General features: G+C 33.3%; 3 protein-coding genes across 12 annotated transcripts in view; 1 reads left to right on the top strand and 2 right to left on the bottom strand.

Annotated features, from left to right (window-relative positions):
- Nucleotides 1-10,563: 10,563 nt before the first annotated feature.
- On the bottom strand, nucleotides 10,564-49,486 carry LOC128193163 (uncharacterized). 9 transcript variants are annotated; one of them, XM_052866449.1, is made up of 19 exons: nucleotides 49,393-49,486; nucleotides 48,929-49,108; nucleotides 46,262-46,663; nucleotides 45,007-45,140; nucleotides 44,685-44,913; nucleotides 44,458-44,499; nucleotides 43,743-43,778; nucleotides 37,274-37,675; nucleotides 33,596-33,729; nucleotides 33,274-33,502; nucleotides 33,047-33,088; nucleotides 32,332-32,367; nucleotides 29,233-29,634; nucleotides 27,356-27,489; nucleotides 27,034-27,262; nucleotides 26,807-26,848; nucleotides 12,574-12,609; nucleotides 11,069-11,104; nucleotides 10,564-10,870 (listed from the first exon to the last, which is right to left on the bottom strand). In XM_052866449.1, the coding sequence occupies exons 2-19, from the start codon at nucleotides 48,975-48,977 to the stop codon at nucleotides 10,800-10,802; spliced, it is 2,685 nt and encodes an 894-aa protein (XP_052722409.1). In that variant the 5' UTR covers nucleotides 48,978-49,108; nucleotides 49,393-49,486; the 3' UTR covers nucleotides 10,564-10,799. The 9 variants fall into 9 exon arrangements, with proteins under 9 accessions (XP_052722409.1, XP_052722408.1, XP_052722411.1 ...); XM_052866448.1 differs by lacking the exons at nucleotides 26,807-26,848; nucleotides 27,034-27,262; nucleotides 27,356-27,489 and adding exons at nucleotides 13,035-13,076; nucleotides 14,546-14,774; nucleotides 14,868-15,001; XM_052866451.1 differs by lacking the exons at nucleotides 26,807-26,848; nucleotides 27,034-27,262; nucleotides 27,356-27,489 and adding exons at nucleotides 13,035-13,070; nucleotides 14,546-14,774; nucleotides 14,868-15,001.
- Nucleotides 49,487-59,442: 9,956 nt separating this feature from the next.
- On the top strand, nucleotides 59,443-62,667 carry LOC128193161 (uncharacterized). Its single transcript, XM_052866446.1, has one exon. It carries the CDS (start codon nucleotides 59,655-59,657, stop codon nucleotides 62,451-62,453), a length of 2,799 nt encoding a protein of 932 aa, XP_052722406.1. The 5' UTR covers nucleotides 59,443-59,654; the 3' UTR covers nucleotides 62,454-62,667.
- Nucleotides 62,668-127,404: 64,737 nt separating this feature from the next.
- LOC128193166 (uncharacterized) overlaps nucleotides 127,405-131,702 on the bottom strand; it is a 22,082-nt gene continuing 17,784 nt past the window's right edge. The window contains exons 10-11 of one of the 2 annotated variants that reach the window (XR_008244601.1): nucleotides 129,143-129,544; nucleotides 127,405-128,356 (exon numbers count right to left, since the gene is read on the bottom strand). The gene's annotated coding sequence lies outside the window, so the exon portion shown is untranslated. Of the gene's footprint in view, nucleotides 128,357-129,003; nucleotides 129,545-131,702 lie in introns of those variants that run through there. The other variant, XM_052866468.1, reaches the window with a different exon arrangement.

The following is a 131,702-nucleotide window of genomic DNA, read 5'->3' as shown; positions in this document are numbered from 1 at the left end:
AGTCAAACTGAGAAATTAAATTTAAGTACTCAAGTTCTATTTCGTTAAATGCTTCTGATGAACTATAATTTGAACATTGAGGTGGGATGTATACAAAACCAAATAAAACATCGTTCTCACAATCAAACAATTCACCCTTCACCCTAAACCAATAAACATATTTACATTCTGTTTCTATAGGCGTAATACATTTAGATAAGTTTTCACGGCACCCGACGACGATACCACCCGACCGGATTCGCGCACACACCTGTCTATTTTTCGCAAACAATACGTAATTGTCCAGTTCGATGGTGTCCAGGTCGTCTGTTTTTGTTTCGGTGAAGCACAATAGATCATAACGGTTCACTAGTTCTATGAACTCTGGATAGTTGAGACGTCTGTTGATACCGCAGACGTTTATGGATAATAGTTTGAGAATATTTCCAGAATATTGTAGGTTAACATCATCAGAAGTATCAGTCTGAGAATAGTTAAGAGAGTCGGTGCCATAGAAATCATGCTGGTCATCAATCACGTTTTCATCGCGCCCTCCATGGTTTCCCTATCTCCTCTGTCCTCTGCCTCCTCGACCCCCGCCCCTGGGTCTTGGTGTGAACGTCGGTGCCGCTGCTGATAGCCGTCTCGATTCGGTGGGCCCAGAACGTGTCGGAGGATCTAGTTTTGGATTGTTTGTGTCATCTTGGGGTGGTGGTGTGAATAATTCGCCATCGATGTAAAGTTTGTCATATATGAGTTGGGCCCGCTTCTGCTGTCTTTTTGCTGATTTATAGTAGGTCCTAAGGATAGAGTAATTTTCTCTTCTCATTAATTTCACGCGGAAACTGTTCGTTAATTCCATAATTTCTATTTTGCAGAAACAATTGTTGTCAGTTCGGTCCATTTTTGTGGGGGTGCGCACGTTTATGAGGTTATGAAAGGACTTCTTGTAATGCACTAACTGATACATGTAGCGCGCAAAAATAATTCCACTTAAAATTCCCAAATGTTTTTATTCATATGTACATTTTCATTTCATAAAGATGAACCTCTCTGACCTTATTTTTGTTGTTTGTTTCATAACTGTGCCCCTGTCTATATTTAGATGCATTACGAGACTCAGGTAACCGATCGATAGGAGAGTCGCTAGCTGTATTCATGGCCGTCGCCTAGACGACAGTGCATGTGCTTGTAGAGCTGGACGTTCACGTTTAACGCCCCACTGTGTTACTTTGAATTGTTTCAGTACTGGGAGATGTGTTAATAAAATGGTCCCAATGCATGGTAATTAAACTCAAATTTTCTACAATACGTATACACGGCCGTCTTATAAAGCACAATGTGTATTACTGACATGACAAATGTACGCGAACGCGGGATTGCTCCCGATAGAACAATTCTTTGTAAGCAAAAAAAAAATACTGATTTGCGATGGACATAATATAATTATCATCGTGGAGATGATTTTAAAAAGTGAATGTAATATTCGTATACGATAATATTTGAATCCTAAGCCGCTAGTTTTAAGTTACGATTATTAGGGATATGAATTATGACTTGCCCCGCGTTTCACATTTTTTACTTGCAAAACATCTACAAACGAAAATACCAAACAACCTTCAGCAGCAACTTATAAATTATTTATTCCATACACAATTCTAAAGAGGTAATTAAATAAATTTTATAAATGCTTTATACTTGTACTCGCTATCTTCCATGGAAAAAAGTGGCATGGAAAAAATGTTGTTCAATATTCATCTGTATATTGATAGATTGACATATCAACAAACATTCAGACCCGCAATGTTTTTTTTTTTACAAGTTCTATAAAATGTAGACATAATGACTGAATTATTTACCGTTTTCCGTCTGCGTTATTTTGAATCACGTGTGTACGTTGTGTGTAGCCATACAGATGAACACTTTAAGTGTTTAATTTTTAAAAGAAATTGTGTACATGCAGAGCAATGCAATGCTAGGACAATTAAATTTCAACAATGTATATGGTGAGGCCGGTCGGACTGATACTGGTTCTGCTTGTTCTACAAATAGCGACTGTAAGACGAAGTATTAGGGGTGTTATATTTTAAACAAATATAAGTATTGCTTTCTTAAAAGCTTGCATTACTCAACTTAGTATTTTATTGGATTCTTAGTTAGTTACCTTAGCTGCATATATGTACCAATGACAATGAACTTTATTCTCAATAAACTGTGTTTACAGTGTAGAGAAGATATATACAAAAATTACATTGTGAAGAAGGAATAGTACATGTACACGCTCGGTCTGTATCCCGGAAAAATTGACTACCATCCGAAATTTTTCATACAAGGTCTACACACTTGCAGCTAACATTACCTTTAAAAATACATTTTAGAATTTGCCGCTGTTTATAAATTCATTAAAAAGACGCGCAGAATCAAGTGGTAATATGTCGTTTGATATGGGATTTATGACGTCTATTTATATTGTTTTCATTAAAATTATTTCAAGCTTGTGGGTGGAATGAAATCAGTTTCACATGTTATATGACATAAAGATGTCCTCTCCCCACTTTTTCTCGCAGCAACTATTTTTTTAAAATTTACATACAAAAATTGAATTATCATGGAGTTGCCCCCCCCCCCCCCCATTTTGGTAGCATGTAAAAAAAAAAATGGTATGAAAATCATGAAATTATGGGTGAAATTTTGACAATTTTGAAAAATTCAAAATTCTTCTTTTTTTGCTTGTCAAGATTTGTTGGATGAGTTTGCCCCCCCCCCCCCCCCCACACACACACTTTCAAAAACGATGCTACGTGTCTGGAAATTACTCATTTCTTTATTCCCTTCTTTAATAAACAAAAGAAACCTACAAACATAACCGATCCAGATAAATATAATTACATGTATCAAAAATAAACTTCAAAAACAAACTACACATTCATCCATCACCCACAATATTGCCTTTTTGGTCATGATTTGTCATCGTTGTAGACCCGTGTAACAATCTGTTAAGTAGGTGCTTGCACGACAAAGAACCCCTTGCTGATCTTCATTTTCATTAACGCAAACAAAGAAAAAATATATTTTGATTTATTTTTGAATTTCTTTTGATGTAAAAAAAAAAAGAGAAGAAATTGGTTCTCAGTCTCTCTTTATGCCTGTTTGTTAGCGGTTAATCCAAGTTCATTTTGAATATCCTTTTGTAATTTAAAAAATGCGATGTAATCTTTTGTTCACGCAATATTTCGGATAAAGCATTGAAGAGTTGTTTCTTGAAATTTTATTAGACCATAAAATTGTAAAATGCTAACATTGAAAATTGTGCCCAATTTCTTTTTTTTTTTTTTTAAGGTAAAACTTTATTGATTTAAAAAATGATTCTTTGAGACAAACAAATTGACATAATCAATAAAAGTTTGACAATCTCTAACTGCAGGTCTGTAGCTTTTAGTCTGAAAAGGAATCGGATGGACGACCTAGAACACAGATCGTCCATCCGAATTTCTAGAAAATTGCCATTTCTTTCGTACGCGGACGCAATACTCACCGAGACTAAATGGTTCGTATCTTAAGTTTTAAGTTTTAACTGCTTTGAAAGATAATATTGGTTTTCTGATAATTATGAACATGAATAATTAAATAAAAATGGTTAAAATTACAGTAAAATTACCGGCACCGGTCTTCTCCATGCGCGGATCTAGAAGGGGAAGGGTTCCAGACCCCCCCCCCCCCCCCCCAACAGCGAAATTTCTTTCAATTACGTGTACATTATAAACTTACCAAATATGCCTCGGACATCCCTTGGCAAACTCAAATAACCGTCTGACTTTTCAACCCCCACCCCGGAAAAATTTTCTGATCCGCGCATGTTCCCCCTCCTCGAAATACAAAATTATTCCTCAAAACCTCTTGTAAAATTTCCAGGATCTCCGCATATATACTAAGAGATTCATTGGCGCTTGCGTTCGATAAAAATGCGTGTAAAACGTTTGCCAATGGTCTTTTTACCTTCGTACCTGGCATAACCATAGTCCCACTCTGTGAATAAAATGCGGCGAATCAAGCTAGAGACAACGTGTTAAGATCTGTATTTGCTTATAAACATGTAGTATCATCGTGCAAAATGCACTGTTCAATTATAATTTTTTTTTACTTTACTTGTAAAATTCAACATCTGTTTCGTATAATTTTTTCTCACAGTTTATTTCTTACAAAGTTACTTTTTTATTTAGTGATTGACACTTTTCAGACTTTATATGTGATTTCAAAGAGACAGAGTGTCATGTCTCAAGGACTGTTTATCTCTTAAAACAACATTGTGCAATTACATGTATCAGATTTTCATTTCTTGGACATCAAAGACTCATTGAGTTTATTTAATTATTTTATATATATCATTACCTGTCAATTTATACTCATTGTTAAGATTCTTATAAATAGTTATGTACAATTGTCAATGCGCAGTCAGGAATACGGCGGCCAGCCCCGGCCACGTCCGACTCTCCCAGAGTCTTGAGTCCGGAGGCCACTACTGGCCATATCCGACTTGTTTGTAACATGTCTGTCTGTTAAAATGTTATAATGTTGCCATCGTTGAGTCTCGTCCAATTAATGTGGAATCCTGCACCAATTGCCTGTTTATTTCTCTGGAACTATATACTGGTGGACCTTCGGGAACACGGCAAACCTACCCTTCGTTTTAGCTTATAGCCCACAGCGCGCCACAACCTTATACCTTATACACTTTACGCCAGCATTCCCTCACCCGGTTCGTACTGCACACGACCGATGCAGATCCAGACGAATTCTCTAGCACCGTAAAATCTACGCGGTCACAGAAATAATATACAATTATTTAATGCTTGATCAGTCAATAGACCAGAATATTTTTCCCTTAGTGCAGAGAACAGCTCAGTATAATCTATTGCCCGAGGCCAACAGCCGAGGGCAATAGATCATACTGAGCTGTTCCCTGCACTAAGGGAAAAAAATTCTGGTCTATTGACTGTTCAAGCATTAAATAATTGTTTTATTACCTAATTCCTTTTTTAGTTTTCGGGGTTTACAATTTGCATATTGCAGATGGTTTTCGTGCCATTATGCAAATTACCAAGATATTTTTTTTCATCTTTTACATGCACAAAACCTGTTGCATGCATTACAACATCTCAATTTAATAGTAGTTTAAACAAAAGAAGGGGGGCTTAAACCCATTATATTTTAAAAAGTCTTTTACCTTATTTGAGGCTTTAAAGCTGTTGATTATTTGATACTCCATTTTGATAACACTGAATTTGGTTTCTCCAAGTACTAAAAACAACGTCTATGTAAAGGAATATACATTCCCTGAGAACTATCGAAAGGATGTAACATTAACATACCAGCGTTCTGAAATACGTTGCCGGTCCAATAGATTGCAGTCTACTGACCGGCGGTCCAATAGATCGCAGTCTATTGACCGGCGGTCTAATAGATCGCAGTCTATTGACCGGCAGTTCAAAATAGACGCAAATATTTAATTGGTAATAAAACAACAAAATCCCTTTGATTAGGTAATAAAATACTTTGTTTCTCAGTGTTTGTACATCTAATATTGTACTATGGTCAGCTATACATTTTTTGTAATACGTCACAAGTATGACGCAGCTACGACGGAAAACCTAATCGTTGCTTGCAACGAGCTCGTCTCTAGTTTAATTTTTATGTTTCTGTTTTTATAAACAGCGCTTCAAAGTAATTTTAATTGGAGCATAATTGGATTATTGTCGCCCTGTACGAAAATTGATTTGCTATATATTCCTTAGAAGAGAAATCTTTCCTCTGACAAAAATTAATGATTTTTTTCAAACCTTATTTATCTTAAAAGTTTAAGTTTTATGCAGACTTATCATACAAGCAGCTTTTTGCAGCAAAATAAAATTCTAAAAAAATACAGTTCATATTGCTTTAAGTGTAACAGCCATGCGCGGATCCAGAAAATTTTTCCAGGGGGGGTCCGAAGGATAATTGTGTTTGCCAGGGGGGGTCCGAGGCATATTTTCGCGATAATTTTACTATGTAAATTTAATAAATTTTCATTTTCCGGGGGGGGTCGGGACCCCCCCGACCCCCCTCTAGATCCGCGCATGACAGCAATAAACCGTGATTGTATTTTATTGTATTGTTTATTTGCTAAAATTCATATGAATTATAAGCAGTCGTAACATATGTACATAATTATAAACATAACCATAAGTCTATCTTAGCAAAGCACACGTCACTACTAGTACTAACGTTATACTACACTCTACATTATTTCCTACCAGACGGACAGATAGAAAGACGTAAGACAAAATGTGATAACAAATTAAATTAAGTTTTCAGCAAATCTGAGCTGAAATTTTATTCTGCTACTGACATTACTAAAGGAAACATGTTAAAGTTGACAATACGCATATCTTGAATCTTTTAAAACTGGTTTGAAACGTATTTGAACAGTCAACATTCGATCAGAAGTTCTGTTTGATTCTTGCGTATTTTCATTATGGTCATTGCACACTAGAGAGAATCCATAAATGTGTACGTAAATAGGCTCCTGACATCAAATTTAAATCAAATTTTTATGTAATCATGTAATACTACGAGGCAATTGTTAGGAAAAAATAGAAATATAACCAATTCAAGATCTGTTGCAATGATATTCTTCTATTTAAAGCTGCATGGTCCGATTTTTTTGGCTAGTTCAGTAGCAAATTAATTTTCATAAAAACTTTCGCCTATTTTCACCAGCAGAATCGGTCTCTTTTCAAAGTTAGAACTATTCAAACTAATTAAAAATAATTTCTTTATGGACTAATCCCCAAATGCATCATAGGAATGTTTAGAAAAGGAAACTGTTTGGTTTCGTCCCCGAAATCAACTTTAGATGACAGTGGGTATAGTAATATTTGGATGAATAACCAAGAAGTTAATAATGATTGGCTAATCAAAAGCTTAAAACAAAAGCTAACAAATCAGTTTTAACAAAACCGGGAATCAATCTGCTATAATTCTTCAAAAGGTGTTATATATAAGTTGTTTACTAGTTTAGACTTTAGATGCCAACCGTATGTTAATTGTAATATAAATAATCATATGAAACAAGATTTAGCTAGATTTCGAACTTCAAACCATAAATTACCTATTGAAACTGGTAGATGGAATGACATAGAAAGAAGTAACAGGTTATGTAATTTATCTAACAGAGACATTGGAGATGGATTTCACTATATTTTGTGTTGCACTGTGTTGAAAAAACGATAGAGAAAAGTATATACCAAAATTTTATCTTTTTATACCAAATATTGTTAAAGAAGATGGGTGGATAAGGCATGTAAAATGCCCATACACGGTCGGACAAGGTACTGAAAAATTAAATATCAATAAATCTGATATTTTTTAAAAAAATCATTAAAAACAATATATATTTTACATATCATTGATTTTTAACCGATAAATGTGTTCAATACTTGAAATATGTTGATCGACTCAAACAGGCGTATACGTATCAAAGTCTACAAATACTGATATTTTTTAGAACTTCAAGGCATTTTGGGTCTGTGCTCCATATTTTTCTCATTGTCTAAATAAGGTCTAATGGAAAACAAGCCGATTTTAATCAACAAAATCGTGGAGAGATGACCCACTATGCATCATTTCGTATCCCAACAGTTGAATGTTTTGAAAAAATAATACAAGTTCGTAAATTCGTGGCCAAAGCCACATATAGTATTTAAACAGCCTACTTTGGGTGTGTTCCTGTTTTGCACACATTTGATAATTGGGTATAGAACAATAGGTGTGAATTGTGTTGTGATAGCAATTATAGTCTGCTTTAAGTCAAAGATTTTACCTGGATTTTTACTTGTGTTTTATCATTCATTCATAGCGCAATAAAACAAGAAGAATATAGGTATTTTGTTGTGTTTTAGTCTAATAACTATCACCATTTTTTTTTTCATTTGATAAAAGAAAGATGACATATTAAATAATATTTTTAGTCTTAAATTTTCACTCACTGGTAAGAAAGATAAGGATTAGATGATTTGACTTTTACATTTTTGCCCATTTACTTTTAATATAAAACTAAAAAAAGATGAATTTAGGAAACATTGCCTGTCCCAATCCAAATGGAAGCTGATTCAGTGCATGGACACATTTATGATAAAAGGGAAAACTACACGGACAGTCATATGGGGTACTCCGTGTCTCTTTTTACAACTTACATTGTAGCTGCAAAATATGTAAAACGCATGTTTATAATTGGTTGTTTGGTATCAACAGAAAGATTTTCATAAAAAGAAACATACCTATATCACAAAATATTTCAATCTTTGAAGTAGCAGCCTTCACAGTAGATCTTATGATCGACATCACCGATTTAGTATATTGCGGGTTCACTTTTCTGGTTTTTCAAATCAGTAGCTCAAAAAATTCCGACAAAAATGATAATTTAAATATTGATTCGATATGCCTCAAACATGGCTGAAAATCTATGAATTAGGTGTACATTTGATAGGTTTTGTGAAAATATCTGAACAAGAAGTTTTGAAGCATACATTATAAAATTGCCGATTTATCATCATACCATCATCCAGTTTGTCTATTTTCTTCGATTATTCAAACCACAGTATAAATGAAAAATATTTAGCAACGTTTTCACTAGACACATTTCTTGCATTTATGTAAGCAAAAGCAATAAATAAATATTATAAACATATGGAAGTTTTTCTTCAAACTTGTAGCTTGTACATATACTTCCTAAAGGCAGGAAGTTGTACAAAAGAACTACATACACAATATTTTTGCAATAATCTGTTTTGTTTAAAGAAAATAAATGAAATTGTTCGTGACCAAATCGATGTTTGAAATTAAATTCTAGAACATGGATGTCAATTATTGTGTAAATGTGTTTTATGCAAGTTATATTGTAACATAAAATAAATGTAAATATCATTGCGAGTAGATACTTTTATTTATTTCATTGTCAATTGCCGTTAAAGGAACTGTGATATAGACTATAGCAATTAAGCAATTATCTCACCTGGTCAAATTCCCGTTTCGCACACATTTTTTCGATACCTTATTTTCAAATGTGTGCAAAACGGGAACAAACCCTACTTTGTTGTGTCTGAAATGGCTCAGTGGTTAGAGTACCTGACATAAGCTAATCTGATATATCTAGGGTTTTTATGTTATGGGTTCGATACCACCAAATTTTCAGGCAATATTTGTTTTTCTTATCTTTTGTTAAATATATTAAAAACTGAATATAGTTAGAAATTATGTTTTTGCAAACTTGTATTATAATATATTTTAATAGATTTAATTGGGAAAAAATAAATTCAAAATTGTTTTTTACGACTAAACCGAATGGGCATTTGCGCCATCTTATTCCCCCATCTTCTTTAACGAGCTTTTTCCCTCAAACAATGTGAGCTTATTAAGCAAGTTATGTAAATATATAAGTATTGTTAACGAGAAGGCTAAACCACCTGGTTATTAATCTGCATAAAAAAATTGTACTTTAATACTTCATATATATTTTGTAGAGAACCATTACAATTGTTTTATTTTTTTTCTCTACTCACGCATAAAGTATATATTGTGTATGTGTTTGTGATATTCTCTATGTTGTGATTACAACCAAAGAGATAAAATAAACTGTTCAACCGAATGATTGTGTTTATAACACACATATTATGCATTGGTTGTAAACAAAGAAAACTTCAGAAATATTAGTGAACAGAATGTACACAGATTTATTTTTGATTTGCAATCAATGTCACAATCATACCCGCCTAAACGTCAAGGGCGAATTTTAATGAGGCGAAATAACGCGACGTTGTTGCTTTCGAAATAAAAGTCAACAAACTTGAAATGGACATATTTTGTATAATCATCTGTTGTTCGGTGTAATGAAACGTTTATTTTCTTGGAAATATGAAGATTTAATTGCCCCAGAAAAGTCAAATACCTTCGGGGATATGAAGATGTATTGATTTTTCTTGGGGAAATAAGTTTTCATATTTCCAGGACATCATGCAATGAGTGTATAGTAAGCGCTAATAACTCGACGACTGACACTCAAATATTGGTTGACTATATATTAAAATGCCTTACTTTGTAAATATTTAAAACGGATTTTTTTAAAAACTAAGATCATGACCATACCCTTTTAAGAATCAAAATGTAGAACAATGACATGTGGTGATAACGAACTGCATGTGTTCGAAATCCAAAGTCCAAAGGAAAATACAGAACAGGAGCACCTCTCAAAAAGTTAGAGGTAGGATCAGGTGCCATGGAGGAGTGAGCATCCACTGCCGACATGTCACACCCACCGCGTGCTCTTAGTTGTAATCGAGAAAAAAAGAAACAAAAACCCGTACAATTAGGTGATTAATTATGGTCTAACAAGTACATGACTTTACTGGTTGATAGACGAAATAAAAAAAAACGTCATTTTTAACTATTTCTGTTTAAAAATGTTGTGATTTTTATAGGTATTTATCATTCACATTAAACTAAACAAAGTAATCCAAACGTGGTTATAAATAAGCACAATTGTACATGAAAGACAATTTTAAAAATCTTTTTATTTCGTCGGCAACAAGTTCACCGGAGCAATAATGATAGATATCATAATTTGTTGTATATTTACATATAACACAAATATTAGGGTCTAAATATTCCAGGATAGAACTCTTCATAATGTAAGGTATAGACTGGTTCAACTTCACGGTATAACTTGGCCTATAGTATATTGTTTGTTAAAAAAGCTGCTGATCGATGCATTTGCAAATAGACAAGAACTAGACGACAAGAAGAATGAGTAGAACGAGTACAGTCGCTTCTCCAGCGATGGTACCGGAAGCTGATGTGCCTGAAATTGTTTAAAATGAAGATTATGGAACAATTGAATTTATGATAGATTTGTGAAAAAAAATCATTATAATACTGTAATCGTTTCCTTATTTCGAGTCAAAGTTTTAACTACAAATATGACGTTAATCTTTTAATTGCAACGATTGTGAAATATGATACTATAAATAGACTTGATACTGTGATTATTTGTACATACCATCTGTTGTAAGAGTATCGTTGTTTTCGGACGTATCTGTAAATGGTAAAAAAAGAAGAAGGATTTTATTTATCATAAATAGATCTTCAACTGATGTTTGATTCCCCCCCCCCCCCAAAAAAAAAAAAATTGATACAAAAGAACAATTACAAGGAATATTATCTTGATAATGTACTGCAGTGTTAATAAAATGTAAGGATATATTGAAAGCATGTAATAAAATGTTGACATAATATAAGAATAGATTTGCGGTATATACTACAGTGTTGATCAAATGTAAAGATATATTAATAACATGTAATAAAATGTTGACATCATGTCAGAATAGAATCGCGATATGTATTGCAGTGTTGATATAATGTAAGGATATATCGAAAGCATGTAATAAAATGTTGACATAATGTAAGGATATTTGCCCCACGCAAAACAGCGTCGGCATAATGTAATGATGTATTGATCTTCTGATCTATTATATAATGTTAACATAAAGATAAATTTACATCACGCTATGAAATGTTGACACAATGTAATGATAATTTTTCATCAAAACGTTAAAACTTGATATCATGTAAAGACACTTTACCTATTATGCTTTTGACATCACGTAATAAAGACTTGACCAAATGTAAAGATATAGTTACATCACGTAATGGATTGCAACATCATTAAATGATGAGTAACATATTGTATCTATAGTTTAATGCTATAAGGCAGCGATGACGTTTCAATATTTTTGTTTAAAATGAAGTTGTTACACTAAAATAAAATAAGAGCACAAACATTTTAATGTTTACATTTATAGAAGCACTTACTAGTGAATTAACACGTGGTATGAAATCTATAATAGGGATTTCACTGTGACTTCATTGTATTTAAAATCGATAACTTTCGTTGATTTTGAAAACACATAGTTTATAGAACACATAATACATTATTCCATGATGACGAGGGAAATTTATCTTTCTTTCTGGATATCTCGTCTGAGGAGAATGACGTGCCGTCTCCCAAAAGAACATTACATTTCATGAACATGCTTAATATTAAAATCCCTGATGATACGTGTACAAACAAAACGTTGAAACCACGCGTTTTCTCTTAATTCAATACGTACACTTAATTCGTTCCTGACAAAAGTCTTGCTCATATATGAACATTTTGTATGGAAATTTTTTTTTAATTTAATTCAGCTTGGTTTTAAGAATACCCTCAGAACACAATTTTTAATTTGTAAAAAAATATAGAATATATATGTAGAGTAAAGATGAATATATCTTTCAAGAAAAATTTCATGATATCCTTTTTTATATGCAACTTCCACAATAAAGCTTGATTTAATATCATAACATTAAAATGTATACTAGTATAATTATGTTTAGGACCCCAAAATTGACAAATTGAATGTCTTTAAAAATGAACTGTTTTCAATAATGGTGGTAACGTACTTTTGGTTATAGTCAAATTTATTATGTTGAGAACACTGTTTATGCATAATCTTGTTTACATACCATTTGTTGTAGGTGAATTGATGGTGGAAGATTCCTCTTTAATTCATAAAACATTATTAGTTAAGCAACGTGAATAGATGTTAAAATAATGTAAAAAATAATTATAATTTATAACAAAAAGTAGACAATATACATAGAAAGAAACAGTAATAAAACAAGACTTCAAGGTGAGTAAGAGATATCAATTTTTGTATAAAACAAGCTTTATTTCTTTGATAACATTAAAATGACTCTGAACTCATAACAAGTTGTCTCGATCAGTGAAGTTCTTTTAAAATTGAAAACATGTACAATAGTCATACAAAGTGTACATATTAGGGTAAAACTGGCTTAACTAAAATTACGGCTAATGTAATTTAACTTAATACTTTTCTTTTCTGCGTCGAGACACTTAAAATCAAAAACGATGAAACACCTGAACGTAGCATAAATTGGTCTTGAATTTGTTTTTATTTACATACCATCTGTTGAAGGAGCACTGGTGGTAGAGGACCCTTCTGTAACTGATAAATACAATGATTTAAATACTTTAATTACGAAAAGTTTGGCAAATCAAGGTAATATGTGTTTTAATTGGATCATCATAACCTTCTGTCTGTTTGAAAGATTATTTATGCCCTGAAATGAAATAAGATTTAAACAATGCAATAAAATCGCCTAAGGTATTCTATACAGAGGCGGATCCAGCAATTTTGAAAAGGGGGGGGGGTTCCATTTTATGAAAACCAGTATGTGCAAAATTCATCATTTGTCAATAAACAATGACTTTTTGACCGTTTCCGTGCGTATATTACTGTATTTAATCAACATTTATCTTATCACTATCTATTTCACATCTATTTTATCATCAGAACGCACTGCATTATTGAACGTTTTGCCGTTTTGGTTTAGGTAAGGAAGATTTGCATATTTATCTAGTTTCAAGAAACCCAGGTCTCCAGCAATGAGAAAGTGCGTCTATGCTTGATAGAAAAGAAACACTAAGAAACAAAAAATAACTCAGACTAATTCCGACAAACTATTATAAAAATGGATATTTTGGTAATTTTTTTTTATGTCTTTGATGTTTTTAAATTCTGAACTATTTATCGATTTTGGTTTCTATCGATTGCCTTCTTAAATAAAGGTCTAAATGATAGGATATGACAAAAGAATGGGAATAATTTATCTGCTAAATAAATGGTACGTGTGTAATACAATTGTAAAAGTAATTGTCGTCCCGGAACTTGATGTGACCTCTGTTATGGGTGCGCTACATCATCTGGACTAGTACAGATGCGATCATATTTAGAAAAGTTTTAAAAAGTTGGGCATTTACATAATGGTTTACATATAAACCCTTTACACGGTATTTTTGTAACAGAATTTCCGATTCTTGGAAACAGAACAAAAAATGCTTTCTTTTGTGTTTCATGTGGGTATGAAGGTGTCTAGCATTCCAGGAAAATAGCATAACCCACATAAGCGGGTAATGCAAGTTTCTTTGTATTTTTCGTATGTAAAGGAGTAAAACTCGTTTATTATTATTACTTTAGTTAAAACTAAACAATACATTTGAAAGCGGCTTTTTAAAGTAAAACGAATGTCGTTTTACTCGATGGCTTGTAACTATAATCATTCTTTTTAAAAAGAAATAGAGTAGAAAATACATTTTAGATGTTATTATAAATCTGTGTTTTTAGCGATACAGCTTATTTACTTTATTTCGATAAAAAATCGATAGGTTTTTTTTTCATATATTAAAGAACAAAATTATGGGACGCAGTACAAAATTCTTTCAATTAGCAATTTTAAAAGCATTTATTTGAGATAATTACAGTATTTCTATTATAAAATGGAAAAATTGACATTAAATAGGCATTAAACGTTTTTAAAAAAAATTTCATATGTCCCAGAGAAAGGGGGGGGGGGGGTTCCAACCCCCGGAAACCCCCCTCTGGGTCCACCAATGCTATACACTATGACAATTTACCAGTAGTGCTGATGTTGACATATTGTATGGCGGTCCCCGTCCCACACAAACCGGTATCTCCAGACTCGCATAAGAACTTTGTGAAGGTGTCTTCGCTGGTCAGGTTGTATGTGATGGTACTGGACCTTGTGTACTGACACCCTGATAGAGAGGCCTCTGAGTGGATCGGGGTCTGGGGCAATCCGGTGAACATCATTTCATTGGTCTTTTGGGCGCACCATCTGATAGTCTAAAATAATAAAATATACGAAACGTTAAAGGTGACCAAAAGATCTTATAAATATATAGCAGACTTCTATGTTCATGGGCCAGTGATACTTACATTGCTTTTGTCACTTCCTACCTGTCCTCGACAGGTTAATGTTATCGCAGTTCCAACAGGAAACTGTCGATCTGGCGTAACATAGAGCTCATTCAGGATCTTCACTCGGGGCACTTCAATTACAGCTGGCTTCACTGAAAACAAAAAACAGCGCTTCTCTTCTTAATGTGCATACAAGGGTTGTTCGATATGTAAATGTATTGTTTCACAACGCCACTATTTTTTGCACGATTTCGTGGATGATGATACTCTTGAATAGACCCTCTTTTTTATCCAATTTTTATCCACCCCTTTTTTTCTCTGTTCCTATGTACCCCCCCCCCCCCATTTCGTGGCCCCACTTTTCTCTGGGGAATCATGGTTTCATCAAACTTAAATCTGCATAACCTGTGCTTTCACACTAAGTACTGAGTTTTGGACCGAAAACTTTCCAAGAATATTTTTAAAGATTTTCTCTGTAAATTCCTAAGTAAAAATTCAAACAGCCATCACGGCCCCGCCCTTCCACTAGGGACTGGGATTTTGCAAACTTGAATTTACACTACCCGAGGATGCCTCTACACAAGTTTAAGCTTTTCTGGCCAAATAGTCTTTAAAATGAAGATTTTTAAAGATTTTCTCTATATATCTATGTAAAAACTCATCCCCCATTGTGGTCTCACCCTACCCCTGGACTATTATTTAAACAAACTTGAATCTATACCATCTGGGGCACAGGTGCTTGAGGACAGGATTGACGTTTATAGAGTTTGTTTAGCTCACAATAATATAGAATATTGATTAAAAAAAAGTTCATCAAAATTTAGTTTCTTATAATTGAGGCTCTCTCTAGCGTCACAACCTCTAATCATATGAACACCCGTATGACTCAGATGATATATCCGTGTTTTGTCCGTTGTTGAAGGTTGCTTGTTCAAATGTTAACATTTTCATCTTTATCATAAACTACCGTGGGAACAACTTTTAATAATATCTTGGTGTATGACATTTGTGGGAAAAAGGAACACATTTTTAAAACCCAGAAACAAAGGCACAGTATTTTGGGTCAAAACTTCATTACACCAAGATAAAGAGTTCTAAAAGAGTTGTTGTGACGAACTATTACAGTGTGAAAATATTGCCAGATTATCAAATTCACTTTACGTCATCTTCTATATAAGCAATTTCCATTCATAAAGAACAATTGCATTTTGTTTATGGATACATTAACAAGTACCAGTAATTATTATCAAATAGGATCAGTAAATAGTACATACCAATGTAGGAAATTATGATTGGACTTGTCTCCTGTGTGACTACTTCAGACGCAATAGAACTAAAGCCAGACATTCTACACACGTACATCTTAAAGTCAGAAGGACACTGCACATTGGCTTTGTCTATCGTCAATCTCAGTTGTGCACTGCTTGGAGAATCTATGCTCGCAGTGGCAGAGGCCCGGTTCCGTAATGCAAAGTCCTTCCATTGTATTGGTGATGTTTGTCCTGTAACTACTGACACTACACCATCAAACAATGTACTAGAGTTCCTCTGTAGCTCTATGAAGTACACTGCAGCAAGTTGTGAAGGGTTGGTGATGGAACACACGATGGCCAAATCATTCTCCCCGTAATTGACAGTCGGCGGGAGGGGTTGTATCTGAATGTTCTGTGCAGATGCTGAGGATAAAATTTAAAAAGTATACATCGCTCATCAATGTCTAAATCAATTTCCAAAATTTTACTTTTTTCCGATCTAACAATTACAGCTCCGTTCTCCTTAACCCCACCCCCAAAAAACTAAAAAATTCAATTATAAATCATAGTAAAGACCCCCCCCCCCCCGACCCAAAAAATAAAAATAAAAAATAGAAGTATTTTCTATAAACTATATTTTAGTGTGATGCTCTTTTTTAAACATTAATGAATAATGATTACATCTTGTGGATACTGAAAAAAAATTAAATAGATAATACATATAAAAAATAAAGTATCATCTATGATAAGATGGGTCTTAAATCAACAACGTTTTGTATTATTTTATGACATCTATGATCTTTTGGTTTTGTGAAAAAAAATAGATCTTGTTTATCGTTTGCTTTTTTATTCAGTAATTTTATATCCATTTTTAGCTCACCTGAGCCAAAGGCTCAAGTGAGCTTTTCTGATCGCAATTTGTCCGTTGTCTGTCGTCGTTGTCGTTGTCGTCGTCGTCGTCGTAAACTTTTCACATTTTCATGTTCTTCTCAAGAACCACTGGCCAGATTTCAACCAAATTTGGCACAAAGCACCACTAGGTAAAGGGGAATCAAGTTTGTTCAAATGAAGGGCCACGCCCTTTTTAAAGGGGAGATAATTGAGAATTATTGAAAATTTGTTGGTATTTTTCAAAAATCTTCTTCTCAAAAAGTATTAGGCCGGTAAAGCTTAAACTTTTGTGGAGGCATCATCAGGTAGTGTATTTTCAAGTTTGTTCAAATCATGGTCCCCGGGGGTAGGGTGGGGCCACAATTGGGGGATCAAGTTTTACATAGGAATATATAGAGAAAATCTTTAAAAATCTTCTTCTCAAAAACTATCAGGCCAGAAAGACTCAAATTAAAATGGGAGCATCCTCATGTAGTGTAGATTCAAGTTTGTTCAAATCATGGTCCCCGGGGGTAGGGTGCGGCCACAATTGGGGGATCAAGTTTTACGTAGGAATATATAGAGAAAATCTTTAAAAATCTTCTTCTCAAAAACTATTAGGCCAGAAAAGCTCAAATTAAAATGGAAGCATCCTCAGGAAGTGTTGATTCAAGTTTGTTCAAATCATGGTCCCCAGGGTAGGGTGGGGCCACAATTGGGGGATCAAGTTTTACATAGGAATATATAGAGAAAATCTTTTAAAAAATTTCTTTTAAAAACTATTAGGCCAGAAAACCTCAAATTAAAATTGAAGCATCCTCAGGAAGTGTTGATTCAAGTTTGTTCAAATCATGGTCCCCAGGGTAGGGTGGGGCCACAATTAGGGGATCATGTTTTACATAGGAATATATAGAGAAAATCTTTAAAAAATTTCTTCTCAAAAACTATAAGGCCAGGAAAGCTCAACTTTGAGTGGAGGCATCATCAGGTAAGGTAGATTCAAGTTTGTTCAAATCATGGTCCCCGGGGGTAGGTTGGGGCCACAATTGGGGGATCAAGTTTTACATAGGAATATATAGAGAAAATCTTTAAAAATCTTCTCAAAAACTATCAGGCAAGAAAAGCTCAAATTTGAGTGGAAGCATCCTCATGTAGTGTAGATTCAAGTTTGTTCAAATCATGGTCCCCGGGGGTAGGGTGGGGCCACAATTGGGGGATCAAGTTTTACATAGGAATATATAGAGAAAATCTTTAAAAATTTTCTTCTTCTTAGGGTGAGGCCACAATTGGGGGATCAAGTTTTAGAATCTTTAAAAATATTCTAGGAAAGTTTTCGGTCCAAAACTCAGTACTTAGTGTGAAAGCACAGGTTAGGAGATTAAAGGTAGATTTAAGTTTGATGAAACCATGATTCCCTAGAGAATAGTGGGGCCACGAAATGGGGAGGGGGGGGGGTTTATAGGAATAGAGAAAAATCTTCTTACAGGTACAACAACAAAAGGGGCTTGGTATTTACCAAAAAAAATAAGAGGTGGATAAAAATTGGCAGATTTTCAATTTTTTAAAGAAGATCTACTGTATTCAGTTGTCAAGATATTTTGATACTGTAATGCTAATTTGATCAGAATTAAGGCAATTGTTGCTCAGGTGAGCGATGTGGCCCCTGGGCCTCTTGTTTTTATATAACAACTATACATATCATTTTGTTCCACCCCCCCTCCCATAGAAGTTTTAAAACTGCTATACTGGAGTAATTTTCTAGCAGTAGTGCTCGCTCATTTAAAAAAACCATGTAAACCAACAGTTTAACATATGGTCTATCGTAATGAATCTTGCAAAATATAAACTTCAAAATTTGCACTGATAATTTATATCTCGTTTGGATATTATTTCCATAGTGAACTATTTAAACCAGTTACGAGAATAATTTCAACTTTTCATTGTAGCACATTGTTTTGAAAGAGTTTTAACTAACAAAAAAAGCGTTTATCTTCCGTGTGAGCCTAATGAGGATATATATGTAAAAAATTATGCATTCTTTTTTCTAAAAAAATTGTTATATTGTAGATAAGGTCTTTGGAATATTAAATGTTGATAATTTGTGGAAAATAAATACAGGTTAGGCGTAGATAAATTAATAGTGTGTTTCCGGTTCTCCGACCGACCCTAAAAATATACCCGACCCAAAACATTTTATCGTCGATATATTAATCCGGATATCAACGATTCCGGTTTTACTTTTAGAAATTCCAATCTTAGTCACTTCCGTGTTTGAGAAAACACATACTCTACACCAATTTAAAGATTTATTTTGACAGCGATTTCTTGTGGAAAATGGCATCGTGCTTGCCAAGCACATTGTTAGCAATAACAATTCGAAAGTGTCATCACCAGGGGGGTAAAAAGTTGATGACAACGGTAAAAAATGTTTAAATAAAATAAAATGTTTTCCCTACCTACCTACCATATTTTTTTCAAGCTTGAATAGGAAACCCACTAATACCGAGCGCAGCGAGAGGCGGGCGAAGCCCGCCTCGCGAAGCGAGGATTAATGGTAACACGTATATATAAGAAAATCAGTGAAAAATGAATGTTGAATCAGGGGTACTAAGGCCAAAAAAAAGTTTTTATTTTCCATCTGATAATTTGATAAGACATACATAGAACAAGTCGTGTTCCTTGATTGAAGCACTATTGATACATGTCTGGTTTCCTTTATAATTTCTTTTAATTCAAATTAACTTCCATAGAAACTCTTGAACTTATTTAATCGAGTTTAGGGGCAATAAACATCGATAAGTACCAGTCAATCAATGTTCGAACTAACTTTTTTAAAACAGAATGGCTGCCAATATGGCGGCGCCCAGGGCTGGAAGAAATTTTTTTTGGCCTTAGTACCCCTGATTCAACATTCATTTTCGCTGATTTACTTATATATACGTATTACCATTAATCCTCGCTTCGCTCGGTATTAATTTATTTTGGCCTTAATATGAAACATGAATACTCACCAAGTAACCTGACGCTAAGCAAAATGGCACACAAAAATGCAAAAGTCATGCTTTATGTTTTTGTTTGATCACAGGTATATAGACAGTTTGCTTTTTTCTTCAATCCCAGTTATACGTAAATAGTCACCCTTTTAGAGCCCTCAATCTACCGATGATAATTAAACGCAAAATGAAGCGCGTCCTAAAATAGGAAGTAAAAATACACAGGTATTACATGTACATTTATTTGCGCAGTAGTGTCTGTTCCCCAGTCTTCTACACAGGTGTAATATATCATCGTCCTTTCCGGTAGCTTCGAAAAAAGCAATAAAGATAAGAAAGAGTACAATGACGCCCGAACATAATAAAATATATTCCAATTGTCCTGATATAATTTTGAAGTCGTTAAAGGAAGAATTTAATGCAAACGTTTATGAACATAACACAAAAGTTTATGAACATACTAATTCAAATACTGTAAACATGTATACCTATATGCAGGACGCTGTAAAATGATATGAATTCCGACAATAAGAAGGGTATGTCATAGTGAAGAAATCAAGGCCGTGACCAGATACACGTGGGGTACACAGTGGGGGAATACGGATGGTGGATTCTACGGAAGTTGTTATTCGTAATTATTACTTATTTTCTGATAAGTTCTAGATAAACTATACATTATACTGACAAAACGATGTTTGGAAAGAATATAGTTTGATGTCAGAAAAGTGCTTTGTTGATATTCACTATAGCCATGTTTTTGCAAGATCAAATTCCAAAGAATTGCTTAATATAGATGTGTATTGGCATGAAAAAAGGGAGTGGAGAAAATACAGCTCATATTGCTTTAAGTGTAACAGCGATAAACCGTGATTGTATTTTATCGATTATTAATTTGCTAAAATCCATATGAATTATAAGTAGTTGTAACATATGTACATAATTATAAACATAACCATAACTCTATCTAAACAAAACACACGTCACTACTAGTACTAACGTTATACTACACTCTACATTATTTCCTACCAGACGGACAGATAGAAAGACGTAAGACAAAATGTGATAACAAATTAAATAAAGTTTTCAGCAAATCTGAGCTGAAATTATATTCTGCTACTGACATTACTAAATGAAACATGTTAAAGTTGACAATACGCCTATCTTGAATCTTTTAAAACTGGTTAGAAACGTATTTGAACAATCAACATTCGATCAGAAGTTTTGTTTGATTCTTGCGTATTTTCATTAGGGTCATTGCACACTAGAGAGCATCAATAAATGTGTACGTAAATAGGCTCCTGACATCAAATTTAAATCAAATCTTTATGTAATCATGTAATACTACGAGGCAATTGTTAGGAAAAAATAGAAATATAACCAATTCAAGATCTGTTGCAATGATATTCTTCTATTTAAAGCTACATGGTCCGATTTTTTTCGCTATTTCAGTGGCAAATTAATTTTGATAAAAACGTTCGCCTATTTACACTAGCAGAATCGGTCTCTTTTCAAAGTTAGAACTATTTAAAGTAATTAAAAATAATTTCTTAATGGGCTTATCCCCAAATGCATCATAAGAATGTTTAGAAAAGGAAACTGTTTGGTTTCGTCGTCCCCGAAATCAATTTTAGATGACAGTGGGTATAGTAATATTTGGATGAATAACCAAGTAGTTAATCATGATTGGCTAATCAAAAGCTTAAAACAAAAGCTAACTGATCAGTTACAACAAAACTGGGAATCAATCTGCAATAATTCTTCAAAAGGTGTTATATATAAGTTGTTTACTAATTTAGAATTTAGATGCCAACCGTATGTTAATTGTAATTTAAATAATTATATGAAACAAGTTTTAGCTAGATTTCGAACTTCAAACCATAAATTACCTATTGAAACTGGTAGATGGAATGACATAGAAAGAAGTAACAGGTTATGTAATTTGTGTAACAGAGACATTGGAGATGAATTTCACTATATTTTGTGTTGCACTGTGTTGAAAAACGATAGAGAAAAGTATATACCAAAATTTTATCTTTTCAGACCAAATATTGTTAAATTTAACGAGCTTTTTTCCTCAAACAATGTGAGCTCATTAAACAAGTAATGTAAATTTATAAGTATTGTTAACGAGAAGGCTAAACCTCCTGGTTATTAATCTGCATTAAAAAATTGTACTTTAATACTTCATATATATTTTGTAGAGAACCATTACAATTGTTTTATTTTTTTCTCTACTCACGCATAAAGTATATATTGTGTATATGTTTGTAATATTCTCTATGTTGTAAATTACAACCAAAGAGATAAAATAAACTGTTCAACTGTTCAACAGAATGATTGTGTTTATTACACACATACTATGCATTGATTGTAATAGAAAAACTTCAGAAATATTAGTGAACAGAATGTACAGATTTATTTTTGTTTTGCAATCAATGTCACAATCATACCCGCCTAAACGTCAAGGGCGAATTTTAATGAGGCGAAATAACGCGACGTTATTGCTTTCGAAATAAAAGTCAACAAAATTGAAATGGACATATTTTGTGTAATCATCTGTTGTTCGGTGTAATAAAACGTTTATTTTCCTGGAAATATGAAGATTTAATCGCCCCAGAAAAGTCAAATACCCTCGGGGATATGAAGATTTATTCAAATTGATTTTTCTTGGGGAATTAAGTCTTCATATATCCAGGACATCATGCAATGAGTGTAAAGTGAGCTCTGTATCTCGCTCATAACCCGACGACTGACATTCAAATATTGGTTGACTATATATTGAAATGCCTTACTTTGTAAATATTTAAAACAGATTTTTTTAAAAACTAAGATCATGACCTAAGATCATGACCATGCCCTTATAAGAAATCAGACTGTAAAAAATGACATGTGGTAATAACGAAAGTGTTCGAAATAAAAAATCCAAAGGAAAAATACAAAACAGTAGCACCTCTCAAAAAGTTAGAGGTAGGATCAGCTAATTTGGAGGAGTGAGCATCCACTACCGACATGTCACATCCGCCGTGTGCTATAAGTTGTAATCGAGAAAAAAACATCCGTAGAAAATTACAATTAGGTGATTAATTATGGTCTATCAAGTACATGACTTAACAGGTTAATAGACGAAATCAGAAAACGTCATATTTTTAACTATTTATGTTAAAAAATGTTGCGATTTTTAAAGGTATTTATCATTCCCATAAACTAAAGAAAGTAATCCAAATGTGGTTATAAATAAGCACAATTGTACATGAAAGACAATTTTTAGCAATAATTATAGATATCATAATTTTATATATATTTATATTTAACACAAATATCAAAATAATCCAGTATAAAACTCTTCATAATGTAAGCTATAGGAATAGTATAGCTGATTCAAGTTCACGGTATAACTTGGCCTGTAAAGTCTTTTGTTTGTTAAAAAAGTTGCTGATCGGTGTATTTACAAATAGACAGGAACTAGACGACAAGAAGAATGAGTAGAACGAGTACAGTGATTCCTCCAGCGATGGTACCGGAAGCTGATGTGCCTGAAACTGTTTAAAATGAAGATTGTTGAATAATTGAATTTATGATATATAGATTTGTGAAAAAAAATCATATTATTGTAATATGACCATGTTAATCTTTAAATTGCAAGAATTGAAAAAATGATACTATAAATAGACTTGAGACTGTGATTATTTGTACATACAATCTGTTGTAAGAGTATCGTTGTTTTCGGACGCATCTGTAAATGGTAAGAAATAAAGATTCTATTTTATCATAAACAGATCTTAAACTAACATTTGATTTTTTTCCCAAATTGATACAAAAGAAAAAGGTACAAGAAATGTTATATTGATAATGTACTGCAGTGTTGATAAAATGTAAGGATATGTTGATAGCATGTATTGAATGTTGACATAGTGTAGGGATATTTGCCCCACCTAAAACAGTGCCGACATAATGTAATGATGTATTGATCTGTTATACAAAGTTGGCATAATGTAAAGATAAATTTACATCACGTTATGAGATGTTGACATAATTTTATGATAATTTTTCATCAAAACGTAAAATATTGACATCATGTAAAGAAACTTTACCTATTGTGCTTTCGACATCTCGTAATAAAGATAGATCAAATGTAAAGATATATTTACACCATGTAAGGGATTGCGTCATCATTTAATGATAATGTAACAATGTAAAGATCTATAGTTTAAAGCTATATGAGGCAGCGAATACGTTTCATATAACTACTGTTTTTTAAAAGGAAGTTGTTGCACTAAAAATAAAATAAAAGAACAAACATTTTAATGTTCTCATTTAAAGCAACACTTTCAAGTAAATTAACATGTAGTATGAAATTTATAATAGGGTTTTCACTGTGGCTTCATTGTATTTAAAATCGATAACTTCGTTAAATTTGAAAACACATAGTTTATAAAAAAAAATATACATTTATTCCATAATGACGAGGGAAATTTAATCATTCTTCTGAATATCTCCTCTGAGGCCATCGCCCGAGGAGAATTACGTGCCATCTCCCAAAAGAACATTACATTTCATGAACATGCTCAATATTAAAATCCCTGATAATACGTGTACAGACAAAACGTTGAAACCACGCGTATATATTCTCTTAATTTCAATATGTACACTTAATTCGTTCGTGTCAAAAGTCTTGCTCATATATGAGCATTTTGTGTAGAAAATAATCTATTTTAATTCAGCTTGGTTTAAAGAATACCCTCAGAACATAATTTTTTAATTTGTATTTTTTTTTAGAATATATATGTAGAGTAAAGATGAATATATCTTTCAAGAAAAATGTCATTATATCCCTTTTTATATGCAACTTCTACTATAAAGCTTGATTTCCTATCATAACATTAAGATGTATACATACTAGTATATGTTAAGGACCCAACAGATTGACAATGTCTTTAAAAATGAACTGTTTTTAATAATGCTGGTTACGTCCTCTTGGGTAAAGTCGAATTTATTATGTTGAGAACACTGTTTATGAATAAACTTTAAACTTGTTTACATACCATCTGTCGTAGGTGCATTGATGGTGGAAGATCCCTCTGTAATTTATTAAACATTTATCTGAGTAACGTGAAGAGATGTTAAAATAATGTTATAACTTATTATCAGGCTTGGGGCGAATTACATTCTAAAGTAAATAACCATTACCATTACTTGATTTTCTTGAAGTAATGCATTACATTACCATTACATGAGTAAAGAAATGCATTACCATTACCATTACTTTGTTTTAATAAAGTAAAGCCAGTAAAGAGTTTTGCAAATGTTTCAAATATAAAACACTCTTTAACATATCTAAAGGTTCATGTTCAGTATCAGGTTCAAATTCAATGACTATACAAGAGTCATTTTATTTGCTCAATATATAATCATATTGTGGCATTATGAACAACATATTGCATAAGTTAATAGATATTTATAGACATCTGGCATGATACAATGTCAGGTATGAAATAGAGACACAGAATCACATGCATAACAGAAAACAGTTTATTGAATAATTTTAAGGTTATTATAAGCTTAATAGAGGTATGTCCCCAGATTACACACATTAAGAGAGAGAGAGAGAGAGAGAGAGAGAGAGAGAGAGAGAGAGAGAGAAATTATTTTCAAATGGGTTATAATATTGGAAGTGATTTTGATTTTTATCATGGATGGACAGTGCATTCATTTTGCCTTTAAAGGTGCATGTCTGCCCTTTATTATATTAGGACATGGCGTAGAGAAGGGGACTGGGGTGTTTAGCACTTCTTTGATTAGAATTTGAAAAGATGTTTTGATACTTAGATTATCATGGGGGCATAGTGTGTTGTTGACACATTCTTTATTGAAGTGCAAATTAATTCGAGTATATTGTTTAAATGATTTAAAACCCTTAATAAAACACTATTAAAGAATGTTTTTATTAAGGGTTTTAAATCATTTTTATTTATTTAAAAATTTACTTGAGGTCAATAATTGAACAGACTATAATTCACCTGTAATTAATTTCTTTTGTTCTTCGACACCCTTACCTGTGCACCATTCCCACTTAGCTAAAATCAGTCACCCATAAAAAATTCAGAATTTTAGCTAAGTGGGAAGAAACTGTGTTGATTTATTTAGTAATATTAATAATTTTTTAATAATACAACTAAAACATTTTTATCTCAAGAATTATTTCTTTCTTCTTTAAAATAAATTTTATCAAATACAATTTCAGCTATTCATCACATTTAAAGTGAACAAGCATAGTAATGCATAGTAATGCAACGTAATGCCATGCAATGCCAGCATTACACTAGATTTTGGTAAGTAATGAATTACATTACCATTACTAGTAATGCTAATTTTGTAGCATTACACATTACTAGCATTACTTTGAAAACATGTAATGCATTGAAATGCATTACATTACATTAAGCATTACACAAAGCCTGCTAATTATAATTTATAGCAAAACGTAGACAATATACATAGATAGAAACAATACAAGACTTCAAGGTTAATAAGAGATATCAATTTTTGTATAAAACAATTGCAAAGCTTTATTTCTTTGATAACATAAAAATGACTTTCTGAACTTATAACAAGTTGTCTCGATCAGTGAAGTTCTTTTTAGAATAGAATTTCATGTTTTGAAAACATGTACAATAGTCATACAAAGTATACATATTAGGGTAAAGACTGGCTTATCTAAAATTACGACTAATGTAATTTAATTAAATACTATTCTTTTTCTGCGTCGAGACACTTAAAATAAAAAACGGTGAAACACCTGAACATAGCATACATTGGTCTTGATTTTTTTTTATTCACATACCATCTGTTGAAGGAGCACTGGTGGTAGAGGACCCTTCTGTAACTGATAAAAACAATGATTGAAATACGTCATTTACGAAATGTTTGGCAAACCAAGATAATATGTGTTTTAATTGGATCATTATAAACTGCTGTCTGTTTCAAGGAATATCTATGCCCTGAAATGAAATTAGATTTAAACAATGCAATCAAATTGCCTAAGTTATGCTATATACTATGATAGTTTACCAGTAATGCTGATGTTGACATATTGAATTGCTGTTCCTGTTCCGCACAAACCAGAATACCCGGACTCGCACAAAAGCTGTGTAAAGGTGTCTACGTCATTCAACTTGTAGGTGATAGTACTAGACCGTGTGTACTGACACCCTGATAGAGAAGCCTCTGAGTGGATCGGGGTTTGGGCCAATCCGGTGAAACTGAATTCACTGACCCTTTTTGCGCACCATCTGACAGTCTAAAACAATAAAATATACGAAATGGTAAATGTACCTAAAAGATTTTAACAATATGTAACAGACTTCTATGTTCACGGGCCAGTGATACTTACATTGCTTTTGTCACTCCCTACCTGTCCTTGACAGGTTAACGTTATCGCAGTTCCAACAGGAAACTGTCGATCTGGCGTATCATAGAGCTCATTCAGGATCTTCACTCGGGGCAATTCAATTACAGCTGGCTTAACTGAAAACCAAAAAAAAAGCGCACTGTTTTTAAATATGCATATAAGGGTTGTTCGATATGTAAGTGAATTATTGCACAGCGCAACTATTTGTTGCACGATTTCGTGGATGGCGATACTCTTGAATAGACCTCTTCAAGATTTCAAACGATTTAAACCCGATACTTCAGCTCCATATAGTTTTAAACTTTTAGGAAACATATTGGGAAACGGGTTGATAATAGGTATAGAAAAAAAAGCAGAGCTTAAAGTTTGCACAGAACTCGGTCATTCCAAAATGCATTATTTACTGAATTGGGGAAAGCTTACGAGTGTGACAATTAATGAGATTGTAGGTGGAGACGGAATCCGTCAAAAACGCAGGGAAAATGTCTCAAAAGTCAGGGACATAATTGAAAGTGATGGCAGATCCACGATTTGTAACATTTCCAAAGCTACAGGGAATGCATTTTAATACAAAGCGTTGAAAGTACAAAAGATATCTGCAAGATAGTTACCGCATTTATTAACAGATTACTAAAACCCGCTTTGACAATTGTTAAAAATGTTTCCCAGATTCAATCAAAGGCCATTTACAAATATGGTTACTTGTGACGAAACATTTTAAACTACTTTGAGCCAGTAAAAAAAAAATGGAAACAAAATATGTTTACTTAACTCGGGATGGCAATCTCACAGTTTCAAAGTCCAAACCCGAACACCATAAAAAACTGATAATATATTTCGAATTTCAATATGTAAGTAATCGTCCATTAATATAACTTGACCGAGCGATATTCAGGTATTCTAAACAAGGTAGAAGCATGATGATGCCTAAAGAACCATGAGCAAACGAGATTCTTCTAATGTGATGGTATTGCCGTGCAAATTCCGTTGCCGAAGAGCAAGAGTCTTACAAGTTGGTATTACCAAGATGTTATACTATAAAAACTCACAAATTATAATCATAAAAGATGTCCTGTGTCAGGTTAGGAATGTTTGTCTACTACATTATAATGGTTCATGTTATACATATGAGCTTGTGAAGCAATTTTTGAAGTTAGAGAAGGTTACCGTATTGCCACACCCACCCTATTATCCAGATCTAACCCAATGCGACTATTTTCTTCTATCAGAACTTAAGAAAATATTTAACTGGTTGTCGTTACAAGTCCCGATAAGAACTTGGCTCAGCCATTAGTCAGTGCTTCAGAGGTCTACCTAACTTAGCGTGTCATGACACACTTCAGATATTGATCTATTTCAGAAATGGGTAGATTTCAAACTGAAGGTTATACTTTGAAGGGATGTAATGTTATCTTTCTAGCTGAGTCGAATGTAATATCGTTTGTATAATAACATTCAACGAAAAACATTTTAAATATTTTAATACTGTATATAGGTTTATTTTCGCCTCCTGTTAGTTTCGTCTTTTCTCTTGCAAAGGGTTTTGTTCCCTCCTAAATTCGCTCAGTCAAATTCGAGCAAACGTTTCCCTGTATACGGTATTTTTTTCATGTAGTCTAATATAGTATTTAATTTTGTAACACTGCTCATCAAAGCAGTATTTGATTTTCTAACACTGCTTTGATTAGAGTTAGCTGCTTTGTTTAGAGTTATGCTCAATGTTACTCAGATAAGCGATTTGACCATCGTGTTCCATTGTCGTTTCTAATCAATGGCTAAAATTCCTTTCTACGGGTATTCTCACAAAACACCTTGATGCAAAAGTACACGTTAAAACATTAACATTGTAAAGCACTTACCAATGTAAGATATGGTGATAGGACTCGTCTCCTGTGTGACACTCTTCTCTGAATAGGAGTTGTATCCAGAAAATTTACACATGTACATCTTGAAATCGTTAGGACATTGCACGCTGGTTTTGTCTATAGATAATCTTAATTGTGCAGTGCTTGGAGAGTCTATATTCCCTGTGGCAGTGGCCCGGTTCCGTAATGCAGAGTCCTTCCATTGTACTGATGGTGTTTGTCCAGTAGCTACTGATACAATAGTCTCAAATGTTGTACTTGAGTTTTTCTGTAACTCTATGTTGTACACTGCATTGAGTTGTGAAGGGTTAATGATGGAACACACGATCACCAAATCATTCTCCTTGTAATTAACTGTCTGTGGGAAGGCTTGTATATGTAAGTTCTGGATAGATGCTGAAGTTGAAATAACAGTGAAATATATTTTTACCCATAATACTTGTAACATTAGAGCATTATTAATTTCTATTATTGAAAAATAATACCGTACGATTTTGAATTTCTATATGTTTTTGATTCAATGTTACAAAATACCCATCCCCAAAACAAAGCAAATACAAATTAAACCGATTAGATAGGAATTTTTCTCCATCCACAGTTACCAATAATATATTTATATTTTCCTCATTTTGTAGGTTTTAAACTTGAATAAGGTATGCATTTTTTTTTAAAGATATATCATTTGTTATCAATTAAATGTACATCTCAGTTAGTTGGAGGTGATTCTCGACAAGTAGAATTTTCAGACGATTTAAGATGACCCTGATTAATCTTCGGAAGAAACTTGAGAACTTTTGCTCATACCTAGTGTTCATACTTAAGAAGATCTTAATCTTCTTTGAGAGCGTTCTTCCAAGCATAAAAGTTTAAGAAAAACTTGTCTAAATCCTATTTGTACATGTATACAATTTTACAAACAAATATCGCGTTTTTCAATTAAAACTATTACAAAAAATGTAATTCAATCGAAAAAAGTAGGCATTAATAAAAAACACTTGCGAAAAACAGTAATTTCAAATGTTAAGGTTTTGCTAAGTGTTAATAATTCAATCAGTATTGTTTCATTTATATGTTTTATTAAGAAAAAAAATCAGTTCCGAAATGTTAAAAATGTTACATCATTTCATTTAATAACCTGTAAATTATTCTATTTATCAGGGTGAACACTTCATTAAAATATTTTCTATGTATATTATATTTAAAATATCATATTCTAAACAGACTACAATAAACCAAATGGGCGATTGGTCATAACCTGTTGAAACTGGGGCGGGGCTAAACACACCAGAAGCTTAAATAATAAACCTAGAACAAATTTTAAAGTTGATTTTCATAACATCTTCCTTCCTTAAAAACTGTAGAAGGAGTTATCCTTACAATACGGGACGGGTACCTAATATGCAATAAATTGCCTACAAATGACGCAAGTGCAACAGCAGGTATTTTTTTTTACATCAATCATCAGAGACCAAGCAATATGCACACCTCTAATATATTTACAATTTGTTTGCAAAAGAACAATTTCGTATCTTGAAAACTATAGGATGAGTTATCTATACAATAAGGGTACCCTTTTGGCAGCCGCCCGCCTGCCATTTTCACTGTTTCAATCACAGGATTTTCCTTTGGAAAACCAGGTTAAAAACCAAAACTCTTAGGTATACGTGCACTAACAATTTGATCGTTCTTTTCATACAGATCAAAATACTAGTAACACAATATTGTACTTTATTGTGGTTTCATTTTTGATGACAATATAACTATATGGATATATTCCCCCGTGACGTCATTTGTGGACCTTACAAAAGACATGGTATTATTTAACTACCCTTTTATGATAGAATTTTTTTTATTTTGCATATTGTTTTCAGAAAGTCGATATTTAAATAAACTTGTTATTGTTAGTTGGCTTTCAAATCACTTTCAGAATTACATCTCTCTTCAATGCGTTTTTGATATAAAAAAAACATGTTTTCTATATCATACTGCTATAAAAAATACCACATATACTGTATATGACATGTGGTGATAACAATCAGTGATCAAAATTAAAAGTCCAAGGGACAACAAAACAAAAAAAGACCAGACCAAAAACGGACCTCTAATGAATCAGATGCTGTGGAGGAGTGAGCATCCTCTAATGACCGGTCATATGCGCCGTATGCTCTTTGTTGTAATCGGGAAAACGGAAGACAATTAGATAATTATGGTGTAACAATAAGTATGAAAAGCGTCAGTCAGCATGAGACTAAGTGGAAGATTGCATTTGCTGACAAAGTCGTTGTATCGACCAAAGAATTTACAAAAAGATGGCTTAACTCGAGGCTGTTGGTAGTCTTGTTTAATCAAGTTGTTTGTCAGTAGTTTGCCTCGCCTTAGAAAGGGGCATGGTCACGATTTTGTTCAAATTTTATTTTTTCGATATCTATTGTTTACAATGCTTCAGTAAGACATGTCTAATAATCAAATAAAATTTGAGAGTGATTTGTAGGGTCAAAAACAAGATAAAGGACTCACAATTCCTTGTCATGTAAACATGGCTCGTGCCCTGTTTTTGGTTTACATAGGTTCAATATACCAGTAAAAAATCTTTTTTTTTCAGCTTATTTGTCCATCTTTTCATTTATTTTAAGCATGGATAAACATTTCACAACGTTTAACACATTCGGTTTAAGTTAAAAACTGAAATCCTTTTTTAACGTTCAAAATGTAAACAAACGCTGTGTTAACAAAGCGAAGAATTTCAAGCTCTGTAACTCGTTTATAACTCAAAAAATGACACTCAAATGTCGGTTGCCTATTAAAAATGCCTTTCTGAAGCATTGTAAATATTAAAATCGCAAAAAAAAATTTTTGACCAAAATCGTGACCTTGCCCCGTTTAAAAATTTGAAAGTTATTTATGTTGGCGTGATTTACTGTTATAATTTTACAAGTTCTGGCTTTATGTTACAAAAACTTAATCTATTTTAAAGTCCGTTTTTATTTTTGCTCTCTCTCTCTGATTTGAAGACAAATACTAAATTATTTAGCTATAGTAATATTTGAAAATTCATAATGATGAAAAACCTGATTTGTCATCGACCTTACATACCATCTGTCGTTGGAATACTGGGACTAGGAGACAAATCTGTAATTGATAAAGAATAAAAAAAAATGATGTTACAATAAAAGAAAAACAATTAACTATAAAGCTTGATTAAATATCATAACATCAAATGTATACAAATGTTTAGAACCAAACTAATTCCTTTAAAAATGGTAAACTATAGAGGTTTTTTAAAAAAAAACATATTCGTTACGTACTTTAGATTACAGTCAAATTTATTTTGTCAGAACACTGTTTATGCATAGACTTTAAACTTGTTTACATACCATCTGTCATAAGTGCATTGATGGCGGAAGATCCCTTTGTAATTTATAAAACATTTATCTAAGTAACGTGAAGAGATATTGAGATGTTATAACTAATTAGAATTTATAGCAAAAAGTAGACAATATACCTAGACAGAGACAGAAATATAACAAGTACAGTGTATACAAGACTTCAAGGTTAATAATTTATTCTTTGATAACATAAAAAGGATTTTTCCAACCCATAACAAGTTGTCTCGGTCAATGAAATTCTTTGAAGATAGCATACAAGTACATACAAAGTGTACATATTAGGGTAAAGACTGGAAATTAAAATCAGGCTAATGTGATTGAATTTAATACTTTTTCTTGGTGCTGAGACACTATGAATTAAAATACGATGGAACAACTGAACATAACATACTTTGGTCTTTAGTTTGTTTTATTTCACATACCATCTGTTGAAGGAGCACTGGTGGTAGAGGACCCTTCTGTAACTGATAAAGACAATGATTGAAATACTTCATTTACGAAATGTCCGGCAAATGAAGGTTATATGTGTTTGAATTGAATCATCATAAATTGCTGCATGTTTTAAAGAATATCGATGCCCTGAAATAAAATAAGATTTAAACAATGCAATCAAATCGCCTAAGGTATTCTATACACTATGAAAATTTACCAGTAGTGCTGATGTTGACATATTGTATGGCGGTCCCCGTCCCACACAAACCGGTATCTCCAGACTCGCACATGAACCTTGTAAAGGTGTCATCCCTTGTCAGATTGTATGTAATGGTACTGGACCTTGTGTACTGACACCCTGATAGAGAGGCCTCTGAGTGGATCGGGGTCTGGGGCAATCCGGTGAACATCATTTCATTGGTCTTTTGGGTGCACCATCTGATAGTCTAAAATAATAAAATATACGAAACGTTAAAGGTGACCAAAAGATCTTATAAATATATAACAGACTTCTATGTTCATGGGCCAGTGATACGTACGTTGCTTTTGTCACTTCCTACCTGTCCTTGACAGGTTAATGTTATCGCAGTTCCAACAGGAAACTGTCGATCTGGCGTATCATAGAGCTCATTCAGGATCTTCACTCGGGGCATTTCAATTACAGCTGGCTTCACTGAAAACCAAAAACAGCGCCTCACTTTTTAATGTGCATACAAGGGTTGTTCGATATGTAAATGTATTGTTTCACATCGCCACTATTTTTTGCACGATTTCGTGGATGATGATACTCTTGAATTGACCCTCTTCAAGACCTTCAAACCTAAAACTTTAGCTCCATATAGTTTTAGACTTTTAGGAATTTCACAAGACCTAGTGTTGACAAGTATTGTAACAAGAAGCCCAGGGGCCACATCGCTCACCTGAGCAACAATTGCCTTAATTCTGATCAAATTAGCATTACAGTATCAAAATATCTTGACAACTAAGTACAGTAGATCTTGCTAAAAGAAAAATTGAAAATCTGCCAATTTTTTATCCACCCTTTTTTTTGGTAAATACCAAGCCTCTTTTGTTGCTGTACCAGTAAGAAGATTTTTTTCTATTCCTATGTACCCCCCCCCCCCCCCCCCCCACCCATTTCGTGGCCCCACTTTTCTCTAGGGAATCATGGTTTCATCAAACTTAAATCTGCATAACCTGTTCTTTCACACTAAGTACTGAGTTTTAGACCGAAAAATTTCCCAGAATACTTTTAAAGATTTTCTCTGTAAATTCCTAAGGAAAAATTCAAACAGCCATCACGGCCCCGCCCTTCCACTAGGGACTGTGATTTTGCAAACTTGAATTTACACTACCCGAGGATGCCTCTACACAAGTTTAAGCTTTTCTGGCCAAATAGTCTTTAAAAAGAAGATTTTTAAAGGTTTTCTCTATTTATCTATGTAAAAATTCATCCTCCATTGTGGCCTCACCCTACCCCTGGACTATTATTTAAACAAACTTGAATCTATACGATCTGGGGCACAGGTGCTTGAGGACAGGATTGCCCACCCCCTCCACCCCTATCCCCCCCTCCACCCGCCCCAATAATAGACCCCCGGGACTTTATTTTTCTTTTTTATTAAATTACCCTTTTATGACATATTTCTAATCTAATTTATTCATTCATTGCCCAAAATTAGATAAAACACTATACTTGAGGCACTGCCAATGAATATTTGTTGAAATGTAGTATCAAACTACATCTACCAGGTAAAACGGTGACCTCATGTCGTAGCCCGATAATTCCCTTCACTGAATATCTGCATGCCATGCCCGTGTAAATACATTTATTAGGTAAATAGGACAATTTTCACCGACAAGTTACAAGTTTTGAACCGATCCATCTAGAACCAACGGAAGTGAGGTTTTTTCGCAAGGAAGACAACTCCGAGAGATTTATGAAATTGTTTGGCAAACTCGAAAAAAGTACAATTCATACGAAGTATGAATTCTAATCAAGCCGCGAAAACTTTTTTATCGTCTTGGAAACTGGAAAATCTAAAAGAAGGCACTCATACTGAGTGTATGACAATGGGAAGACATGAAAGAGAAAATAAAAAACTTATGTTACGAGTTATCTTCCTTGCGATAAACCCCTACTTCCGTTGGTTCTAGATGGACGAAGTTAGCAACCTTCTTGTATATTATATATATATATATATATATATATATATATATATATATATATATATATATATATATATATATATATATGTATGTAGAGGATCTGATTTTTTAAAAATATTTGTTTTAGGTAATTTAGGCCAATGAATGTATAAATTAGATTAGAAATATGTCAGAAAAAGAAAATTAAATAAAAAATTAATAATTAAGTCCCAGGGGTCTATTATCTTGGGAGGGTGGGTGGGTGGATGGGGGGGGGTCGATCCTGTCCTCAAGCACCTGTGATCTGTGACCTGTGGGGATGCTTCCACTCAAATTTGGGCTTTTCTGGCATAATAGTTTTGAGAAGAAGATTTTTAAAGGTTTTCTCTATATATTCCTATGTAAAACTTGACCCCCCACATTGTGGCCCCACCCTACCCCAAGGGACTATGATTTGAACAAACTTGAATCTACACTACCTGAAGATGCTTCCATTTTAATTTGAGCTTTTCTGGCTTAATAGTTTTTGAGAAGAAGATTTTTAAAGATTTTCTCTATATTTTCCTATGTAAAACTTGATCCCCCAATTGTGGCCCAACTCACCCCCGGGGACCATGATTTGAACAAACTTGAATTAACACTACCTGAGGATGCTTCCACTCTAATTTAAGCTTTTCTGGCCAAACAGTTTTTGAGAAGAAGATTTTTAAAGATTTTCTCTATATTATATTCCTATGTAAAACATGATCCCCCCTATTGTGGCCCCACCCTTCCACCGGGGACCATGATTTGGACAAACTTGAATCTACACTACCTGAGGATGTTCCCATTTTAATTTGAGCTTTTCTGGCCTGATAGTTTTTGAGAAGAAGTTTTTTAAAGATTTTCTCTGTATATTCCCATGTAAAACTTGATCCCCTCTTGTGGCCCCTCCCTACCACCGGGGACCATGATTTGAAAAACTTGAATCTACACTACCTGAGGATGCCTCCACATAAGTTTAAGCCTTTCAGGTCGAATAGTTTTTGAAAAGAAGATTTTTGAAAAATACCAACAAATTTTCAATAATTCTCAATTATTTCCCCTTTAAAGAAGGCGTAACCCTACATTTGAACAAACTTGAATCCCCTTCACCTTGTGGTGCTTTGTGTCAAATTTGGTTGAAATCTGTCCAGCGGTTCTTGAGAAGAAGATGAAAATGTGAAAAGTTTACAACGACGACGACAACGACGACAGACAACGGACAAATTGTGATCAGAAAAACTCACTTGAGCCTTTGGCCCAGGTGAGCTAAAAATGGTTGGTAACGGGTTGAAAATATAGAAGAAATAGAGCTTATATAAAGTTTGCACAAAACTCAGTCATTAGAAAACGCAGTTATTTACTGAATTGGGGGAAGCTTACGAGTGTGATAATTAATGAGATAGTTCGTAAGTGGAGACGGAATCCGCCAAAGACGCAAGGAAAATGTCTCAAAAGTCAAGGACATAATTGAAAGTGATGGTAGATCCACGATTCGTGACATTTCCAAAGATATAAGGGATGCATTTCAATTTAAAGCGTTGAAAGTATAAAAGATGTCTTCAAGATTGGTACCGCATATATTAACAAATCACTTAAAGCCGCTTGGACAATTGCTAAAAATGTTTCCTAGATTCAATCAAAGACCATTTACAAATACTGTAAATGGTGACGAAACATTTTGAACTACTTAGAACCAGTAAGAAAAATTGGAGACAAAATATGGTTAACTAAACTCGGGATGTCAATTTTACAGTTTCAAAGTCCAAAACCCAACGCCATAAAAAACTGGTAAAATATTTCGAATATCATTATGTAAGAAATCGTCAATAAATATAATTTGACCGAGCGATGGTCAGGTACTCGTTATTTTGTTCCGTATATCAGTATAACATTTAATTTGGGAAAACTCTTCATCAAAGCAGTATTTGATTTTGTAACGCTGCTTTGATAAGAGTTAGCTCTTTTGATTAGAGTTATGGTCAATGTTACTCAGGTAAGCAATGTGGCACGTACACGTTAAAACATTTACATTGTAAAGCACTTACCAATGTAAGATATGGTGATAGGACTCGTCTCCTGTGTGACACTCTTCTCTGAATAGGAGTTGTATCCAGAAAATTTACACATGTACATCTTGAAATCGTTAGGACATTGCACGCTGGTTTTGTCTATAGATAATCTTAATTGTGCAGTGCTTGGAGAGTCTATATTCCCTGTGGCAGTGGCCCGGTTCCGTAATGCAAAGTCCTTCCATTGTACTGATGGTGTTTGCCCAGTAGCTACTGATACAATAGTCTCAAATGTTGTACTTGAGTTTTTCTGTAACTCTATGTTGTACACTGCATTGAGTTGTGAAGGGTTAATGATGGAACACACGAGCACCAAATCATTCTCCCTGTAATTAACTGTCTGTGGGAAGGCTTGTATATGTATGTTCTGGATAGATGCTGAAGTTGAAATAACAGTGAAATATATTTTTACCCATAATACTTGTAACATTAGAGCATTATTAATTTCTATTATTGAAAAATAATATCGTACGATTTTGAATTTCTATATGTTTTTGATTCAATGTTACAAAATACCCATCCCCAAAACAAAGCAAATACAAATTAAACCGATTAGATAGGAATTTTTCTCCATCCACAGTTACCAATAATATATTTATATTTTCCTCATTTTGTAGGTTTTAAACTTGAATAAGGTATGCATTTTTTTAAAAGATATATCATTTGTTATCAATTAAATGTACATCTCAGTTAATTGGAGGTGATTCTCGATAAGTAGAATTTTCAGACGATTTAAGATGACCCTGATTAATCTTCGGAAGAAACTTGAGAACTTTTGTTCATACCTAGTGTTCATACTTAAGAAGATCTTAATCTTCTTTGAGAGCGTTCTTCCAAGCATAAAAGTTTAAGAAAAACTTGTCTAAATCCTATTTGTACATGTAATACAATTTTACAAACAACTAGATTCGATCTCGTTGCGAGCAACGAGGTCTTCCGTCCGATTTTTAGAAGAGGAAATGACCTTGCCTTTTATCTTCATCAACGAAACATATCAAGAAATGCAGATGTGATTTCAAAGAGCGATGGATGAAGGATTATACACCCCGTTAGATTCCTAATTTGAAGGACCAGCCCCATTTTGTATCATATTAAATAAAAGATCTTTTGACCTAATAACAGGTCTAATGACCTGTAATAAAAAGAAACCAAAGAAAAAAAAGAGGGTCTTCCTTTGTAAACGGAAGACCCTAATAACAATAAGGATAGAAGGGTGTTCCGCTGAAGACGGAAGACCCTAATAATAAAAAAACTGTTTTTGTCTAAATCTTAATTGAAGAGTGTTTTTCGACTTGTACTACAGTCCAACAACCCTTTTATGTTGAATATTTTAGTAAGAAAAAGAAATAAAAAGGAGAGAAAGTAATAGAGAGAAAGAGCAAATCTTGGCTCCGTCGAGATTAGAACACACAACCTTTGCAGGTGTCTTAAAACATGGCTGACGCGAAATAGTTCCCGAATTTGTCTTTGAATTTGGGGCGTTTTCGACCGGAAGAGGAGCTGAGTTTTTGTATGAGATGAAAAACAACGTGTAAGATGTCTGACTAATCAGGTTTTGTAACAGTGCGAGGTCATTTGAAATATTGATGCGTGTTTGTGTCTGGAGGGGGTTGAAAAGACCCGAGCTTGATTTTCGTCTTAAATAAATCGAAAATAGAATTTTGAGGTGTGGATCTCGGATTCGGTTAACAACAATTAGGGGAAGTCCTAAAACAATGACTGATGCATTTCAACCCATGTATTTCAGTGTTGATATTTTTTTTTTCGTGTCGTTTACTGTTATGTTTGACTGTTCTATTTCAGCAGGATTGATAAAATCTTTATAAATGTAGAAATAACGAAATCAGTAACACGTAAATTTATTCGGTAAAAATTTTATGACAGTAATTTCCACAGTTCTAACATTCATAAGTTGTTCACACGCTATCGTAGATACATGTACAGACAAAATGGAAAACAAGAAATATACAGACAACAGAAATATAACGCGGCTGCTTACACTCCTTGTACTGTGTAAATTTTAAGTCTCCGTACAAGCTATACTCGCCGTTTGATCTCAGGAATTTCTTCTTAATTGTTCAATCCGCTGCATATTTGGCAGACAATAAGAATGGGGTCCAAGGTTTTTTTCTACAGTCATGTCAAGCACGCCAATCGAAACTCAAATGCCCAAAAATTTATAACTCTCTTAAAAATGAACGAATATGTCTGGTCATTAGTACAGTAATCTAGAATTGAATTAGGTTGAAAATAAAGGCTCAAGATGAAAGATCCAGTAAAATAAGGCCAGAAAAACTAAATGATTTTGTGAATAGGAATGGGGGGGGGGTCGGTGCGTGTACAGTGTGTAAATTCAATTTCCACGTATAGGCAACAAGCGCCGTTTAATCTCAGGAATTTCGTCTTAATTGTTCAATCCGCTGCATATTTGACAGACAATAAGAATGGGGTCAGAGGTTCATTTTCACGAATTTTCATTAGGATTGAGTGAAGGGCTTGGGAGTTCGAATTTTTTATTACAGTACATGTCAAACACAACAACTAAAACTCAAATGCCAAAAGGTTCATAACTCTGTTAATAATGAACGAATTGCCTGGTAATTAGTACAGTAATCTAGAATGGTAATTAGTTGAAATTAAAGGTCGGAGATCAAAGATCAAGTAAAATCGGGCCCTAAAAACTAAATGATTTTATGAATTTGGAGGGGGGGGGGGGGGGTCGGTCGGTGACTTCTATATTAAACGTAGAATATTAAATTCTAAATATCACATATTGCAATATGTGGTATTAAATAAAATACATATGTTAAAAACAATGTATAAGCGTTGTTTGATAGATGTAACTATTGATTTTTTTTTTTACATCTGTTTATTTTTAGGCACGAACACTCATAAACGGGTGGTCAGTTTTCAAATCTTGTCGCAGTCACCCGTTCGTTTGTATAGTTACGAGTATAAACTTCGGAGGTTTTTCTTAATCCCAGACAGGCAACAGATTTGTATCAGTGTATAGACATGCACAAAAAAGGAAAAAGTACACCATCTTTAATAAAAATGACTTTTTAGCATTGACTTCCAATCAGTAAGAAGACAATCATTAAACAATGAATTTCAAATTATTTGAATCCATAGACATTATCCCGTAACTTGAAATAAATACATGTATAATTTTTGGACGCCAATGTAAATTTAGCCTCTATCCAATTTACTGCATGTTACCTGTACTTAGTTCTTATGTACTTTAGAGAGAGAGAGAGAGAGAGAGAGAGAGAGAGAGAGAGAGAGAGAGAGAGAGAGAGAGAGATTTTCTAGTTTTTTGTAGTGTTTAGGGAATCAGTATATCAGCAACGTATGTCAATAAACGCATGCATACATGCAAGCGTGTATCTATATATGTGAACAAATACTAATCAGTCCACCTTTTAAAGCCATATAGAATAACGTTGGTGCATTGCTAAATGTTGTGTGCATACAGCCATTGAGATGGCGGCATTTCTTTGATGCCGGCAAAGCGACCCAGTGAACTCTAATGCAGTCGTACTGCAGGGGCGCTTCGGCGGCATGACTTTGATTGCCGCGATGCGAACTACTGACAAAAACGAGCTCTATATTTGTACTAAAAAAGCTGTTATTATTTTTATTTATGATAAAAATAAAACGGAAAACAATAAAAACCATCATTTTAAAGGTAAAATCGTTAAACAAAACAAAATTAGGGAAGAAAAAATAATCGGCACTCGGGGATGGAACCCGGGTCGCCTGGGCACAAGTCCAACACTCTAACGACTGAGCTACGCAGACTCTCGCTTCAGAACGTTTGAACTCAAAATCTCGGGAATGCCTGGATTGATTTTAACACGAATTTCATATTCTGAAGTGTTTTAAGCGTCTCTATCGAATAAAAACATAAATAAAATTCAAATCTAAAAATTTGAAAAATTATGGTTTTTCATCTCCTTCCGGTGACGACCGGAAGTGATGCCGGACGTTCGGATATGCAAAGGGCACTGCGGCCGTTCACTCTCTACCTTCTCTGAAAATTTGAAGGTTCTATCGTAAATACTTTTGGAGAAAAATCGTGAACAAGCAAAAACGTAAAATCTTTAATATCTCGGTACCGGAAGTGACGACCAAAAAAAGCCCGTGTACTTTTCTTACAAATTTTGTCATGAATATGATCTGAAAATTTCATGAAAATTGGCTGAAGCATTTTTGAGAAAACGTGAGAGAAAAAAAACCCAATAAAAATAATAGTGAAAAAGAAACAAAGCAATAACAAGAAGGTCTTCCGTTGGAAACGGAAGACCTTAAATATCGCGTTTTTCAATTAAAACTATTACAAAAAACGTAATTCAATCAAAAAAGTAGGCATTAATAAGAAACACTTGCGAAAAACAGTAATTTCAAATGTTAAGGTTTTGCTAAGTGTTAATAATTCAATCAGTATTGTTTCATTTATGTGTTTTATTAAGAAGAAATATCAGTTCTGAAATGTTAAAAATGTTATATCATTTCATTTAATAACCTGTAAATTATTCTATTTATCAGGGTGAACACTTCATTAAAATATTTTCTCTGTATATTATATTTAAAATATCATATTCTAAACAGACTACAATAAACCAAATGGGCGATTGGTCATAACCTGTTGAAACTGGGGCGGGGCTAAAAACACCAGAAGCTTAAATAATAAACCTTCCTTAAAAACTGTAGAAGGAGTTATCCTTACAATACGGGACGGGTACCTAATATGCAATAAATTGCCTACAAATGACGCAAGTGCAGCAACAGGTATTTTTTTTTACATTAATCATCAGAGACCAAGCAATATGCACACCTCTAATATATTTACAATTTGTTTGCAAAAGAACAATTTCGTATCTTGAAAACTATAGGATGAGTTATCTATACAATAAGGGTACCCTTTTGGCAGCCGCCCGCCTGCCATTTTCACTGTTTCAATCACAGGATTTTCCTTTGGAAAACCAGGTTAAAAACCAAAACTCTTAGGTATACGTGTACTAACAATTTGATCGTTCTTTTCATAGAGATCAAAATACTTGTAACACAATATTGTACTATATTGTGGTTCATTTTTGATGACAATATAACTATATGGATATATTCCCCAGTGACGTCGTTTGTGGACCTTACAAAAGACATGGTATTATTTAACTACCCTTTTATGATAGAATTTTTTTTATTTTGCATATTGTTTTCAGAAAGTCGATATTTAAATAAACTTGTTATTGTTAGTTGGCTTAAAATCACTTTCAGAATTATATCTCTCTTCAATGCGTTTTTGATAAAAAAAAAACAACATGTTTTCTATATCATACTGCTATAAAATACCACATATACTGTATATGACATGTGATGATAACAATCAGTGATCAAAATTAAAAGTCCAAAGGACAACAAAACAAAACAAGATCAGAGCAAAAACGGACCTCTAATGAATCAGATGCTGTGGAGGAGTGAGCATCCTCTAATGACCGGTCACATCCGCCGTATGCTCTTTGTTGTAATCGGGAAAACGGAAGACAATTAGATAATTATGGTGTAACAATAAGTATGAAAAGCGTCAGTCAGCATGAGACTAAGTGGAAGATTGCATTTGCTGACAAAGTCGTTGTATCGACCAAAGAATTTACAAAAAGATGGCTTAACTCGAGGCTGTTGGTAGTCTTGTTTAATCAAGTTGTTTGTCAGTAGTTTGCCTCGCCTTAGAAAGGGGCATGGTCACGATTTTGTTCAAATTTTATTTTTTTGATATCTATTGTTTACAATGCTTCAGTAAGACATTTCTAATAATCAAATAAAATTTGAGAGTGATTTGTAGGGTCATAAACACGATAAAGGACTCACAATTCCTTGTCATGTAAACATGGCTCGTGCCCTGTTTTTGGTTTACATAGGTTCAATATACCAGTAAAAAATCTTTTTTTAAAGCTTATTTGTCCATCTTTTTATTTATTTTAAGCATGGATAAACATTTCCTAACGTTTAACACATTCGGTTTAAGTTAAAAACTGAAATCCTTTTTTAACGTTCAAAATGTAAACAAACGCTGTGTTAACAAAGCGAAGAATTTCAAGCTCTGTAACTCGTTTATAACTCAAAAAATGACACTCAAATGTCGGTTGCCTATTAAAAATGCCTTTCTGAAGCATTGTAAATATTAAAATCGCAAAAAAAATTTTTGGACCAAAATCGTGACCATTCCCCGTTTAAAAATTTGAAAGTTATTTATGTTGGCGTGATTTACTGTTATAATTTTACAAGTTATGGCTTTATGTTACAAAAACTTCATCTATTTTAAAGATCGTTTTTATTTTTGCTCTCTCTCTCTCTGATTTGAAGAAAAATACTAAATTATTTAGCTATAGTAATATTTGAAAATTCATAATGATGAAAAACCTGATTTGTCATTGACCTTACATACCATCTGTCGTTGGAATACTGGGACTAGGAGACAAATCTGTAATTGATAAAGAATAAAAAAAAATGATGTTACAATAAAAGAAAAACAATTAACTATAAAGCTTGATTATTATCATAACATCAAATGTATACAAATGTTTAGAACCCAACTAATTCCTTTAAAAATGGTAAACTATAGAGGTTTTTTAAAAAAAAAATATTCGTTACGTACTTGAGGTTACAGTCAAATTTATTTTGTTAGAACACTGTTTATGCATAGACTTTAAACTTGTTTACATACCATCTGTCATAGGTGCATTGATGGCGGAAGATCCCTTTGTAATTTATAAAACATTTATCTTAGTAACGTGAAGAGATATTGAGATGTTATAACTAATTAGAATTTATAGCAAAAAGTAGACAATATACCTAGACAGAGACAGTAATATAACAAGTACAGTATATACAAGACTTCAAGGTTAATAATTTATTTCTTTGATAACATAAAAAGGATTTTCCCAACCCATAACTAGTTGTCTCGGTCAATGAAATTCTTTGAAGATAGCATGCAAGTACATACAAAGTGTACATATTAGGGTAAAGACAGGAAATTAAAATCAGGCTAATGTGATTGAATTTAATACTTTTTCTTGGTGCTGAGACACTATGAATTAAAAAAACGATGGAACAACTGAACATAACATACTTTGGTCTTTATTTTGTTTTAATTCACATACCATCTGTTGAAGGAGCACTGGTGGTAGAGGACCCTTCTGTAACTGATAAAGACAATGATTGAAATACTTCATTTACGAAATGTCCGGCAAATGAAGGTTATATGTGTTTGAATGGAATCATCATAAATTTCTGCATGTTTTAAAGAATATCGATGCCCTGAAATAAAATAAGAATTAAACAGTGCAATCAAATCGTCTAAGGTATTCTATAAACTATGAAAATTTACCAGTAGTGCTGATGTTGACATATTGTATGGCGGTCCCCGTCCCACACAAACCGGTATCTCCTGACTCGCATAAGAACTTTGTAAAGGTGTCTTGACTGGTCAGGTTGTATGTGATGGTACTGGACCTTGTGTACTGACACCCTGATAGAGAGGCCTCTGAGTTGATCGGGGTCTGGGGCAATCCGGTGAACATGATTTCATTGGTCTTTTGGGCGCACCATCTGATAGTCTAAAATAATAAAATATACGAAACGTTAAAGGTGACCAAAAGATCTTATAAATATTTAACATACTTCTATGTTCATGGGCCAGTGATACGTACGTTGCTTCCGTCACTTCCTACCTGTCCTTGACAGGTTAATGTTATCGCAGTTCCAACAGGAAACTGTCGATCTGGCGTATCATAGAGCTCATTCAGGATCTTCACCCGGGGCACTTCAATTACAGCTGGCTTCACTGAAAACCAAAAACAGCGCCTCTCATCTTAATGTGCATACAAGGGTTGTTCGATTGTAAGTGCATTGTTCCATAGCGCAACTATTTTTTGCACGATTTCGTGGATGATTATACTCTTGAATAGACCCTCTTTTTTATCCAATTTTTATCCACCCCTTTTTTTCTCTCTGTTCCTATGTCCCCCCCCCCCCCATTTCGTGGCCCCACTTTTCTCTAGGGAATCATGGTTTCATCAAACTTAAATCTGCATAACCTGTGCTTTCACACTAAGTACTGAGTTTTGGACCGAAAACTTTCCAAGAATATTTTTAAAGATTTTCTCTGTAAATTCCTATGTAAAAATTCAAACAGCCATCACGGCCCCGCCCTTCCACTAGGGACTGGGATTTTGCAAACTTGAATTTACACTACCCGAGGATGCCTCTACACAAGTTTAAGCTTTTCTGGCCAAATAGTCTTTAAAAGAAGATTTTTAAAGATTTTCTCTATATATCTATGTACAAATTCATCCCCCATTGTGGTCTCACCCTACCCCTGGACTATTATTCAAACAAACTTGAATCTATACCATCTGGGGCACAGGTGCTTGAGGACAGGATTGACGTTTATAGAGTTTGTTTAGCTCACAATAATATAGAATATTGAATAAAAAAAGTTCATCAAAATTTAGTTTCTTATAATTGAGGCTCTTTCTAGCGTCACAACCTCTAATCATACGAACACCCGTATGACTCAGATGATATATCCGTGTTTTGTCCGTTGTTGAAGGTTGCTTGTTCAAATGTTAACATTTTCATTTTTATCATAAACTACCTATGGGAACAACTTTTAATAACATCTTGGTGTATGACATTTGTAGGAAAAAGGAACACATTTTTAAAACCCAGAAACAAAGGCACAGTATTTTGGGTCAAAACTTCATTACACCAAGATAAAGAGTTCTAAAAGAGTTGTTGTGACGAACTATTACAGTGTGAAAATATTGCCAGATTATCAAATTCACTTTACATCATCTTCTATTTAAGCAATTTCCATTCATAAAGAACAACTGCATTTTGTTTATAGATACATTAACAAGTACCAGTAATTATTATTAAATAGGATCAGTAAGTAGTACATACCAATGTAGGAAATTATGATTGGACTTGTCTCCTGTGTGACTGCTTCAGATGCAATAGAACTAAAGCCAGACATTCTACACATGTACATCTTAAAGTCAGAAGGACACTGTACACTGTTTTTGTCTATTGTCAATCTCAGTTGTGCAGTGCTTGGAGGGTCTATGCTCGCAGTGGCAGAGGCCCGGTTCCGTAATGCAAAGTCCTTCCATTGTATTGGTGATGTTTGTCCTGTAACTACTGACACTACACCATCAAACAATGTACTAGAGTTCCTCTGTAGCTCTATGAAGTACACTGCAGCAAGTTGTGAAGGGTTGGTGATGGAACACACGATGACCAAATCATTCTCCCCGTAATTGACAGTCGGCGGGAGGGCTTGTATCTGAATGTTCTGTGCAGATGCTGAGGATAAAATTTAAAAAGTATACATCGCTCATCAATGTCTAAATCAATTCCCAAAATTTTTAAGGTTTTTCCGATCTAACAATTACAGCCCCCTTCTCCTTAACCCCACCCCCAAAAAACTAAAAAATTCAAATATAAATCATAGTAAAGACACCCCCCCCCAACCAAAAAAAAATAATAATAAAAAATAGAAATATTTTCTATAAACTATATTTTAGTGTGATGCTCATTTTTAAACATTAATGAATAATGATTACATCTTGTGGATACTGAAAAAAAATTAAATAGATAATACATATAAAAAATAAAGTATCATCTATGATAAGATGGGTCTTAAATCAACAACGTTTTGTATTATTTTATGACATCTATGATCTTTTGGTTTTGTGAAAAAAAAATAGATCTTGTTTATCGTTTGCTTTTTTATTCAGTAATTTTATATCCATTTTTTTAATATAACAACTATATATATCACTTTGTTCCAACCCCCCTCCCATAGAAGTTTTAAAACTGCTATACTGGAGTAAGAAGATGGGTGGATAAGGTGTGTAAATTGCCCATACGCGGTCGGACAGGCTACTGAAAAATTAAAGTATCAATAAATTTTATTGGTTTTTTTTTAAATCATTGAACACAATATATATTTTACGAATCATTGATTTTTAACCTATAGGTATGTTCAATACTTGGAATATGTTGACTCAAACAGGCGTGTACGTATCAAAACCTGCAAATACTGTCACTTTTTAGAACTTCAGGGCATTTTCTTTTATAGAGTGGGTCTGTGCTCCATATTGTTCTCATAGTCTAGTTAAGGTCTATTGGAAAACAAACCGATTTCAATCAACAAAAACGTGGAGAGATGACCCACTATACATTAAAAATATAATTTTGTATCCCAACAAATGAACGTTTTGAAAAAATAATACAAGTCCGGTAGTTCGTGGCCTTAGTCACACATAAAATTTAAAAAACCCACTTTGTTGTGTCTGAAATGGCTCAGTGGTTAGAGCACCTGGCATAAGCTAACCTTAAATATCTAGGGTTTTTATGTTAGGGGTTCGATACCACCAAAATTTCCGACAATAATTTTTTTCTTATTTTTTGTTAAATATATTAAAAACTGACTATAGTTAGAAATTTTGCTTTTGCAAAGTTTTATTATAACATATTTGAATAGATGTAATTGGGGGAAAATAAATTCAAAATTGTATTTCACTACTAAACCGAATTGGCATTTGCGCCATCTTATTCCCCCATTTTCTAGCAGTAGTGCTCGCTCATTTCAAAAAACCCTGTAAACCAACAGTTTAACATATGGTCTCTCGTAATGAGAATTCATCATATATCTTGCAAAATATAAACTTCATAATTTGCACTGATAATTGATATCTCGTTTGGATATTATATCCATAGTGAACTATTTAAACCAGTTACGAGAATAATTTCAAACTTTTCATTGTAGCACATTGTTTTGAAAGAGTTTTAACTAACAAAAAAGCGTTTATCTTCCGTGTGAGCCTAATGAGGATATATATGTAAAAAAATTATGCATTCTTTTTTCTAAGAAAAATTGTTATATTGTAGATAAGGTCTTTGGAATATTAAATGTTGAAAATTCGTGGAAAATAAATACAGGTTAGGCGTAGATAAATTAATAGTGTGTTTCCAGTTCCCCGACCGACCCTAAAAATATACCCAACCCTAAACATTTTATCGTCGATATATTAATCCGGATATCAACGATTCCGGTTTTACTTTTAGAAATTCCAATCTTAGTCACTTCCGTGTTTGAGAAAACACATACTAGTTCATCTTTTGTTTACTCATCGATCAAAATGGGCTTCTGGAATGTAGGGGGCCTTATGAGCAAGTCATATAACAAGTTAAACGATGCAATTTTTCTCAAACAAATTGAAAAATTTGATATCATCTTTCTAGCAGAAACACATGTAGGTCATGACCAATGCATTCATAAGATTGGAAACTACTTATATATAGTCCATACTCTACACCAATTTAAAGATTTATTTTGACAGCGATTTCTTGTGGAAAATGGCATCGTGCTTGCCAAACACATTGTTAGCAATAACAATTCGAAAGTGTCATCACCAGGGGGGTAAAAACTTAATGACAACGGAAAAAAATGTTTATAAATAAAATAAAATGTTTTCCCTACCTACCTACCATATTTTTTTCAAGCTGGAATAGGAAACCCACTATTAATTTATTTTGGCCTTAATATGAAACATGAATACTCACCAAGTAACCTGACGCTAAGCAAAATGGCACACACAAATGCAGAAGTCATGCTTTATGTTTTTGTTTGATCACAGGTATATAGACAGTTTGCTTTTTTCTTCAATCCCAGTTATACGTAAATAGACCCTTTTAGAGCCCCCAATCTACCGATGATAATTAAACGCCAAAATGAAGCGCGTCCTAAAATAGGAAGTAAAATACACAGGTATTACATGTACATTTATTTGCACAGTAGTGTCTGTTCCCCAGTCTTCTACACAGGTGTAATATATCATTGTCCTTTCCGGTAGCTTCGAAAAAAGCAATAAAGATAGGAAAGAGTACAATGACGCCCGAACATAATAAAATATCTCCCAATAGTCCTGATACATGTATAATTTTGAAGTCGTTAAAGGAAGAATATAATGCAAAAGTTTATGAACATAACACAAAAGTTTATGAACATATACTGTAAACATGTTTACCTATATACAGGACGCTGTAAAATGGTATGAATTCCGACAATAAAAAGGGTATGTCATAGTAAAGAAATCAAGGCCGTGACCAGATACACGTGGGGTACACAGTGGGGGAATACGGATGGTAGATTCTACGGAAGTTGTTATTCGTAATTATTACTTATTTTCTGATAAGTTCTAGATAAATTATACATTATACTGACAAAACGATGTTTTAAAATAATATAGTTTGATGTCAGAAAAGTGCTTTGTTGATATTCACTATAGCCATGTTTTTGCAAGATCAAATTCCAAAGAATTGCTTAATATAGATGTGTATTGGCATGAAAAAAGGGAGTGGAGAATGATATATCACTGGACCGATCAGTATGCTTTAAGAACGGTAGTTTCAAGTCCAGTGCTAGTGTGGGTGTATTTTTTTTTAGTTAAATGGGAAAATTGTTTTGGCTGCAAACAGGGTTATAATACAATAGTTGAATGACATAAATGCTTTACACAACTTTGCAAACACAGGAAATATAATACATGTATAGATGACAAATTCCTACATGCAGTAGACTATTAACGCGGGGTGTACAACATGTAGCAAAATATAAATGTCTATATATTTATCATAAGAGTATACAAAAAACACTGTTTTGCCAAAAACATTTTCTCCTGTTCAACATGCAAGTGGAATTTGATACTAAATAAAAGTACTAAAATAAAAAAAAATTATCACGAGAGAGAGAGAGAGAGAGAGATAGAGAGATATGCTAGATTTAACATTAATGTTGATATGGTCGTTTGTATAACATCACTGGCTTACCTATAAAATAGTTGTTATCCAGATAACAACCAAGGCTCCTTCTCTAATGCTCTAGAGCTGTTATTACAAACAATTTATTGTTTAAATTTATTATTTCTCTGAAAATGAAAAAAATTACAGCTGAATATCGTTGTGTCGTTTGTATTAATATCTAAAGATATAAATTGGAATCGCATTTTTAATTATAAAAAAAGAGCTAATGACATTACAGTATCAAATGTAATACAATCATATTATCTATAAATATAGGTAATTGTTTAATTAATTCAGTCTACAGTACATAACAATGTAAGAAATGGTGATTGTCTCGTGTGACTACATCTAAAGCAGTATTAAAGCCCTCCATTTTACACATGTACATCTCAAAGTCAGAGTGACGCATCAAACTGATTTTTTAAATCGTTATTAATACGATTGTCTCTTCATAAACAGGGAAGTCAGGGTAAAAGGGTTATAAACCTTTGTATCAATATGTATGCCTTTTTTTGAAACATGTTAGTAAGGATAAGAGGATTATAAACTTGTGTATCAATATGTTTGTCTTTTCTGAAGTAAGGTAGTAAGGATAAGAGGGTAATATTATATAAATAGTGCCTGTTTGGGAGGGTAACAGTTGAAATTGACACCCCGAGAAAACCATTGTCAACCGACGCGAAGCGGAGCTTGACAATGGTTTTCGAGGGGTGTCAATTTCAACTGTTATCCTCCCAAACAGGCACTATTTATTTTGTTATACTGAGTGTCTTAATTTTTAAGAAAATTTTACTGCTTTTATATAGGAATAACGTAAATTCTACAGCGAACCGTACGCGCATAATTTTCGCGCATGTAACATTTTTTAATGTTACCCGTTGCTAAGTGCGTTGCTAACGCTGAAGGTAATAGAACGGATTATGAACTGCGTCTTAACCAATCAGATTTCAGTATTTAACATGAAAGTATAACAATCCTTAATATTAATACTGTAGACGTGGAAATCAATACGGTGTTTTTAATTACACTATGTTCACGTTTGGACTATTTTCCGTGAATTTAACAACATCGTGTACATATTGATAGTTGAGTTCAATAATGATGCCAATAAACAGCGTGACTATAAGTATTGTTCCGTTGCAGAAAGTACCGTTAATTCCGCACCCGTTATGATTTGAACATATTTTTATTGTACAAAAATTACAACAGGGATTGGACACAAGTTCAAAAACTTATATCGCCCTCTCCCAATACAAGTATATAATACAGTAAAAATAATGTATACACAACATGTAAGGTCAACAGATCATATGACAGTTATATATAAATTTTCAATGGTGTACAAACATCAACTAAATCTTTTTGTACCTTTGATATAACGATAAACTAGAGAAAATAAATGTTTGTTTTCGCTGACACTGATTGCGTTGTCGCCCCAAAGAAGGACATGAGTATTAACAATATTTAAATTTACAATATTGAAAATTTAATTAAGCATAATATTTCTGGCCTCTTTATATTCATTACAAGTGAAAAAATAATGATAAGTGTCTTCGAGCTTGCCACACGAACAGAGTGGACTATTAATAATATTACAACGAAAAAGATCACTATTTAGTACACAATTATGACGAAGTCTAGTATGAATAATATTAAAAAATCTGTCACCATAAGTAAAAATATAGGTAATCATAGATTACTAAGCTCACCGAGACGGAGCATCACCCTTATGAGACATCACCTTCATAAGACCACCTTTATCAATTTATATGAAAATCATACTTTATGATCTTGGATATTCATGGATTCTGTTTTGACAAAATATCGTATATCATCTGATAATTTTTTTTATGATAATCATATGTTAATATGTTAATCAATACAATGATATAAAATTAAATATTGCATCATGTCATATTTCTAATATAATATATATCATATAATAAATAAAATACCGTAATAAACAATAATGAGATTTGATATTGTAACGTATGATATGACATTGTATTGTGTTATACCTTATTGTATTTGATCACATAATACAATATCATAAAATATACTACAATATAGTATCATATTACAATATCATATTACATAATACATCATAACACTGAAACATGATATTATATTGTATAATATAGAATGATATTGTATTGAATGACACTGAAACATATTTGATACATTATATGATATTATATCATATAATACAATATAATTTGATTCCAACATTGTATCTTATCAAATGATACAATATTATGTGATATGGTAAAATATTATAAAATACATTATTATATTATACATATTGCATCATATGACACAATAAAATATATTACAATATCATATAATACAATTTCATGTGATATGATAATATATCATATAAACCAATATCATATCATACAATATCGTATGATACAATATTATATAATATTACAATATCATATAATACAATTTCATGTGATATAATTCCATATTACTGAAACCAATATCATATTATACAATATTGTATGATACAATATTATAGAATATACAATATTGTATCATTAGATACAATATAATATTTTGCAATATCTTATGTAATTGTATCATGTGATAAAATAATAAATTAAAAATACAATATAATATTATACAATAGTGTATCATAATATACAATACTATACATAACAATATCATGATACATAATCATATCATAAAATATCAAAAAAATTGATACAATATCATATCGTATCGTGTAACTTTTTTATAATATAACATATAACATATAACATCATATTGTATCATATCAAACAATATTGTTTCATATCATACAATACTTTATCATAGGAATCATGTTATATCATTTATCAACAAACACATCTATCTATCGAGCTGGTTTGAGTGAGGTAGGAGATTTCTTTAGCATCCTTGATAATGGAGATCAGGCTCTGCTTCTGAAGCAACCTCTGCATTTAATTTATAATAAAGTTAAATCAACTATGCAAGCTATCATCTATAAATATATGTGACCTGTTCCAAAAAACTAAACCTCATCCAGCATCCGAAACCTATGGCTCAGATTCAGCATTTAAGCCCATCAGGTGCATTTGTATCATAAGACGCATCATCTGTGCAATTTTGGTGAAGTTTGGACCAGTAATAACTAAGATATCATCATCAGAGGGCACTAGCAATTAAAACCTTAACTTCCTCCAGCATCCGCAACCTATGGCTCAGATTCAGCATCCATGCCTGTCAGGTGCATCTGTATCATAAGACACACCATCCATTCAAGTTTGGTGAAGTTAGGACCAGTAATAACTAAGATTTATTTTTTAGCATCCTTGATAATGGAGATCAAGCTCTGCATCTGAAGCTACCTCTGCGATTCATTCATATTACAGTTAAATCAACTAGGCAAGTTTGAAATAGTACTATCATCTATTAAACATGTGACCTGTTCCTAAAAACTTAACTTTATCCAGCATCCGAAACCAGACTATGCATTCAAGCCTGTCAGGTGCATCAGTATCATAAGACACACCATCCATGGAAGTCTGGTGAAGTAAGGACAAGTAATAACTAAGATATCATCATCAGAGGGCACCTGTTTCAAAAACTTTATCTAACCAGCTCTTAAAACCTTAACCTCCTCCAGCATCCGAAACCTATTGCTCAGATTCAGCATTCAAGCTTGTCATGTGCATCAGTATCATAAGACGCACCATCCATACAAGTTTGGTGAAGTTAGGACCAGTATTAACTAAGATATAATCATCAGAGGGCACCTGCAACAAAAACTTAACCAGCTCTAAAAACCTTAACCTCTTCCAGCATCCGAAACCTATTGCTCAGATTCAGCATTCAAGCTTGTCAGGTGCATCAGTATCATAAGACGCACCATCCATACAAGTTTGGTGAAGTTAGGACCAGAAGTAACTAAGATTAATCATCAGAGGGCACCTGCAACAAAAACTTTAACCAGCTCTAAAAAACTTTACCTCTTCCAGCATCCAAAACCTATTGCTCAGATTCAGCATTCAATCTTGTCAGGTGCATCAGTATCATAAGACGCATCATCCATACAAGTTTGGTGAAGTTAGGACCAGTAGTAACTTAGATATTGCTATCAATGGGCACCCGCAACAAAAACTTGCTCCAAAAACCTTAACCTCCTCCAGCATCCGAAACCTATAGCTCAGATTCAGCACTCAAGCCTGTCTGGTGCATCAGTATCATAAGGCACACCATCCATGCAAGTTTGGTGAAGTACAGACCAGCAGTAACTAAGATACTGCTATCAAAGGGCACCTGCAACAAAAACTTTAACCTGGTCCAGCAACCTTAACCTCCTCCAGCATCTGAAATTTAGGACCCAGATTCAGCATCCAAGTCTTTCAAGTCCATAAGTAGGTCCAGATGCATCATCCATGCAAGTTTGGTGAAGATAGGACAAGTAATAGCTTAGATACAGGACCTGCAACAAAAACTTTAACCAGGTCCGGACGCCGACGCCGACGCCGAGGGTATAGCATAAGCTCTCCTTGACTTCGTCTCGGTGAGCTAAAAATCAGGTTTTGTTCGACAGGTAATATCATTCTGATTTATGATAGAAACATGTATTTTTTCTTTGAAAATGCGAATGGAGTCACTTTCACGGACATCCTTTGAAAGCGCATTCCATTCATTAACAACAGTGGGAACAAATGAAGATTTATACAATTGTAAACGACATTTTGGTATTCTATAATTGTGTGCATTTCTTGTAAAATAATTGGATGCATTAACACGTTTATTTGGGAAAATGTCCATTACATAATTGGGTAAAAAAATTTCTATCAATTTTATACATGGTTTTCAGCCTGGACATTTTCCTTCTACTATCAAGTGTTTCCCACCCTGTTTCGAAATAAAGAGAATCCCTAGAAGCAAAAATAGTAATCCTGTGACGATTCTTGCTGCAATCAATTGTATTTGTTCTAACCTTTCGGAATCAGTGAAAGTGCACCCGCCCCATACACCAGATGCATATTCTAACTGAGGTCTTATAAATGAAGTATATAACAATGATAGTGACTTTCTATTAAGTTTAAATTTGAGTTTTTTCATTAGTCCCAATTTCTTTTGAGCATTTGCTATAATAGAGTTGATATAAACTGTCCATGAAAGATCCTCAGAAAAAATTAACACTTAAATGTTTGTGAGAAGACACGAATTCCAAATCACGATCTTGAAACTTTAACAAGGGATTTACAGTATTTTTTTAAATATTAAAATGAACTGCTTTGGTTTTTGAAGGATTGAAGCTCAAAAGCCATTTCTTAGACCAAATTTCCAGATTTAAAAGATCTTGATTTAGAATAAATTCTATATCTTGTACATTGATTGCAGCATGTTGTAAACTATTATCATCTGCAAAAAGTCTACAGAATGTTAACATATTATCTGCTATATCATTTACATAAATAAGAAATAACAATGGCCCAAGGACAGAGCATTGAGGCACCCCGGCATTCACAGGCTTTGTAGACGACAACACTTCTCGATACATAACCTTTTGCTTTTTATTAACAAGATAACTATTAAACCATTTTAGCAGATTCCCTGTGATACCATAAGTATGGAGTTTAAACAATAAACCTTTATGCCAGACGCGGTCAAACGCTTTTGACAAGTCACAAAATATCATGCAACATGATTGGCCTTGATCAATTGCTTTTAAAATATGATCGTATGTTTCTATAAGCTGGTAAACAATTGAGTTGCCAGGTAAAAATACAGCTTGATATATATATATATTAATAAAAAAGATTATTGTCATGAAAATAATTGTACACATGTTTGAAAATAATTCGCTCCATTATCTTTGATACACAACTTAACAAAGAAACAGGTCTATAATTTGACATTTGAGATGAATCACCTTTCTTATATAAAGGAAGAACATGGGATATTTTCCAGGAGCTTGGAAACGTACAATCTCTTAAAGAGCGATTAAATAATATACACAGAGGTTTAGCAATAGTATACATAGTACTTTTTAACATTTTATGACTTATAATTATATAATAGTGTTATGTTGTGCATGTACTATGCCTAAATAGTAGTCAGGGTTTGATACATAGTGCACGAGCCGGTGTAACGAAGAATTTTGACCCGGGTTGAAAATTGACCCGGGGGTAATTTTTCCACGTTGAATAATGAGACGAAAGGTGTTGAATAAAGACCCTAATCCATTGAAAATTGACCCGCATCGTGGAATTTTGATCATGAAACCGGTTCAAAATTCAACAGCAAAGAAGCACAAAATAAGGAATCAATATTATAATTTGAGTTTATTTAATTCAAAATTATCAGTTTATACATATTTATTTTTAGGGTCTTCCGTTTTCAACGGAAGACCCTCTTGTTTTTCTTCGGTTTCTTTTTATTAGGGTCTTCCGTTTCCAACGGAAGACCCTTTTGTTTTTCTTCGGTTTCTTTTTATTATTATTTTATTTTTTATTTTTTTTCTGACTCCTTCTCGGCTTTATATCTCAAAAAGTTTTCATCTGATTTCAATGAAATTTTCAGAGCTTTTGTAAAGTTACCATGCCTCAAAGATTTTAAAGTTTCAGCATTTACGTCACTTCCGTTCAAATTTGGCGGCCATTTTTAAATTTAAAAAAAGTGATTTTGTCCGGAAGAAATCTCCGTAAACTTTAAAAATATGGCTTTGAAATTTTTACTGATGATAGATGTATCAATTCTTTAATGTACTGGGGGGTTTAAAATTTTGTTCATCAAATTTGCTCAAAACCGGAAGCAGTTCCAATTTTTGGAAATTTTCATTTTTTTGAACAAAATGATACAATACTACAGTCTTATAGAACTTGCCATGGTAAATTCAAATCTGAAATCCGTTTGAAAATTGGACGATGCATTACAGAGATATCGGGGTTTAAAAATTGATTTTCCGGAAATTTTGATTCTGCTTCCTTGGTTTAAAAAATAGCGTAATGTTCAAAGTAAAATTAATTCGTACCAAAAATAATTGTTAAGTCGTACTTGAACACATTCGGATTTTTTTTTGGTCAAGTCGTTCTTAAAATCAGAAAGGTTTTTGTTAATTCGTACTTAAAATCATTCGGATTTTGTGAAGTCGTACCAGGAATAATTCGATTTTTTCATCTTTTTATTTTAGTTACTCTTGTTGTTGGTTTAAGAGGTCTGCTTCTTACAGGAACTTCCGGCTTTACTTCCGACATTAACGGAAGACCCACTCGTTGCTTTGCAACGAGCTTTGCTCTAGTTTATATTTATTATTTTCAACGGGGGGGGGGGGGGGGGCGGTTAAAAATGAAACTTTATAAATGAATATTTTTAATTTTACATATTATCCCTTTAAATTTGTAATAACTATTTTATTCATAATAAATTTTTCGCGTATAATTGCTGTTTTGTGTGATATCAATATATTTCTTTAAAAAACATATGTTTTTAAAGAATATTTGTATATGTCACAGGATTAATTTTTTTAATTAGTATTCATATTTGCGTTCACTTATTTCAACATTTCATGTTTTCATTTCCCATCGTTCATTTGTTTACATTCACACCGCTTCATTCATTCATACAACCATTCATAGTATGATAGTACACACCTCACAGCCTTATTAGCATAATCGGAACCTTTCTGGTTTTTATATTCACGAAAGAATGAAAAAACAGAGAAAGTCAAAACTTCGTATATCTCGGGATTTTAACGTGACCAGTCTCATACTCGTGAAAATCGAGAGAGGAGTTTAAATGGAAAAAGTAAGTAAAAGTTTTTGTTTCTTATATTGGCAAGCTTTTAAATTATTTAAAGTTGCAGAACAATTGTTTATTAATGTGAAGTCGAAGTTTGGGGTGATTAGCCTTATCTCGTTAAATTTTGTTCAGCATGAAACACTCTGAACAGCAATCCTCGATTTTGTAGTGTAAACGCATTGTATTATTGTATGTGTATTGTACTATCATGACCTCTGACCCTGGTCCACCCCAACCTTACCTGGTCCAACCTACTGGAGCTCCAGTTCTGATCCTGCCGTATACCGCACCACACCTGTTACCCTGTTTTTCCTTATATATTTTTACCATTGTCTGTTGTCTGCCGCATATTGTCAGGTAAGACACCAGATATTTGAACTATATGTTTTGTAGTTTCTCGGCTACACAACATTGGCGTCGCCGGTAGGATATGTTTTGTAGTTTCTCGGCTACACAACATTGGCGTCGCCGGTAAACTTTTATCGTATTTTTTGTGTATTTTTGTCCACACGGCGATACAGATATCGCCGGTTGGATTTTCTCGGTCAAGTTCGTTTTTGAGCATTATTTTGTTGCATTGGACGTTTATTATAAGCGTCAGGTGCGTTATTCCTACAATTTGACCGGTTATTTCATGTTTTCATATTGTGTTTTTGTCACGGCGTGCTGACAGTTAGCACGTGCGGCGTCGTGATATTTTCATATCGGAACTCAATATTGTCATTATTTTTTTTCTGTTGTGTATTGTCGTTTACTTGCATTTTCATAAGCGTACTTAGAGCGAAATTTAGTATAATTCGTCTTGTATTTTTATCACTCGTGTTTCTGTAAACACGTGGGTGACCGTTTCTCATGCATGATAAGCGTGAATTGTAAATACGTGTTCAAGAATATAAAATTTTCGTAGTTTTTCAATTATTTTTCGTATTTATGTAGTATATTGTCACACTCAAGTGTTTATCTAACTTTGAAAGTCATATTTGTAGTATTATTGCCTAGAGAATGTTTTTCATATTTTTGACATTTTGTTTACTGTTTCGGTCGTCTTGTCTGTCGCCATTTTTAGCGCCAAATCGACTGTGACGTTTTAAAGTGAAAGTAACTTTCACTTTCGATTTCACTTTTCTGAAAACGTGTTTGTTTACATTAGACTAGTTAGTAGTTTATAGAATATATTTTCAAGCTTTAGTTAGTAGTTTTAAGGAAGGTTATTATATTGTTTGCAATGAACATTTACTTTATTCATAAGGAGAATTGATATTTTGAAATATTTTCTTGAACTTTTTTGCTGCTGTTGCAGTATATCAGTTGTGGGCAGCATTATTTGATAAGTTCACAATATCATAAGGTCTTTTCATATCTGTTGACAATTAAATTGTATTAAATTAGTTGAACATTTCATAAGTTCAAGTAGTTTGGGCTGTTATATATGTTAATTTTTCAGATTTTTTAAAATTACACTTTAGGGGGGAAATTGTTTAAGAAAAAAAAAGAGAATTTTTTTTTTTTTTTTCTAAATTTTTCAAATTGTTTTTTCACTGAACTAGGTTATTATTGTTCAGTCTCTGTTTTAAAACAAATTTTTGAGTTAGAGATATTTCATTTATTTGTCAAAATTAGTTCAGGCTTTGAAATTACTAAAGTTAGAACTGATTACTTGTGATCACCAGCATGCAGTCAACTATGCAGTCAATAATGGACAAATCATTGACCTACCATCAATATGATCAACAATATGTATTATAATCCAATCAACATTGGATATATTAGTGAGGGGGTGAGTGCACAGAGTGCATTTCAGCAACCATTAGTAGGTCCAGTGTCTACAGGCCAACTTTCCCTGCAGACAGGTACAGTGCTACATGGTCATAATGCCCCTCCAGGATTCAACCAACATTACAGTGGAATCCCTGCACCATATGAAACACCATATTCAGCTCAATACCCTCCACAAAGTGCTATTCTAAATCCATGGGGGGTAATGTCAGGTGTTTCAATGGGACCAGAAAATAACACAAATATGTTAGTTGGAAGTTCTTCCATGACACAGAGAGGTTATTTACCGTCAAATGTCAATGGAATGATGCCAACTGGATATACCGTTTCAAGGGCCACTGGAACAAGTTACACTGGTACATTTTCCCAGGCACAGGGTGGTTCGACTGGTTCCATACCGCCAAGTGTTCAGGGGTTAATGATGCCATATGAAACAACATCAAGTCTAAGTGGATTTCCTTCCCAGGCAGCAAGCAGTTTCCAGTCATCGGTTTCTCAGGCATCAGTACTACCGACCACCAGTGTACCCATACCACAAAGCGGCAATATACCATTCAATGGTCAGGGTACTATTGTCAACATAGTACCATCTACCACCAATATACCTATACAACAGGGTAGTTATGTACCATTTAATGGTCTGGAAACCAATGTCAATATAGTACCATCTACTACCAATGTACGCATACAACAGGGTAGTTATGTACCATTTAATGGTCTGGAAAGCAATGTCAATAATGTACCACCTACAAACAATGCATCCATACCACAGGGTGGTTACGTACCAATAAGTGGTCAAGATACAAGTGTCAATAATGTACCATTTACCAACGGCGTACCAATACCACAGGGCATCTATATACCGATGAGTAGTCATAGTACGAATCTCAACATGGTACCAGGTACATATACCAACAGTACTCCTATACCACAGGGCGGTTACTTACCGATTAGTGGTCAGGGTACAAACGTCAATAATGTACCACCTACAAACAATGCATCCATACCACAGGGTGGTTACGTACCAATAAGTGTTCATGGTACAAATGCCAACATGGTACCACTTACAAACATTGCACCTGTGCCACATGGCGGTTCCGTACCATTCAGTGGTCAAGATACAAACTCAAACCTGGTAACAGTCACTACACCACAAGCGGGTTACATTCCATGTACTGGTCAAGGTGTTGATCTCAAGGTTATGTCACAAACATTGTACCAACCAGTTCAATCAACTCAGAACTCAAATACTTCCAATCAGTATCTGCCGTGTACACCAAATCAGGCTATGCTAAACAGCACTAAACAACAGGCACTGACACACAATCATATTCAACCACCACCAGGTTTTCAACAACTGCAGCCACAACAAGTTTCACAAAAACCCAGCCTGTTTCTTCAATGTACACAACAGCAGACTGTACAATACAATCAACAGGCTAACATGCAACCATTGAGAACACAATTTCAACCTACACAGCAGGTTAACTCTCAACAAATAACAACACAAGATCAGCTCACACAACAGGTACATGCTCCGACATTGCCTACGCTAAATCAGCAGACACAAAAGATTTACACTCAAACACTGCAGACCCAAATCAACATGCAACAGCCGGAACAACACAATTATCAGACACAACTTGATCAGATTATCTCTCCACCACAGCATTACACAATGCAGCAAAGCAGGCCAAGTGTATACCATGTTGGTCAAGTACATCAACAAACTCAAATGCGAGATGTACCATGTCAAATACTGCAAAATGTACCATGCCAAAATACATGTATGGCACCAGCTCTGATGCTGGATCTTACCCCAGGCCTAACGGATCAAGTCAGTCCAACTCTGTTAAATGGCAGTGACATACCTCCCCCTGGAGCAGGTTTGACAGTTACGGGTAGCATTCAGTACCAAGTCAATCCGGCAAAGTTGCAAGGTGGTTATGTACCACTAATGGCTTCAGCCAGTACTGAATCTATTCCAGGTAATGTGGAGAAGATTTCCAAGATGCAGATGCCTTGCTACAATTCTGAGTCGGTCCAGACAGTGGGCGCTTTAAAACCGCTAACTGTTGAGGTATCTGACCAGGGTTCTTCTTCAGTGTCTGGCAATATCCTTTTAACAGCTAAAGCAAGTGTTTGTTCTGACCATGCATGGAACACACAACCCCATGGATCTAAGCAAACACTCATGTTATTGCAGCAGTGCCAACAACCACATTTGCAAGGTGTACTTGCGCCACTCCTAGCACTTCAGTTGCCTCCTGAACAATACATGGCACAACCTCAACATCAGCCAATCATGTCGCTCTCACCACACCAACAGTTTATAGAATGTTCACAAGAGCAGCAGATGACACTGACCACTATCAAGCAACAACCTGCAACAATGCTTCCAAAGCAACAATTGTCAACCCTGCAATCATCCCCAGATCACGCTAACACAAAAAGTGGTAACATACACAATGATTGTGGTGAAGATGATAGGCAAGATGTTTGGAATGAACATGAAATGTCAGATCTTGCTGGGGCACTGACTGATGGAAGAGAGCAGCCAGAGGTGTTTGATACACCTAAAGAAGACGCTTTGCTGCGGACAGTCAAGAGACACTATGTTGAGGTCTATCAACGGCTGTCCACCCTGAAGAATCATGTCGACTCTTTGGTCATAGACATGCAGACCATCACAAAAGGAATGGAAGCAATTGATCTTGAGCAGAATCATCTGAAATATGACTGCTAGTGAGAAATAACTGTAAATTTGTTAATAACTTGTTATGATTCATTAAGCAGAATGTTACATGTATCAAGACATTTGCAGCTGCTGATAAATTTATGTCATTGACAAACCAGTATGAACAACAATTAAATGCTATACAGTTGTGAAAGTAACTCAAATACTGTCTGACTATCACTATTTTAGTAGACATTTGTTTCAAAGCCAGTTTTCGTATTAGAACTTGGCAATTATATTAGTTATGTAGTACAGTATTTGCTAGTAGTTTTCCTAGGTTAGTATAAACAAAATACTGGTACAATATGCATTTGTTTCAATATGTAAGATACGCATCATGTTCTGAACAAGTCAGTAGAATGTTATATGCTTGTCATTTGCACTACTGAAGTTCAATATACTTAGATTATCATAGTACCTGTATGTTATTCATGTACCTTGTATTTCAGTCGATGAAGAAGTTCCAAGATCAGGGTCATGTCACATTTATAGGTTATCATTAACAGTATACTTTGTCATGCAGCATTTTATCGTTAACATTCCCCGTCCATGTTTTCATATTTTTGGTTGTTCTTATTTTGATACAGTGTGTAGTTGAAAGAAGCATTCCTTTTCATGTAAAACTAGTTTGTTTTGTTATTTATTATACAAGAAATAATTTGTTAGTCAAGACAGGGTGATTGTCATAATTAGATTTAATCCATTTTGTGCTTTGAATAATTGGTATTTTGATAGCTCTCCGTTACTGTTAAGTTAGTTAATCTACCGGTATATATAGGAAACATCAGCTACTGCTTCAACATCCTCAAAGGCTTGTATAGACATACATACAGACAATTATGGATTCTGACATACATGTAATGCAACAGAAGACCATTTCCAAGTTACAGAATAGTCAGCTAGATCAACAGGACTTTTCCGAAGTTCATGACGGAGCAGAATGTTCTGCGGATTATGAGACGGCGGACTAAGAATGTTGCATCTTAAACTCAGCTGTAGATTTTACCATATGGATCAGAGCCTTTTTCCACATAGGCCCACATTAGTTCTTGTTTATCTTGGTATATACCTACCTTCACTTCACCAGAATAAACTGCATTTAGACAATAATTTGTTGGTACATAATTGTACATACCGTACTAGTGTTTGTTAGTGGACTCTGATCACTCCATTACATAGAGGCCTTACCTTGCTCTGCATTGTCTGTACCCTAACTGTGAAAGGAGGGGAGGATCAACTTCAGCACCAGCACATCCTCAAGATATTTAGAAATATACGTCCTGTTTACTTAATTGACGATACTGCATGCGATGAGCCAACTCCAGTACTCAAAATATCAGATAGTAGGTGCCTTAGGACGCTGATGTCCACAGCGCCATCACATTGTAATGTTCCTGCTAAATTTAGGGTTAGATATTGTTCTGCCCAATTCAAGTAGGATTTGTACTTAATCTCGTTGTATTTTCATATGGTAGTTTTAATATATAACTCCTCCAAAACTCGTTTAGAGAAATGTTAGCATATTTTTCAGTATCTTGTATTGTCAACCTTTTTCAAAAAGAGACTACCTACTGTAGTATATATACATTCATCTTTTTATTATAAAACGGGGAGGAGTGTAGTGTAAACGCATTGTATTATTGTATGTGTATTGTACTATCATGACCTCTGACCCTGGTCCACCCCAACCTACTGGAGCTCCAGTTCTGATCCTGCCGTATACCGCACCACACCTGTTACCCTGTTTTTCCTTATATATTTTTACCATTGTCTGTTGTCTGCCGCATATTGTCAGGTAAGACACCAGATATTTGAACTATATGTTTTGTAGTTTCTCGGCTACACAACAATTTTGTCAACAATCTAAAACGTGCTAAGGAGTAGTCATTCGTGGGTAAGAACATACTTACTTACATTGTTAAACTAATCAAAAACTCTTTTAAAAGCCTACAATGCATAAAGTATAGTACACATGTTACAAAAATGTCGATAATTAATGGTCGTTGTGAAATGTGACTTGAAAGACATGTTTTAGTATGAAATGTGTATGCAGGTGTATTATAGTCAGTTTTTACACATATTGTTACGTAGCATACGTTAAAAAAATATTGTATGATTTTCCTACAACATTGAGTTTGTGTCAATCATGCTTTAAGTTATTTCCATACAGAATTTCCTCGACACGTACAATGTACACTGTACATGTGGTTTTGATATCTGTATCTCATTCAAACTGTTAACTTTATGTCTTATTTATCTATTAACGATGAGAGTGTTTATGAATCAAGGGTCTGAATTTGTTATGTAATTGAGAGTATGAGAGAGAGATAGACTCAGAGAGAGAGAGAGAGAGAGTGTATGAGAGAGAGATAGACTCAGAGAGAGAGAGAGGAGAGCGAGTAATTACAGTGTACATGTAATTGTTATTGATTTCCTTGCATCCGTGAACCATATATATATATATATATATATATATTTCAATAATGCCACATTGCACTAGAAATATTGCTGACAAAGATGTTGAGAGAGAGAGAGAGAGAGAGAGAGAGAGAGAGAGAGAGAGAGAGTATGAAAACCATAACAAATTTTATAGTTATATGTCATTTCCCACTTAATGAGTTGTTATAGCTGTTATCATGTTTTGACCATGTCTCAGATACTGCATGTGCCCATAAAAGGTGTAATCTAGTACACACCCTTTTGTTTTGATAATGACAGCATTTAGCTTTGTAATGATAGCTAGTGTATCTTTTTTCTTCTAATCTACAGATTTACCTGCGGCTTCCAGATGATCTGAAGATCAGGAATATAGAAAATATTGTCAATTTGATATTGCTAATGACCCAGTCAAGTCTGCTGAAGCCCAGAAGGTACTTCTTTGTCATGTAATAAACTTACAACTTGTTTTCCATATGTAGATATATTTGGTTTAAGCTGATTGAAAGCCAAGCAAAGTCATCTAAATAGCTACAATGTCTTGTGTAAAAGGGAAAGGTTTATATTGGCATCTTGTTGCAAATCTGCTTGTTTATCTGTATTTTAAGGGGTGGGAACATCTGAAAGGAATACCAGGAGTTTGAAAATATTATAAACTTTAAGAGATGTGTTTTACACTCTCTGAGAAAATGGGATTTGCAGAAATCCCATGAATTTCTTATGCTGGAAATATGTTTTTCAGATTAGTTTTTGTTATTGACGCAATCATATTTTGGTGTACATAGAATGTTGATAGTTGAAACTCATACAGACAATCATATGTTACATAAGTGTTACATAAGTGTTTATGACTTTGATCTTTGTTCAATATATTTAATATCTTTCTGTCCACTGGATATCTAAATATCTTTGAAGTTACACCATTGAAGTTACACATTCATTACATTTATCATGTGTGTGCAGAATTGATTGAGCCAGGTTTCCTGATGTTGTCATATAAGTGATACATTGTACTGCTTTAAAAAGTATATATCACTTGTGACTTACTGGTATATTAGTACATATTTCATTTATAAAATCATTTGACAAATTTAAAGTGTTTTGTAGTACTGAAATGTTTTTATGGCTTTTAAAATTACTGAAAGTACATGCACATGATGCAACTATCTTTTGACACTGTATATATAACAAAAAGAAACTGTCAGCTGGGTTTAAAATTAATGGCAAAATGATGTAATACATGTATGTACAATATTATATAAATAGTGCCTGGGAGGGTAACAGTTGAAAATGACACCCCGAGAAAACCATTGTTAACCGACGCAAAGCAGAGGTTGACAATGGTTTTCGAGGGGTGTCAATTTCAACTGTTATCCTCCCAAACAGGCACTATTTATTTTGTTATACTGAATGTCTTAATTTTTAAGAAAATTTTACTGCCCTTTTATAAAGGAATAATGTAAATTCTACAGCGAACCGTACGCGCCTAATTTTCGCGCATGTAACAATTTGTTTTGTTATACTTTCATGTTAAATACTGAAATCTGATTGGTTAAGACGCAGTTAATAATATTTACTATTACCCTCAGCGTTAGCAACGCACTTGGCAACGGGTAACATTAAAAAATGTTACATGCGTGAAAATTATGCGCGTACGGTTCGCTGTAGAATTCACGTTATTCCTATATAAAAGCAGTAAAATTTTCTTAAAAATTTTAAAAAAGACATTCAGTATAACAAAATAAATAGTGCCTGTTTGGGAGGATAACAGTTGAAATTGACACCCCTCGAAAACCATTCATTAAACCATTCATTTTCATAAGTAAGAAACAGCTTGTTTTCAAATTCATTAACATCACAGATTGATAAATTATCGTAAATATATAACAGATTCATGGATTCAAATAGTGATTTAATACGTGATGTCCATCTAGATAAACCAGTTTGATTAAAGTCCCACAGGAAAACACACTTTGTTAGCCGATCGTCCTCCATTGTCAGCAATCGATTCCATAATCGCACGGCGTTAATACAGTGTCTATGATAACAGAGTTTCCATCCAAATTCCCCGTGTAGCGCTGGTAAAGGTGTAAATCTGTGAACGCCTAAGTAAAAACGTAGGGCTCGATTCTGTACCATTTCAATAGAATGATAATTCTGGAGGCCCCACACTTCACTACAGTAATCCAAAACTGGTGCTTCACAATTTAAAAACAATTTTTCAAAAGTTGATATTCCTATTTCTTTATATGGACGAATTTTGGAAATCATGCCTCCGAGAGCGCGTCCACCAGCTTTTGATAAGGTATCGGCGTTGTTTTGGAAATTCATTTTTTCATGAAATATTACACCAAGGTATTTATAATCTGTATTATACTGGAGAATATTGCTGTTAATTTGGAACTGAAAATCGCTTCGGGGTCCTTTTTTCCTAAAATGTATGGGTGTGTTAGACTGGTTTTTCGGGTTTAAGTGAGTGAGTGCGCATGTCCGTTTGCATTATCGAATTTTTAGCACGAACTTTGATTTAATATCACGACGCCATCCAAGACAGACGGTTGAATTTTTAAGCTTCATAGCTTGTCAACCCGACTATTATCTTAGTTCATATTGCTGTTATACTTGGTGAGTTATTTTAAGAAAATATGTGTAATTTAAATATTATTTAACTAAAGATAAATTTAATGAGTGAATGTAGAGAATGAGAGTGTTTTAGTAATATTATAATTGTATATGATTATAGATCACCTAGCTGTACTTGAGGAAACCATTTATTCGATATACAAATACAACAATAAATATTCAGCGTCATTTCCACAAAAGGCCTTCAGTTGGAGTTCTTAATTGTTCCCAAATGTAGCCCAGAATATTATATATCAACTACCCCTTGACATATACATAAGTACACGTTAAAATATTCAATGCAGTTAAACTCCATTTTTTAAATTCGCTGGAGAAGTGTACAAATGTAAATATTTTAAAAATTACAATACATCATATTGTTTAATTTTGGTTTTACGTTCACCCAGTAAATTGAAATTTTGATATTATTCATTGTAGATTTTCTGGGTGTGTGCAAATACAAATTTTAGAGTATGTCATATTGAGATTTTTGTGCTCGCACCCACCCAGTTTGTTTTATAAACAACTCTGATTATCTGAATTTTGTATTCACACCTATCCAGCCAATAACAGTGTACAAAATGATAATATGCTAACATCTACTCTTTCATGAACAATGCTGTAGTAACTATATTTTGAAAGCCATTTTGTTTTAATTTTATTTGTTACGTAGTTACTAGGGTAACTAAATATAATCAAATCGCTGATAATTTTTAGGCATAAACAATTCTGCTTCATGAAATCTGTAGCAAGTTAGCAACCTAATTTTTGTACAGGATGACAATAAAATAATTTTGCTTTAATAGTTTCTAAATTGCTTTGATTACAAAAATTTATCATAAATACTAACAGTAATTGTTTTCGCCAATAAATAGGTAAATTGCATTTTTTGAATAGAAATTTGATCATACAGCAGCGTTGGAGTAGATGGTTGCATGACCCTCCTATCACAGCCACCTACATAATTAATTCAATTTAAACGTGTTTTATTGAACGGAATGTTCAAATTATTGAATGGATTGGATAAAAGTCATAGCTTATGTAAACCCTTTCAAACATACAAATTTAAGAAGAAATTATCTATAGTCATAAGAATATTATTTAAAATAGTATTACAAGTTTACAGAATATTATTGATATTATGTGCATAAAAGACAGGGGATACTTGAATATTAAATCATTATCTGAATATTTATCATATATGATTGTATGACATGTATGACATGTTGGTAGACATGTTGACTCACACCTACATTAACAAACCTATCACCTTCATTTATACCTGCAGGGATACAAACATAAGAATGACATTTTCATGATCCAGCCCATTTGAAAAGAACAGTAAATAAAAGGGGACTATATATTAAGTAAATATACATGTATAATACTTAAATAGGTTTAAACCGTGTAACCTAAGAAAATCAAAAACGCTTTGGAGCTCTAATATAAATATAAACATGGGAAACAATTTTACAATTTTATCTATATGAAAAATCAGAACTACCATAAAATATATACTGTAGTTCATATAAAAAGATACACTAATGTCAATAAGTTGTTTAAAAAGTTCGTCTTATTGTTGAGTATATCTTGGATATCCAAGGGGAAAAAAATCACATTTCCTTCAGATGCAGACCTACACTATAAACATCGACTCCCATCAGTTTAAAAAATCCTAAAAGTAAGCTTTACTAGCTTAATTCCGTAATTGACGTAAAATAATATTTCCTATTGCCTTACCTGAAATTTTTGTAAGCTTTAGGTATATTTTGTTTTTTAAGTTTTGACATAAAGAAAGATAAAGTTGATGAAATTTTCTTTCCTGCATGAAGATTATTCCATAATTTACATGTAGACGGAGCAAAGCTAATGTATTAAGTACATGTGTATAGTGGTAGAAGAATTAACTCTGATCCCTGTCACTGTCCTGGTTGCTTCAATTTGTACATGTTTAAGCAATTCGGATTTTCCTTGATACAGCTGCTCCAAACAACATTACCATATTCCAGTCTAGGTCTGATAAAAGCCGAATTTTAACAAGTGTTTATCTATCAATTGTATGCTTGAGTAATCTTTATATATTCAACTTTTTGCATGCCTTTTCATGTATCCCATTAATATAATTAGATCAACCATCCTCCGACTGTATATTTAGATGCAAACTTACTTTTAAAAAAATTGATAACATTTTTGCTGTATGATATAGTGTTTCTAATTTACTGGTAATTAATGGAATTGAAAACACAAAATGATAGTTCTAAATAAATTGCATTTTTAAAAAAAGAACTATGACTCTGCATAGGCAGAAAATTGGATGGTGCTTCAATAAAGTTAATCCGACAAAGTTTATGAAAAATTATTGTTAAGTATATATGTATAATACAGTATACATAAAAAAGATAAAAATATGACAACCATTCATTTATTTTTTTGTCAGGGATGCTGACTTTTTCAAATTAAGCATAGGTATCTGACATTATATCCCTTTATCTTGATATAGATATATATACCCTTTACCCAATAAAACAGTATAGAGGTTATATTTTCAATTATAAGAAAATGCAACGCCAGGTGCTTGTCGAATAGAGCTCTGTTGAATTGCCTTAAAAGTAACAATAACGAACGGGCAATACATTTGTTAGATATATTTATCAGAGATTATGACAAGTTGAAACTTAAAATTCTGTCACATGAGGGAATGAAAACCATGTCATCTATGTCAAAAAGTATTCTAGCCCTACTCGCCTGTTCCATTCCGAAGCAAACGGTCATTTTCTTAGCTTTATTTACATAGTATAGTAATAATAAATGGATATCATATTTTCAGTCTCAAAATTAAATGATTAATTGGACCTATCAACCTAAAAGAAATTAGCCCGTCCGCATATGTATCGGACAGTATGAACATTTTAAAACTATGTGGATGATTGTACATTTAAACTGTGTAGAGTAAGTTCCAGTTCAGATCAAAACTCTGAGGTTGGGGTCAATTCTCAACAGGATCAATTTTCAACGTGTCGATGTCTTCAGAGTTTAGAAAAATCTTTCTCATACCGTTGAAAAATGACCCCGGGTATAAATTTCACGATTTTCGTCTCAATATTCAACGTTGAAAAATGACCCCCGGGTCAATTTTCAACCCGGATCAATATTCTTTGTTACACCGGAGGCGAGTACACTATGTATCAAACCCTGACTACTATTTAGGCATAGTACATGCACAACTCAACACTATTGTTATTATTATGCCGACTGTTGAATAAACTGACGTACTTTGCTATAAGTAGCTGTGACGTTCGAGTGTTGACAAGTCCTTAAAAATAATCACCGGGAAAGCAAGCGTTTGTTTTGTTTTTTTCAAATTAATCAATTAATTTGATTGTTTATTTAATCAACAAGTTGTTGTACAATAAAAGGTCAACAAAGGTTTATGTTCTTTTCAAGAAATGAGAGACGTTTGGCCTTACCGAGAAAACTCGAAATGTTTAGCAGACAAAATCTCATTGAATTTTTTTCTTGTACATTCTTTATCAAGCGTCATTCAAAAAAGCGTTTTTGTGATTCTCATGTAGAATTTCTTTGAAAAATGTTCAATCAATTTGTTCAAAAGTTTATAAGAAACTTAAACTTTAAAATTACCGTCAATGATGAAGTTTTTTGGAAAAATTAATAATTTTAATTGCTTGATGTCAGTCGTATATATCTACGTTTTATATATATAAATACCATAAAATTTATTAACGGCTAATTTAGCGTAGCGGTAACGCGTTGGGCTTCAAGCTGGAATGATTTTAGCGTCGTGAGTTCGTCTCCCGCTGTCGGCGCAAGAAAGATTTTCGTTGAAAACATTTACCGTGCTCTATTTCGGCATAGTATGCTTACGCTATATGAATCCTTTGATACTATGCGAAAATAGATGAGTATTGAATATATAGTGACAAACTGACAGAAGGCATAATAATATCTATTATCGTTGCGAAAAACTCCGTAAAACATGCGTCTATTTTACGGAAGGTTATGACTATCCGTAAACCTTCCGGAAATAGGCACTTGTTTTGATAGTACTTTATTTATTTATGTTTTAACAATCGCATTTTTGATGTGATATAAAAAACCATACTGTAACGTTTTTAAATATATCTTGACATATTTTAAAAACAGCTAGCTGCCTCATCTTAGAAACAATCCTTATCGTTTAAATGACATAATAATGAATAATATAGAAAACATTGAGTTTTCAAATTTTACAAGTCTAGAGTTTTTTTTCACGATAATATGGGATTTGTATGTCTTTATAAATGAAAAAAAGTAAATGTTCACTTTCCAAAGTTCGCAAATATAACGTCATTAATTACTGTTACGTTATTTGTGACGTCATTTTCAACACAATGGCGTTTCAGATAATGTTCCAGCCTTCAAATAACAGAGTATCCATTAAAAAAGATAGGGTATTTCGAGATCGGTCACATCCGTTAGATATCTACGATGACGCTGAATTGATTCGACGGTACCGAATGCCAAGACACTGCATACTCGATTTAATAGATACCCTATCAACTGACTTAGAGCCTCCAACGATGAGATCTCACAGCATCCCTGCATCACTACAGATATTTGCAGCGCTCCGCTACTATGCGACAGGCTCATTTCAACAGGTATATATAAGAACAATACTAATTGTTATTTTTCTAGATACATGCATGTACTAATAACATTTTGCCAATAAACTAAAAAAAAGTACCTATATACAGGCATGTTCACGAAACTTAATATAGTTTATTCAACAATACTGATTTTTGAAAGATTATTTCTCAGTATGAAGCGTTAAAAATTAAGAATGATTACGCATAGCTAGATGTAGATTTAATATTTAACAAAGGACATTTGAAACATTTTTGGTGAATGCTAGAAATAACCAAAGTTCTGAAGTACTGACGAGAGTTGATTTTATCGATTATCATTTATTTTAAAATCAACTTATCTTGCGTGACAATTAGTTTCTAGTCTGTTTTTAAATTACGCACTTTTTTGGGAGTTGATTTTAATCAACTCTCCTATGCAGTTACTCAGACAAACCGAAAGTGAAACAGTGTTTGGACCTCAGCACAAATCATTGCGCCTGACAAGACTTAGTTCTTGAAAATAATTGATAAATTCGATGTAATGTATGCTAAAGCATTGTTGTTCAAGGAAACTTATTTATTAATCCCTTAAAATAGTCAGATTTTAAATGGTACGAACAATTCAAATATTTTTTGTAGTCGTATGTATTCCTACGCCAGAGTTCAATATAGTTCAACTCGACGCTCGGCTGTCTCCGTAAATCCTTGTCGGAGATTTACGGTGTCAACCGATCGATTGGTTGAACGAGACTAGAGTTCAATATTGCTTGGATCCATACAGTTTTCGAGAAATATTTCTCTTACTGATACATAGTTTGATTATTTTATCTTTAAATATTATTTAACATGATTCATATGGGTGTTTCTCGGCATTCTTGTCGAAAAAGTTCAAAAATTCATATTATAAAAATATGCGTAATTCAAATTAGAAACTACATGTACTTGTCATGCAAAATAATATATCATTGATTTTAAAATAAATAAACATCGACAAAATCAACTCCCGTCAGTTCTTCAGTACTTTGATTATAATATGAATTTTAATTAGACTTTTCAGACAAGAATTTAGAGAAAACCTATATAAATCATGTTGTGTAATATTTAAAGAGAGATTTTAAACTATGTATTAGTAATCGAAACAATTCTAAAAATTGCATGGATCAAAGCACTTTTGATATTGAACTCCAGTCCCGTTCAAAAAGACGCTCAGCTGTCTCCGTTAATCTCCGACAAGCAAGAGAGCCTCTCTGTTTGTCGGAGATTTACAGAGAGAAGCAAGCGTTTGGTTGAACGAGACTATATTAAAATCTGGCGAAGGAATACATGAGTACAAAAATATCTAAATTGTTCGTATTATATAAAATCTGCCTATTTTCAAAGTGTTTATAGATAAATTTCCTTGAAAAACATGCTTCAGCATACATTACATCTCTAGAGCTACGAATTAACTTTAAATTAGTTACGTTTCCGTAAGAAATAGAGGAAATCATACTCGGCAGATGTAAATATACGAAAATGAATCAAAATATGGTTCAACATATGCATTACGCACTGTGTCATATTATTGTGTAGAGATTTAATTTCCGCGCTTGCGAGGGATACCATCCAGTATTCCTTAATCATAACCAAAGTTGACAACTCGGGCATGTATCATTGTTTTTTGAAAGTAGGAGGTCAGACTTATCAACAATCTTGAAAAACCGATAAAAACAATCAGTAAATCTTCATAATATGCTGGGAAAATGACTTCCAATGTTATGAGAATATTGAATCTAGTTTGAAGTACTGTTCAGCTTTCCCAACTATTTCAAATTAATTCCTTTGTCCTACACTAACGTGCCAAAAGTATGTCAACTTTTCTTTTTTCCCTATATATTTCATTGAAAACAAGACTTATATTTAAAAGAGTTTTTGTTGTTATTTTTTGTCAGATTTTGAAGAAATTTTTATTGGTGAAAGTGGATTCCATTTGCACTCTTTGACAAACATTGAAATCGTTTTTTGACAACTCATTTGTAAAATTGCATATTTCAAACACAACACGAAGATATTTTTTAAGTGCTCTACTATATATCCCTTGCAATATTAGAGCCTAAATATCTTACTTTGGATTGTGAACATCAAATCTCAAGAACTGAAAGTGGGAAAAATATTTAAATATGATGCAACAAAAGCTAGAGAAATTCTGAATTTATCAATCCAAGTCTTTTCAAAATCGAACAAGGGGTTATTTTTAAATGAGTCTTTGAGAAATGAAATATATAGTGAGAAGATAAAAATTGACATACTTCTGGCACCTGAGTGTAGCTGTAACATTACAATAAAATAAAACTTTGATTGTGCTTTAAAGGGACTTAGACACGATTTGACTTCAAATTTTCAAATTTTATTTTTTCCATTTTCAATGTTTATACTGATAAATATAGAAGTTTATAATGCTATGTCAAAATTTGAGAGTCAAATATCAAGTTATAAGCAAGTTACAAAGTTCATAATTCTTTGTTTTGTAAACAAAGCTCGAATATTGTCATTTTTACATATGTGTTGTATTGGTGTAAGTTTCACTCAAATGTATCTTTCTTTTGTTTATAATGGTATTTATGAAGATACTGAATTAGTTTAAATTGTTTTTACCTGTTATTTTGTCTAAGAAGTGGTAATTCTCTACAATACATTTTTTGTAAACAACTATAAGACTCGAGCTTTGTTTACATTACAACCAATTATCACCTCTGTATCTCACTCGTAACTTGACTTTAACATTCAATATTTTGGTCAATCATTTAAAATGCACCAGTAAACCATTTTATACATAAAAAATAAAAATAAATTTTTGATCTCAAATCGTGTCCAAGCTCTTTAACAGGTTATCGGAGATATCTCTGGATTGAGTCAACCATCCGTATCAAGAATTATTCAGAAAACTTTTATCTAAACGCGCCAATGACTGCATCAAGTTCCCTACAACCCCCACAGCCAAGTTAGCTGTCAAACAAGGCTTCTCCTCAGAGTTCAACATGCCCAACACCTTAGGATGCGTGGATGGGACTTTAATTGCAATAAAGCCGCCAACAGAGAGAGAAGATGCATAAATGTACAGGAAGGGATACCATGCCATCAACGTCCAGGGTGTGTGCGACCACCGAAAAATACTTACCAACATTATTGTTCAATGGCCAGGCAGCACACACGATGCCTGCATTTGGGGTAATAGCAGGCTGAGAGAATGGTTGGAAGGCCACCTTACATTGGGCATCTGCTGGGGGATCAGGCGTACCCTTTAAAGCAATACCTGATGACACCGTTAAGGAATCCCCACACGCAGACTGACCGTGTTATAAGAAACATATTTTGTTAATATTGTCATTCTTTCGAATGATTTTTCCGTGACATTATTAACTGATTAATAATATTGATAATACATATTTCGTAAAAGGTAACGCGGGGTCTATTCCTCGTATAAGGCATAAAATTATAAATGATGTCACCCGATAATTCATTAATATTGATATCGGACCAATAACAATCAAAATAGTATGCATTCTTGAAGAAACAAACACGGGATTATAAACGGATCAAGGCGAAAGTCCAAGATAGCTGCATGATTAAGTCCGTCTAGTATTCTTTTAAAAATACGATAATGGAATTTCATTTTACATTTATTTACGTCCTTTGTCAAAATGTTCAAGTTTATTCAGATTTCATAATGATTCGTTGTCAGTATAACAATTTAAGCTATATGGAGTTAAAGCGTTAAATTGCTGACCAAAGCGCTCGAAAGAAAGTTGCACTTTATTAAATAAGAAATTATAAAGACCAACGTAATTACTTCCGAAATAATTACATATAATTAATAAAAATAATATAATAAAAAAATAATATTTTTATAATATGAATTTTTGGAGTTTTTCGACAAGAATGTCGAGAAACCCCCTTATGAATCATTTTAAATTAAGAAATGAATTCAATATTTATTTGTTTTATACGATATAAAGTGGTTTGGGACAGTTTACGCTTTATAAACCGCGAAGCGGTTTATAAAAAAGCGTAAACTGTTTCAAACCATTTTATATCGTATAAAACTAATAAAATATATTTATAATTACGTTTCCTTGAAAAACAATGCTTTAGCATACATTACATCGAATTTATCAATTGTTTTCAAGAACTAAGTCTTGTCAGGAGCAATGATTTGTGCCGAGGTCCAAACACTGTTTCACTTTCGGTTTGTCTGGGTAACTACATAGGAGAGTTGATTAAAATCAACTCCCAAAAATGGTACTTGAGAAAGCATGCGCTCGATGTTTCCAAATCGGAAAACGGTCGGAAACATCCATGTTTTGCTCCAAAACATTAGTTTATCAAAAGAAAACATCTTCATGAAGTCATTTTAAAATTATGATGCCAATTGGGAAATAACATTTTATTTTCTTAAATTTTGTATGAATTTAACTATCAGTAACGTAAAAGCTTTTCTAAAAGCTTTCTATAGAACTCCGTAGGTATGATAAGGCAACTCTCAACGATCGTTTTAGTAAAAATTCCTCTGATCGATATGACGTCACAATAAGCAGCATGATGTCATATTCTAATCAGAAACATGTCAGTTATAAAATTGCCTAGGAAAAATACGATATGATAATAATAAAATTAAACATTCAATCTTCATTTTTTATCTAACTTGTGTTATATATTCTGTAAAATATGATGTTAATGACCTTTATCATATAAGCATTGGTTTTTATATGTTATAATAAATCAACAGCAGATCATCATATTAGGCTACTAGAAGCTTTTCCTGATTTTAGTCAACGTTTTAATTTCACAAAAGCCTATGACAATCATCAATTTGAAGAATTTAGAAAGTATTATAGATAGGTTTAATCTTGTAGTTATTGTACATACCTACTGTTGTATGAGTATTGTTGGTTTCAAACACACCTGTAAATGATAAACAAGAGGCCCATGGGGCCACATCGCTCACCTGAGCAACAATGGGCGTTCAAAAATATTGTGCCATATGGTCCCTCGGTAGAATAACAAAAATAACTAGACACGATCTCGTTGCGAGCAACGAGGAGGTCTTCCGTCCGATTTTTAGAAGAGGAAATGACCTTGCCTTTTATCTTCATCAACGAAACATATCAGGAAATGCAGATGTGATCTCTTAAAGAGCGATGGATGAAGAATTATACACCCCGTTGGATCCCTAATTTGAATGACCAGCCCCATTTTATTTCATATTAAATAAGAGGTCTTTTGACCAAATAACACGTCTAATAAACTGTAATAAATAGAAACCGAAGGGAAAAAAGAGGGTCTTCCTTTGTAATTAGAAGACCCTAATAACAATAAGAATAGAAGGGTCTTCCGCTGAAGACGGAAGACCCTAATAATAAAAGACTGTTTTTGTCTAAATCTTAAAGGAAGAGTGTTTTTCAACTTGAACTTTAGCCCAACAACCCTTTTATGTTGAATATTTTAGTTAGAAAATTAAATAAAAAGGAGAGAAAGAAATAAAGAGAAAGAACAAATCTTGGCTCCGGCGAGATTAGAGCACACAGCCTTTGCAGATGTCTCAAAACATGGCTGACGCGAAATAATTCCCGAATTTGTCTTTGAATTTGGGGCGTTACCGCCCGGGAGAAGAGCAGAGTTTTTGTATGAGATGAAAAACAACGTGTAAGATGTCTGACTATTCAGGTTTGGTAACAGTGCGAGGTCATTTGAAATATTTATGCGTGTTTGTGTCTGGAGGGGGGTGAAAAGACCTGAGCTTGATTTTCGTCGTAAATAAATCGAAAATAGAATTTTGAGGTGTGGATCTCGGATTCGGTCATTACATGTACAGTAATCTAGAATTGAACTAGGTTGAAAATAAAGGTTCAAGACGAAAGATCCAGTAAAATCAGGCCAGAAAAACTCAATGATTTTGTAAATAGGAGGGGGGGGGGGTCGGTGCGTGTACTGTGTAAATTTAATTTCCCAGTATAGGCAATAAGCGCCGTTTAATCTCAGAAATTTCGTCTTGATTGTTCAATCCGCTGCATATTTGGCAGACAATAAGAATGGTGTCCGAGGTTCATTTTCACGAATTTTCATTAGGATTGAGTGAAGGGCTTGGGAGTTATGATTTTTTTACAGTACATGTCAATCACGACAATTGAAACTCAAATGCCAAAAACTTCATAACTCTGTTAATAATGAACGAATTGGTCTGGTATTTAGTACAGTAATCCAGAATGGTACTTAGTTGAAATTAAAGGCCCAAGATCAAAGATCAAGGAAAATCGGGCCAGAAAAACTAAATGATTTTATGAATTGGGGGGTGGGGGGGGGTCGGTCGGTGACTTTTATATTAAACATAGAATGTCAAATTCTAAATATCACAAATTACACAATTTCTAAACAAAATACATATGTTAGAACAATGTATAAGCGTTGTTTGAAAGTTGTAACTATTAATTTTTTAACATCTGTTTATCTTAGGCTCAAACACTCATAAACGGCTGGTCAGTTTTCAAACCTTGTCGCAGTCACCCGTTCGTTTGTATAGTTACGTGTATAAACTTTGGAGGTTTTTCTTAATCCCAGACAGGCAACATATTTGTATCAGTATATAGACACAAAAAAGGAAAAAGTCCACCATCTTTAATAAAAATGACTTTTTAGCGTTGACTTCAAATCAGTATGAAGACAATCATTAAACATTGAATTTCAAATTAATTGAATCCAAAGACATTATCCCGTAACTTGAAATAAATACATGTATACTTTTTGGACGCCAATGTACATTTAGCCTCTATCCAATTTACTGCATGTTACCTGTACTAGTTCTTATTTAAATCCTAAAACATTTGTACTTTAGAGAGAGAGAGAGAGAGAGAGAGAGAGAGAGGAGAGAGAGGGAGAGAGATTTTCTAGTTTTTTTATAGTGTTTAGGAAATCAGTATATTTGCAACGTATGTCAATAAACACATTTATATACATGCATGCGTGTATCTATATATGTGAATAAATACTAATCAGTCCTCCTTTTAAGGTCATGTTGAATACTTACTTAAACGTGGGTGCATTGCTAAATATTGTGTGTGTCATTGAGATGGCGGCATTTCTTTGATGCCGGCAAAGCGACCCAGCGTACTGCAGGGGTACTTTGGCGGCACGTCTTTGATGCCTGCGATGCGACGAGCGTTTGAATTTAGCGAACTGCTGACAGAAACAAGCTATCTATTTGTAATTTAAAAAAGCCGCTATTATTTCTATATATAATAAATATAAAACGGAAAACATTAAAATCCATCATTTTAAAGATAAAATCGTTAAACAAAACAAAATAAAGAAAATGTCTTTGATACCGGCAATGCGACAAGCGTCTAAATTTAGAGAGCTGCTGACAGAAAAGAGCTCCATCTTTGTACTGAAAAAAGCCGCTATTATTTTTAATTATGACAAAAATAAAACGAAAAACATTCAAATCCATCATTTTAAAGACGAAATCATTAATCAAAACACAAATAAGAGAGAAAAAACATTCGGCACTCAAGGACTGAACCCGGGTCGTCTGGGCACAAGTCCAACACTCTAACGACTGAGCTACGCGGACCTTCGCTTCAGGATTTTGGGGTCCAAAAAATCAAGAATGCGTAGATCGATTTTAAAACAAATTTCATATTTGGAAGTTTTGAGGGCGTCTTTATCGAATGGAATAATAAAAAAATTCAAATCCCAAAAATTGAAAAATTAAGGTTTTTCATTTCCTTCCGGTGACGACCGGAAGTAACGGTGGACGTTCGGATATGCGTAGTACACTGCGGCTGGACACTTTCTATCATCCCTGAAAATTTAAAAGTTCTATCTTAAATACTTTTGGAGAAAACTCGTGAACAAGCAAAAACATAAAATGTTTAATATCTCGGGACCGGAAGTGACGACCAAAAAAATCCCACGTACTTTTCTTACAAATTTTGTCATAAACAAGATCTGAAAGTTTTATCAAAATCAGCTGAAGCGTTTTTGAGAAAACGTGGGAGAAAAAAAAAAAAATAACTAGACACGATCTCGTTGCGAGCAACGAGGAGGTCTTCCGTCCGATTTTTAGAACAGGAAATGACCTTGCCTTTTTATCTTCATCAACGAAACATATCAGGAAATGCAGATGTGATCTAAAAGAGCGATGGATAAAGGATTATACACCTGTAGGATCCTTAATTTTAAGGACCAGTCCCATTTTATTTCATATTAAATAAGAGGTCTATTGACTTAATAACAGGTCTAATAACCTGTAATAAAAAGAAACCGAAGAAAAAAAGAGGGCCTTCCTTTGTAAACGGAAGACCCTAATAACAATAAGAATAGAAGGGTCTTCCGCTGAAGACGGAAGACCCTAATAATAAAAGACTGTATTTGTCTAAATCTTAATTGAAGAGTGTTTTTCAACTTGTACTACAGTCCAACAACCCTTTTATGTTGATTATTTTAGTTAGAAAATTAAATAAAAAGCAGAGAAAGAAATAGAGAGAAAGAACAAATCTTGGCTCCGGCGAGATTAGAACACACAGCCTTTGCAGGTGTCTCAAAACATGGCTGACGCGAAATAATTCCCGAATTTGTGTTTGAATTTGGGGCGTTTTCGCCCGGGAGAAGAGCCGAGTTTTTGTATGAGATGAAAAACAAAGTGTAAGATGTCTGACTATTTAGGTTTGGTAACAGTGCGAGGTCATTCGAAATATTGACGCGTGTTTTTGTCTGGAGGGGGGGTGAAAAGACCCGAGCTTGATTTTCGTCGTAAATAAATCGAAAATAGAATTTTGAGGTGTGGATCTCGGATTCGTGTAACAACTATTAGGGGAAGTCCTAAAACAATGACTGATGCAGTTTACCCATGTATTTCAGTGTTGAGAATTTTTGTTCGTGTCGTTTACTATTATGTTTGACTGTTTTATTTCAGCAGGATTGATAGAATCTTTATAAATGTAGAAATAACGAAATCAGTAACACGTAAATTTATTCGGTAAAAATTTGATGCAGTAATTTCCACAGTTCTAACATTCATAAGTAGTTCACACGCTATCGTAGATTCAGACTAAACGGAAAAAAAGAAATATACATGCAACAGAAATATTACGTGGCTGCACAGGGGCCAAGCCCATTTCAACATTAATTTCAATGAAACCATACATAAAAAAAGAGGTCGAACTCTGACCCAGATAGAAAACTACGAACTCGCTTCAAAATCCTAAAAAATCAATTAATCTTTAAAACACTCGCAACGTGCATGTATTTTTCATAAAAGTAATGTCTGAGATACACTCCTGCCGAATTTTAAGTTGATGGGTCTTACAATAGGGGAGATATACGCATTATTCTCTCGAAGTCGCCAGTTTATTTTTACTCGGACATTTACCGGTCCAGAGCTCACGATGGGATTTTGCCTATGACAACAGCAGTATTGCAACAAGTCGAGAAACATTTGCAATAATCTTTTAAAATCTTACATCAAACGCAATTTATGGATTTACTTTTTACTTTTAAAGTTTTCAGAAATAAAATATATAAAATGCCATAACATTTACATGCTAAACACTACATATGTATGATGAGAGAGAGAGAGAGAGAGAGAGAGAGAGAGAGAGAGAGAGAGAGAGATTAATCAGAAATCGATTTGATCAGAGACATTAATAACATTTACGTCTCTGATTTGATAAAGAAATTTATAATTGTTTTATCTGCTTTTTCATATGTATTATATTTCTTTTTGTCTCAAGTTTTTCTTTGCCGACAATAACTGCATAATAAAAACTTCTGGTAAGTCAGCAAATAAAATAACCTACATCATTAGAAATATAGTATGATTATTTATTCCCCATTTTCCCGAATCCAAACGATACCCAAGTGTTATGTCTAAATGACCAATGTTAAGCATTCAGTTGATAATAAAAATCGGTTTTTTTTTAATCCCAGACAGTCAATAGATTTGTTATTAAATCATTGAACAGTGAATTTCAAAAAATAACATCCGTAGACAATATCCCGTAACTAGAAAAAAATACGTATTTACTTTTTTTGACGTCAAATGTACATTAGCCTCTAGCCTCATTACTCCATGTTACCTGTAGTAGATCTTTTAGAGAGAGAGAGAGAGAGAGAGAGAGAGAGAGAGAGAGAGAGAGAGAGAGAGAGAGAGAGAGAGATTTTAGTGTTCAGGAATTCAATATAAACGCAACATTTGTCAATAAACGCATGTATACATGCATACATGTACATATCTAAATGTTTGAATAAATACAAAACAACCTTTCTTTTTAAGCCATGTGAAATACTAAAAACGTTGGTGCATTGAAATGGCGGCATTTCTTTGATGCCGGCAAAGCGATCCAGTGAACTCTAATGCGGTCGAACTGCAGGGATGCTTCGGCGGCATGTCTTTGATGCCGGCAATGCGACAATCGTCCGAATTTAGCGAGCAGTTGACAGAAAAGAGCTCTATATTTGTACTAAAAAAAAGCCGCTATTATTTTTATTTATGACAAAAAGAAAACGGAAAACATTCAAATCCATCATTATAAAGATAAAATCGTTAAACAAAACACAGTTAAGCAAGAACAAATAATCGGCACTCGGGGACTGAACCCGGGTCGCCTGGACACAAGTCCACCACTCTAACGACTGAGCTACGCGGACTCTCGCTTCAGAACTTTGGAGCCCAAAATCTCGAGAATGCGTTGATCGATTTTAAAACAAATTTCATATTCAGAGGTTTTTAGAGTGTCTCTATCGAATAGTAACATAAAAAAAATTCAAGTTCAAAAAATTGAAAAATTAAGGTTTTTCATTTCCTTCCGCTGACGACCGGAAGTGACGGCAGACGTTCGGATATGCGTAGTACACTGCGGCCGTTCACTCTCTACGATCTCTGAAAATTTGAAAGTTCTATCTTAAATACTTTTGGAGAAAACTCGTGAACAAGCAAAAACATAAAATCTTTAATATCTCGGGACCGGAAGTGACGACCAAAAAAATCCCACGTACTTTTCTTACAAATTTTGTCATAAACAAGATCTAAAAGTTTTATCAAAATCGACTGAAGCGTTTTCGAGAAAACGTGGGAGAAAAAAAAAAGAATAATAACTAGACACGATCTCGTTGCGAGCAACGAGGAGGTCTTCCGTCCGATTTTTAGAAGAGGAAATGACCTTGCCTTTCATTTTCATCAACGAAACATATCAGGAAATGCAGATGTGATCTAAAAGAGCGATGGATGAAGGATTACACACCCCGTTGGATCCCTAATTTAAAGGACCAGCCCCATTTTATTTCATATTAAATAAGAGGTCTTTTGACCTAATAACAGGTCTAATGACCTGTAATAAAAAGAAACGGAAGAAAAAAAGAGGGTCTGCCTTTGTAACCGGAAGACCCTAATAACTATAAGAATAGAAGGGTGTTCCGCTGAAGACGGAAGACCCTAATAATATAAAAACTGTTTTTGTCTAAATCTTAATTGAAGAGTGTTTTTCGACTTGTACTACAGTCCAACAACCCTTTTATGTTGAATATTTTAGTTAGAAAAAGAAATAAAAAGGAAAGAAAGTAATAGAGAGATAGAGCAAATCTTGGCTCCGGCGAGATTAGAACACACAACCTTTGCAGGTGTCTCAAAACATGGCTGACGCGAAATATTCCCGAATTTGTCTTTGAATTTGGGGCGTTTTCGCCCGGAAGAGGAGTTGAGTTTTTGTATGAGATGAAAAACGTGTAAGATGTCTGACTATTCAGGTTTTATAACAGTGCGAGGTCATTTGAAATATTGATGCGTGTTTGTGTCTGGAGGGGGTTGAAAAGACCCGAGCTTGATTCTCGTCTTAAATAAATCGAAAATAGAATTTTGAGGTGTGGATCTCGGATTCGGTTAACAACAATTAGGGGAAGTCCTAAAACAATGACTGGTGCATTTTACCCATGTATTTCAGTGTTGAGATTTTTTTTCGTGTCGTTTACTATTATGTTTGACTGTTCTATTTCAGCAGGATTGATAAAATCTTTATAAAATTAATGTAGAAATAACGAAATCAGTAACACGTAAATTTATTCGGTAAAAATTTGATGACAGTAATTTCCACAGTTCTAACATTCATAAGTAGTAGTATACATGCAACAGAAATATAACGCGGCTGCTTACATCCCTTGTACTGTGTAAATTTTAAGTCTCCGTACAGGTTATACTCGCTGTTTGATCTCAGGAATTTCTTCTTAATTGTTCAATCCGCTGCATATTTGGCAGACAATAAGAACGGGGTCCAGGGTTTTTTCTACAGTCATGTCAAGCACGCCAATCGAAACTCAAATGCCCAAAAATGTATTACTCTCTTAAAAATGAACGAATATGTCTGGTCATTAGTACAGTAATCTAGAATTGAATTAGGTTGAAAATAAAAACTCAAGATGAAAGATCCAGTAAAATAAGGCCAGAAAAACTAAATGATTTTGTGAATAGGAAGGGGGGGTGGGGTCGGTGCGTGTACAGTGTGTAAATTTAATTTCCACATATAGGCAACAAGCGCCGTTTAATCTCAGGAATTTCGTCTTAATTGTTCAATCCACTGCATATTTGACAGACAATAAGAATGGGGTCAGAGGTTCATTTTCACGAATTTTCATTAGGATTGAGTGAAGGGCTTGGGAGTTAGAATTTTTTTTTACAGTACATGTCAAACACAACAACTAAAACTCAAATGCCAAAAGACTCATAACTCTGTTAATAATGAACGAATTGGTCTGGTAATTAGTACAGTAATCAAGAATGGTAATTAGTTGAAATTAAAGGTCGAAGATCAAAGATCAAGTAAAATCGGGCCAGAAAAACTAAATGATTTTATGAATTTGGAGGGGGGGGGGGGGGTGGTCGGTCGGTGACTTCTATATTAATCGTAGAATATTAAATTCTAAATATCACATATTGCAATATGTGGTATTAAACAAAATACATATGTTAAAAACAATGTATAAGCGTTGTTTGAAAGATGTAACTATTGATTTTTTTTTTACATCTGTTTATTTTTAGGCTCAAACACTCATAAACGGGTGGTCAGTTTTCAAATCTTGTTGCAGTCACCCGTTCGTTTGTATAGTTACGAGTATAAACTTCGGAGGTTTTTCTTAATCCCAGACAGTATCAGTATATAGACATGCACAAAAAAGGAAAAAGTACACCATCTTTAATAAAAATGACTTTTTAGCGTTGACTTCCAATCAGTAAGAAGACAATAATTAAACAATGAATTTCAAATTATTTGAATCCATAGACATTATCCCGTAACTTGAAATATAAATACATGTATAATTTTTGGACGCCAATGTACATTTAGCCTCTATCCAATTTACTGCATGTTACCTGTACTTAGTTCTTATGTACTTTAGAGAGAGAGAGAGAGAGAGAGAGAGAGAGAGAGAGAGAGAGAGAGAGAGAGAGAGAGATTTTCTAGTTTTTTGTAGTGTTTAGGGAATCAGTATATCAGCAACGTATGTCAATAAACGCATGCATACATGCAAGCGTGTATCTATATATGTGAACAAATACTAATCAGTCCTCCTTTTAAAGCCATGTAGAATAACGTTGGTGCATTGCTAAATGTTGTGTGCATACAGTCATTGAGATGGCGGCATTTCTTTGATGCCGGCAAAGTGACCCAGTGAACTCTAATGCGGTCGTACTGCAGGGGCGCTTCGGCGGCATGTCTTTGATGGCGGCGATGCGAACTGCTGACAAAAACGAGCTCTATATTTGTACTAAATAAGATGTTATTATTTTTATTTATGATAAAAATAAAACGGAAAACAATAAAAACCATCATTTTAAAGGTAAAATCGTTAAACAAAACAAAATTAGGGAAGAAAAAATAATCGGCACTCGGGGATGGAACCCGGGTCGCCTAGGCACAAGTCCAACACTCTAACGACCGAGCTACGCCGACTCTCGCTTCAGAACTTTTGAACTCAAAATCTCGGGAATGCCTGGATCGATTTTAACACGAATTTCATATTTTGAAGTGTTTTATGCGTCTTTATCGAATAAAAACATAAATAAAATTCAAATCTAAAAATTTGAAAAATTAAGGTTTTTCATTTCCTTCCGGTGACGACCGGAAGTGACGGCGGACGTTCGGATATGCGAAGGGCACTGCGGCCGTTTACTTTCTACCTTCTCTGAAAATTTGAAGGTTCTATCGTAAATACGTTTTGAGAAAAATCGTGAACAAGCAAAAACGTAAAATCTTTAATATCTCGGTACCGGAAGTGATGACCAAAAAAAGCCCGTGTACTTTTCTTACAAATTTTGTCATGAATAAGATCTGAAAATTTCATGAAAATTGGCTGAAGCATTTTTGAGAAAACGTGACAAAAAAAAAAAACAATAAAAATAATAGTGAAAAAGAAACAAAGCAATAACAAGAAGGTCTTCCGTTGAAAACGGAAGACCTTAATAATAGAGGAAAAGAAACAAAGCAAAACGGAAGACCTTAACAACTAGACGCTCGTTGCGAGCAACAAGAGGTCTTCCGTTTGAATACACATTAAATAGGGTATCGGGACAATTTCTTTCATTTATCAACACCTTCTCAAATTCCAGTAAGCCTCTCTAAAAATTTCAACAGACATATCTTAAGATAAGGGAAGGGCGCTGTTACTGTGATTTTTGATAAAACTTATTAAATTTCATCATTTCAAGGATAACTTTTTGCATCGAAACACAATTAAGAAAAAAAAAAGATTCGGCCCTCGGGATTGAACCCGGTTCGCCTGGACAAAAGTCTACCACTCCAACGTGGATCAATTCTAGAACAAAAATACATATTCTGTATTCATTAAAGCGTCTTTATCGTAACGTGGAATATTTAAAATCAATAAAAGTTGAAAAATAAATGGTTTCTGCTTTCTTCCGGTGACATCCGGAAGTGACGGCGGACGTTCGGATGTGTGAAGTGCACTGCAGCTGAACAATAACAATCATCACTGAAATTTTGAGAAACAGAGAGAGAAGCTAGGCTTAGCGAAGTAAGATTACTGAATTCAAAATCCAATGATATTCCCAAAAATTGACTGGCATTGTCTGACATTTACTATAAATTAACTGTACTTCATTGTACCTTTAACTAACTACCACTGTACCGCACTGTGCAGTCCTACTGAAGCACTTTACGGCACTGTCGATGGAACTGACCAGCTCTGTACCCTACTATACACATGTACCATGAATTTGAAAAATAAAATCTTTCTCAAATTCTTCAGTATGATTTTTTCATCGATATTCATTTTTATTATGATAAATATAGCTTTAACATTTTGTACAAAGAGAAGGATGCATTCATTCAAAATGTTTTTATCATTTACTTATTTTTATTGTTATTGAATGTTACGATCACAAAATAATGATATATTCTTCAACAGGCATGTAGCACCATTTTTGAAAGTGTGGGGGGGGGGGGGGCAGACTTATTTAAAAGATCTTGACGAGCAAAAAAAAAATTCCTAATCTGTGAGGGAGGTTACGTAGTCTGTAGTATACATGTAACTTCAATTAATTTTTGAAATGTGATTTCTTCAAGAAAAAGGAGGGGGGGGGGGGTGGCAGCACGCTCCCCCAGATCCTACCTGCCTGTATAAGACAACATTTCTAGCTAGAAGATGAATATTTGAAATTAACATGTTGAATCTGATTTTTAAAAAGTGCATGAATTTTATGTAGGTATGTTATTTCGTGAACTGTCATAATAAGACCGTGGAACATTAACTGATCAGATTGGAAATAGATAGCTTCCGTCAATTTTACGTCAATTTTCAATTACAGTCAAAACATTTCAAATGGGCGGGAACAAATTGACGCGGACGTCTGAGAAAACATTGGATTGAAACTCTTTTTTTAAGAAGCATATTTTCAATCCACCTCATCATTTCTAACTTGCTATGTAAGTTAATAGAAAAACAATTGATTTCATCAATAATTTGGGAAGATCCCCATCCGAGTCTGAAACCAAGTGAGGGCGATTTTGAAACGGGGTTTATTCCCAGAGGAGAATAATTAATTGAAATTCCAATTTAATAAATTAATTTTATACCCTGATGAAAATTTTCGCTATGTTCATTTATACGGATAAGCGCGTTAATTGTTTATCTAGCTATACACTTACAAAAAAAAATCAATTATATCGAGATCTTGAAGGTCTTTGAGGTACGTAAATTTTGTAGGAAAGTTTACAATCAAAACTGTGTTGGAACTGGCGGATATTTATCGTGCTTTTACCTTTCTGACTCGGGGCCTCAAATTTCAGCACTAGAGATACTCGTACGTTAGAGAGAGAGAGAGAGAGAGAGAGAGAGAGAGAGAGAGAGAGAGAGAGAGAGAGAGAGAGTTTTCATAGTGTTTTATAGTGTTCAGGAAATCAATATATAAGCAACATATGTCAATACACGCATGTATACATTCATCCACGTATCTATATATGTGAATAAAAACTTATCAGTCCTCTTTTTAAAGCCATGTAGAATACTTAAAACGTGGATGAATTAAATTTGCTAAATGTGTGTGCATACAGTCATTGAGATTGCGGCATTTCCTTGATGCCGGCAAAGCAACCCAGCCAACTCTACTGCGGTCGTACTGCAGGGGTACTTCAGCGGCACGTCTTTGATGCCGGAGATGCGACAAGCGTTTAGATTTAGCAAACTGCTGACAGAAACGAGCTATCTATTTATACTAAAAAAAAAAGCCGCTACTTTTTTCCTTCTAATAAGAATAAAATGAAAACATTAAAATACATCATTTTAGAGATAAGATCGTTAAACTAAACACAATTAAGGAAGAAAAATATTCGTCATTCGGGGACGGAACCCGGGTCGCCTTGGCATAAGTCCAACACTATAACGATTGAGCTACTCGGACTCTCGCTTCAGGACTTTAGAGCCCAAAATACCAAGAATGCGTGGATCGATTTTAAGACAGATTACATACGGTAATCTGAATTTATTTGAGCGTCTCTAACAAATAGTAACATAAAATATTTTCAAAACAAAAAAAATGAAAAATTAAGGTTTTTCATTTCCTTCCGGTGACGACCGGAAGTGACGGCAGACGTTCGGATATGTGAGAGACACTGCAGCTAAAGACTCTCTACCACCACTGAAAATTTGAAAGCTTTATCGTTGATACTTTTTGAGAAAACGTGTGAACAAGCAAAAACATAAAATCTTTAATATCTCGGGACCGGAAGTGACGACCAAAAATTTGATCGATAAATTTCTTACAAATTTTGTGCTCAGTGAGGTCTGAAAGTTTCATAAAAATCGGCTAAAGCGTTTTTGAGAAAACGTCAAAGAAAAAAAAATAATAATAATAGGGGAAAAGAAACAAAGCAATAACAATAAGGTCTTCCGTTGGAAACGGAAGACCTTAATAAAAAACCTTACAATCACTATAAGGTCTTCCGTTGGAAACGGAAGACCTTAATAATAGAGGAAAAGAAACAAAGCAATAACAATAAGGTCTTCCGTTGGAAACGGAAGACCTTAAATATTGTCAAGTATTCGAATTTTACACTTATTTTTGCATACACGTAATCTTTGACATTGTACCTTCATGAGATACTATTTTTTACCTGAATAAGAAAATACTACGCAAGATATAAAACTAAACATTTGGTAGGTGTACACTGTTAAGTATTTAACTTCCAATTCCCTATATATATTCGTTCTGCCCCCCCCCCCCCTTTGTAAAGCGATCAAAATATATGAGAGCATATAGGTACATTTTTTTCATCAACTACTTACTAGTTATTGTATTTTTAAAAAAAATATAATAGTTATTGTATTTTATTTAAAAAATACTACATGTATAGACGTGAAGAAGAAAATTTTACCTCAATGTGCTCAATTCCTTAAATTTAAAACATTCAAAAATTTAATTTGTCTTCTCCATTATAATTAAATGACTGTTATTTACCTCGCGTACAAACCAGGATAATTTTCCGCTGTGATATTTTCTTAGGAATAGCGATAATTACTTTATCCCCGCAACAGAAATGTGTCAGAACTATGGAAACTGTTATCATTTAATATTTATTCGTTTGATGAGACATTGGCGCTTCTGATTGGTCGAAAAATTTCTTTGATACCTGCATCAATAAAATTTTGCCGGATCTACTTTTCTAAACTGTTCTGATCTAACACTATTTATAGAACGGGAATTTCCAAAATAAATACTGTCAACAAAATGGAAAGTTGTGTCTGTTTTATTGCCAGCAAACAAAATACAACTTTATAAACATAAAAACTTGAAAATTTAACCTTCAAAAATAAACAAAACATATTATTTGATTCACGAAATAGAAAATTAAGCGTCTTCTCACGATTTCGTCTGCTTGAGATCAATCAATATTACTGCGAAGTTGGCTGTTCCTTTTCCAGAATAATTATAACGAACATATAGGCCTATACACTTTCACGGTAACACGGCTGTTCAAATTTGGTAACGATGATTTTTAAATTTACACACGTTCATCAGAATAAGCATCGTAAAGCAAAGCAAAGCTATGTAATGCATCAACTCCTTCGGCACATTCCAAGCGGCAGATCCACCATTTACTTATTACATCATTGGCTATCTAGTTGCCACAACGTTTAAAAAAAGTTGCTTATACATACTATTCTTTGTCGACATATCAACTATTTTCGTCCACGATCGCCTCTCCTTGTATGGTTATGTCCAGTTGCATATTTCAGCGATCTCACATGAAAACTAGATTTATTACGAGTTTTCTGCACAGTGAATAATATCACAAGCTATCGCATGTACTTTCCTTTTGTTTTCAATTCATTCGGTTCAGATTTTAACTCACTATTTGTGTTTAATCCATTAAATTCAGCTCAATAGCTCTGCATCAGCTGAAGGCGCATCCATTTTGAATATAGTTGCTGTTGTTGTTTTGTATTCATACGCGCCGCTTCATTTACATTATTACATTTTTGATCAATGACACTTCATATTTTTTGATTTGAAAATGTTTTATTAAATGATAAGAAATAAAGATAATAATTTTTCTATTGATCGACGTATCAAAAAAAAATTGAGCGGAAAACTTTTTCATCAATGCGCTACGCGCATTGATGAAGTTTTCCGGTCAATTTTATCTTTGATACATGTACGTCGATCAATAGAACAATTATTATCTTCATTTCTTAATTAAAGATGTCGTTTTTATTTACTCGTGTTTAAAAAACTATCAAAATTGATGTAAATTCCACATTATTTATTGTATAAAGAGGGGGCCCCAGAGAGTAGGTATATATATACAGAATATCATTCTTTTATTTTGTTTTTACAAGTATCTAACATACTCTAGTTCATATAGAATTTCTAATGTTCAACTAAAATTTCAGCGTCAATCGTAGAATTATAAGCAAGATACAGAGCTCACAGTTCGCCTTGGTTCGAGTCATATTTTGTTCACATGAGTTTATTACATTCAGCTTAAGATTTTTAACTTGGTATTTCCTATTCAGCATATAAAATGGAAAAAAAGAATGGTCTAAGATTTTCAATTCTTTTATTCACTCAAGACCAGTTAATTTACTGGTATTTGAGGTTCAAAATCAGTGTATACAAATGTACATAAACACAGTCCAGGATCACATGTACAGTAGTCCTGAGTAATAATGACGAAAAAAGGTTAAGTTTACAATACAATTAGTTGTTAAAGTTGGTTTCTGGAAGAACAGACTATGAAAATTTTCTTAATAAATATTGACAAACTTTTTACTTTTTTAATCTTTAGTTTTTAAGATCTGTGTACAAACATAGAATTGTGAGCAAATCTCTGTATCTTGCTTATAATTCGAAGCTTAACACTCAAATATGGTTAGTAAATAGAAATTGTAAACAATTAAACACAAGAAACATGCACTATAACAAATAAGGAACACAATTTATTTTTTCGAAATGAATCATATATATACATGTATATACCTACATATTTCCGTCAGCGATATCAAACTCTATTTAAACTGAATAAACTCGAGAAAATGCCGAGCATCTCAACAAAACCTATTGCATTAATCTACCATTACGCAGAAGAGTAATAATGACGAAAAAAGGTTAAGTTTACAATACAATTAGTTGTTAAAGTTGGTTTCTGGAAGAACAGACTATGAAAATTTTCTTAATAAATATTGACAAACTTTTTACTTTTTTAATCTTTAGTTTTTAAGATCTGTGTACAAACATAGAATTGTGAGCAAATCTCTGTATCTTGCTTATAATTCGAAGCTTAACACTCAAATATGGTTAGTAAATAGAAATTGTAAACAATTAAACACAAGAAACATGCACTATAACAAATAAGGAACACAATTTATTTTTTCGAAATGAATCATATATATACATGTATATACCTACATATTTCCGTCAGCGATATCAAACTCTATTTAAACTGAATAAACTCGAGAAAATGCCGAGCATCTCAACAAAACCTATTGCATTAATCTACCATTACGCAGAAGATACTGCCGAATTACCGATAGAATGAATTGTATTTCAGTACTTTTTTATACATTAGATTTTGCTTAATTTGCGCAGGTAAACAGTTAATTGTTTGATTTACCGAAGTCTCTGTTTGATTTGATACGTAAAAATCACGAAATACAGACGATAGTTCCCAGGTTACAAAGCACAAATAATGACAAGAGGCCCATGGGCCACAACGCTCACCTGAGGAACAATAGGTATGATAAAATCAGCTCAATGGAGTCTTAATACAAAATATCTGGACAATGTACAATAATACATGTAGATCCTGTATAAATAAAATCCATTTTCCCCTGGATATTCTTATGTTTATAATCATTAATCCCTTTTCTAACAGGATGATTTTATAGTCATATCATATGTTGGGTATTGCAGTTCTCAAAAAGATCCCTAACAATAGTATATATATGGCATTATTGGGATATAAACGTACATCAAACTCTGAACCTTCTCGTGAGGCCAAAGAATTGTCCTGGGGCCAAAGTCTTAACAATTATAAAGAATCATCTGGCTGATTAGTTTTTGAGAAGATTTTTAAAGATTTACCCTATATATTCCTTTGTTAAACTTTGACCCCCCCCCCCATTGTGGCCCCACCCTACCCCTGGGGATCATTATTTTCATAACTTTGAATCTACACTACCTGAGGATGCTTTCACACAAGTTTCAGCTTTCCTGGCTGATTAGTTTCTGAGAAGAAGATTTTTAAAGATTTACTCTGTTTATTCCTATGTAAAACATCGACCTCCCATTGTGGCCCAAACCTACCCCCAGGGGTCATGATTTTCACAACTTTGACTCTACACTACCTGAGGATGCTTCCACACAAGTTCCAGCTTTCCTGGCTGGTTTCTGAGAAGAAGATTTTTAAAGATTTACTCTATATAATCATATGTTAAACTTCGACCCCCCATTGTGGCCCCAACCTAACCCCATGCGTTATTATTTTCACAACTTTGAATCTACACTACCTGAGGATGCTTCCACACAAGTTCCAGCTTTGCCGGCGGATTAGTTTCTAAGAAGAAGATTTTTAAAGATTTACTGTATATATTCCTATGTTAAACTTCGACCCCCCCCCATTGTGGCCCCACCCTACCCCCGGGGGTCATGATTTTCACAACTTTGACTCTACACTACCTGAGGATGCTTCCACACAAGTTTCAGCTTTCCTGGCCGATAAGTTTCTGAGAAGAAGATTTTTTAAGATTTACTCTATATATTCATTTGTTAAACTTCGACCCCCCATTGTGGCCCCACCCTCAGGTGAGCTAAAAAGGTTAAGTATACAATTCAATAAGTTGGTTTCTGGAAGAACAGACTTTGAAAATTTTCGTAATAAATATTGACAAATTTTTTACTTTTTTAATCTTTAGCTTTTAAGATCTGTGTACAAACATAGAATTGTGAGCAAATCTCTGTATCTTGCTTATAATTCGAAGCTTAACACTCAAATATGGTTAGTAAATAGAAATTGTAGGGTAACAATTAAACACAAGAAACATGCACTAGTCTACATGTATAACAAATAAAGAACACAATTTATTTTTTCGAAATGAATCAGATATATACATGTATATACCTACATATTTCCGTCAGCGATATCAAACTTTATTTCAACTGAATAAACTCGAGAAAATGCCGAGCATCTCAACAAAACCTATTGCATTAATCTACCATTACGCAAAAGATAATGCCGAATTACCGATAGAATGAATTGTATTTCAGTACCCCTACATCAGATTTTGCTTAATTTGCGCAGGTAAACAGTTAATTGTTTGATTTACCGAAGTCTCTGTTTGATTTGATACGTAAAAATCACGAAATACAGACGATAGTTCCCAGGTTACAAAGCATAAATAATGAAAACGAAACGAAAATCAGAACAAGCTAACACCAACGTCATGTGTGAAAACTGTCAACGCATTGAAATATTTAGCCTTAATTTACTTCACAAAATCGGCACCAATATATTTTGCATGTTTCAAAAATTTCCCTTCATACGCGAACGGTTGCATAGCAAGCAAATTCATCATACTCAGACCGACCCTTTTTCGTATAATGTCATGGCTGCTTTAAACAAAGAACCTCGTTTTAGAAGTATGGAATACGAGTCTTGGTAAAATGGGTATGCAAATCCGGGCCGTGGCAAAATAAAAGCCGGGGCAGATCGGCAATCGTCAATTCCAAATACGCATTATTTTGCAGCAATATTTACAGCGAATACAAATATACTGGTCCATCAAATATCCTGAAATTTTAATGAGATTGGCAGATTAATACCTGCCAATCTTTTGTTTTGCTCAGGCCAAGTCTTGCCTACCCATTTTACCGTATGCCGAGCCCGAAGCTATTAAACTGATTGAAACACGCCTTTCCTTTATTATTATTTTCGTAATAACTCAGTTTTGAAACAGAATTAGAACTTAATTTTTGCAATTTATATTTTCCTTCCCATAAGGATAATTTATGCTAAACTACGTTGAATTGAATTCGGTAGTTCTTGAGAAGAAGATTTTTTAAAATGCACCCCCCCTTTTTCTACAGTTTCAAGGTTTTCTCCGCTTTGAATACAGATCGGACTTTTATATCTGCAATTTATATTCGCCCTCCCATAAGGATGCTTTGTGCAAAACTTGTTTGAAATTGGATAAGCGGTTTTAGAAAAGAAGTTCAAAATGTAAAAAGTTTACAGACGGACAGACAGACGGACGACGGACAAAATGTGATCAGAATAGCTCACTTGAGCTTTCAGCTCAGGTGAGCTAAAAAAGAAAATATTTTATTGTGACATAAAGTAAACTAAATTGATATTGGAATTTTTTTTCAGAAGTGATACAAACAAGGTACAAAAATGCAAAATATCGCATGTGTCTTTTTTTGTTTTATAACAAAAAGAAGACTTTCTGAACCTGTTGCATTGAAGATGTATTTAATGGTGAAAAGCATTTACATTGGTTTAGAAAAAATCAATCTTAGGCTTTTGATTGGGAATTATATCATGTTTACCAAAAGGTGACAAACCAATACAGTATTTGAAAAACTGGAGACCCATCACTCTTCTGAATGTCCTCTATAAGCTTATATCAGGATGTATTAGTTATCGAATTAAGTCTACACTAGACTATATTATATCTGATACACAAACAGGCTTTCTTAAAGGAAGATATATTGGAGAAAATACTAGAATTATTTATGATTTAATGTCATTCACTGAAAATGAAAACATACCAGGTCTTTTAGTTCTTATTGACTTTGAGAAAGCCTTCGATTCTGTGTCATGGTCCTTTATATACAAAGCTCTAGAATACTTTGGATTTGGAAATAATATTATAAATTGGATAAAGATTCTCCACAAAGATTTTAAGGCTTCGGTTTTACAATGTGGCTACCTGTCGGAACAGTTCAAAATCCAAAGAGGATGTAGACAGGGTGACCCAGTAGCTCCTTACTTATTTTTGATATGTGCAGAAATTTTATCTATTCTCATAAAACAAAACTTTGATATTAGAGGTATAATTGTTAATGGCAATGAACATAAGATTTCTCAGTATGCAGATGATACTTCACTCATCTTAGATGGTTCACCAATGTCACTTTTCGCAGCTCTTGATACTTTAGAATTTTTTTCACACATTTCAGGTTTGAAGATAAACAGCTCTAAAACAAAAAATTGTATGGATAGGTTCTAAAAAATTTTCTAATGAAGTTTTTCACCATTCACGTTGGAAACTTGAATTTACTTGGAATAGAATTTTCTGTCGACTTAGATAAAATGACATCACTAAATTATAACAAACAACTGCCAAAAGTTTTTTCTCTAATTCAGCAATGGAGGAGGAGAATTTTAACTCCCATTGGGCGCATCACGGTTGTAAAAAGTTTGATTATTCCAAAACTTAACCACCTGTTTATTTCACTTCCAAATCCAATACAAGATGTCATTCTATCTCTTAGAAAGAGCCTGTTCGAATTCATTTGGAATTCAAAGTGTGATAAAGTTAAGAGAGAAATTGTTACTCTCGATTACCTAAAGGGTGGTTTAAAAATGGTTAACATTTCTAATTTCATGGCATCTCTTAAATGTTCATGGATTAAGAAATTAACTCAAGGCTACAAACCATGGATGGACTTTTTTTTATCAATAAATGGTAATGATTTTGCAAAAAAACTTATTGATTTTGGTGATGATTTTCTATCATGCATGGTTGTTCAAAGAAACAATATTTTTTGGCAAGATGTTTTTAATTCTTGGCTATGCTATACTAAGAAAATGATTAAAAGCTCATTAAATACCAAGAATGTTTTTAATATTCCTGTGTGGTACAACCCAAATATAAAAATTGCATGTAAATATGTATTTATCAAAGATTGGCATATGAAAGGGGTTAAAATCATTGGAGATTTTATGAATGAAAATGGAAACATATTGTCAAGAATCGATTTTACTGAAAGATTCCATTTTTCATATATACCTCCAATGTTATATAATAGTGTTATATGTGCAATATCAAAATACTTGACACGTTTGTCTATTGATAAGTCTACTTTGAAGAGAGACTGCACTACATTTATGCCATTTTATTATGAGTCTATTTTTTTGAAAGAAAAAGTAACAAAGCATTTATACATATGTTTAACCTTAAATGATTGTGTACCTACAGCTATCAACAAATGGAATGCTGAGCTATGTGATATTTTGCCAAATGATCTCTGTGTACATGATGTGTTTAAAATATGTTTTAGAACTACCAATGATTCAACTATTAATTGGTTACAATATAGAATTCTCCATAGAATTCTTCCTGTTAAATATTACCTTAAGAAAATCAGAATTACTACCTCTGACTGCTGTACGTTCTGTAATGATATGCCTGAAACTATAAAACATGTTTTTGCAACTTGCAAAAAAATCCAGCCTCTATGGAATGCACTTAGTATACTTATATATGAGAAATGCAACAAAAATGTTAATTTTGATGTTTGTAATGTATTATTTGGATTTTATCCCCTTGTTTGGGAGAACATAATTCTAAACTTTGTAATCCTATATACAAAACAATATATATTTTTATGTTTAAAACAAAGTAAGACGCCACATTTTTTAGGGCTTTTACACTATTTAAATCAAAGATACAAGACTGAAAAGTATATTTATATTCAGAAATCAGAAATTGATGAATTTGAAAAAGCATGGTCTCCTTGGATTGATTTTATTAATCATCTGGCAGTTTAGAATTAACATGTGTACAATAATGCATCAATTTAATATTTTTATGTTTTTTGTTTTTTGGTATTCTGGTTTTTTTTTTCTTTCTTTGGTTTGTTTGTCTGGTTTTTTTCACATGGATTGCAGTTTTACTGCATAGGCATAACTATCACAAGCAACTACCCTACTCTTTATTTTATATTACAATATGGGATGAAAATGTGAGTATGTGAGAAGTGAGAGAGTAAATGTTTCATAAAATGATTTATATATTTAACCTTTGTTTACAATAAAAAAAAAAAAAAAAAAAAAAAATCTTAGGCTTTTAATAAATTATATGATTAGCACGAAAAGTCGAAACACTTACAGGAATGAGCACACATTTTTTGTTCTTCCTCATACCTCATACTTATTACATTTACAATAGATATTACACTGTAGTTTTATTGTATTTGGTAACGTATACTTTTGTTGATTTTAGAAAAAATATCCGCAGTGTGTATGTTACATTAAATATTTTTTTTTCACGAAGATGCGGGAGATAGGGAGATAGGAAGATTTGCGTTCCAAAGCAAAAATCATATCTCTAGAGGCCATCGCCCATGGGAGGTATGATTTATTAAATAGAAGTATCCAACGTAACGACATGCGATACACATTTCATTGACCTGCCCAACAATTGAAAGATTTGGGTGGGTTCAATAAAAAACGTAAAACCGAAATCTTAAATTTTAATCTGTAAATTTTATTCTTAGGTGTCAAAATTTCATTATTCATTCAACATTGAAAACAAAAAAATCGCAATTTAATAGAGCTTGATAATAGAACTAGAAGCATATTTTTAGATTCTTAAAAACGAAAAAGTTAGGATTTTAAAAAAATGAAAAAAAGTATTAGCTTTCCCGTTAACCTCTTAAGTATGTGTGAGTACTACTATCTATCTTGATTTAATAAATATTGAAACATCCATATATTTGGAACCCAGCATAACATTGACTTAAAAATTGTTAAAATGTTATAGATTTATTTATTTTCGAAAATGCTAATTACCTACTTTGAGCTGCGGTAAATTTAAAACCTTGTTTATGCATAGACCTTAAACTTCTTTTACGTACCTACTGTCGTAGATGGGTTGATAGAGGTAGATCCTTCTGTAATTCATAAAGACAAAAATGAAAATTCTACCTGAGTAATTTAAAGAAAAATTAAATTCAGATCATAATCACATTACAGTTACATGTAATTGCAAAAAAGTAGAAAAAATATATATAGACAGAGAGATAACACAAATCTGCAATAAAACCAGTATCAGATTAATGGCATATATCTGAATTTTTGTAAAACTCCTTTTACGATTGAAACTGTCTTTTTTCTATGAGAGCAAAGAAAGGAATTGCTAACCAATACCAATTAAAAATAAGTTATAAAACTTGTCTTCTGGGAGAAAATATTTAAACAGTTTTAAATGATATATTCACAAATCTGTTACAAATCAAGGTAATATGTGTTTCTTATTGTAACAAATCATGTTATTATCTATGATGTATGGGAGAGCATTAACACCCTGTCATGAGAATCAATTGAGCTACATACACAGCAAAATGTGCAACAAATGTTTCACATATGTTGTGATCAAACATACGTTTAAATCATGTGTATTATATGTAAATCATGCATGTTTTTCAAAAACATGTGTATATAAATGCATGTATACATACACACGTGAAACATATATTACTTTTTTTCCATTTACTTTACACCATCGTCGGACATCCACAGGTGTTAGCTTTTTTTTATTAGAGATAAGTAAAAAATGCAATCATCCAATAACGATGTTACACACACACACACACACACACACACACACACACATATATATATATATATATATGACATGTGGTGATAACGAACTGTGTTCATAATCAAACGTCCAAAGAATTTTTAAACACACCAGGAGCAGAGCAAACACGGACCTCAAAAGAATTACATTTTGAAAGAACTTCTGTAAAGAATTACAGGTAAAATAAGGTGCCATTGAGGATTTAGCATCCTCTGCTGACAGGTCACACCCGCTGTGTGCTTTAAGTAGCAGTCGGGATCAAATTTAAAAATACTATACAAATTAAGAATTTTCTTACACTGACGATTTGTAAATGTTTAAAATCTCACTTAACAAAAATTTTTCAACTAACTGACAAATAAACATTTTTATGCCTATTTTTTTTTCACTTATAAGATAAATTTTTGTATCGTTTTGATTTAAAAAAAAAGAAGATCTTTTAAACTTTAGATTAACATTATAGATGATTCAAGGAAAACCATTAAAAACAATAAAAAGTGAGAAGGTGGAGGGGGAGGAATTAAACAAAAATCAGACTGATTAATCACTAGAGGCAAAAAGTTTATTTATTAATGTTTAAATTTTTTTTACCTTTTAGCTCTTTGTCTCTGTATCTCTCTCTCATAGTAATTGTATAACCTTATTAATGTACAAGTAAGATTGTTTATCAAATTAGATTTATTGCATTGGTATGTAGACAATATGACTGTAATGAATTTACAAATACAATTATCTTCTTTGTCAGAACAGGAAATATTAAAGACTAATAATAAATTTAAAATTGATTTAGAAATGGAGGTGCATGGAAATAAAAATGTGTTTTAAAATTGTGCGTTCTTGTAATTCTTTGTTTAATGATTTAATAACTTTTTAAAATCTTACTAAGTAGTTAAATGAGTAGATTTTAGCATATAAAATAGTATATAATTTTATATGTGATACTCATATGAGGCATATAAAAGATCATCCTAAATATTACACATGGTACGTAAAACATGCGTAAAATATACGTTTTAGTACGTATGTGAATAGTACATATGTGAAACATACGTTTTTTTTTTCACTTTTTTGAAAGTTGAAAGTCTATTATAGTTATTTTAATCTATTACAATCACATATTCTAAGTCTAATCTTTGCTATTATCTTCATAATGTCTTGTTGTTCAAATGTTGACTTTAACTTATTAAGTTAGTAGTCCATCGTAATGTTGGAATTTGGTTCAAATTGTACGGATTTGGGTCTGTTCAGTGCCGCCGACTACAAGTTTAATCACTTACTAGGGATTATGATAAATGTAGTGTCCAATCACTTTTTCTGATTTCTATAGTCATATATCAATAACAACATCATCTTTTCTGTACTTCACATTACATTACAATCTCACCAGTTACCATCTTGCCAGTTACATTGGCAAATCATCTTATACCTTGAATAAATCTTTACACGTTTGGTAAAATGGCAAGCGGTCAACTTTATTTTCAAGACCGAATCGTATTTATACCCGCACTTTCTAAAGAAAGTTCGGGTATATTGTTGTTACCCTGTTCCGTCCGTCCGTCCGTCCGTCTGTCACGTTTTACTTTCTCAAACTGCTCTTACATCTTATAAACCAGCAAACTGAACTCTTGGAGTTTGATTTGGGGTATCATGTTGTTTTGTAAAAAGGTTTCAAAAATTCTCTGTTAGTCCTGGGGGTCAAATAATTGGTGAAAAATGACGTTTTTTCACAAAAAACCTTCTTCCTCGAACTCCTCCTACATTTTCAACAGTAGACAAATCATCTTTTGGAATATGTTTTAGGGTATCCTATAGATGCGCAATAACGTTTCGGAATTTTCAATTTTGTCCTGGGGGTCATTTAATGGCTGAAAAATGACGTTTTTTTTTTTACAAAAAAACTGGTTTCAAAAACGTCTTTTTTTTTTGGCAGTAGCCAAATGATCTTCTAGAATATGATTGGGGGTGTCATATTGAGGCATGATCAGGTTCCAGAATTTTTTTTTTTTATTAAGGGGATCAGTGGGCAACAAAAAATGACGTTTTTTGGCCAAAAAAATATGGTTCCCAGAACTCCTCTTACAACTTTTGGAGTAGCTACGTCATCTCTTGGGATATAATTGGGGCTGTCCTATAGATGTGCAATAAGGTTTTAAAAATTTAAATTTCATCCAGGGAGTCAAATAGTAGCAGAAAATTGACGTTTATCACTAAAAAAAAAAACATTGATCCAAGAGCTCCTCTTATGATTTAATGGATAGACAATCATATCTTAGGATATGATAGTGACTGTTCTATAGATGTGCAATAAGGTTTTAAAAATTTAAATTTCATCCAGGGAGTCAACAAGTAGCAAAAAATTGACGTTTATCACTTCAAAAAAACATAGATCCTAGAACTCCTTTTATGATTTAATGGATAGACACATCATATCTTGGGATATGATAGGAACTGTTCCATAGATGTGCATTATGGTTTTGAAAAATCAAATTTAACCCTGAGGCCCATTACCTTCCAGTACATACCTTTTGATGCCCTTTAAATATCAAGAATATATATGGTTAAGGGGTGGGAATCTCAACCGTTTTCGAGATATTCATGCACTTCCTGTTCAAGGGGGGTCATGACCACCCCTGGGGCCCATGACCTACATACCGATGCCCCTTGACACAAGGAACAAGAATATATATGGTTTAAGGGTGGGGATCTCAACTGTTTTGAAGATATTAAGGGACTTGCTGTTTGAGGGGGTCAGGACCACCCACAGGGCCCATGATCTACATAACATTTGATGCCCCTTGACATCAGAAACATGAATATATATGGTTTAGGGGTCATGATTATAACAGTTTCTGAGATATATGGTAATTTCAAATTCCTGGGGGGTGGGGATGACCCCAGGGGTCATGTCTAATACACCCTATATATTGCCAGTAACAGCCAATATATGATTATGAAAACCCTATATTATTATCTTTGTCCGTTTTCAAGTTACCATTTACAATAGAGTCTACGATTCTTCCTACAAGGTTCAATGTTAGACCCCACACCCTTTTGACACCACCCTCCCCCCGAAAAGTGGTTGTCTAACCCAAAATGAGAAAAATCAAACCAGGGTGCACAACTAGATATGCAGGCCTATCATATCCTAGAGTTTTGTACAATTCTGTTCTGCCATCTCTGAGAAACAAGTTCAGAGCAGGAAAGAAGAAAAAGAAGATGAAGAATAATAATCCATGTATCAAGAACCGTACAAAAACAATAAGTCTCCAAATTTCATTCGGGAGACTTAATGATAAAGATTAAATAGAGATAGGATCATCAAACATCAATAATTAAAGATAATTGACAATTTCTGATTCTAAGGGGGTCAGGATGACCCCTTAGGGTCATGACTTACATGCCATAATGATCTGATGCGCCTGCATGACGTAAGGAGGAATAATATCTTTGGATTAAGGTGGGGATCTCAATGGTTTTTATGATATTTAATAATTTCAGGAAGAGCACTTGGGATCTTGACCTATACATACAATCTTAAATGCCTTGAACCAAGAAACAATAATATAATATGTACATGATATATGATTCAATTTAAGAACCCAGATATAGATCAATCATCTGTTTTGTAATACTTCCTATGTATATATACATGTACATGTATTAGTTTGTGTTTTGTTCCATACTATTCATGTTCATGACTGTAGTTATGGCTTAGTCTTATTTTAAATTACATTAAAAAATTGTAAAATATATTATGACTTTGAACCCCCACTCCCAAACAAACTCAAATATAAACTGTTCTCTTCCCCCCCCCCCCCCCCTTGTCGAATGATCTATTAAAATCAAAATATAATTTGGGTGTCTAAAAACTTTTATAAACTGGTAAAAAATGTTATTCTTAAAAAAAATTATATTACACCTTGCATAATTGACAAATGATCTATTGAGATATGATCAGAGGTCATATTTCTACCTAATGGGATCAATAAGTAGTATTCATTGACAAGTTAAAATTAATAACAATAAATGATTCAACTTATAAATGTTTATACTCCACATTCACACCCCCCCCCCCCCCAATCTAACCTGGTTATAAAGATTCAGTCTTCTTAATACATTCTTACATTTGTAAATAAGCAAATTTTAAATCATTTCTTGATTGCTTTTTCTCTCGTGATTAACATTAACATTTTGGGAATTGCTTAATTCAATTTTTAAGATTTATAAACAAAATGTTATATGCATCATTTCCATGTGTATTCGCCTATTTGGGGCAATTGTAAAGTCTCCTAAACAAAGCAGTGACATCATTAGGCTAGGAATTACCCACATGGATCAAACACTACTGTATAACATATGAATAAGATAAAATACATTATTATTTCTAGTTCTTAAATGTCAGGGTGTCTCCAAGGGGGCATAATCTATAACAATTTTACGCGCAATGACACAAAGAGCAAAAATAAATTATATGGTTTAGGGATGAGGATCTCAGATCTCAGAAGTTAACAAAATATACAGTGTATCATATCATTTCCTATTTCATAAAGGCAGGGGGGGTTAAAGACAAAACCTGTGGGTCATTAATGTACTTTACACCATTTGATGCATCATAATGACATTAGAAGATATTTTGTATTTTCCTGTTTCGTGGGGTCAGAACAGTCCCATATAAGGTCATGACCTACATTGTATTTGATGCATTATAATACATTAAGAAAGAAATACTCCTTCCTTCTTATTATAACTCATATAAAAATGATAAGTGTCTACACCTTCTTACATGTAATACACAAATTTAATAAGAAATTGTTTATACAGGGTCAATATGGGGTCAACTCAATAGTGCATGCAGTCTGACAAATGAAAAAATTTACTTTTGCAACTAAAATGACAGAAACTTTACAAATGCGATAGGATAGGTAACGATGATAAGCTTATTTAAATATTTTAAAAAAGATGATGATACAGTATGCTGTCAAAGGGAAATCACATTAAGAAAGTGAAAGTAGAACTTATATATCCCCGAGTACCCAAACTCCGTCACCATAAGCAGAAAACCTCCTGCGTTTCTCTGTAAATTATTTTTTGTGGTTTTTATCATTTGCAATCACTAAATATAATCTGAAACCAAATAATTTTTAAAATTATTAACAAAAATATTTTTATTTTTAATCAAATAAGCCCTCTGAATACGACGTTTATCACGCGTGTTTATTATATCTCATGAACCTAACTCCGTGACCCACATGCTCTATGATATGGCAGGGAATGAAGACACATTAACAATTTAGTTAAAACTCCATTTATATCTAGGCCAAGTTATAATAAGTAAAAATGGTGCATACAATTTAAATTGTATTTAATTTCATCGAAAAGAATTGATCGACAGAACAAAATATTGGGCCCATGTAACAACAATCACAATGGCCTTTTCAGAATGTATGGATGCCGTTTGATTTATGTCCTTATATATTTCAAATATTTTATATCATTAATTAATATATTACTTATTATATTATTTATTTATTACATTTTTGGAAATGTAGCATATTCTAAATAGCGATATACCGGATATATCCGTACCCTGTATAAGGCAAAAGTATCGGCATGAGCGATTTGACGTTATCGTCAAGAGTAGTGCATAAAGGCTATTGCGGACTGAAAAAATGGGCAAAAGTATCGGCATGAGCGATTTGACGTTATCGTCAAGAGTAGTGCATAAGGCTATTGCGGACTGAAAAAATGTATTAATTACCTTAATCAAAAATGTATTACATGTGAAGTGTTTCATCTTGACCTCTCTAAAAATGGCTGACCAACGTAAACGATCGAATGGGCCTGCATGTCAGAAATATCGATATTTTAGTGCACCCGTGAAAAAGTTTTAGCTGATTTCACACAATTAATGGTGCATAAAATGAACAAGGTTTAATTCTGTTATTTTTTGACACATTCTTAAATTTAACCGTTGCAAATTGTTGGCATTTGATTAAAGATTTTTGACATGTAAAAAATGACGTCATAATCGTACTTGATTTCAAACGGCGAGGAGTTTCCCGAAAGTGACGGAGTTAAGGTAGTGACGGAGTTAGGGGGCTATGCGATATATATATGCTTGCATCTCATTATATTCTGCTACTGCTACTACATGTATTATGCTTACCTAAATTGGTCAACATCATAATAATAATCCAATTAAAACACAATAATGAATTCCTTTAGCTGATCTTAAATAATCCTTTTCTGCATAAGGAAAACACAGACATTGTATGTATGGGTGTTGCTAAAATGCGGAACGGAAAACGGAACGGAAATCGGAACGGAATGGAAAATATCATCACGTTTGTCGCTTAAAAAGGGTATAGACTGACCAGAAACGATTTACTTTGTATCTTTTATTTATATCTAATGAATGATTATCAACATGTTGTTATCTTATTAATATTCATATGAATGTCTATCAATTATAGCATTGTATTCATTCGGCAAAAAACGAGCAAATTATCTATAACTTTTTACATATTTTTCTTATATGGTATGGCTGGCATATCAGCGTAATGTACGCATTTAGTGAAAGCGTTTTATGCGTGTTTTGAGTATTTTTATATTTCAAATATGATGTACATGTATATACTTACATCAAAATTGAATTTTCGGTGTTCTAGACGATCTTTTTTCATACAGATGATACAGTATCATTGAGATGGAAGAAAAAAACCCGTAGGACTGACGACATTAAAAATTAAAATACAGTAAACATTAAAATACCCGGTAATCTGTGAAACTAGTAAAATGTGAAACTAGTATTTTTAGCAATGCAATTTTGCTTACGTTTGCATTACTAAGCAGTTGTTTATTCCAGCAGCTATATACATATGATCCGAATAGCGAGCTCTAGACGTAGCCTGGTTTGATTTTCCGATTATATATTGGGACTATAGTCTGTCGATCCCAAAAATATTCATGCAGCACATTTGGACGATTTATAATGGAAAATGTTGACATCTTTTCTCCATTTGGAAGTCACTCAGAAGACCTTGCACAATTTTTCAACACTATCATCCGGGTCTGTTGAAATGCAAAACCCCCGTAGACTTCTTTATTTTTAGCAGTGCATTTATACCAGCTGATAAGCTAGAGAGGACGTTTTAAAGAAAGAATAATGAGAATGCTTAATGCTTCTAAAAGAGAATCGCTTGAACCCTGAGGTATTAATAAATATACAGCAAAAATTGAATCGAGGATATTTTGGGACAGGATATAGTGGTCAATGCATGTACTGTTAATTTTGCGGAAATAAATATTCTTGAATAAATAATCTAATATTGCTAATCTTTCAAAAAAAATTAAAAAGGTACATAAAGTATATCGTTTTAGCATGATTAACAAATCTATCAGGTAAATAACATTAGATAAGATTTTCCGTTTTCCCTTCCGTTCCGCTTTCCATTCCGTTTTCCGTTCCGCGTTTTAGCAACACCCATGTATGTATACACGTGAACCCATCTAATCGAAGAGCTGGGTAAAACTAGTACCCGCTAATGAGACATGCAGACCTGTGTTGTGTACATAACTTTAGACAAAGATCATTCATTTGTAACATGCATGTATTTTTATGACCTATTCTTCAAATCCACTTGCACTATTTTATTAGGTAAATAACAGCTTTAAGGTGGTGCAGGACACCTGCATAATGTGATGTACATGTATACTTTCTGTTGAGATAAACAATAAAGTATATTAAATATTAATTAAATATTTACCCCCCAAATAATGTTACCTAACATTGAAGCGCAATGGGTTAGAGCGTTTACATGTCTGTAAGAGCACTGGGGTCCAAGGTGTATTTTTGGTAATTTTACAATTGATATAAATGAATTTTCATGGGGCGGGGTCTGGACCCCTCACTCCCACCCCTTCTCTAAATCTGTGCACACGATGATGTTCATGTAGGCACACAGAAGCAAATCTAAAACCGGCAACCGCCACGGGGAGGGGGTATAATTTAATTTTTAATTTTGTTTGTAATAATTATATAGACCATTATACTTTCTATGACATAAAATGTTAAGATTATTGATTAACTGAAAATTCACTGCAAACAGTTCTACCCCAAATTGCACATAAAGTGCTGCTCATGTCACGATGTGTATTATCATATGAGAAGGGATCTCATCCTTCAGTTATGAAAATTATAAAGAAGATGGGTGGATAAGTCGTGTAAAATGCCCATACGCGGTCGGACAGGCTACTGAAAAATTAAAGTATCAATAAATCTGATGGGTTTTTTTTTTTAAATCAATGAAAACAATATATATATAACGAATTATTGATTTTTAACCTATAGGTATGTTCAATACTTGGAATATGTTGACTTAAACAGGCGTGTACGTATCAAAACCTGCAAATACTGTCATTTTTTAGAACTTCAGGGCATTTTCTTTTAAAGAGTGGGTCTTTGCTCCATATTTTTCTCATAGTCTAATTAAGGTCGATTGGAAAACAAACCGATTTCAATCAACAAAAACGTGGAGAGATGACCCACTATACATTAAAAATATCATTTTGTATCCCAACAATTGAACGTTTTGAAAAAATAATACAAGTACGGTAGTTCGTGACCTTAGTCACACATAAGATTTAAAAAGCTCACTTTGTTGTGTCTGAAATGGCTCAGTGGTTAGAGCACCTGGCATAAGCTAACCTTATATATCTAGGGTTTTTATGTTACGGGTTCGATACCACCATAATTTCCGACAATGTTTTTTTTCTTATTTTTTGTTAAATATATTAAAAACTGACTATAGTTAGAAATTTTGCTTTTGCAAAGTTTTATTATAATATATTTGAATAGATTTAATTGGGGAAACATAAATTCAAAATTGTATTTCACTACTAAACCGAATGGGCATTTGCGCCATCTTATTCCCCCATCTTCTTTAATTGTATTACCGGAGTTTGCATGTAGTCTTCATTTTTAATTAAACTGGTACAAAACAGTGTTATTTAGGGGCAAACACATGGTGCGGGTATTACTGTCTAATGACAGCATCTAGTTCTCATTTGTTGCATTCATTTAATCCGTGTTCAGCTGTTGTCTTTTAACAGAAGAGGGATATATATTATTCTTTTCTCTTATCCCTACATATTAGGTGTATAAATATGCATTAAATAAACACTTGTTAACCAACCAGTAAATGAATTTATGGCTAGGTGTTTTGCCGAGTACAAGTTTTACTCGAAGAGGCAAAACATCGTAAAGAACCATTCGATTGAAAATATGCATTAAAATAAGGAATAAGACAATTTTATATATGCACCTAATTTGTCGTTTATAATTGCCGATGATAAAATAGTCTTAGTTTTTTTTCTTGATTTCCATAACCTTTTAATATAAAAAAAACAACCATAATGACCTGGTCACATCACGGCAAAGACATACAACGACAAAATGTTGATGAAAGCAAAAAAAATCATATCCATTTATAATCAGATTTAAAATTAAAAAAATAAAATAAAATGAAGGGTCTCCACATCGAATGTCAGCATGCAGTAAGATGATACTAATATCAACACATGTCTTAGTCTGACTTCGTAAAAGAGTGAACATGGCTTCAAACTGCCTCTCCGCAGATGAATGAATGCTTTACAGAACTTTATATGCAATGGAAATTGTGTAGTATCAATTAAATACAATGCGACAAACTATTGCAGTGTAATGCACAACACAGCAGTGGAATATGTAATCCAGCTAACATGTACATACAATATCACATCTGACTTTTTTTTTAAACACGCTGTAAAAGATTTCACAGAAAAAGGTATAAAACATATCTAATATTTACATTGGAGACATTTGTGAAAACAACTAAAACAGCTGTATTTTAACAGGTACAATTCCGTAAAACAATACAACATATCCATATATCTAAGACAGACTTTTGTTCCTTATTTCTAGTGTTAAATAAAAAGAGGCATACATTAATAAGTCATTCAAAACACTTCATAAAAGAATAGGACTTGTTACAACAATTCTGAGTATTGATAAGATTTAAATTGATTTTTAACATGGCAAAGTTTCAAGTATAACGAAACACAACATATGTTATCAGAAAAGTGTACAATGTACTGTTTTGTAATTAATGGAGGGTGGAGAGAGACAAAGTTACTGAGATCCTAAACGTAGTTTTCATATTGATGTTCACAAGCCTGTTTACTCAATGTTTTTGCTGTCATCGGCACTCCTGATGTCTGACCATCAGGCTTATTATTTCCCTGTGTTATATTTCCACTTTCTTGTTTCCCCTGAAATAGTCAAATTGCAGGTAAACAATGCTTTCTTTCTATTTTATCAATACAAAAGAATGCGGTCGATTGCATGCTCATTTTGGAAAAAAATGTGATTTTTGTCTTTGACCTTTTTATTATTCAGTTATCAAAATAGTTCTTAAAATGATAAATCCGAAATGCAATTTTAAAAAAAGCAAATGGATATGCCTTTTAGATTTTGGCTATAATTTTTTTTTAAAATGCACATTGAATGGCTACCAACAAAATTTTATTGAAAAGTATACGCAAAAATTTTCGATATAAGAATAAAACAGGTTAATTTTAACAACGTTAAACCACACACAAATACAGATATATTTTCGAAAACTTAAGTATTGACTCGACCCTAGTTTAAGCAATATGTTAGATGAAGTCTAGTTATTACTGGTAAGATATTTTAGACTTTATCATGAAAAGTAAGTACCATACGCTACGACGAAGTCTCCCTTACCAAAGAAAATTTTTGCTGCAACAATGCCGCAATATAGCAGCAACACAATTATGTTACCAGAAACCAGATTTTGAGACTAGTGGAATGTTGCTGCTAGCTGCAACAACTTCTGGTAACATTTTGGCAATACTGCTGGAGTGTTGCCACTAGCGGCAATAACTTCTGGCAACATTCTGGCAATACTATTAGAGTTATTTCTGTAAAAATTATATTAACATGCACCTAGAATATTGCCACTAGCTGCAACGACTTCTGGTAATATTCTGGCTACACTCAGTATCATACTGCCAGAAATAATTTTCTGGTAACATCTACATGTATTAATTTGATCATTTAAATCATGAACTAATTTATACATAATATATATAATTCGATCTGGCAATACTGCTAGGCATCATACTTGATTTCTGATTTAATTATAATTTAAGGAGAAGCCGAGAGTGGAGAGGGGTTAATAAATTGTCAATTATTTAGATATGATTTCAGTTATAACACCTCAAAATTTGCCAGAAGTTTACCACAAACTTTTCCTCTGATTTATTATGCTTACCGAGCTTGCAAAAGCTTTAGCAGAATTTAGACTTATAAAATTTTACACATTCAGCACAAGTCTAAAACTGTCAATTATAATTGCATGAATTACTTTTGTATACATATATTTCCCAAAAAAATAATAATAAGTCGAACAAATTAAATCTAATAAATATTTTATGATTAAAGTCTTATTCTAAGAAAGTCTCAATTAAAAAAATCCAGTGATATTCCCTTCAATGGCATATAACTGTTATGCATGGTTACGATGTTTCACTATAAAATACTGTTTGAATCACCCCCCCCCCCCCCCACTCATGTTTTACGTGAATACCGACCTGTCTGTTCTTTTTTAACGGTATATTCTTTTTTATTAAGTTAAAATATCAGTCTACTTAGATTTGAGTATCTAAACTGCTCGATGCATGTTGAATTAAGAATTTTCGCATGCTAATTGTTTCCACTTTTACTTTCGTTTCAATGTTAAGTTATGCGCGCGCTGATTGGTCGATCAAATCGCTAGCCGCCAATTTTCACATTCGAAGCTGCCATGTTGTCTGCCATCGAGCCTCCCGTCATCACTGGAGATTGTGAAATGAATGAAATACGGGAATTATCTGTAAACAAGGTTAAAAAATACACTGTCAATGGAGTGTTTATCTGTAAAAAGAAATCAACGGCTGAACTGAGGACGAATCTGAGTGAACGAATCGAGTGTTGACATCCCCTGCACCATCTGCATGAGCACGTTTTTGAAAAAGTAAGTTTAGCCAAAAAATATATTCATTGAATGGCAGTTTATACATGTTTGTAATAAGAATATAAACCAAAAGACTGCGATCTACCATTATACCAATGGGTTTAACACTGTTCACAGGGGCTCGTCACGAAGTTTTTTCAACCTTTTATATTTTACACCTCTATACTATAAAATACACAAGGGAGGAATCAAAACTCGAAAAAATCGCTACCTCCCGATTTCGGTCGCCTCGTATTAATTCTTCTCGGACGTTAAACCCTGCACTCTAGGTATCATTAGATCGGGAAAGGACCATAGTTTTTAGGAATACCTGCAAAATTTAAACATCGGCAACAATTTTAGAAGTTTTCACGCATTTTCTTCCAGTTTATTCTCCGGTGACACTTTCTTCGATCAGATGTCGCGCTCTCATTGGTCAATTCAATGTTGCTCAAGGTAACTCGTACGAGGACTTGATTTATAGAGGGATTTTCAAACGATATTCAAACTTGCTTTGATGCAAGAAATACATTGTCACGTCCTACCGAATCTCCGAGGTATGGTTAAAATATTTCTACATAAATATGAAAATTAATACATATACTCACCACGTAATAAGAACTTCTTCACTCATCATTTGAATATCCCTCTAAAATACGAGTCAACGTACGATTTATCTTGATCAACAAAATTAACCAATGAGAGCGCATGAATAAATTTGGTGCGCAACATCTGATCGAAGAAAGTGTCACCGGAGAGTAAACTGGAAGAAAATGCGTGAAAACTTCTAAAATTGTTGCCGATGTTTAAATTTTGCAGGTATTCCTAAAAACTATGGTCCTTTCCCGATCTAATGATACATAGAGTGCAGGGTTTAACGTCCGAGAAGAATTAATACGAGGCGACCGAAATCGGGAGGTAGCGATTTTTTCGAGTTTTGATTCCTCCCTTGTGTATTTTATAGTATAGAGGTGTTATATATAAAAGGTTGAAAAAACTTCGTGACGAGCCCCTGTGCACTGTTTAAGAACCATGCGCGGACCTAGAATTTTATTCCGGGGGGGGGGGGGGGTTGGGTTCGACGGTTATTTGAGTTTGCCAGGGGAAGGGGGTCCGAGGCATATTTTTGGTAATGTTATAATGTGATTTTAAAAAATGTGAAGGGGGAGGGGGTCTTGACACCCCCTGACTCCCCTTGAAACTGCTTAAAATCTGAAAACAATTGCCAATGTGCTTAAATGAAATCCATTTATCTTCCCAGTAGGTCTGGCTTGGGTTACACAGACCTGAAGAAGACCATGGAAAAAGCTGTCACCTTACTGATTAAATGAATGGTGGAACTGGCAACCAAAAAAGAATAATGACGTTATTTGTTTAAGATTATGGAGAGGACAGTGCTGAGTTCCAATGTGGATATTGTTGTAATATTCTGATAGCTGTTTTTGTGATTGTTTATGTGTGAAATCAGAATGCCCACGAGGCTGTCAAAAAAGGACATTTAAAATGCGGCTTGGCTAGGACGAATGCCTTGATCAGTCGTAATACAGCAAGTGGTTGTGCAGGACTTGTGAACTATATGGTTTGAGCTTTGCTTACGGTAAACAGTGAACCGTCTGTGCGCGTTGTGTCAATCAAACTTCTATACATGTTACTCTGCAGCAATAAATTGTCACTGATTGGCTGAATACTTTTAGTCAAGTTTCATCATGATTTGTTCATCATATTTGTGTTTATTGTATTTATGTGTTAAATTTAAAGATTAGTAATTTTAACTGGGGTCCTTTATAAGCATGTTGGAATTCCAGTTTCAGGTCTCTAATATTATACATTATATTTTTAATTCAATACTTATTTTGTGCATGTTACATTGAATAATAATTTTTTTTTACTTCTGTAATATTGTGTAATCACAAACTGTTTTTTTATTTTTTATTTTTGAAAGTCCAAATTTAATGTAATGCGAAATGTTAGTCTTGTTCAATGTTGTAACCTTTTTGCATCTTTAAAAAATAAAACTGTAATGGCAATTAAAGAATTTTTTTTCATTTTGGTTGTAGATTAATATAATATACATGACTGCTTTACTGTATACATTTATTATTTATAAATATTGCATATATTGTACCATTGATGCCAGAGCACAGAAAATGCATTGAACCAATATTTCTGCAATGTCATTTTTCTTATGCAAATGTATTGCCAGAAAGGTGGTGCAGCAAAATTTTTGCTGTAACACTTTTCTGGCAATATTGCTGCAATCTCAAGTATTGCCAGAAAGGTGTTGTCCCAACAATGTGTTGCAGCAAAACTTTTGCGGCAACATCTTTCTGGCAATATTGCCGCAATCTCATTAGCATACGAAAAACGCTACTGAAGCAACATTGCCGCAATGTATTGCCAGAAAGGTGTTGTCGCAACAATATGTTGCGGCAAAACTTTTGCGGCAACATCTTTCTGGCAATATTGCTGCAATCTCAAGTATTGCCAGAAAGGTGTTGTCCCAACAATGTGTTGCAGCAAAACTTTTGCGGCAACATCTTTCTGGCAATATTGCCGCAATCTCATTAGCATACGAAAAACGCTACTGAAGCAACATTGCCGCAATGTATTGCCAGAAAGGTGTTGTCGCAACAATATGTTGCGGCAAAACTTTTGCGGCAACATCTTTCTGGCAATATTGCCACAATCTCATTTGCATACGAAAAACGCTACTGCAGCAACTTTGCTGCAATGTATTGCCAGAATGTTGCTGCAGTATTGCTGCAATAATGCCTGAATGTGTTGCCAGAAGGTCAATATTTTGGTAAGGGCTGGCTTAAAACATAATTTTTGCTAAATGAACATTCAGCTTAGATGAAATACAATGTACAATTTACTTGATGTTTTGTAATATTTAAAAAAAGATATTTTCGGGTTAAAAAGATTTTTTAAGTGTTCGAAAAAGAGTAGAAAAATCAAAATTAATATACACGAAGTAATTTTACTATTTTCCAAACGACGTAGACAATAAGGAAGACAACCAGTGCGAGTCCACATATCACCACTGCAGTGATTTTTCCAGCATCACATGTATCTGAAATATAAAACAGTGAACATTATTATCTAATATTTATATTTTCCAGTGTCCACGCCTGTGATTACACTACGTTTCGATTTTGTACTATATAACCCATAACTTCAAATGACGCCAAATTGAGACGCCGGCGGGGCTTGCTTATTGATATTTAAATATTTAATTATATGATGGCTTAAGATTATATAAATATAAGTAATAAATAACCATTATTATGAGGTAATACTTTCGGTCGGGGCGTGATCAAATCTATCATAAAGCCCATCGTGCTTTATTGGATTTGATCACGCCCCGACCAAAATTATCACGTCATAATACTTAAAGAATGATTCCTTATTTCTTAAAAAGTTACAAAAGGAAAAATGGTTTAAATATTCCTAGAACACTTAGTTCGAGAAATGGTCAGTATATTTGGTATTATTCTTTGCTCTTTTTAGCAAAGCTTAGAAGAGATTCACCAATGGATATTTTGTATCAAGTTTGCTCAATTTTTTTTTCGAGGGAAAACATGTGCATGTGGATAAAAGAACAGACAAAGGGTTATCAAATAAGCTGAAATAAGCATTCAGCTAAATATGAGCTAAAGCCCAATTATTATTATTAATTGACAACATGAACAATGCGCAGACTTTGTGTGTGAGAACCTATCAATATACATAGTCCTGTCATACAATTAATCACAAAAATATAATACATTAATAGACTTAAGCGTTTTGTCAGTCGCCATCATACATACCATTCTCTGAGCGATTATTGATGGTAGGATCTGTAAAGAAAGTTAACTTTGTCAGTTCAAACCTTATTAGATATTTGTCACAATCAGGCAAAAAAATAGTAATATTTTCTCGGGGTGTCAATTTCAACTCTTACCCTCCCAAATAGGCACTATTTATATAACTTTAAATGTTCACTCAAGTGGATAAATAGTGAAACATTTACAATCAGGCTGATGATAAAGTCATAAGTGACTAAAAAAAAACCCCAAAGAAAACATTATATATAACAAAAGTACTGCCAAAATAGATTGATGCAATTTTAATCAAAGTTGATTAAAAGTTTTAAATACTATTTTTTGTCTGATTGTGCAGACATTAAATTGGAGATACCCGACAAAAGTATAGCCGGTGATCAAATTCATCCGCATTTTCGATTAGCACTTTCCATACAGTGATTTAATATACTGACCTAAAAATTACTGTTTATTTGTGCATCCTTGATAAAATGAGTTCGTAAAATGTTCAGAATGATTACTTCTTAATATTATGTTTTTTCTAACTGATATCTGTATGCTTAATGTTTGTGTCTGAAATTCGGCAAATTGCTCCAAATGGCTTCTTATTTTCAAAATCTTTCCCCGGGGGGGGGGGGGGGGGGGGCATGCCCCCCGGACCCCCTGGAATACATTCTTAAATGCGACAGTGGAACGACCCAGCCGATTAATTTTTTTTATTTAAAGTCACTTGAAGGTCTGCGAAAAGTAAGAAAGTCAAGCGACATTATGATCATTCATGATTCTCACTTTTTCAATCAGAGTTGGCCTGACTGAAAGAAAAGTAATGTAATGGCCAATTACGTTTTAAATTTTTAAATGTTCAAATAATTTGTGTGTTATTTGTTAAACAAATATTATTTATTGTCAAACACGATTACCACCATTTGAAATAGATTTATCTACAACTCATGAATTAGTATAATTTTATATTTATCGGATAATGTGAACTATCAACAAATTGTATGTACGTAGTGTGCTTATAGATATTTAACAAATTTATTAAGTAAAGAAAATGTAGTTGTACAAGGAAAAATTGCATTTGTTTTTTTAACTAGAGAAATTTAGTCACTTTTATTCATAGAGATTCCACGCCAAAATATTTTATTCAAAGCGATGTCATAATTAACATTAGTATACGGAAAACATATGACATATGAACAAATACATAAAGAACGTAGTATCACGATATATCAGTGCAAGATAATGCAATTACATCTTACATATTACCGTATAACATCTTACCAATGGTTATATTGACATATTGAATGGCTGTCCCCGTCCCGCAAGTTCCAGTTTCACCAGACTCACACAAGAACCTTGTGAACGTGTCTTGATCAGTCAGATTGTAGGTGATGGTACTGGACCGTGTGTACTGACATCCTAATGGAGAAGCATCTGACTGAATCGGGGTCTGGGCTACTCTTTTGAAACTCAGTTCACTAGCCTTTTTGGCACACCATCCAATCGCCTGAAATCACAACATGAAATGTTGGCATCCTACAAATAAGACTAAGGAATTCACAGGTTTTTGGAGTACATTGATATGTTGATACGTACAGTGCTAGAGTCACTACCGATCTGTCCTTCACAGGTTATCTCTATTACTGTTCCTTTGGTAAATTGTCTACTTGGCGTATCATAAGACTCACTCGGGATCCTCACTCGAGGCATCTCCATCACGGTTGGTTTGACTGAATCAAAATAAAAAACCCACTAAATACACAATTTTGGATGAGATGGGATCTTTTTAATTTGAAACTCTTGATGTAATTAACACGCTTTCATGCAAAATCAAAATCAGTTTTCTATTTTAAAAATACATCAAACTGCAAACCGTTTTTTGAATAATCAACCCACTGATGTTATACATGTACATTGATACTTTAACCACATATCACCAAATTTTGTAAAAAGTATTAAAAGGAAAAAAAATAATGTTAATACGCTTATTGGATACAGTACATACTATTGTAAGTAATTGTGATTGGCATTGTTTCACTTTCGACTATATTTGATTGAAGATTGAACCCATACATTTTACATTTGTACAATTTAAAGTCATCGGGACATCTGACGATGTCTTTTTTTATTGTAAGTCTCAATTGCGGCGTGCTTTTAGTGCTTATAGAACCAGAAGCTGTAGCTCCTCTGTTATATAATGTTGAGTCTGCCCACAGAATTTTGTCTTCACTGGCAACTGACACTACTGTGGTAAAGTTAACATTTGCATTCCTAGAGAGTTGTATGAAGAATAAGGAAGTGAGTTGTGATGGATTAGTGATGGAGCACAGGACAACTAAATCATTCTCCCGGAGGGTCACTGTTGGTGGGATGGCTTGTATCTGAATGTTCTGGGATGAGACTGAAACGATTGACAATCAAAATGAAAGTGATATAAATATATGGCATGATTTATCAGACAACGGTAAACAGATTAAGCATAGCTTTGAAGGTAAAAGTACTAGATATTAGTAATTATATACAAACCATCTGGACACGTTTCTCAAGACTCATTACAAAAGTCAAGTTTATTTGTAAAACCTTTAACCCCCCCCCCCCTCCTTTTTTTAAATACATGGTACCTGAAGTAAATGACAGATTTTACCAAGGAGAAAAATCACCGAATTAGTTACTTATAATGTAATTAAATTAAGAAAAATTTCTGGAATGATTTTTTAATCTTTTAACAAAATATCAAGCTTTTATCTTGGCCTTGATCAGGTGAACACTCGTGCCTTGACTCGGGAAAGACACTGCATTACCTCTCTTTATTTCTGTTCTGAAAGTTTTCGTATGCTAATGAGCCTTGCTAAGCAACCAGCACAATATCTTTTTTTTATTCACTCTACGTAATTTTTGTAGACAGTTTTGATTTAAATATCTACACATGTAAACAAAAATTAATAAGTAAAACATTTTAGTTTAATATTTATCGTATTAAATCAAAACTGTCCCTTTCAATCAACTTTATGTTGTTCTATGATCGACTTAGTACAGTTTTTAAATAGCGACTTATTCTTAATGTCTTGCTTTACAAAAAGTTTCCAGACAAAAAAAATAGTACTTTTTCAGGACACTTACCTTGTGAAATGAGACTCAATAGAGCTGACCTGACGAGTAAATACGTCATGTTATTTATTTCACGATACGAATTCCTGAACTAATACAATAAAAAATTGGCGGTAAACGGACTGATATATAAACCTGACTTTAACCACGGCAGATAAACAATACGCATGATATTGATACTTTAAACAATAGCACATAACAGAGTTAATGAACATTAGGTAACTAAGTACTCTAGAATACCCAAATTACGTTAGATTATTATTTTTTATGGCCTCAATCTATACGCATTTGAAAATTAAATAATTCGGAAATTGAAAGTTGGTCACAAAAAGGATTTGGAGAATCTAACGCGATATTCCCTTGCAGTTTTAAGAGTTATGAGTGTTTGTATAATTGTAAACATCGTTTAAAACTTTTCATAACTCCTTATAAAGAAAATTATAATGAATTTTTAGGCAAAATCATATAAATTTATCGTGATAATCATCTTTTGTAACTGTAACTTTACTTTTTTGACATTTATTTTGTTTTAAGAAATGAAGATAATTTGTCTATTGATCGACTATCAAAGAAAACATTGACCGGAAAACTTCATCAATGCGCGATTTTGTTTGTATTTCATTGACAGGTATGTGTATTTTTATTAAAAATCATCAAAAATTGATGGAGGGAATAACTTGGGATACACTATAGTACAGGTTAAAAAAAAAGACTTTTAGTACAAATGGAGGGTAAGTACAATTTAATCTCCTCATTTACATTTGCATAACTGTATATTCCTAAGTACTGCATCCCCCACACAATATTTCATGTCGCGAGGGGATGCTCCGCTTAGCGGTGGCCTTGTTATTACCTGCACCAGCCTGTAGGATCCTCCTACTGAGTTGAGGTGGATATGGCCCCTGCTATACCCTGTGTATGCCCCACTATGCAAAACACCCAATATTACATTCTAACAACATGACACAGTGAACTGTGTCATAACTTTGTCTTTTAAAAACAATATTGAATGATTTAATATATATACTAGCCTCTAGCTTTGAAAGCTTTGAACATCCAGGTTTGGGAGCAGAAAGTTCAACACATACCACTGCGGACTCCCCAGTCCCGCTACAGACATTACTGACACCGTCAGGTGTGTTTACGAAATCTGACAACTACTGCAGACGTCGTTGGAGGCAGGTTCAATATATGGCCAACCTCTTCTGGAACCGATGGGTGAAAGAATACCTACCATTACTGCAAGAGCGTCAAAAGTGGCACGAAGTGAAGAGGAACCTGAAAATCGGTGATGTGGTTTTAGTGGTGGATTCGAACTCTCCTCGTAATTCCTGGCCCATGGGTGTGGTTTTAGAGACTGTTCCCGATCGTTTTGGACTGGTGCGACAAGTTAAAGTAAAGACAGCAACGAACACTTTGATGCGTCCAATAGATAAACTGTGTCTTATTTTGGAAATGGACGAACCTTCTGTGTGATGTGTTATCAAACTTTCATTGTGCTTTTTCATATTTATTGCTTATCTAAGGCAACCTATGACATTTTATTGACACGGGTACTTTTTCAATGTGTATAATTTGATTATATATCAAGTATTATGATTTGTATAATTGTGTCACATAATGTTCCACAATTAGGGGGCTGGATTGTTATAGCCAATTTAACATTATATACATTTTTCCGGATTGAGTTTGAATTTTAGAATATTCCGGATTTCCGGATTTGGTTTTGTTATTAGGATTTTTCGCGGGGAACGAGCAGTTTAGATTTTTTCCTAGTCCCTGTGCTGAACACCATTTACATTTACCATGTTTACTATGTTTGTTTCTACGAGAGAAAACTTCTAAGTTGGTAAGTTAACATGAAATCTGCTTGTGTATTGTTTTGTGCAGAAAGTTATGTATAAACGATAGATATAAATGTGTAAACAAAAGTGTTCAACTGTGAAGATGTATTTTTAGTAACATGTTAGAATGTTGGCACAAGGGATATATCTAGAATGTTATATAAATTTAAAGCTATAAGTATCATCGTAGCATGTTTCTATTGTATGATATATCGGAATTTAAGGTTTCATTGTTTGGATGCGATGTTTTGTGCACTCTACCATAGGCGTACATATATATTCATTTTGAATTGTGTAATTTGCTAGTAGTACGAGTTTCGTTATATTTGCTAATTTACTAGAGCATATATATATAAGTGAAAGTATTGTTTACAAGAACACGGGCAAATATATTTACTAGTGATATTTGTCATATGCTGAGTGTGTTTTGTTTGTTTATTCATAGCATCAAAACTTATGTATGTTTTCTTTGTTTTTCCAGTTAATCACATCATCACATCTAGTCACATCAAGTGTCATTACATCAAGTCACGTCATCATGTCGTAAATCATCATTCTAGTTATACAATGACTGAATAAAGATGTGCATTAACAACAAGTTGACTCTTCCTTGATGGTAGTCAGTACACATAATGTCTCTCATAAACCCTTATTATACAAATCAATATTGCGTATGTAAATTAATACATATTATACTTAGTGTAGATGCTTGCATAAATAAATGATGCAAAAATTGTTGGAGACTTGTAAAATATTTATACTTGCCTTAGATTGTACATGAAACTGAATAAGCATTGCAACAGACCAATACCAATTAGGCAGCACATAAACAAAATAAACAATTTAGGCCAAAGCATTGCTCCCATTATAGTAGCAAAACATGTATCTAAACTTTCTGAATACTAACCAAAAAGTGTACAAACTGGGGACAGAATAAAATTGCATTTTCAAGAAACCACCGGATTCCCTTGTCCATCAACGAAATATGAAAACTTTACAAGTGACAGTTCATTTTTTTTCAGGAGTTGTAAAGGTAGAGGATCAGTTTCTTACTTAATCTACCTCTTTGTGGACCCCATTTTAAATTTTTCTGTTCCATGTCAGCTTCAAACATATATTATCATCTCAAATCCAAGCAAACATATAGCATTAATCATATCAACATTTCAAATATCACTGTCATTACCCATATGATGCTTTTTTGGTCACCCACAGACTTATTGCAGCACTTCCAACATTCAATAATTTAAGCATTTCCCTAAGTTACAAGCTGAACAGTATATCTTGACTCAACTTTAAGCTTAACTTTGTTTCTTGTGAGTTAATATATCACATTATGTATCTCATTGCAAGGAATTTTGAAGCTTTAATCATGTGCCACAGTGCAATCACTCTTTAGTTCCACAAATTATCAAGTTGGTAAGGCAACAAATACCCAGCCGGGCGGATATTACATGTATTGCTACCCGGGAAGGCCAGTTGCTTATACTTTAATAACTGTTACATCCTACCTGTCCACAGTTTTGAACGACTCACGTCTCACATAGACTTTTAAGTAATACAATTTTAATTACAAATCTAGTTTACTTGCTGCAAGTTGGCAATTCAAATGTTTGTTAAACTGCTTGTGTCAATGCAATTGGTTGTATAGTGGATTAAGTATATGGCTTGTGAACTGATTATTATGAGGTCCAATACGCTTGGAGCCTTTGTTATTGTTTAAAGAATCAAATTTTGAAAATAAATTTTTATATCCAAATCGCAAATTATTTTGCCTACTTGGCTTGTATACTTCTTATCCGTCATATTATCTGTCATAATCATACCATTTCCTTGTGATCTTAGATACTATTTCAAGGTGTAGCGAGCCACCTTAAAAGGGCATGGTCACGATTTTGGTCGAATTCTATTTTTCTAATATTAATCATAGAATTAAATTTCAATTTAGATTAAAACAGTCGTAAAGTTTAAAGGAAGATACAGAGCTCACAATTCTTCGTCATGTAAACAAGGCTCCTGCCGTGTGTTTGTTGACATAGGTTCAATTTACCATTCAAAATCTTTTTCAAGCTGATTTGTCTATCTTTTTATTCATTCTAGGAATAAATAGTTTCTAACGTTTAACACATTCATTTTAGGTCTAGAATTGGAATTATCACTTCTACATTCAAAATGTAAACAAAAGCTATTTTTCGGAAACCAACAAATCGGTGTTATATATGATATTTATAATGGTTATCGCATGTAGCGTTATGCTCTCGTATTACATTAACAGTGCTGACCAATGATGAAACATGCCGTTCATTTATTTAAAAGGAATACTTGTTTTAGTCTTGCCTACCTGCTTCACTGTCAATCTGCCCCATTTTCTGATGCCCTGACTTGTAATATAACAGTCATGTTGTAAATTGTGAATTTACCGGGTGGCAGTAAGAACAAAATGATGTTTTTTCATGTCAATAGTTTAATTTAATTTCCTTTCAGATCTATGTACATATGTTCAATTGAACATCAAAATAGATAAAAACAAAGATCGATGCTCTGTGCCAAGTTTGGTTAAAGTTGTCCTAGAGAAAAAGTCTTGAATTTTACATTTATATCAAAGACTGTATTCAGGGTGAATGCATGAATGGGCTCCGTACCATGGCTACATCGAAATAAAATTACTTCTAGCTTGGCTGGCTGGTCAATTTGGTTAGCTGCTAAGATTGTTGGTTCTGCACGTCAAAAGTTCAAACCCAAGCTGGACACGCATCCCAAGACTTTGGATCTTGGACGTCAGCTGCCATTAATTATCTTAATTCAAATGAATTTTCAACATTTAAATAAAAAATGTTTTTATCTGTAAACAATAATTTAACTGTTTTTCAGTATGGTCTTATCAAAACAGCAAGCACTCGTAACGTTAAGGTGGAATACTACACCAAAAATTTTATCTAATGGATCGTTCGAGTATCATTTTTGAATCATGCTTCCGTTTTCAAAGAAGGATATATTCTTTACATTATTTTATATCATTTTTTTGTATTTTTTATGATAAAGTGGAAAATTGGGTTTTAGTTGTGAGTAACACATTGTAAAGTTTAAAATTTGGTGTAAATAAATGCATGAAATTGATATCTATTAAATTATTTTCAGTAATGCCAACAGGGCGTTTTATTTTTTTAGATAAAAAAAATTCATGAAAATAGAAAAACCGTCTTTTGTCCATATTTTTCAAACGTATGGAAATATTTTTTCAATGAGTCGTTGTTATAGAAATAAAAATATGATCAAAATGGCAATGCCATCACACTTGATTAACAGTAATAATTATTACATATTCAGCAACAGATATAATAGAAAATAAGAAAATATTCAATTCAAGGTCTTTTTGATTATATCTTTTGTAAAACTGACATATATATTTTTATGAAGTTAAAAATACATCACCCGAAAAAAAGCTTTACAGTTTTGAGACATACTTTATACTGGAATAAGTTGCTTTTTAAAGTTATTGTGATACATTAAAAGACTTTTTCAGGGTTTAACTTAACAAAAGTTTCAAAAGCCTTTTTGTTGTAATATCAATGACAGCAAATTTATAGCTTATGCATCATAACACAAAACATATAGAAAAATTTAAAGTCTTTGTAATCAAAGATACACCGCTTCACAAATCAAAGTCAATAGTTAGTATGTGGGTCAAGTTCATTGTATAAGGAGAATGTGTAGAATGAGTACAGTGAGTCTCATCAGTCCTCTAGAGATGGTACCAGCAGCTGATATACTTAAAACCGATCAAATAATTATGAAGATTGTTTAAAAATGAATTTAATAATAAATTAACTTGTGAAAACCACTTATCTTTTCTTGATTTCGAGTCAAAGCTTTAATTTCAAATGTGCATTATGCGATCGTTAATTGTAAGGATTAGAATATGTATTAATGTTGTGGGTATTGTACATACCTTCTGTTGTAAGATTATTGTTGAATTCAAACACATTTGTAAATGATTTTATTTTAACATAAACGCCTCTTAAATTGACATTTAAATTTGAAAATTATTTCAAAACCGATTCAAAAACAACAAAAGAAATGCAAATTTCGTAGTGGTCTTTTTGTTTGATAACACAGAAAGGACTCTTTCCACCTGTTGCATTGGATAGTTAGTAAATTGTGGTAAGCATTGCAAACAATCTCGATTTGAATAATTCTAAAGAATTTAACCTTATGCTTATCAATACAAAATATGACATATTTTGATGCAAGAGGTTTAGTCATTTGTACTGCAAGAAAAGCTACTAGTTTTTATATAGTTGAAACACTAACACGAATATGAACACGAATATTTTTTTTTGTTTTTCTTCATACTTTACTAATTAAATTTACAATAGGAATTTCACTGTGGCTTCTTTGTATTTGGTAACAATAAGTTTCGTTGATTTTGCATACATTTTACCATTATGAAGAGGGAGATAGAGCATGTTAACTTAATCTGTGTGTGTCAAAGGTTCATTACAAAAACTTTGGCATACTTGAAAACTCAATTTAAGGTAGTCCATCCATAACTATCATATTTCATATCTAATAGATTGCAAGTTTGATCACTAAGTGTGATTTTAATGAGTTTTTTAAATAATAAAGTTTCACCTTTGAAATCCTTAAAAAAATTATTTTAATAAATTTATCATATGTTGAAATTAACAATGAAGTCTATGGTAAATGCATTTTATAATATATTTCTTTAGTACAAGTAATTTTCTCACATTTCTCTTGGTAAAAAGTTGCAAAAGCTTTCTCCGTATTCGAATATAGTAAAATAATACATATTTTACCATACATATTTTCAGAAGATTATTTTTTTTTAATTGTCCTAAAGGGCAGACAACTCTTTAAAACGTTTTAAGTGCAAAAAGTTCATTTCATTGAATACATACACACACCAAAGTTTGGTTTATGTCAGCCTCATAATAGCTCTAAAATACGTATTTGATGTTGTATATATCAATCAAAATTGTTAAATTCACCTTAGTTATGGATGGTACTACCTTAATAGAACTTGGTTACAGAGAATTCTTGGCACACAATTTTTTTAATTCTTAAAACTAACAAACAAAAAGAAAAAGTATAGCTTTCCTGCAACCAAGATTCCATTATATCTTTTTTTAAATGTGCGACTACTACTACAAAGCTTGATTCAATATTATAACATCATAATATACATATGTTGAGAACCCAGTTAATTGACAGTGACTTAAAAATGGCGAACTGTAATAGATTTTTGATGACGCTGGTAACGTACTTTGAGCTACAGTAAAATTTAAATTGATGAAGAACCCTGTTCATAATTAGACCTAAAACAATGTAATACATACCATCTGTCGTAGATGAATTGATGGTGGATGATCCATTTAAAATTAATAAACATTTTTATCTTAGTAACGTGAAGAAATGTTTAAATTATATATTTACAATTAATTACGAAAAGTAGGCAACATACTTTGATAAAAATAGTTATGACATAAGAATGCAGTACTTTAAAGTTGACAGATATTAAGTTGGTTTAAAATCTTTATTGCCTTATTTCTTCGATACCAGAAAAATGACTTGCCCAACCCAGCACATTATAAAAAATAAAATATATAAAATGTTTACTTTGTGAAAGTTTTAAAATATATATATTCAATAATATTAAAAGGAGTAGACTGGTCTTTAACGAAAATGCCTCGCTGAGGCACTTGAAAAGATAAATAATCTTGTTTATACACAGACCTTAAACTTGATTACATACCATCTATTGTAGGATTATTGGTGGTGTGGGACCATTCTGTAATTAGTAAAGGGAATGACGTAGAGTTATTTATATGTGACAAAATATAAATTACATTTTGTCACACAACCAGCATAGAAAAAATTATAAAATCTAACATCATGAATTGTATTTTGATAAGATAATTATGTTAATGTTTATGAATATTACGCTGTAACAATTAATTTCGATTTAAAGGGGCATGTTCACGTTATGGTCAAACTCTACATTTCTGTTTCTATTATTTACAGTTCTTTAGAAATGCATTTCTAATAATCATATGAAATTTGAGAGTCATTCGTGGAGTTATAAGCAAGATACAGGGCTGACAATTCTTTGTAATGTAAACAAGGCTCGTGCCCTGTTTTTGTTTACATAGGTTCAATGTACCAGTAAAAAATATGTTTCAACCTGATTTGTCCATCTTTTTCTTCATTTCAAGCATAAGAAAATAGTTTCTAACGTTCAAAACATTCATTTTAGGTCTTAAAACTGGAATTTTCACCTTAACATTTAGAATATAAACAAACGCTTTGTTTACATAGTAAAGAATTTCAAGCTCTGTAACTCGCTTATAACTCAACGTATAACACTCAAATTTCGGTTGTCTTTTGAAAATGCCTTACTAAAGCATTGCACATATTAAAATCGAAAGAAAAAAAATTGACCAAAATCGTGACCATGCCCCTTTAAATGGCATATAAATTCGTCATAAAAGGAAAATAGATTTGTACATGGACATTCAGTTGATTTCTTCCAACATATAAAATTTTTGTTTATAATGAAATGGTAGTGTGTCAAACAGAATTATACTTTATGCTCGTATATGAAACGTCTGAGCAAATCAAGGTATTATGTGTGTTACATTTGGAACACCATACCAAACATTTTAAGGAAAATATATGGAGAGAAGAGCACAAAATATACAACGCTATATTAGTTTAAACAATATTTATTGATATTTTGCAATAGCAGGTACATGTATTTGGCATAAAGTACAATAAGATTGGGAAACAAGCCAAAAGGCTTATACAAATCCCTCTCTTAGATAAGAAAACATATAAGAGGTGCAAATTACATGTATGTATGATGAAATAAAGAATCAGAAAGCTCATATAAAAGAGGGAAAAGACATCCAGTATATATATCAATTAAGAGTAGACATTTGACATATGTATGAGTTTGAGAGTTGGAATTACAGGTGCATTTATTTTTAAATTAGTGAGCTAATCGACCCACGAGTGTATAACTTCATGCATTACTATAATGAAAACAATACAATTTTGTTCAGAACAATTTGAAGTAAAACATCAAAGGAAATACATATATGAATTATATCCCTGTATAAATTATCCTAGATGCTTTTACATATTTAGATAATATAATTAAGTAGAAAAAGTGTCGAGGTTACACGAGGTACCCTGCAAGCTATCTTGTCAACGCCATGCAAAGATTGTCACAAATATCAATGATTATCAAAGAAATAAACATGATTTCCACCTATACGATACATGTATTACACAAAAAAATTATAAATTTATCCCTAAATTCGATTATTTAAAACAGGTAAATTTAAAACATTTTGATCATTATTTTAAAAGTGACGTTGATTTGTACAAAGTTAAAATGTAACGTCAAACGGATTTAAACGCTTTTGCCCACGCGTTGTATTATGAACAGGGCAAGTTATGCTATACGATATAAATGAATGAATTTGGTTAGCCAATCATATGAAGCATTGCAGCCAGAGTTAAATTGTAGAAAAATAAACTGTGTGCTATCCAGTAATGCTGATGTTGACATATTGAATGGCGGTCCCTGCCCCACACGAACCAATCTCTGCAGACTCGCATAAGAACCTGGTGAATGTATCTTGACTGGTCAGGTTGTATGTGATGGTACTGGACCTTGTGTACTGACACCCTAATAGAGTAGCCTCTGAGTGGATCGGAGTCTGGGCTAATCCGGCAAAACTCAACGGCTCTTTGTGCACACTATCTAATTGTCTGAAATGAAATCATCACAAGTTTAACAGCCTGCATTAAAGCCTTAATCAGATATTTTTTTTAAGCAATGTTTTTTTTATGGATTATGGCTAAAACACGAATAAAACAATTCCCTATCAAATGCGTTTATAGTTTATGCCGATGTATATTATTATACTTAACACCTGTATAATACTGACCCGGTTTAGTTTTTTTCACGTAGAGAATACCAACTTAGATGTATAATGCCTGGATATTTTTGTAGAATCAATGTCATTTGGGTCATTTTTCTCCATTTGTAGATCAACCAAGGGTAGTTTGACAAACTTGGATCACAATGAAATTGCATATTGAGAAAGTTCGGTCAAAATTTAGCTTCTTATAATTAAGGCTATAGCGTCACAGTGTTTAATCATATGAACACCCATATGACTCAGATGATCTGTTGCTATCTGTGTTTTGTCTGTTGTTGAATGTCGCTCCTACATATGTGAACATTTTCATTTTTTGTTTTGGTCATAAACTACCTTTAATAACAACTTGGTGTGTAGCATTTGTGGGGAAAAGGAACACAATTTGATTCCCTAAAACAAAGGCACCGTATTATGGGTCAAAACTTCATAACCCCAAGGTAAAGAATTCTAAAGGAAATAGTGTTATGACGAACTATCATAATGCCAGAGTACTGAATCGTTTTACATCATCTTCTATATAAGCAATTTCAATTCATGAAAACAATTGCATTTTGTTAATAGGTACATGAACAAGTACCAGTAATAATGAATAAATTCAGTAAATAGTGCATACCAATGTAGGAAATAGTGATTTGACTTGTCTCCTGTGTAACTGCCTCGGAAATGAGAGTACTGAAGCCAGACAATTTACACTTGTACACCTTAAAGTCAGTAGGACACTGCACACTGTTTTTGTCTATCGTCAATCTCAGTTGTGCAGTGTTTGGGGAGTCTAGGTTCCCAGTGGCTGAGGCTCTGTACTGTTATGTAGAGTCCTTCCATTGAACTGGCGGAGTTTGTCCTGTAGCTACTAACACTACATCATCAAACAATGTACAAGAGTTCCTCTGTAGCTGTATGAAGAACACTGAAGCAAGTTGTGAAGGCTTAGTGATGGAACACACGATGACCAGATCATTCACCTTGTAATTAACCGTCGGCGGAAAAGCTTGTAACTCAATGTTCTGTGTAGATCCTGAGATAAAATTTATTAAGTATGTATCGAACTTCAATGTCTGAAATCAATTTTCTAAATTATACGCTTTTCATATTTCATAATAAAAGCCCCCTCCTCCTTAACTCCCTCTTTACCCCCTACCAAAAAAAACCATACTAAAGGCTCCCACCTCAAAAATATTTTTAGAATATGCTATTAACTATGTTAAGGTCGAATGCTAATTCCTTAACATTTACGATAATGATAACTTGCTGTGGATACTGACATAAAACATATAAAAAGTAAAGTATCATCTATGATAAGATGGGTCTTAAATCAACAACTTTTAATTTTGTATTATTTTATGACTCTATGATCTTTTGGTTGGTGACAGAAAATAATAGATCTTGTCTACGTTTAGATAATGATAGTTTGCTTTTTAAGATAATTTTATATCCACATAATGACTACACATATCATTTTGTTCCAAACCCCCTCCCAAATGAGTTTTAAAAAACTGCCATACTGGAGTAATGTTCCTAGCAACAGGGTTTCAAAAACTCCTGTTAACCAAAAGTTTAATATTTTGTCTGAAGGAGAATTTATGATATATATCTTGCAAATAAAAAAAAATTCATTATCTGCAATGATTATTGAAATCCCGTTTGGATATTATATCTGTAGTGAACTATGTAAACCAATTTTTAGAACGGTTCCAAACTTTTCAATGTAGGGTGCAGCTTAAAGACACTGGGTTTGAAAGTAAGAAATGTGTATCTCTCAAAAGGTAATATATTTTTTTTTCTCTAAGAAATTGAAATATTATAGATATGGTCTTTGAAACATTCAATGTTGAAAATGCGTGTGATAAAATGACAGATTAATATGAAACATGAATACATTCCAAGATAGCTAAGGCTGTTCAAAATGGCCCACAGAAATGCCAAAGTCATGCTTTTAGTTTTTGTTAGATCACAGCACAGGTAAATAAACAGGTTGTAGGTATACAATTTCTCCAATCCCAGTTACAGGTAAATAGGCACTATTTTTGGGCACTCAATCTATCCACAATAATTAAACGCCAAAATGAAGCGCGTCCTAAAAAAGGGAAGTGAAAATACACAGGGACTACATTTATTTGCGCAGTAGTGTCTGTTCGTTAATGCGCTAATAAAACACAGGTTAAAATCCAGGTAAAATCTTGGATTGAAAACAGACTATAATTGCTTTCACAGCACACCTATTGCTCTTTACTCCATTATCACATGTGTGCAAAACGGGTACACCATGTTTTGTTGTCATTATACTATTTTCTCTCTGGATTTTTTTCAAGCTACCAAAAAAGACAATGTTTTCGATGGCTTGGGAAAAAGCAATACAGATAGAAAAAGTATAATGACAACAAAACATAGTAGAATATATCTTGATTGTCGTGATAGAATTCTAAAATCGTTAATAGAAGAATATAATACGAAAATTTATTAACATACTAATTCAAATATTGCGTTTATCTATATAAGTGACACAGTAAAATGATACACATTCTTACAGTAAGAAGGTTATACCATAAGAAAGAAATTGAGGCCGTGACAATTTACACTTGGGGTGCAAAGTTGGGGAATACGGATGGCGGATTCAACAGAAGCTGTGATTATTCATTGACAGTAAACTTCAGTATTGTAATTAATTAAAGATAATACTGACAAAATGATGATTGGAGTATAGTTTTAAGTCAGAAAAAGTGCTTTGTTGATATTCACTGTAGCCATTTAAAGGGGCATGGTCACGATATTGGTCAAATTTTATTTTTCTTTTTTTATAATTTACAATGCTTTAGGGATGCATTTCTAATGATCAAATGAAATTTAGGTGCCAGTCGATGAGTTTTAAGCAAGATACAGGGCTCATAATTCTTCGTCATGTAAACAAGGCTCGTGCCCTGTTTTTGTTTAAATAGGTTCAATATACCAGTAAAAAAACTTTTTCAAGCTAATTTGTCTATCGTTTTATTCATTTAAAGCATAAATAAACAGTTACAAACGATTAACACATTCATTTGAGGTCTAAAACTAGAATTTTCACTTCAACATTTATAATGTAAACAAACGCTTTGTTTACATAGTGAATAATTGTAAGCCCTTAACTTGCTTATAACTCAACAAATGACAATCAAATTTTGGTTGCCTATTAAAAATGC

The sequence above is a fragment of the Crassostrea angulata genome, chromosome 7 (assembly GCF_025612915.1).
Source record: "Crassostrea angulata isolate pt1a10 chromosome 7, ASM2561291v2, whole genome shotgun sequence".
Taxonomy (NCBI): domain Eukaryota; kingdom Metazoa; phylum Mollusca; class Bivalvia; order Ostreida; family Ostreidae; genus Magallana; species Magallana angulata.
The sequence above is the reverse complement of the archived record's forward strand: the minus strand, read 5'-3'. Positions and strand labels throughout refer to the sequence as shown.

Excerpts from the sequence above, each read along its gene's own strand:
- LOC128193161 (XM_052866446.1), top strand. The coding sequence starts at position 59,655 with ATGATCAACAATATGTATTATAATCCAATCAACATTGGATATATTAGT.
- LOC128193163 (XM_052866447.1), bottom strand. The coding sequence starts at position 48,977 with ATGACTTCTGCATTTGTGTGTGCCATTTTGCTTAGCGTCAGGTTACTT. Across the intron at positions 33,730-37,273 it reads TATCACCATATCTTACATTG|TGAAGCCAGCTGTAATTGAA; the intron begins GTAAGTGCTTTA and ends TTTGGTTTTCAG. Across the intron at positions 27,490-29,232 it reads TATCACCATATCTTACATTG|TTAAGCCAGCTGTAATTGAA; the intron begins GTAAGTGCTTTA and ends TTTGGTTTTCAG.